At 49.4% G+C, this 106,250-nt stretch overlaps 3 protein-coding genes across 4 annotated transcripts; 2 read left to right on the top strand and 1 right to left on the bottom strand.

Annotated features, from left to right (window-relative positions):
• Positions 1-34,794: 34,794 nt before the first annotated feature.
• Positions 34,795-73,614, bottom strand: LOC140369441 (uncharacterized). Its single transcript, XM_072456789.1, has 32 exons — positions 73,504-73,614; positions 71,420-71,497; positions 70,870-70,968; positions 70,386-70,524; positions 70,033-70,217; positions 69,731-69,773; positions 69,512-69,654; positions 69,347-69,419; positions 66,818-66,929; positions 65,334-65,405; positions 65,099-65,245; positions 62,914-63,082; positions 62,400-62,571; positions 61,496-61,590; positions 61,212-61,315; positions 60,842-60,959; positions 60,618-60,702; positions 60,446-60,507; positions 60,183-60,330; positions 48,590-48,802; positions 46,874-46,998; positions 46,358-46,531; positions 44,478-44,593; positions 41,708-41,862; positions 41,340-41,414; positions 38,457-39,373; positions 38,322-38,402; positions 38,052-38,135; positions 37,704-37,763; positions 36,636-36,729; positions 34,996-35,105; positions 34,795-34,872 (listed from the first exon to the last, which is right to left on the bottom strand). The coding sequence occupies exons 1-32, from the start codon at positions 73,612-73,614 to the stop codon at positions 34,795-34,797; spliced, it is 4,437 nt and encodes a 1,478-aa protein (XP_072312890.1).
• Positions 73,615-75,559: 1,945 nt separating this feature from the next.
• Positions 75,560-84,809, top strand: bbs1 (Bardet-Biedl syndrome 1). 2 transcript variants are annotated; one of them, XM_072456472.1, is made up of 8 exons: positions 75,560-75,667; positions 75,908-76,085; positions 81,318-81,518; positions 82,299-82,481; positions 82,667-82,798; positions 83,398-83,504; positions 83,609-83,729; positions 83,905-84,809. In XM_072456472.1, the coding sequence occupies exons 2-8, from the start codon at positions 75,915-75,917 to the stop codon at positions 84,733-84,735; spliced, it is 1,746 nt and encodes a 581-aa protein (XP_072312573.1). In that variant the 5' UTR covers positions 75,560-75,667; positions 75,908-75,914; the 3' UTR covers positions 84,736-84,809. The 2 variants fall into 2 exon arrangements, with proteins under 2 accessions (XP_072312573.1, XP_072312574.1); XM_072456473.1 differs by having other exon boundaries at positions 75,572-75,661.
• A 1,271-nt stretch (positions 84,810-86,080) lies between these two features.
• Positions 86,081-98,640, top strand: LOC140369122 (multiple inositol polyphosphate phosphatase 1-like). Its single transcript, XM_072456371.1, has 7 exons — positions 86,081-86,552; positions 86,934-87,203; positions 87,267-87,461; positions 92,163-92,260; positions 92,918-93,048; positions 96,170-96,303; positions 98,235-98,640. Exons 1-7 carry the CDS (start codon positions 86,087-86,089, stop codon positions 98,480-98,482), a joined length of 1,542 nt encoding a protein of 513 aa, XP_072312472.1. The 5' UTR covers positions 86,081-86,086; the 3' UTR covers positions 98,483-98,640.
• The last annotated feature ends 7,610 nt before the right edge of the window (positions 98,641-106,250 follow it).

Below are 106,250 nucleotides of genomic sequence, written 5' to 3'. Positions count from 1 at the left end.
GTGTACATCCCATAGGGTCATGTGTACATCCCAAAGGGTCTGTGTACGTCCCATAGGTCATGTGTACGTCCCATAGGGTCATGTGTACGTCCCATAGGGTCATGTGTACGCCCCATCGGGTCTCTGTACATCCCATAGGGTCATGTGTACATCCCATAGGGTCTGTGTACATCCCATGGGGTCATGTGTACATCCCATAGGGTATGTACACATCCCATAGGGTCTGTGTAGATCCCATAGGGTATATGTACATCCCATTGGGTCATGTGTACATCCCATAGGGTCTCTGTACATCCTATAGGGTTATGTGTACGTCCCATAGGGTATGTGTACATCCCATAGGGTATGTGCACATCCCATAGGGTCTGTGTACATCCCATAGGGTATGTGTGCATCCCAAAGGGTCTGTGTACATCCCATAGGGTCTGTGTGCATCCCATAGGTCATGTTTATATCCCATAGGGTCAAGTGTACATCCCATAGGGTCATGCGTACGTCCCATAGGGTCATGTGTACATCCCAGAGGGTATGTGTACATACCAAAGGGTCATGTATACATCCCATAGGGTCTGTGTACATCCCATAAGGTCATGTGTACATCCCATAGGGTCTGTGTACATCCCATAGGGTCATGTGTACGTCCCATACGGTCATGTGTACGTCCCATTGGGTCATGTGTATGTCCCATACGGTCATGTCTACCTCCCATAGGGTCATGTCTACGTCCCATTGAGTCATGTGTACATCCCATAGGGTCATATGTACATCCCATAGGGTTATGTGTACATCCCATAGGGTCTCTGTACATCCCTTAGAGTATGTCCACATCCCAAAGGGTCTGTGTACATCCCATAGGGTATGTATACATCCCATAGGGTCATGTGTACATCCCATAGGGTCATGTGTACGTCCCATAGGGTATATGTACATTCCATAGGGTCTGTATACATCCCATAGGGTCTCTGTACATCCCAGAGGGTCATGTGTACATCCCATAGGGTAATGTGTACGTCCCATAGGGTCATGTTAACATCCCATAGGGTATGTGTACATCCCATAGGGTCATGTGTACATCCCATAGGGTCTGTGTACATCCCATAGGGTCATGTGTACATCCCATAGGGTCATGTGTACGTCCCATACGGTCATGTGTACGTCCCATTGGGTCATGTGTATGTCCCATAGGGTCATGTCTACCTCCCATAGGGTCATGTCTACGTCCCATTGAGTCATGTGTACATCCCATAGGGTCATGTGTACATCCCATAGGGTTATGTGTATATCCCATAGGGTCTCTGTACATCCCTTAGAGTATGTCCACATCCCAAAGGGTCTGTGTACATCCCATAGGGTATGTATACATCCCATAGGGTCATGTGTACATCCCATAGGGTCATGTGTACGTCCCATAGGGTATATGTACATTCCATAGGGTCTGTATACATCCCATAGTGTCTCTGTACATCCCAGAGGGTCATGTGTACATCCCATAGGGTAATGTTTACGTCCCATAGGGTCATGTTAACATCCCATAGGGTATGTGTACATCCCATAGGGTCATGTGTACATCCCATAGGGTCTGTGTACATCCCATAGGGTCATGTGTACATCCCATAGGGTCTGTGTACATCCCATAGGGTCATGGGTACATCCCATAGGGTCTGTGTACATCCCATACGGTCATGTGTACGTCCCATTGGGTCATGTGTTTGTCCCATAGAGTCATGTGTACATCCCATAGGGTCAAGTGTACATCCCATAGGGTCATGTTTACATCCCATAGGATCTGTGTACATCCCATAGGGTCATGTGTACGTCCCATAGGGTATGTGTACATCCCATAGGGTCATGTGTACATCCCATAGGGTCTGTGTACATCCCTTAGGCTCATATGTAAATCCCAAAGGGTGTGTGTACATCCCATAGGGTCATGTGTACATCCCCTAGGGTATGTACACATCCCCTAGGGTCATGTGTACATCCCATTGGTCATGTGTACATCCCATAGGGTCATGTGTACATCCCATAGGGTCTGTGTACATCCCTTAGGCTCATATGTAAATCCCAAAGGGTGTGTGCACATCCCATAGGGTCATGTGTATATCCCATAGGGTTTGTGTACATCCCATAGGGTCATAGGTACATCCCATAGGGTCATATATACATCCCATAGGGTGTGTGTACATCCCATAGGGCCATGTGTACATCCCATAGGGTCTGTGTACATCCCATAGGGTCATGTGTACATCCCATAGGGTCATGTGTACATCCCATAGGGTATGTGTACATCCCATAGGGTCTTGTGTACATCCAATAGGGTCTGTGTACGTCCCATAAGGTCATGTGTACGTTCCATAGGGTCATGTGTACGTCCCATACGGTCATGTGTACGTCCCATTGGCCAATGTGTACATCCCATGGGGTCTTGTGTACGTCCTAAAGGGTAATGTGTACATCCCATAGGGTCTGTGTACATCCCATAGGGTCATGTGTACGTCCCATAGGGTCTGTGTACATCCCATAGGGTCATGTGTACATCCCATAGGGTCTGTGTACATCTTTTAGGGTCATGTGTACATCCCATAGGGTATTTACACATCCCATAGGGTCTGTGTACATCTGATAGGGTATGTGTACATCCCATAGGGTAATGTGTACATCCCATAGGGTCATGTGTACGTCCCATAGGGTCTGTGTACATCCCATAGGGTCTGTGTACATCCCATAGGTCATGTGTACATCCGTGAGGGTCTGTGTACATCCCATAGGTTCATGTGTACATCCCATAGGGTGTGTACATCCCATAGGGTCATGTGTACATCCCATAGGGTATGTGTACATCCCATAGGGTCGTGTGTACGTCCCATAAGGTATGTGTACATCCCATAGGGTCTGTGTACATCCCTTAGGTCATGTTTACATCCCATAGGGTCATTTGTACATCCCATAGGGTCTGTGTAAATCCTATAGGGTCATGTGTATATCCCATAGGGTCTGTGTACATCCCATAGGGTTATGTGTATATCCCAGAGGGTCTGTGTACATCCCATAGGTCATGTGTATATCCCATAGGGTCATGTGTACATCCCATAGGGTCATGTATACATCCCATAGGGTCTGTGTACATCCCATAGGGTCATTTGTACATCCCATAGGGTCTGTGTACATCCCATAGGGTCTGTGTACATCCCATAGTTTCATTTGTACATCCCATACAGTGTGTGTACATCCCATAGGTTCATGTGTACATCCCATAGGGTATGTGTACATCCCATAGGGTCATGTGTATATCCCATAGGGTCTGTGTACATCCCATAGGGTCATGTGTACAACCCATAGGGTCATGTGTACATCCCATAGGGTCTGTGTACATCCCATAGGGTCATGTGTATATCCCATTGGTCATGTGTACATCCCATAGGGTCATGTGTACATCCCATAGGGTCATGTGTACATCCCATAGGGTCTGTGTACATCCCATAGGGTCATGTGTACATCCCAAAGGGTCTGTGTACGTCACATAGGGTCATGTGTATATCCCATTGGTCATGTGTACATCCCATACGGTCATGTGTACATCCCATAGGGTCTGTGTACATCCCATAGGGTCATGTGTACATCCCATAGGGAGTGTGTACATCCCATAGGGTCATGTGTACATCCCATAGGGTATGTGTACATCCCATAGGGTCATGTGTACATCCAATAGGGTCTGTGTACGTCCCATAGGGTCATGTGTACGTTCCATAGGGTCATGTGTACGTCCCATACGGTCATGTGTACGTCCCATTGGCCAATGTGTACATCCCATGGGGTCATGTGTACGTCCTATAGGGTCATGTGTATATCCCATAGGGTCTGTGTACATCCCATAGGGTCATGTGTACAACCCATAGGGTCATGTGTACATCCCATAGGGTCTGTGTACATCCCATAGGGTCATGTGTATATCCCATTGGTCATGTGTACATCCCATAGGGTCATGTGTACATCCCATAGGGTCATGTGTACATCCCATAGGGTCTGTGTACATCCCATAGGGTCATGTGTACATCCCAAAGGGTCTGTGTACGTCACATAGGGTCATGTGTATATCCCATTGGTCATGTGTACATCCCATACGGTCATGTGTACATCCCATAGGGTCTGTGTACATCCCATAGGGTCATGTGTACATCACATAGGGAGTGTGTACATCCCATAGGGTCATGTGTACATCCCATAGGGTATGTGTACATCCCATAGGGTCATGTGTACATCCAATAGGGTCAGTGTACGTCCCATAGGGTCATGTGTACGTTCCATAGGGTCATGTGTACGTCCCATACGGTCATGTGTACGTCCCATTGGCCAATGTGTACATCCCATGGGGTCATGTGTACGTCCTATAGGGTCATGTGTACATCCCATAGGGTCTGTGTACATCCAATAGGGTCATGTGTACATCCCATAGGGTCTGTGTACATCCCATAGGGTCATGTGTACATCCCAAAGGGTCTGTGTACGTCCCATAGGTCATGTGTACGTCCCATAGGGTCATGTGTACGTCCCATAGGGTCATGTGTACGCCCCATCGGGTCTCTGTACATCCCATAGGGTCATGTGTACATCCCATAGGGTCTGTGTACATCCCATGGGGTCATGTGTACATCCCATAGGGTATGTACACATCCCATAGGGTCTGTGTAGATCCCATAGGGTATATGTACATCCCATTGGGTCATGTGTACATCCCATAGGGTCTCTGTACATCCTATAGGGTTATGTGTACGTCCCATAGGGTATGTGTACATCCCATAGGGTATGTGCACATCCCATAGGGTCTGTGTACATCCCATAGGGTATGTGTGCATCCCAAAGGGTCTGTGTACATCCCATAGGGTCTGTGTGCATCCCATAGGTCATGTTTATATCCCATAGGGTCAAGTGTACATCCCATAGGGTCATGCGTACGTCCCATAGGGTCATGTGTACATCCCAGAGGGTATGTGTACATACCAAAGGGTCATGTATACATCCCATAGGGTCTGTGTACATCCCATAAGGTCATGTGTACATCCCATAGGGTCTGTGTACATCCCATAGGGTCATGTGTACGTCCCATACGGTCATGTGTACGTCCCATTGGGTCATGTGTATGTCCCATACGGTCATGTCTACCTCCCATAGGGTCATGTCTACGTCCCATTGAGTCATGTGTACATCCCATAGGGTCATATGTACATCCCATAGGGTTATGTGTACATCCCATAGGGTCTCTGTACATCCCTTAGAGTATGTCCACATCCCAAAGGGTCTGTGTACATCCCATAGGGTATGTATACATCCCATAGGGTCATGTGTACATCCCATAGGGTCATGTGTACGTCCCATAGGGTATATGTACATTCCATAGGGTCTGTATACATCCCATAGGGTCTCTGTACATCCCAGAGGGTCATGTGTACATCCCATAGGGTAATGTGTACGTCCCATAGGGTCATGTTAACATCCCATAGGGTATGTGTACATCCCATAGGGTCATGTGTACATCCCATAGGGTCTGTGTACATCCCATAGGGTCATGTGTACATCCCATAGGGTCATGTGTACGTCCCATACGGTCATGTGTACGTCCCATTGGGTCATGTGTATGTCCCATAGGGTCATGTCTACCTCCCATAGGGTCATGTCTACGTCCCATTGAGTCATGTGTACATCCCATAGGGTCATGTGTACATCCCATAGGGTTATGTGTATATCCCATAGGGTCTCTGTACATCCCTTAGAGTATGTCCACATCCCAAAGGGTCTGTGTACATCCCATAGGGTATGTATACATCCCATAGGGTCATGTGTACATCCCATAGGGTCATGTGTACGTCCCATAGGGTATATGTACATTCCATAGGGTCTGTATACATCCCATAGTGTCTCTGTACATCCCAGAGGGTCATGTGTACATCCCATAGGGTAATGTTTACGTCCCATAGGGTCATGTTAACATCCCATAGGGTATGTGTACATCCCATAGGGTCATGTGTACATCCCATAGGGTCTGTGTACATCCCATAGGGTCATGTGTACATCCCATAGGGTCTGTGTACATCCCATAGGGTCATGGGTACATCCCATAGGGTCTGTGTACATCCCATACGGTCATGTGTACGTCCCATTGGGTCATGTGTTTGTCCCATAGAGTCATGTGTACATCCCATAGGGTCAAGTGTACATCCCATAGGGTCATGTTTACATCCCATAGGATCTGTGTACATCCCATAGGGTCATGTGTACGTCCCATAGGGTATGTGTACATCCCATAGGGTTTGTGTACATCCCATAGGGTCTGTGTACATCCCAGATGGTCATGTGTACATCCCATAGGGTCATGTGTACGTCACATAGGATATGTGTACATCTCATAGGGTATGTGTACATCCCATAGGGTCATGTGTACATCCCATAGGGTCACTGTACATCCCATAGGGTCATGTGTACATCCCATAGGGTCTTAGTACATCCCATAGGGTCATGTGTACATCCCATAGGGTCTGTGTACATCCCATAGGGTCATGTGTACATCCCATAGGGAGTGTGTACATCCCATAGGGTCATGTGTACATCCCATAGGGTATGTGTACATCCCATAGGGTCATGTGTACATCCCATAGGGTCATGTGTACGTCACATAGGATATGTGTACATCTCATAGGGTATGTGTACATCCCATAGGGTCTGTGTACATCCCATAGGGTCAAGTGTACATCCCCTAGGGTATGTACACATCCCCTAGGGTCATGTGTACATCCCATTGGTCATGTGTACATCCCATAGGGTCATGTGTACATCCCATAGGGTCTGTGTACATCCCATAGGCTCATGTGTAAATCCCAAAGGGTGTGTGCACATCCCATAGGGTCATGTGTACATCCCATAGGGTTTGTGTACATCCCATAGGGTCATATATACATCCCATAGGGTGTGTGTACATCCCATAGGGTCATGTGTACATCCCATAGGGTCTGTGTACATCCCATAGGGTCATGTGTACATCCCATAGGGTCATGTGTACATCCCAAAGGGTATGTGTACATCCCATAGGGTCATGTGTACATCCAATAGGGTCTGTGTACATCCCATAGGGTCATGTGTACGTCCCATTGGCCAATGTGTACATCCCATGGGGTCATGTGGACGTCCTATAGGGTCATGTGTACATCCCATAGGGTCTGTGTACATCCCATAGGGTCATGTGTACGTCCCATAGGGTCTGTGTACATCCCATAGGGTCATGTGTACATCCCATAGGGTCTGTGTACATCTTTTAGGGTCATGTGTACATCCCATAGGGTCATGTGTACATCCCATAGGGTATGTACACATCCCATAGGGTCTGTGTACATCCCATAGGGTATGTGTACATCCCATAGGGTAATGTGTACATCCCATAGGGTCATGTGTACATCCCATAGGGTCATGTGTACATCCCATAGGGTCTGTGTACATCCCATAGGGTCATTTGTACATCCCATAGGGTGTGTGTACATCCCATAGGGTCATGTGTACATCCCAGAGGGTCACGTGTACATCCCATAGGGTATGTGTACATCCCATAGGGTCATGTGTACATCCCATAGGGTCTGTGTACGTCCCATAGGGTCAGGTGTATATCCCATAGGGTCATGTGTACAACCCATAGGGTCATGTTTACATCCCATAGGGTCTGTGTACATCCCATAGGGTCATGTGTACGTCCCATAGGGTCATGTGTACGTCCCATAGGGTCATGTGTACGTCCCATACGGTCATGTGTACGTCCCATTGGCTCATGTGTACATCCCTTAGGGTAATGTGTACGTCCCATAGGGTCTGTGTTCATCCCATAGGGTCATGTGTACGTCCCATAGGGTCTGTGTACATCCCATAGGGTCATTTGTATATCCCATAGGGTCTGTGTACATCCCATAGGGTTATGTGTACATCCCAGAGGGTCTTTGTACATCCCATAGGTCATGTGTATATCCCATAGGGTCATGTGTACATCCCATAGGGTCATGTGTACGTCCCATAGGGTCATGTGTACATCCCAGAGGGTCATGTATACATCCCATAGGGTCTGTGTACATCCCATAGGGTCATTTGTACATCCCATAGGGTCTGTGTACATCCCATAGGGTCATGTGTACATCCCATAGGGTCTGTGTACATTCCATAGGTTCATTTGTACATCCCATATGGTGTGTGTACATCCCATAGGGTCATGTGTACATCCCATAGGGTATGTGTACATCCCAAAGGGTCATGTGTACATCCCATAGGGTCTGTGTACATCCCTTAGGTCATGTTTACATCCCATAGGGTCATTTGTACATCCCATAGGGTCTGTGTAAATCCTATAGGGTCATGTGTATATCCCATAGGGTCTGTGTACATCCCATAGGGTTATGTGTATATCCCAGAGGGTCTGTGTACATCCCATAGGTCATGTGTATATCCCATAGGGTCATGTGTACATCCCATAGGGTCATGTATACATCCCATAGGGTCTGTGTACATCCCATAGGGTCATTTGTACATCCCATAGGGTCTGTGTACATCCCATAGGGTCTGTGTACATCCCATAGTTTCATTTGTACATCCCATACAGTGTGTGTACATCCCATAGGTTCATGTGTACATCCCATAGGGTATGTGTACATCCCATAGGGTCATGTGTATATCCCATAGGGTCTGTGTACATCCCATAGGGTCATGTGTACAACCCATAGGGTCATGTGTACATCCCATAGGGTCTGTGTACATCCCATAGGGTCATGTGTATATCCCATTGGTCATGTGTACATCCCATAGGGTCATGTGTACATCCCATAGGGTCATGTGTACATCCCATAGGGTCTGTGTACATCCCATAGGGTCATGTGTAAATCCCAAAGGGTCTGTGTACGTCACATAGGGTCATGTGTATATCCCATTGGTCATGTGTACATCCCATACGGTCATGTGTACATCCCATAGGGTCTGTGTACATCCCATAGGGTCATGTGTACATCCCATAGGGAGTGTGTACATCCCATAGGGTCATGTGTACATCCCATAGGGTATGTGTACATCCCATAGGGTCATGTGTACATCCAATAGGGTCTGTGTACGTCCCATAGGGTCATGTGTACGTTCCATAGGGTCATGTGTACGTCCCATACGGTCATGTGTACGTCCCATTGGCCAATGTGTACATCCCATGGGGTCATGTGTACGTCCTATAGGGTCATGTGTATATCCCATAGGGTCTGTGTACATCCCATAGGGTCATGTGTACAACCCATAGGGTCATGTGTACATCCCATAGGGTCTGTGTACATCCCATAGGGTCATGTGTATATCCCATTGGTCATGTGTACATCCCATAGGGTCATGTGTACATCCCATAGGGTCATGTGTACATCCCATAGGGTCTGTGTACATCCCATAGGGTCATGTGTACATCCCAAAGGGTCTGTGTACGTCACATAGGGTCATGTGTATATCCCATTGGTCATGTGTACATCCCATACGGTCATGTGTACATCCCATAGGGTCTGTGTACATCCCATAGGGTCATGTGTACATCACATAGGGAGTGTGTACATCCCATAGGGTCATGTGTACATCCCATAGGGTATGTGTACATCCCATAGGGTCATGTGTACATCCAATAGGGTCAGTGTACGTCCCATAGGGTCATGTGTACGTTCCATAGGGTCATGTGTACGTCCCATACGGTCATGTGTACGTCCCATTGGCCAATGTGTACATCCCATGGGGTCATGTGTACGTCCTATAGGGTCATGTGTACATCCCATAGGGTCTGTGTACATCCAATAGGGTCATGTGTACATCCCATAGGGTCTGTGTACATCCCATAGGGTCATGTGTACATCCCAAAGGGTCTGTGTACGTCCCATAGGTCATGTGTACGTCCCATAGGGTCATGTGTACGTCCCATAGGGTCATGTGTACGCCCCATCGGGTCTCTGTACATCCCATAGGGTCATGTGTACATCCCATAGGGTCTGTGTACATCCCATGGGGTCATGTGTACATCCCATAGGGTATGTACACATCCCATAGGGTCTGTGTAGATCCCATAGGGTATATGTACATCCCATTGGGTCATGTGTACATCCCATAGGGTCTCTGTACATCCTATAGGGTTATGTGTACGTCCCATAGGGTATGTGTACATCCCATAGGGTATGTGCACATCCCATAGGGTCTGTGTACATCCCATAGGGTATGTGTGCATCCCAAAGGGTCTGTGTACATCCCATAGGGTCTGTGTGCATCCCATAGGTCATGTTTATATCCCATAGGGTCAAGTGTACATCCCATAGGGTCATGCGTACGTCCCATAGGGTCATGTGTACATCCCAGAGGGTATGTGTACATACCAAAGGGTCATGTATACATCCCATAGGGTCTGTGTACATCCCATAAGGTCATGTGTACATCCCATAGGGTCTGTGTACATCCCATAGGGTCATGTGTACGTCCCATACGGTCATGTGTACGTCCCATTGGGTCATGTGTATGTCCCATACGGTCATGTCTACCTCCCATAGGGTCATGTCTACGTCCCATTGAGTCATGTGTACATCCCATAGGGTCATATGTACATCCCATAGGGTTATGTGTACATCCCATAGGGTCTCTGTACATCCCTTAGAGTATGTCCACATCCCAAAGGGTCTGTGTACATCCCATAGGGTATGTATACATCCCATAGGGTCATGTGTACATCCCATAGGGTCATGTGTACGTCCCATAGGGTATATGTACATTCCATAGGGTCTGTATACATCCCATAGGGTCTCTGTACATCCCAGAGGGTCATGTGTACATCCCATAGGGTAATGTGTACGTCCCATAGGGTCATGTTAACATCCCATAGGGTATGTGTACATCCCATAGGGTCATGTGTACATCCCATAGGGTCTGTGTACATCCCATAGGGTCATGTGTACATCCCATAGGGTCATGTGTACGTCCCATACGGTCATGTGTACGTCCCATTGGGTCATGTGTATGTCCCATAGGGTCATGTCTACCTCCCATAGGGTCATGTCTACGTCCCATTGAGTCATGTGTACATCCCATAGGGTCATGTGTACATCCCATAGGGTTATGTGTATATCCCATAGGGTCTCTGTACATCCCTTAGAGTATGTCCACATCCCAAAGGGTCTGTGTACATCCCATAGGGTATGTATACATCCCATAGGGTCATGTGTACATCCCATAGGGTCATGTGTACGTCCCATAGGGTATATGTACATTCCATAGGGTCTGTATACATCCCATAGTGTCTCTGTACATCCCAGAGGGTCATGTGTACATCCCATAGGGTAATGTTTACGTCCCATAGGGTCATGTTAACATCCCATAGGGTATGTGTACATCCCATAGGGTCATGTGTACATCCCATAGGGTCTGTGTACATCCCATAGGGTCATGTGTACATCCCATAGGGTCTGTGTACATCCCATAGGGTCATGGGTACATCCCATAGGGTCTGTGTACATCCCATACGGTCATGTGTACGTCCCATTGGGTCATGTGTTTGTCCCATAGAGTCATGTGTACATCCCATAGGGTCAAGTGTACATCCCATAGGGTCATGTTTACATCCCATAGGATCTGTGTACATCCCATAGGGTCATGTGTACGTCCCATAGGGTATGTGTACATCCCATAGGGTTTGTGTACATCCCATAGGGTCTGTGTACATCCCAGATGGTCATGTGTACATCCCATAGGGTCATGTGTACGTCACATAGGATATGTGTACATCTCATAGGGTATGTGTACATCCCATAGGGTCATGTGTACATCCCATAGGGTCACTGTACATCCCATAGGGTCATGTGTACATCCCATAGGGTCTTAGTACATCCCATAGGGTCATGTGTACATCCCATAGGGTCTGTGTACATCCCATAGGGTCATGTGTACATCCCATAGGGAGTGTGTACATCCCATAGGGTCATGTGTACATCCCATAGGGTATGTGTACATCCCATAGGGTCATGTGTACATCCCATAGGGTCATGTGTACGTCACATAGGATATGTGTACATCTCATAGGGTATGTGTACATCCCATAGGGTCTGTGTACATCCCATAGGGTCAAGTGTACATCCCCTAGGGTATGTACACATCCCCTAGGGTCATGTGTACATCCCATTGGTCATGTGTACATCCCATAGGGTCATGTGTACATCCCATAGGGTCTGTGTACATCCCATAGGCTCATGTGTAAATCCCAAAGGGTGTGTGCACATCCCATAGGGTCATGTGTACATCCCATAGGGTTTGTGTACATCCCATAGGGTCATATATACATCCCATAGGGTGTGTGTACATCCCATAGGGTCATGTGTACATCCCATAGGGTCTGTGTACATCCCATAGGGTCATGTGTACATCCCATAGGGTCATGTGTACATCCCAAAGGGTATGTGTACATCCCATAGGGTCATGTGTACATCCAATAGGGTCTGTGTACATCCCATAGGGTCATGTGTACGTCCCATTGGCCAATGTGTACATCCCATGGGGTCATGTGTACGTCCTATAGGGTCATGTGTACATCCCATAGGGTCTGTGTACATCCCATAGGGTCATGTGTACGTCCCATAGGGTCTGTGTACATCCCATAGGGTCATGTGTACATCCCATAGGGTCTGTGTACATCTTTTAGGGTCATGTGTACATCCCATAGGGTATTTACACATCCCATAGGGTCTGTGTACATCCGATAGGGTATGTGTACATCCCATAGGGTAATGTGTACATCCCATAGGGTCATGTGTACGTCCCATAGGGTCTGTGTACATCCCATAGGGTCTGTGTACATCCCATAGGTCATGTGTACATCCGTGAGGGTCTGTGTACATCCCATAGGTTCATGTGTACATCCCATAGGGTGTGTACATCCCATAGGGTCATGTGTACATCCCATAGGGTATGTGTACATCCCATAGGGTCATGTGTACGTCCCATAGGATATGTGTACATCTCATAGGGTATGTGTACATCCCATAGGGTCTCTGTACATCCCATAGGGTCTTAGTACATCCCATAGGGTCATGTGTACATCCCATAGGGTCTGTGTACATCCCATAGGGTCATGTGTACATCCCATAGGGAGTGTGTACATCCCATAGGGTATGTGTACATCCCACAGGGTCATGTGTACATCCCATAGGGTCTGTGTACATCCCATAGGGTCATGTGTACATCCCATAGGGTCAAGTGTACATGCCAAAGGGTCTGTTTACATCCCACAGGGTCAGGTGTACATCCCATAGGGTCAGTGTACGTCCCAATGGGTCATGTGTACGTCCAATAGGGTCATGGGTACGTCCCATACGGTCATGTTTACGTCCCATTGGCTCATGTGTACATCCCATAAGGTCATGTGTACGTCCCATAGGGTCATGTGTACATCCCATAGGGTCTGTGTACATCCCATAGGGTCATGTGTAAATCCCATAGGGTCTGTGTACATCCCATAGGGTCATGTGTACATCCCATAGGGTCTGTGTACATCCCATAGGGTCAAGTGTACATCCCTAGGGTATGTACACATTCCCTAGGGTCATGTGTACATCCCATTGGTCATGTGTACATCCCATAGGGTCAAGTGTACATCCCATAGGGTCTGTGTACATCCCATAGGCTCATGTGTAAATCCCAAAGGGTGTGTGCACATCCCATAGGGTCATGTGTACATCCCATAGGGTTTGTGTACATCCCATAGGGTCATAGGTACATCCCATAGGGTCATATATACATCCCATAGGGTGTGTGTACATCCCATAGGGCCATGTGTATATCCCATAGGGTCTGTGTACATCCCATAGGGTCATGTGTACATCCCATAGGGTCATGTGTACATCCCATAGGGTATGTGTACATCCCATAGGGTCATGTGTACGTCCTATAGGGTCATTTGTACATCCCATATGGTCTGTGTACATCCCATAGGGTCATGTGTACGTCCCATAGGGTATATGTACATTCCATAGGGTCTGTATACTTCCCATAGGGTCTCTGTACATCCCAGAGGGTCATGTGTACATCCCATAGGGTAATGTGTACGTCCCATAGGGTCATGTTAACATCCCATAGGGTATGTGTACATTCCATAGGGTCATGTGTACATCCCATAGGGTCTGTGTACATCCCATAGGGTCATGTGTACATCCCATAGGGTATGTGTACATCCCATAGGGTCATGTGTACATCCCATAGGGTCTGTGTACATCCCATACGGTCATGTGTACGTCCCATTGGGTCATGTGTTTGTCCCATAGGGTCATGTCTACGTCCCATAGAGTCATGTGTACATCCCATAGGGTCAAGTGTACATCCCATAGGGTCATGTTTACATCCCATAGGGTCTGTGTACATCCCATAGGGTCATGTGTACGTCCCATAGGGTATGTGTACATCCCATAGGGTTTGTGTACATCCCATAGGGTCTGTGTACGTCCCATAGGATATGTGTACATCTCATAGAGTATGTGTACATCCCATAGGGTCATGTGTACATCCCATAGGGTCTTAGTACATCCCATAGGGTCATGTGTACATCCCATAGGGTCTTAGTACATCCCATAGGGTCATGTATACATCCCATAGGGTCTGTGTACATCCCATAGGGTCATGTGTACATCCCATAGGGAGTGTGTACATCCCATAGGGTCATGTGTACATCCCATAGGGTATGTGTACATCCCATAGGGTCATGTGTACATCCCATAGGGTCTGTGTACATCCCATAGGGTCATGTGTACATCCCATAGGGTCTGTGTACATCCCATAGGGTCATGTGTACATCCCATAGGGTCTCTGTACATCCCATAGGGTCATGTGTACATCCCATAGGGTCTTAGTACATCCCATAGGGTCATGTGTACATCCCATAGGGTCATGTGTACATCCCATAGGGTCATGTGTACGTCCCATAGGGTCTGTGTACATCCCATAGGGTCATGTGTACATCCCATAGGGTCTGTGTACATCCCATAGGGTCAAGTGTACATCCCCTAGGGTATGTACACATCCCCTAGGGTCATGTGTACATCCCATTGGTCATGTGTACATCCCATAGGGTCATGTGTACATCCCATAGGGTCTGTGTACATCCCATAGGCTCATGTGTAAATCCCAAAGGGTGTGTGAACATCCCATAGGGTCATGTGTACATCCCATAGGGTTTGTGTACATCCCATAGGGTCATAGGTACATCCCATAGGGTCATATATACATCCCATAGGGTGTGTGTACATCCCATAGGGCCATGTGTACATCCCATAGGGTCTGTGTACATCCCATAGGGTCATGTGTACATCCCATGGGGTCATGTGTACATCCCATAGGGTCATGTGTACATCCCATAGGGTCTGTGTACATCCCATAGGGTCATGTGTACGTCCCATAGGGTCTGTGTACATCCCATAGGGTCATGTGTACATCCCATAGGGTCTGTGTACATCCCATAGGGTCAAGTGTACATCCCCTAGGGTATGTACACATCCCCTAGGGTCATGTGTACATCCCATTGGTCATGTGTACATCCCATAGGGTCATGTGTACATCCCATAGGGTCTGTGTACATCCCATAGGCTCATGTGTAAATCCCAAAGGGTGTGTGAACATCCCATAGGGTCATGTGTACATCCCATAGGGTTTGTGTACATCCCATAGGGTCATAGGTACATCCCATAGGGTCATATATACATCCCATAGGGTGTGTGTACATCCCATAGGGCCATGTGTACATCCCATAGGGTCTGTGTACATCCCATAGGGTCATGTGTACATCCCATGGGGTCATGTGTACGTCCTATATCAAATCAAATCAAATCAATTTATTTTTGTAAGGCCCAAAATCACAACAACAGTTGCCTCTGAGGGCCACAGGGAGAAATGAATCAACAATGTCTGTGGTGGCGAGGGACGATGTCCCAGGGTCCTCTGTCCTTAGACTCTCCTTCTCGGCCAGGAAAAACTACAAAAAAAACCTCTTTGGGAAAAAAGCGTAGAAACGATAGGGGGTCATGTGTACATCCCATAGGGTCTGTGTACATCCCATAGGGTCATGTGTACGTCCCATAGGGTCTGTGTACATCCCATAGGGTCATGTGTACATCCCATAGGGTCTGTGTACATCTTTTAGGGTCATGTGTACATCCCATAGGGTATTTACACATCCCATAGGGTCTGTGTACATCTGATAGGGTATGTGTACATCCCATAGGGTAATGTGTACATCCCATAGGGTCATGTATACGTCCCATAGGGTCTTTGTACATCCCATAGGGTCTGTGTACATCCCATAGGTCATGTGTACATCCCATAGGGTGTGTACATCCCATAGGGTCATTTGTACATCCCATAGGGTATGTGTACATCCCATAGGGTCATGTGTACATCCTATAGGGTCTGTGTACATCCCATAGGGTAATGTGTACGTCCCATAGGGTCATGTTAACATCCCATAGGGTATGTGTACATCCCATAGGGTCATGTGTACATCCCATAGGGTCTGTGTACATCCCATAGGGTCATGTGTACATCCCATAGGGTATGTGTACATCCCATAGGGTCATGTGTACATCCCAGAGGGTCATGTATACATCCCATAGGGTCTGTGTACATCCCATACGGTCATGTGTACGTCCCATTGGGTCATGTGTTTGTCCCATAGGGTCATGTCTACGTCCCATAGAGTCATGTGTACATCCCATAGGGTCAAGTGTACATCCCATAGGGTCATGTTTACATCCCATAGGGTCTGTGTACATCCCATAGGGTCATGTGTACGTCCCATAGGGTATGTGTACATCCCATAGGGTTTGTGTACATCCCATAGGGTCTGTGTACAACCCATAGGATATGTGTACATCTCATAGAATATGTGTACATCCCATAGGGTCATATGTACATCCAATAGGGTCTCTGTACATCCCATAGGGTCATGTGTACATCCCATAGGGTCTGTGTACATCCCATAGGGTCATGTGTACATCCCATAGGGAGTGTGTACATCCCATAGGGTCATGTGTACATCCCATAGGGTATGTGTACATCCCATAGGGTCATGTGTACATCCCATAGGGTCTGTGTACATCCCATAGGGTCATGTGTACATCCCATAGGGTCAAGTGTACATGCCATAGGGTCTGTTTACATCCCACAGGGTCAGTGTACATCCCATAGGGTCCGTGTACGTCCCAATGGGTCATGTGTACGTCCAATAGGCTCATGTGTAAATCCCAAAGGGTTTGTGCACATCCCATAGGGTCATGTGTACATCCCATAGGGTTTGTGTACATCCCATAAGGTCATAGGTACATCCCATAGGGTCATGTTTACGTCCCATTGGCTCATGTGTACATCCCATAAGGTCATGTGTACGTCCCATAGGGTCATGTGTACATCCCATAGGGTCTGTGTACATCCCATAGGGTCATGTGTACGTCCCATAGGGTCTGTGTACATCCCATAGGGTCATGTGTACATCCCATAGGGTCTCTGTACATCCCATAGGGTCAAGTGTACATCCCCTAGGGTATGTACACATCCCCTAGGGTCATGTGTACATCCCATTGGTCATGTGTACATCCCATAGGGTCATGTGTACATCCCATAGGGTCTGTGTACATCCCATAGGCTCATGTGTAAATCCCAAAGGGTTTGTGCACATCCCATAGGGTCATGTGTACATCCCATAGGGTTTGTGTACATCCCATAGGGTCATAGGTACATCCCATAGGGTCATATATACATCCCATAGGGTGTGTGTACATCCCATAGGGCCATGTGTACATCCCATAGGGTCATGTGTACATCCCATAGGGTCATGTGTACATCCCATAGGGTATGTGTACATCCCATAGGGTCATGTGTACATCCAATGGGGTCTGTGTACGTCCCATAGGGTCATGTGTACGTTCCATAGGGTCACGTGTACGTCCCATACGGTCATGTGTACGTCCCATTGGCCAATGTGTACATCCCATGGGGTCATGTGTACGTCCTATAGGGTCATGTGTACATCCCATAGGGTCTGTGTACATCCCATAGGGTCATGTGTACGTCCCATAGGGTCTTTGTACATCCCATAGGGTCATGTGTACATCCCATAGGGTCTGTGTACATCTTTTAGGGTCATGTGTACATCCCATAGGGTATTTACACATCCCATAGGGTCTGTGTACATCTGATAGGGTATGTGTACATCCCATAGGGTAATGTGTACATCCCATAGGGTCATGTGTACGTCCCATAGGGTCTGTGTACATCCCATAGGGTCTGTGTACATCCCATAGGTCAATTGTACATCCGTGAGGGTCTGTGTACATCCCATAGGTTCATGTGTACATTCCATAGGGTGTGTACATCCCATAGGGTCATGTGTACATCCCATAGGGTATGTGTACATCCCATAGGGTCATGTGTACGTCCTATAGGATATGTGTACATCTCATAGGGTATGTGTACATCCCATAGGGTCATGTGTACATCCCATAGGGTCTCTATACATCCCATAGGGTCATGTGTACATCCCATAGGGTCTTAGTACATCCCATAGGGTCATGTGTACATCCTATAGGGTCTGTGTACATCCCATAGGGTCATGTGTACATCCCATAGGGTCTCTGTACATCCCATAGGGTCATGTGTACATCCCATAGGGTCTTAGTACATCCCATAGGGTCAAGTGTAAATCCCATAGGGTCATGTGTACATCCCATAGGGTCTGTGTACATCCCATAGGGTCATGTGTACGTCCCATAGGGTCTGTGTACATCCCATAGGGTCATGTGTACATCCCATAGGGTCTGTGTACATCCCATAGGGTCAAGTGTACATCCCCTAGGGTATGTACACATCCCCTAGGGTCATGTGTACATCCCATTGGTCATGTGTACATCCCATAGGGTCATGTGTACATCCCATAGGGTCTGTGTACATCCCATAGGCTCATGTGTAAATCCCAAAGGGTGTGTGAACATCCCATAGGGTTATGTGTACATCCCATAGGGTTTGTGTACATCCCATAGGGTCATAGGTACATCCCATAGGGTCATATATACATCCCATAGGGTGTGTGTACATCCCATAGGGCCATGTGTACATCCCATAGGGTCTGTGTACATCCCATAGGGTCATGTGTACATCCCATAGGGTCATGTGTACATCCCATAGGGTATGTGTACATCCCATAGGGTCATGTGTACATCCAATAGGGTCTGTGTACGTCCCATAGGGTCATGTGTACGTTCCATACGGTCATGTGTACGTCCCATTGGCCAATATGTACATCCCATGGGGTCATGTGTACGTCCTATATCAAATCAAATCAAATCAATTTATTTTTGTAAGGCCCAAAATCACAACAACAGTTGCCTCTGAGGGCCACAGGGAGAAATGAATCAACAATGTCTGTGGTGGCGAGGGACGATGTCCCAGGGTCCTCTGTCCTTAGACTCTCCTTCTCGGCCAGGAAAAACTACAAAAAAAACCTCTTTGGGAAAAAAGCGTAGAAACGATAGGGGGTCATGTGTACATCCCATAGGGTCTGTGTACATCCCATAGGGTCATGTGTACGTCCCATAGGGTCTGTGTACATCCCATAGGGTCATGTGTACATCCCATAGGGTCTGTGTACATCTTTTAGGGTCATGTGTACATCCCATAGGGTATTTACACATCCCATAGGGTCTGTGTACATCTGATAGGGTATGTGTACATCCCATAGGGTAATGTGTACATCCCATAGGGTCATGTATACATCCCATAGGGTCTTTGTACATCCCATAGGGTCTGTGTACATCCCATAGGTCATGTGTACATCCGTGAGGGTCTGTGTACATCCCATAGGTTCATGTGTACATCCCATAGGGTGTGTACATCCCATAGGGTCATGTGTACATCCCATAGGGTATGTGTACATCCCATAGGGTCATGTGTACATCCTATAGGGTCTGTGTACATCCCATAGGGTCATGTGTACATCCCATAGGGTCATATGTACATCCCATAGGGTCTGTGTACATCCCATAGGTCATGTGTACATCCGTGAGGGTCTGTGTACATCCCATAGGTTCATGTGTACATCCCATAGGGTGTGTACATCCCATAGGGTCATGTGTACATCCCATAGGGTATGTGTACATCCCATAGGGTCATGTGTACATCCCATAGGGTCTGTGTACATCCCATAGGGTCATGTGTACATCCCATTGGTCATGTGTACATCCCATATGGTCATATGTACATCCCATAGGGTCTGTGTACATCCCATAGGGTCATGTGTACATCCCAAAGGGTCTGTGTACGTCCCATAGGGTCATGTGTATATCCCATTGGTCATGTGTACATCCCATAGGGTCATGTGTACATCCCATAGGGTCATGTGTACATCCCAAAGGGTCTGTGTACGTCCCATAGGGTCATGTGTACGTCCCATAGGGTATGTACACATCCCATAGGGTCTTCGTACATCCCATAGGGTATGTGTACATCCCATAGGGTAATGTGTACATCCCATAGGGTCATGTGTACGTCCCATAAGGTATGTGTACTTCCCATAGGGTCTGTGTACATCCCATAGGGTCTTTGTACATCCCATAGGGTCTTTGTACATCCCATAGGTCATGTGTACATCCCATAGGGTCATGTATACATCCCATAGGGTCTGTGTACATCCCATAGTGTCTGTGTACATCCCATAGGGTCCTGTGTACATCCCATAGGGTCATGTGTACTTCCCATAGGGTATGTGTACATCCCATAGGGTCTGTGTACTTCCAATACGGTCTGTGTACATCCCAGAGGGTCATGTGTACGTCCCATAGGGTCATGTGTACATCCCATAGGGTATGTGTACATCCCATAGGGTCATGTGTACATCCCATACGGTCAATTGTACATCCCATAGGGTCATGTGTACATCCCATAGGGTCTGTGTACATCCCATAGGGTCATGTGTACATCCCATAGGGTCTGAGTACATCCCACAGGGTCATGTGTACATCCCATAGGGTCATTTGTACATCCCATAGGGTTTGTGTACATCCCATAGGGTTTGTGTACATCCCATAGGGTCATGTGTACATCCCATAGGGTCTGTGTACATCCCATAGGGTCAAGTGTACTTCCCATAGGGTATGTACACATCCCCTAGGGTCATGTGTACATCCCATTGGTCATGTGTACATCCCATTGGGTCATGTGTACATCACATAGGGTCTGTGTACATCCCATTGGCTCATGTGTAAATCCCATAGGGTTTGTGTACATCCCAAAGGGTCATAGGTACATCCCATAGATCATATATACATCCCATAGGGTCTGTGTACATCCCATAGGTCATGTGTATATCCCATAGGGTCATGTGTACATCCCATAGGGTCATGTGTACGTCCCATAGGGTCATGTGTACATCCCAGAGGGTCATGTATACATCCCATAGGGTCTGTGTACATCCCATAGGGTCATTTGTACATCCCATAGGGTCTGTGTACATCCCATAGGGTCATGTGTACATCCCATAGGGTCTGTGTAAATCCCATAGGGTTTGTGTACATCCCAAAGGGTCATAGGTACATCCCATAGGGTCATATATACATCCCATAGGGTCTGTGTACATCCCATAGGTCATGTGTATATCCCATAGGGTCATGTGTACATCCCATAGCGTCATGTGTACGTCCCATAGGGTCATGTGTACATCCCAGAGGGTCATGTATACATCCCATAGGGTCTGTGTACATCCCATAGGGTCATTTGTACATCCCATAGGGTCTGTGTACATCCCATAGGGTCAAGTGTACATCCCATAGGGTCTGTGTTGACATCCCATAGGTTCATTTGTACATCCCATACGGTGTGTGTACATCCCATAGGGTCATGTGTACATCCCATAGGGTATGTGTACATCCCATAGGGTCATATGTACATCCCATAGGGTCTGTGTACATCCCATAGGGTCATGTGTACATCCCATAGGGTCATGTGTACATCCCATAGGGTCTGTGTACATCCCATAGGGTCATGTGTATATCCCATTGGTCATGTGTACATCCTATAGGGTCATGTGTACATCCCATAGGGTCTGTGTACATCCCATAGGGTCATGTGTACATCCCAAAGGGTCTGTGTACGTCACATAGGGTCATGTGTATATCCCATTGGTCATGTGTACATCCCATAGGGTCATGTGTACATCCCATAGGGTCTGTGTACATCCCATAGGGTCATGTGTACATCCCAAAGGGTCTGTGTACGTCCCATAGGTCATGTGTACGTCCCATAGGGTCATGTGTACGTCCCATAGGGTCATGTGTACGTCCCATAGGGTCATGTGTACGTCCCATAGGGTCTCTGTATATCCCATAGGGTCATGTGTACATCCCATAGGGTCTGTGTACATCCCATGGGTCATGTGTACATCCCATAGGGTATGTACACATCCCATAGGGTCTGTGTAGATCCCATAGGGTATATGTACATCCCATTGGGTCACGTGTACATCCCATAGGGTCTGTGTACATCCCATAGGGTTATGTGTACGTCCCATAGGGTATGTGTACATCCCATAGGGTATGTGCACATCCCATAGGGTCTGTGTACATCCCATAGGGTATGTGTGCATCCCAAAGGGTCTGTGTACATCCCATAGGGTCTGTGTACATCCCATAGGTCATGTGTATATCCCAATGGGTCATGTGTACATCCCATAGGGTCATGCGTACGTCCCATAGGGTCATGTGTATATCCCAGAGGGTATGTGTACATACCAAAGGGTCATGTATACATCCCATAGGGTCTGTGTACATCCCATAAGGTCATGTGTACATCCCATAGGGTCTGTGTACATCCCATAGGGTCATGTGTACGTCCCATACGGTCATGTGTACGTCCCATTGGGTCATGTGTATGTCCCATAGGGTCATGTCTACCTCCCATAGAGTCATGTGTACATCCCATAGGGTCATGTGTACATCCCATAGGGTTAAGTGTACATCCCATAGGGTCTCTGTACATCCCTTAGAGTATGTCCACATCCCAAAGGGTCTGTGTACATCCCATAGGGTATGTATACATCCCATAGGGTCATGTGTACATCCCATAGGGTCATGTGTACGTCCCATAGGGTATATGTACATTCCATAGGGTCTGTATACATCCCATAGGGTCTCTGTACATCCCAGAGGGTCATGTGTACATCCCATAGGGTAATTTGTACGTCCCATAGGGTCATGTTAACATCCCATAGGGTATGTGTACATCCCATAGGGTCATGTGTACATCCCATAGGGTCTGTGTACATCCCATAGGGTCATGTGTACATCCCATAGGGTCTGTGTACATCCCATAGAGTCATGTGTACATCCCATAGGGTCTGGGTACATCCCATACGGTCATGTGTAGGTCCCATTGGGTCATGTGTTTGTCCCATAGGGTCATGTCTACGTCCCATAGGGTCATGTCTACGTCCCATAGAGTCATGTGTGCATCCCATAGGGTCAAGTGTACATCCCATAGGGTCATGTTTACATCCCATAGGGTCTGTGTACATCCCATAGGGTATGTGCACATCCCATAGGGTCTGTGTACATCCCATAGGGTCATGTGTACGTCCCATAGGGTATTTGTACATCCCATAGGGTCTGTGTACATCCCATAGGGTCTGTGTAGATCCCAGATGGTCATGTGTACATCCCATAGGGTCATGTGTACGTCCCATAGGGTATCTGTACATCTCATAGGGTATGTGTACATCCCATAGGGTCATGTGTACGTCCCATAGGGTCTCTGTACATCCCATAGGGTCATGTGTACATCCCATAGGGTCTTAGTACATCCCATAGGGTCATGTGTACATCCCATAGGGTCTGTGTACATCACATAGGGTCATGTGTACATCCCATAGGGTGTGTGTACATCCCATAGGGTCATGTGTACATCCCATAGGGTATGTGTACATCCCATAGGGTCATGTGTACGTCCCATTGAGTCATGTGTACATCCCATAGGGTCATGTGTACATCCCATAGGGTCATGTGTACATCCCTTAGGGTATGTGTACGTCCCATAGGGTCAAGTGTACGTCCCATGGGGTCATGTGTACGTCCTATAGGGTCATGTGTACATCCCATAGGGTCTGTGTAAATCCCATAGGGTCATGTGTACGTCCCATAGGGTCTGTGTACATCCCATAGGGTCATGTGTACATCCCATAGGGTATGTACACATCCCATAGGGTCTGTGTACATCTGATAGGGTATGTGTACATCCCATAGGGTAATGTGTACATCCCATAGGGTCATGTGTACGTCCCATAGGGTCTGTGTACATCCCATAGGTCATGTGTACATCCGTGAGGGTCTGGGTACATCCCATAGGTTCATGTGTACATCACATAGGGTGTGTACATCCCATTGGGTCATGTGTACATCCCATAGGGTCATGCGTACGTCCCATAGGGTCATGTGTATATCCCAGAGGGTATGTGTACATACCAAAGGGTCATGTATACATCCCATAGGGTCTGTGTACATCCCATAAGGTCATGTGTACATCCCATAGGGTCTGTGTACATCCCATAGGGTCATGTGTACGTCCCATACGGTCATGTGTACGTCCCATTGGGTCATGTGTATGTCCCATAGGGTCATGTCTACCTCCCATAGAGTCATGTCTACGTCCCATTGAGTCATGTGTACATCCCATAGGGTCATGTGTACATCCCATAGGGTTAAGTGTACATCCCATAGGGTCTCTGTACATCCCTTAGAGTATGTCCACATCCCAAAGGGTCTGTGTACATCCCATAGGGTATGTATACATCCCATAGGGTCATGTGTACATCCCATAGGGTCATGTGTACGTCCCATAGGGTATATGTACATTCCATAGGGTCTGTATACATCCCATAGGGTCTCTGTACATCCCAGAGGGTCATGTGTACATCCCATAGGGTAATTTGTACGTCCCATAGGGTCATGTTAACATCCCATAGGGTATGTGTACATCCCATAGGGTCATGTGTACATCCCATAGGGTCTGTGTACATCCCATAGGGTCATGTGTACATCCCATAGGGTCTGTGTACATCCCATAGAGTCATGTGTACATCCCATAGGGTCTGTGTACATCCCATACGGTCATGTGTAGGTCCCATTGGGTCATGTGTTTGTCCCATAGGGTCATGTCTACGTCCCATAGGGTCATGTCTACGTCCCATAGAGTCATGTGTGCATCCCATAGGGTCAAGTGTACATCCCATAGGGTCATGTTTACATCCCATAGGGTCTGTGTACATCCCATAGGGTATGTGCACATCCCATAGGGTCTGTGTACATCCCATAGGGTCATGTGTACGTCCCATAGGGTATTTGTACATCCCATAGGGTCTGTGTACATCCCATAGGGTCTGTGTACATCCCAGATGGTCATGTGTACATCCCATAGGGTCATGTGTACGTCCCATAGGGTATCTGTACATCTCATAGGGTATGTGTACATCCCATAGGGTCATGTGTACGTCCCATAGGGTCTCTGTACATCCCATAGGGTCATGTGTACATCCCATAGGGTCTTAGTACATCCCATAGGGTCATGTGTACATCCCATAGGGTCTGTGTACATCCCATAGGGTCATGTGTACATCCCATAGGGTGTGTGTACATCCCATAGGGTCATGTGTACATCCCATAGGGTATGTGTACATCCCATAGGGTCATGTGTACGTCCCATTGAGTCATGTGTACATCCCATAGGGTCATGTGTACATCCCATAGGGTCATGTGAACATCCCTTAGGGTATGTGTACGTCCCATAGGGTCAAGTGTACGTCCCATGGGGTCATGTGTACGTCCTATAGGGTCATGTGTACATCCCATAGGGTCTGTGTGAATCCCATAGGGTCATGTGTACGTCCCATAGGGTCTGTGTACATCCCATAGGGTCACGTGTACATCCCATAGGGTCTGTGTACATCCCATAGAGTCATGTGTACATCCCATAGGGTCTGGGTACATCCCATACGGTCATGTGTAGGTCCCATTGGGTCATGTGTTTGTCCCATAGGGTCATGTCTACGTCCCATAGGGTCATGTCTACGTCCCATAGAGTCATGTGTGCATCCCATAGGGTCAAGTGTACATCCCATAGGGTCATGTTTACATCCCATAGGGTCTGTGTACATCCCATAGGGTATGTGCACATCCCATAGGGTCTGTGTACATCCCATAGGGTCATGTGTACGTCCCATAGGGTATTTGTACATCCCATAGGGTCTGTGTACATCCCATAGGGTCTGTGTAGATCCCAGATGGTCATGTGTACATCCCATAGGGTCATGTGTACGTCCCATAGGGTATCTGTACATCTCATAGGGTATGTGTACATCCCATAGGGTCATGTGTACGTCCCATAGGGTCTCTGTACATCCCATAGGGTCATGTGTACATCCCATAGGGTCTTAGTACATCCCATAGGGTCATGTGTACATCCCATAGGGTCTGTGTACATCACATAGGGTCATGTGTACATCCCATAGGGTGTGTGTACATCCCATAGGGTCATGTGTACATCCCATAGGGTATGTGTACATCCCATAGGGTCATGTGTACGTCCCATTGAGTCATGTGTACATCCCATAGGGTCATGTGTACATCCCATAGGGTCATGTGTACATCCCTTAGGGTATGTGTACGTCCCATAGGGTCAAGTGTACGTCCCATGGGGTCATGTGTACGTCCTATAGGGTCATGTGTACATCCCATAGGGTCTGTGTAAATCCCATAGGGTCATGTGTACGTCCCATAGGGTCTGTGTACATCCCATAGGGTCATGTGTACATCCCATAGGGTATGTACACATCCCATAGGGTCTGTGTACATCTGATAGGGTATGTGTACATCCCATAGGGTAATGTGTACATCCCATAGGGTCATGTGTACGTCCCATAGGGTCTGTGTACATCCCATAGGTCATGTGTACATCCGTGAGGGTCTGGGTACATCCCATAGGTTCATGTGTACATCACATAGGGTGTGTACATCCCATTGGGTCATGTGTACATCCCATAGGGTCATGCGTACGTCCCATAGGGTCATGTGTATATCCCAGAGGGTATGTGTACATACCAAAGGGTCATGTATACATCCCATAGGGTCTGTGTACATCCCATAAGGTCATGTGTACATCCCATAGGGTCTGTGTACATCCCATAGGGTCATGTGTACGTCCCATACGGTCATGTGTACGTCCCATTGGGTCATGTGTATGTCCCATAGGGTCATGTCTACCTCCCATAGAGTCATGTCTACGTCCCATTGAGTCATGTGTACATCCCATAGGGTCATGTGTACATCCCATAGGGTTAAGTGTACATCCCATAGGGTCTCTGTACATCCCTTAGAGTATGTCCACATCCCAAAGGGTCTGTGTACATCCCATAGGGTATGTATACATCCCATAGGGTCATGTGTACATCCCATAGGGTCATGTGTACGTCCCATAGGGTATATGTACATTCCATAGGGTCTGTATACATCCCATAGGGTCTCTGTACATCCCAGAGGGTCATGTGTACATCCCATAGGGTAATTTGTACGTCCCATAGGGTCATGTTAACATCCCATAGGGTATGTGTACATCCCATAGGGTCATGTGTACATCCCATAGGGTCTGTGTACATCCCATAGGGTCATGTGTACATCCCATAGGGTCTGTGTACATCCCATAGAGTCATGTGTACATCCCATAGGGTCTGTGTACATCCCATACGGTCATGTGTAGGTCCCATTGGGTCATGTGTTTGTCCCATAGGGTCATGTCTACGTCCCATAGGGTCATGTCTACGTCCCATAGAGTCATGTGTGCATCCCATAGGGTCAAGTGTACATCCCATAGGGTCATGTTTACATCCCATAGGGTCTGTGTACATCCCATAGGGTATGTGCACATCCCATAGGGTCTGTGTACATCCCATAGGGTCATGTGTACGTCCCATAGGGTATTTGTACATCCCATAGGGTCTGTGTACATCCCATAGGGTCTGTGTACATCCCAGATGGTCATGTGTACATCCCATAGGGTCATGTGTACGTCCCATAGGGTATCTGTACATCTCATAGGGTATGTGTACATCCCATAGGGTCATGTGTACGTCCCATAGGGTCTCTGTACATCCCATAGGGTCATGTGTACATCCCATAGGGTCTTAGTACATCCCATAGGGTCATGTGTACATCCCATAGGGTCTGTGTACATCCCATAGGGTCATGTGTACATCCCATAGGGTGTGTGTACATCCCATAGGGTCATGTGTACATCCCATAGGGTATGTGTACATCCCATAGGGTCATGTGTACGTCCCATTGAGTCATGTGTACATCCCATAGGGTCATGTGTACATCCCATAGGGTCATGTGAACATCCCTTAGGGTATGTGTACGTCCCATAGGGTCAAGTGTACGTCCCATGGGGTCATGTGTACGTCCTATAGGGTCATGTGTACATCCCATAGGGTCTGTGTGAATCCCATAGGGTCATGTGTACGTCCCATAGGGTCTGTGTACATCCCATAGGGTCACGTGTACATCCCATAGGGTCTGTGTACATCTTATAGTGTCATTTGTACATCCCATAGGGTATGTACACATCCCATAGGGTCTGTGTACATCTGATAGGGTATGTGTACATCCCATAGGGTAATGTGTACATCCCATAGGGTCATGTGTACGTCCCATAGGGTCTGTGTACATCCCATAGGTCATGTGTACATCCGTGAGGGTCTGGGTACATCCCATAGGTTCATGTGTACATCACATAGGGTGTGTACATCCCATTGGGTCATGTGTATATCCCATTGGGTCATGTGTACATCCCATAGGGTATGTGTACATCCCATAGGGTCATATGTGCATCCCATAGGGTCTGTGTACATCCCATAGGGTCATGTGTACATCCCATAGGGTCATGTGTACATCCCATAGTGTCATGTGTACATCCCATAGGGTCATGTGTACATCCCAAAGGGTCTGTTTACGTCCCATAGGGTCATGTGTATATCCCATTGGTCATGTGTACATCCCATAGGGTCATGTGTACATCCCATAGGGTCATGTGTACATCCCATAGTGTCTGTGTACATCCCATAGGGTCCTGTGTACATCCCATAGGGTCTGTGTACTTCCCATAGGGTCTGTGTACTTCCCATACGGTCTGTGTACATCCCATAGGTCATGTGTACATCCCATAGGGTCATGTATACATCCCATAGTGTCTCTGTACATCCCATAGGGTCCTGTGTACATCCCATAGGGTCATGTGTACTTCCCATAGGGTATGTGTACATCCCATAGGGTCTGTGTACTTCCCATACGGTCTTGTGTACATCTTGTAGGGTCATGTGTACGTCCCGTAGGGTCATGTGTACGTCCCGTAGGGTCTTGTGTACGTCCCGTAGGGTCTTGTGTACGTCCCATAGGGTCTTGTGTACGTCCCGTAGGGTCATGTGTACGTCCCGTAGGGTCATGTGTACGTCCCGTAGGGTCTTGTGTACGTCCCATAGGGTCTTGTGTACATCCCATAGGGTCTTGTGTACATCCCATAGGGTCTTGTGTACATCCCATAGGGTCTGTGTACATCCCATAGGGTCTGTGTACATCCCATAGGGTCATATATACATCCCATAGGGTGTGTGTACATCCCATAGGGCCATGTGTATATCCCATAGGGTCTGTGTACATCCCATAGGGTCATGTGTACATCCCATAGGGTCATGTCTACGTCCCATAGGGTCATGTCTACGTCCCATAGAGTCATGTGTGCATCCCATAGGGTCAAGTGTACATCCCATAGGGTCATGTTTACATCCCATAGGGTCTGTGTACATCCCATAGGGTATGTGCACATCCCATAGGGTCTGTGTACATCCCATAGGGTCATGTGTACGTCCCATAGGGTATTTGTACATCCCATAGGGTCTGTGTACATCCCATAGGGTCTGTGTAGATCCCAGATGGTCATGTGTACATCCCATAGGGTCATGTGTACGTCCCATAGGGTATCTGTACATCTCATAGGGTATGTGTACATCCCATAGGGTCATGTGTACGTCCCATAGGGTCTCTGTACATCCCATAGGGTCATGTGTACATCCCATAGGGTCTTAGTACATCCCATAGGGTCATGTGTACATCCCATAGGGTCTGTGTACATCACATAGGGTCATGTGTACATCCCATAGGGTGTGTGTACATCCCATAGGGTCATGTGTACATCCCATAGGGTATGTGTACATCCCATAGGGTCATGTGTACGTCCCATTGAGTCATGTGTACATCCCATAGGGTCATGTGTACATCCCATAGGGTCATGTGTACATCCCTTAGGGTATGTGTACGTCCCATAGGGTCAAGTGTACGTCCCATGGGGTCATGTGTACGTCCTATAGGGTCATGTGTACATCCCATAGGGTCTGTGTAAATCCCATAGGGTCATGTGTACGTCCCATAGGGTCTGTGTACATCCCATAGGGTCATGTGTACATCCCATAGGGTATGTACACATCCCATAGGGTCTGTGTACATCTGATAGGGTATGTGTACATCCCATAGGGTAATGTGTACATCCCATAGGGTCATGTGTACGTCCCATAGGGTCTGTGTACATCCCATAGGTCATGTGTACATCCGTGAGGGTCTGGGTACATCCCATAGGTTCATGTGTACATCACATAGGGTGTGTACATCCCATTGGGTCATGTGTACATCCCATAGGGTCATGCGTACGTCCCATAGGGTCATGTGTATATCCCAGAGGGTATGTGTACATACCAAAGGGTCATGTATACATCCCATAGGGTCTGTGTACATCCCATAAGGTCATGTGTACATCCCATAGGGTCTGTGTACATCCCATAGGGTCATGTGTACGTCCCATACGGTCATGTGTACGTCCCATTGGGTCATGTGTACGTCCCATAGGGTCATGTGTATGTCCCATAGGGTCATGTCTACCTCCCATAGAGTCATGTCTACGTCCCATTGAGTCATGTGTACATCCCATAGGGTCATGTGTACATCCCATAGGGTTAAGTGTACATCCCATAGGGTCTCTGTACATCCCTTAGAGTATGTCCACATCCCAAAGGGTCTGTGTACATCCCATAGGGTATGTATACATCCCATAGGGTCATGTGTACGTCCCATAGGGTATATGTACATTCCATAGGGTCTGTATACATCCCATAGGGTCTCTGTACATCCCAGAGGGTCATGTGTACATCCCATAGGGTAATTTGTACGTCCCATAGGGTCATGTTAACATCCCATAGGGTATGTGTACATCCCATAGGGTCATGTGTACATCCCATAGGGTCTGTGTACATCCCATAGGGTCATGTGTACATCCCATAGGGTCTGTGTACATCCCATAGAGTCATGTGTACATCCCATAGGGTCTGTGTACATCCCATACGGTCATGTGTAGGTCCCATTGGGTCATGTGTTTGTCCCATAGGGTCATGTCTACGTCCCATAGGGTCATGTCTACGTCCCATAGAGTCATGTGTGCATCCCATAGGGTCAAGTGTACATCCCATAGGGTCATGTTTACATCCCATAGGGTCTGTGTACATCCCATAGGGTATGTGCACATCCCATAGGGTCTGTGTACATCCCATAGGGTCATGTGTACGTCCCATAGGGTATTTGTACATCCCATAGGGTCTGTGTACATCCCATAGGGTCTGTGTACATCCCAGATGGTCATGTGTACATCCCATAGGGTCATGTGTACGTCCCATAGGGTATCTGTACATCTCATAGGGTATGTGTACATCCCATAGGGTCATGTGTACGTCCCATAGGGTCTCTGTACATCCCATAGGGTCATGTGTACATCCCATAGGGTCTTAGTACATCCCATAGGGTCATGTGTACATCCCATAGGGTCTGTGTACATCCCATAGGGTCATGTGTACATCCCATAGGGTGTGTGTACATCCCATAGGGTCATGTGTACATCCCATAGGGTATGTGTACATCCCATAGGGTCATGTGTACGTCCCATTGAGTCATGTGTACATCCCATAGGGTCATGTGTACATCCCATAGGGTCATGTGAACATCCCTTAGGGTATGTGTACGTCCCATAGGGTCAAGTGTACGTCCCATGGGGTCATGTGTACGTCCTATAGGGTCATGTGTACATCCCATAGGGTCTGTGTGAATCCCATAGGGTCATGTGTACGTCCCATAGGGTCTGTGTACATCCCATAGGGTCACGTGTACATCCCATAGGGTCTGTGTACATCTTATAGTGTCATTTGTACATCCCATAGGGTATGTACACATCCCATAGGGTCTGTGTACATCTGATAGGGTATGTGTACATCCCATAGGGTAATGTGTACATCCCATAGGGTCATGTGTACGTCCCATAGGGTCTGTGTACATCCCATAGGTCATGTGTACATCCGTGAGGGTCTGGGTACATCCCATAGGTTCATGTGTACATCACATAGGGTGTGTACATCCCATTGGGTCATGTGTATATCCCATTGGGTCATGTGTACATCCCATAGGGTATGTGTACATCCCATAGGGTCATATGTGCATCCCATAGGGTCTGTGTACATCCCATAGGGTCATGTGTACATCCCATAGGGTCATGTGTACATCCCATAGTGTCATGTGTACATCCCATAGGGTCATGTGTACATCCCAAAGGGTCTGTTTACGTCCCATAGGGTCATGTGTATATCCCATTGGTCATGTGTACATCCCATAGGGTCATGTGTACATCCCATAGGGTCATGTGTACATCCCATAGTGTCTGTGTACATCCCATAGGGTCCTGTGTACATCCCATAGGGTCTGTGTACTTCCCATAGGGTCTGTGTACTTCCCATACGGTCTGTGTACATCCCATAGGTCATGTGTACATCCCATAGGGTCATGTATACATCCCATAGTGTCTCTGTACATCCCATAGGGTCCTGTGTACATCCCATAGGGTCATGTGTACTTCCCATAGGGTATGTGTACATCCCATAGGGTCTGTGTACTTCCCATACGGTCTTGTGTACATCTTGTAGGGTCATGTGTACGTCCCGTAGGGTCATGTGTACGTCCCGTAGGGTCTTGTGTACGTCCCGTAGGGTCTTGTGTACGTCCCATAGGGTCTTGTGTACGTCCCGTAGGGTCATGTGTACGTCCCGTAGGGTCATGTGTACGTCCCGTAGGGTCTTGTGTACGTCCCATAGGGTCTTGTGTACATCCCATAGGGTCTTGTGTACATCCCATAGGGTCTTGTGTACATCCCATAGGGTCTGTGTACATCCCATAGGGTCTGTGTACATCCCATAGGGTCATGTGTACATCCCATAGTGTCTGTGTACATCCCATAGGGTCATAGGTACATCCCATAGGGTCATATATACATCCCATAGGGTGTGTGTACATCCCATAGGGCCATGTGTATATCCCATAGGGTCTGTGTACATCCCATAGGGTCATGTGTACATCCCATAGGGTCATGTGTACATCCCATAGGGTATGTGTACATCCCATAGGGTCATGTGTACGTCCTATAGGGTCATTTGTACATCCCATAGGGTCTGTGTACATCCCATAGGGTCATGTGTACGTCCCATAGGGTATATGTACATTCCATAGGGTCTGTATACTTCCCATAGGGTCTCTGTACATCCCAGAGGGTCATGTGTACATCCCATAGGGTATGTGTACATCCCATAGGGTCATGTGTACATCCCATAGGGTCTGTGTACATCCCATAGGGTCATGTGTACATCCCATAGGGTCTGTGTACATCCCATAGAGTCATGTGTACATCCCATAGGGTCTGTGTACATCCCATACGGTCATGTGTAGGTCCCATTGGGTCATGTGTTTGTCCCATAGGGTCATGTCTACGTCCCATAGAGTCATGTGTGCATCCCATAGGGTCAAGTGTACATCCCATAGGGTCATGTTTACATCCCATAGTGTCTCTGTACATCCCATAGGGTCCTGTGTACATCCCATAGGGTCATGTGTACTTCCCATAGGGTATGTGTACATCCCATAGGGTCTGTGTACTTCCCATACGGTCTTGTGTACATCTTGTAGGGTCATGTGTACGTCCCGTAGGGTCTTGTGTACGTCCCGTAGGGTCTTGTGTACGTCCCGTAGGGTCTTGTGTACGTCCCGTAGGGTCTTGTGTACGTCCCGTAGGGTCATGTGTACGTCCCGTAGGGTCATGTGTACGTCCCGTAGGGTCATGTGTACGTCCCGTAGGGTCTTGTGTACGTCCCGTAGGGTCTTGTGTACATCCCATAGGGTCTTGTGTACATCCCATAGGGTCTTGTGTACATCCCATAGGGTCTGTGTACATCCCATAGGGTCTGTGTACATCCCATAGGGTCATGTGAGACTCTGAGACTTAAAGAAGTCTGAACAAGTTATTTACATGTGTTTTTGGTGACTGTCGATGTTGTTCAAGCAGCAGATGTATCTGAGTACATAGTTAAGTGTTTATATATACTTGTAATAGATGTATCCGAGTACATAGCTTACACTTGAGTGACAGGAGGTGATAAACAGGTTCGGGGCAGTAGAAGAGACAAAACAAGTCTTTAGTCACATGTTTATTGAAGCATCATCGACGTATAAAAAGATCAAATTATTCACAGGTTTAAAATCAGGTGATTTTTACAGCTGGCCACGCCCCTCAATGATTTCACTTCCTCCTTGAGCGAAGCTGTCGCTTAATAGTGAAATGATCGTTCTCTTTTTGCTCCAGCGAAGCTCCACAAGCCTAAAAAACACCAGCGGTTTAGACCCGGTTTAGACCCGGTTTAAACCCGGTTTAGACCCGGTTTAGACCCGGTTTAGACCCGGTTTAGACCCGGTTTAGACCCGGTTTAGTCTTGGTTCTCACCGCGTCTGGAGAGTCGATCATTGGAGAGTCTGAATGAGTCTTGTAGAGTTTTCTTCGTCCTCGTTTGAGTTTTGAGCTTTTCCCGTCGATCAACAACATCAGACCTTTAGCTGAAACACAAAACAAACCCTTCAGACCTTCATAAAACGGGGTAAATGGTGCAAAAGGTTTGAAACAGATTCTGAAAACGTCCTTCAGAAAAACAATATTCTACAAGAGTCAAACAGCCTGAGCCACAAGAAACACAAGGTCCATCTGAAACACAAGGTCCACCTGAAACACAAGGTCCATCTGAAACACAAGGTCCATCTGAAACACAAGGTCCATCTGAAACACAAGGTCCACCTGAAACACAAGGTTCATCTGAAACACAAGGTCCACCTGAAACACAAGGTTCATCTGAAACACAAGGTCCATCTGAAACACAAGGTCCACCTGAAACACAAGGTCCACCTGAAACACAAGGTCCACCTGAAACACAAGGTCCACCTGAAACACAAGGTCCACCTGAAACACAAGGTCCATCTGAAACACAAGGTCCATCTGAAACACAAGGTCCATCTGAAACACAAGGTCCATCTGAAACACAAGGTCCACCTGAAACACAAGGTCCACTGAAACACAAGGTCCACCTGAAACACAAGGTTCATCTGAAACACTGAAACACAAGGTCCACCTGAAACACAAGGTCCACCTGAAACACAAGGTCCACCTGAAACACAAGGTCCACCTGAAACACAAGGTCCATCTGAAACACAAGGTCCACCTGAAACACAAGGTCCACCTGAAACACTGAAACACAAGGTCCATCTGAAACACAAGGTCCACCTGAAACACAAGGTCCACCTGAAACACAAGGTCCACCTGAAACACAAGGTCCACCTGAAACACAAGGTTCATCTGAAACACTGAAACACAAGGTCCACCTGAAACACAAGGTCCACCTGAAACACAAGGTCCACCTGAAACACAAGGTCCACCTGAAACACAAGGTCCATCTGAAACACAAGGTCCACCTGAAACACAAGGTCCACCTGAAACACTGAAACACAAGGTCCATCTGAAACACAAGGTCCATCTGAAACACAAGGTCCACCTGAAACACAAGGTCCACCTGAAACACAAGGTCCACCTGAAACACAAGGTTCATCTGAAACACAAGGTCCACCTGAAACACAAGGTCCATCTGAAACACAAGGTCCATCTGAAACACAAGGTCCACCTGAAACACAAGGTCCATCTGAAACACAAGGTCCACCTGAAACACAAGGTCCACCTGAAACACAGGGTCCACCTGAAACACAGGGTCCACCTGAAACACAAGGTCCACCTGAAACACAAGGTTCATCTGAAACACAAGGTCCACCTGAAACACAAGGTTCACCTGAAACACAAGGTCCACCTGAAACACAAGGTTCATCTGAAACACAAGGTCCACCTGAAACACAAGGTTCACCTGAAACACAAGGTCCACCTGAAACACAAGGTCCACCTGAAACACAAGGTTCACATGAAACACAAGGTCCACCTGAAACACAAGGTCCATCTGAAACACAAGGTCCACCTGAAACACTGAAACACAAGGTTCAGAGGTCAAACCAGAAGAAAAGAGTGAGAAAAGTACTTGTAGTTGACGTTACCTTTGGAGCTGATGATCGCAGGAGACTTGTGGATGAGGTCCTCCAGTTTGTTCAGAGGTCCATCCTTCAGAGGTCCATCCTTCAGAGACAAGGCCTGAACACAAACATCACTCGTCAGTCTTTAGTCCAACTCTAGAACATCACCACATTCTAGAACATGACTCCACAGATGTATGAGGCCCTCACCCGTATGTTTGAGGCCCTCACCCGTATGTATGAGGCCCTCACCCGTATGTATGAGGCCCTCACCCGTATGTATGAGGCCCTCACCCGTATGTATGAGGCCCTCACCCGTATGTATGAGGCCCTCACCCGTATGTATGAGGCCCTCACCCGTATGTTTGAGGCCCTCACCCGTATGTATGAGGCCCTCACCCGTATGTATGAGGCCCTCACCCGTATGTATGAGGCCCTCACCCGTATGTTTGAGGCCCTCACCCGTATGTATGGGGCCCTCACCCGTATGTTTGGGGCCCTCACCCGTATGTATGAGGCCCTCACCCGTATGTATGAGGCCCTCACCCGTATGTATGAGGCCCTCACCCGTATGTTTGAGGCCCTCACCCGTATGTTTGAGGCCCTCACCCGTATGTTTGAGGCCCTCACCCGTATGTATGAGGCCCTCACCCGTATGTATGAGGCCCTCACCCGTATGTATGAGGCCCTCACCCGTATGTATGAGGCCCTGAGGCCCTCACCCGTATGTATGAGGCCCTCACCCGTATGTATGAGGCCCTCACCCGTATGTATGAGGCCCTCACCCGTATGTATGAGGCCCTCACCCGTATGTTTGAGGCCCTCACCCGTATGTATGAGGCCCTCACCCGTATGTTTGAGGCCCTCACCCGTATGTATGAGGCCCTCACCCGTATGTATGAGGCCCTGAGGCCCTCACCCGTATGTATGAGGCCCTCACCCGTATGTATGAGGCCCTCACCCGTATGTATGAGGCCCTCACCCGTATGTATGAGGTCCTCACCTGTATGTATGAGGTCCTTACCTGTTTAAGGTCCTCACCTGTATGAGGTCCTCACCTGTATGAGGTCCTCACCTGTATGAGGTCCTCACCTGTATGTTTGAGGTCCTGGAGGGGCCTCGGTTCCTCTTGTTGGTGCTGTGGATCAGGTCCTGGAGCAGAGACAGAATCAGGACAAAGCAGCAGAAACATGTTCTACAGCTGAGGTCCCTCAGACTCTTCTCCTAAAGGGTTAGGGTTAGCTGGACCTCACAGAGCTGGACCTCACAGAGCTGGACCTCACAGAGCTGGACCTCACAGAGCTGGACCTCACAGAGCTGGGCCTCACCTGGATCTCACAGAGCTGGACCTCAACTGGACCTGGGCCTCACCTGGACCTGGGCCTCACCTGGACCTCACATAGCTGGACCTCAATTGGTCCTCACAGAGCTGGACCTCACCTGGACCTCGCAGCTCTTCCTCTTCCTCCCTGTGGTCCTGGGCGTCCTCCTGAGCTCCCACATCTTCTCTGGAGATGACTTCTGCTTTAACACCACAAAGTTCTTCAATGAAACTGAAGTGAGATTTATTCAAGAACCACAAAGTGTCAAGAACCACAAAGTGTCAAGAACCACAAAGTGTCAAGAACCACAAAGTGTCAAGAACCACAAAGTGTCAAGAACCACAAAGTGTCAAGAACTTGACCAAGAAGAAACTAAAAAGTGTCACACCTGGACGTGATTCTGCAGCTCTCTGAACCTCTGGACTTCCCTCTTCACAGCTTCCATCCTCCTCTGCTCCTGGACCTTCTCTTCTGGCAGGTTCTCCTCTTCAGGCTGGTTCTCCTCCTCAGGCTGGTTCTCCTCCTCAGGCTGGTTCTCCTCCTCAGGCTGGTTCTCCTCCTCTGTGTTCTCCTGGATGTTCACACGTTTTCTGGCCCTGTTGTTCCGTCTTTCTTGTAGTTTCTGGAGCTCTTCTCTCAGCTCCTCCACTACAGTGACTTTCCTCTCCTCCACCAGGTTCTCATGGTGGTTCTCCTGCCTCTCCTGGTGGTTCTCCTGCCTCTCCTGGTGGTGGTTCTCCTGCCTCTCCTGGTGGTGGTTCTCCTGCCTCTCCTGGTGGTGGTTCTCCTGCCTCTCCTGGTGGTGGTTCTCCTGCCTCTCCTGGTGGTGGTTCTCCTGCCTCTCCTGGTGGTGGTTCTCCTGCCTCCCCTGGTGGTGGTTCTCCTGCCTCCCCTGGTGGTGGTTCTCCTGCCTCTCCTGGTGGTGGTTCTCCTGCCTCTCCTGGTGGAGGTTCTCCTGCCTCTCCTGGTGGAGGTTCTCCTGCCTCTCCTGGTGGAGGTTCTCCTGCCTCTCCTGGTGGAGGTTCTCCTGCCTCTCCTGGTGGAGGATCTCCTGCCTCTCCTGGTGGAGGATCTCCTGCCTCTCCTGGTGGAGGTTCTCCTGCCTCTCCTGGTGGTGGTTCTCCTGCCTCTCCTGGTGGAGGTTCTCCTGCCTCTCCTGGTGGAGGTTCTCCTGCCTCTCCTGGTGGAGGTTCTCCTGCCTCTCCTGGTGGAGGTTCTCCTGCCTCTCCTGGTGGAGGATCTCCTGCCTCTCCTGGTGGAGGATCTCCTGCCTCTCCTGGTGGAGGTTCTCCTGGTGGAGGTTCTCCTGGTGCTGGTTCTCCTGGTGCTGGTTCTCCTGGTGCTGGTTCTCCTGGTGCTGGTTCTCCTGGTGCTGGTTCTCCTGGTGCTGGTTCTCCTTCTCCTCTTCCTGCTGAAGCTGCTCTCGCAAACGTTCCAACTCTAAAAAGAGATTATACATATCAAAAAAAGAACTAAACTTGGGACTACAGCAGGACTACAACGGGACTACAGCGGGACTAAAGCGGGCCTAAAGCGGAACTACAGCGGGACTAAAGCGGGACTACAGCGGGACTACAGCGGGACTAAAGCGGGACTACAGCAGGTCTACAGCGGGACTAAAGCGGGCCTAAAGCAGAACTACAGCAGGACTAAAGCGGGTCCAAAGCGGGACTACAGCGGGACTACAGCGGGACTACAGCGGGACTAAAGCGGGCCTAAAGCGGAACTACAGCGGGACTAAAGCGGGACTACAGCGGGACTACAGCGGGTCTACAGCGGGACTAAAGCGGGACTACAGCGGGCCTAAAGCAGAACTACAGCAGGACTAAAGCGGGTCTAAAGCGGGACTAAAGCGGGACTACAGCGGGTCTAAAGCGGGACTACAGCGGGTCTACAGCGGGTCTACAGCGGGACTAAAGCGGGACTACAGCGGGCCTAAAGCAGAACTACAGCAGGACTAAAGCGGGACTACAGCGGGCCTAAAGCGGGACTACAGCGGGCCTAAAGCAGAACTACAGCGTGACTAAAGCGTGACTAAAGCGGGACTACAGCGGGACTACAGCGGGACTACAGCGGGACTACAGCGGGACTACAGCGGGACTACAGCGGGACTAAAGCGGGACTACAGCGGGACTAAAGCGGGACTACAGCGGGACTACAGCGGGTCAACAGCGGGACTAAAGCGGGACTACAGCAGGTCTAAAGCGGGACTAAAGCGGGACTACAGCGGGTCTAAAGCGGGACTACAGCGGGACTACAGCGGGCCTAAAGCAGAACTACAGCGGGACTAAAGCGGGACTACAGCGGGACTAAAGCGGGCCTAAAGCAGAACTACAGTGGGACTACAGCAGGTCTAAAGCGGGACTACAGCGGGACTAAAGCTGGCCTAAAGCAGAACTACAGTGGGACTACAGCAGGACTACAGCAGAACTAAAGCGGGCCTAAAGCAGAACTACAGCAGAACTACAGCAGGTCTAAAGCGGGACTACAGCGGGACTACAGCGGGACTACAGCGGGACTACAGCGGGACTACAGCGGGTCTACAGCGGGACTAAAGCGGGCCTAAAGCAGGTCTACAGCAGGACTAAAGCGGGCCTAAAGCGGGACTACAGCGGGTCTACAGCGGGACTAAAGCGGGACTACAGCGGGTCTACAGCGGGACTAAAGCGGGACTAAAGCGGGACTACAGCGGGTCTACAGCGGGACTAAAGCGGGACTACAGCGGGACTACAGTGGGACTACAGCGGGACTACAGCGGGACTACAGCGGGACTACAGCGGGACTAAAGCTGGACTACAGCGGGACTAAAGCGGGACTACAGCGGGACTACAGCGGGACTACAGCGGGACTAAAGCGAGACTACAGCGGGACTACAGCGGGTCTAAAGCGGAACTACAGCGGGACTAAAGCTGGACTACAGCGGGACTACAGCGGGACTAAAGCGAGACTACAGCGGGACTACAGCGGGACTAAAGCGGGACTACAGCGGGACTAAAGCTGGACTACAGCGGGACTAAAGCGGGACTACAGCGGGACTACAGCGGGACTACAGCGGGACTACAGCGGGACTACAGCGGGACTAAAGCGAGACTAAAGCGGGACTAAAGCGGGACTACAGCGGGTCTACAGCGGGACTAAAGCGGGACTAAAGCGGGACTACAGCGGGACTAAAGCGGGACTACAGCGGGACTACAGCGGGACTACAGCGGGACTAAAGCGGGACTACAGCGGGACTAAAGCGGGACTACAGCGGGTCTACAGCGGGACTAAAGCGGGACTAAAGCGGGACTACAGCGGGACTACAGCGGGACTAAAGCAGGTCTAAAGTACGACTAAAGTAGGACTAAAGTGAGTCTAAAGTAGGACTACAGCAGGACTTGTTGGTACATTAATGAAATAGTCAGACCTTTCCTCAGAGTTTCCATCTGAGAGTGAGCTTCAGCCACAGTCTGCTCCCGGAGAGACACGGCCTCCAACAGATCTGAAACCAGAACCAGTCAGAACAAGAACCGAGTCAGAACCAAAACCAGAACCGAGTAAGAATCAGAACCCAGTCAGAACCAGAAACAGTCAGAACAAGAACCGATTCAGAACCAGAACCGGTCAGAACAAGAACCAAGACAGAACAAGAACCGAGTCAGAACCAGAACGAGTCAGAACAAGAACCGAGTCAGAACCAGAACCGAGTCAGAACCAGAATCAAACTGGGTGGAAAGTTGAGGAAAACGTGTGTTAAAAAGTGTGTAGAAGCAGCACAAAGCTGCACAAACAGACCTCTGTTCTGTTGTTTCGTACGTTCTCGTTCTTTGTCCATCATTTCTCGTCTTTGTTTAAATGAAGCGCGCTGCTCCGTTAACTCCGCCTCCAAACGCTCACACACACCACTCTGATTGGTCAAATCCTCCCTCAGCGCCGCACACACGCGCTCACTGCAAACACAGGGTTTATCCTACTATTTATACTCTTTAGTTCCATTTTAAATACATTTTAACCAAATAAAAGGTTAAGATAAAGCCCACCGGGCGACAAAGTACACGTGATGTAGTAAAAGTACCTGTGATGTAGTAAAAGTGCCCGTGTTGTAGTAAACGTGCCTGTGATGTAGTAAAAGTGCCCGTGATGTAGTAAAAGTGCCCGTGATGTAGTAAAAGTACCTGTGATGTAGTAAAAGTACCTGTGATGTAGTAAAAGTACCTGTGATGTAGTAAAAGGACCCGTGATGTAGTAAAAGTACCAGTGATGTAGTACCAGTGATGTAGTAAAAGTACCCGTGATGTAGTAAAAGTACCTGTGATGTAGTGAAAGTACACGTGATGTAGTAAAAGTACACGTGTTGTAGTAAAAGTACCTGTGATGTAATAAAAGTACCAGTGATGTAGTATAAGTACCTGTGATGTAGCAAAAGTACCTGTGATGTAGTAAAAGTACAGGTGTTGTAGTAAAAGTACCTGTGATGTAGTAAAAGGACCCGTGATGTAGTTAAAGTACCAGTGATGTAGTAAAAGTACCAGTGATGTAGTACCTGTGATGTAGTAAAAGTACCCGTGATGTAGTAAAAGTACCTGTGATGTAGTAAAAGTACCTATGATGTAGTAAAAGTACCTGTGATGTAGTAAAAGTACTAGTGTTGTGGTAAAAGTACCTGTGATGTAGTAAAAGTACCCGTGATGTAGTAAAAGTACCTGTGATGTAGTAAAAGTACCTGTGATGTAGTAAAAGTACCCGTGATGTAGTAAAAGTACCCGTGATGGAGTAAAAGTACCTGTGATGGAGTAAAAGTACCTGTGATGTAGTTAAAGTACACATGTTGTAGTAAAAGTACATGTGATGTAGTAAAAGTACCTGTGATGTAGTAAAAGTACACGTGTTGTAGTTAAAGTACCAGTGATGTAATAAAAGTACCTGCGATGTAGTAAAAGTACCTGCGATGTAGTAAAAGTACCTGCGATGTAGTAAAAGTACCTGTGATGTAGTAAAAGTACCCGTGATGTAGTAAAAGTACCTGTGATGCAGTAAAAGTACCTGTGATGTAGTAAAAGTACCTGTGATGTAGTGAAAGTACACGTGATGTAGTAAAAGTACACGTGTTGTAGTAAAAGTACCTGTGATGTAATAAAAGTACCAGTGATGTAGTATAAGTACCAGTGATGTAGTATAAGTACCTGTGATGTAGTAAAAGTACCTGTGATGTAGTAAAAGTACAGGTGTTGTAGTAAAAGTACCTGTGATGTAGTAAAAGTACCTGCGATGTAGTAAAAGTACCTGCGATGTAGTAAAAGTACCCGTGATGTAGTAAAAGTACCTGCGATGTAGTAAAAGTACCTGCGATGTAGTAAAAGTACCCGTGATGTAGTAAAAGTACCAGTGATGTAGTACCTGTGATGTAGTAAAAGTACCCGTGATGTAGTAAAAGTACCTGTGATGTAGTAAAAGTACCTGTGATGTAGTAAAAGTACCCGTGATGTAGTAAAAGTACCTGTGATGTAGTAAAAGTACCCGTGATGTAGTAAAAGTACCTGTGATGCAGTAAAAGTACCCCTGATGTAGTAAAAGTACCTGTGATGCAGTAAAAGTACCTGTGATGTAGTAAAAGTACCTGTGATGTAGTGAAAGTACACGTGATGTAGTAAAAGTACACGTGTTGTAGTAAAAGTACCTGTGATGTAATAAAAGTACCAGTGATGTAGTATAAGTACCTGTGATGTAGTAAAAGTACCTGTGATGTAGTAAAAGTACAGGTGTTGTAGTAAAAGTACCTGTGATGTAGTAAAAGGACCCGTGATGTAGTTAAAGTACCAGTGATGTAGTAAAAGTACCTGTGATGTAGTAAAAGTACCTGTGATGTAGTAAAAGTACCTGTGATGTAGTAAAAGTACTAGTGTTGTGGTAAAAGTACCTGTGATGTAGTAAAAGTACCCGTGATGTAGTAAAAGTACCTGTGATGTAGTAAAAGTACCTGTGATGTAGTAAAAGTACCCGTGATGTAGTAAAAGTACCTGTGATGTAGTAAAAGTACCTGTGATGTAGTAAAAGTACCTGTGATGTAGTAAAAGTACACGTGTTGTAGTAAAAGTACATGTGATGTAGTAAAAGTACCCGCGATGTAGTAAAAGTACCCGTGATGTAGTAAAAGTACCTGTGATGTAGTAAAAGTACCTGTGATGTAGTAAAAGTACACGTGTTGTAGTTAAAGTACCAGTGATGTAGTACCTGTGATTTAATAAAAGTACCTGCGATGTAGTAAAAGTACCTGCGATGTAGTAAAAGTACCCGTGATGTAGTAAAAGTACCAGTGATGTAGTACCTGTGATGTAGTAAAAGTACCCGTGATGTAGTAAAAGTACCTGTGATGTAGTAAAAGTACCTGTGATGTAGTAAAAGTACCCGTGATGTAGTAAAAGTACCTGTGATGTAGTAAAAGTACCCGTGATGTAGTAAAAGTACCTGTGATGCAGTAAAAGTACCCGTGATGTAGTAAAAGTACCTGTGATGCAGTAAAAGTACCTGTGATGTAGTAAAAGTACCTGTGATGTAGTAAAAGTACCTGTGATGTAGTTTTTTATGCAGTTCTTCGATTTGTTGAGTTTTTTTTGCAGATTTCCTCAAAACAGATTCACTTTCTTCTTTCAGTTGATCCATTGTTTCATGAAACACATCGTCCTGAAAAAGTCCAGAGTTAGACTAAAACAGGACTAAATCAGGACTAAACTAGGTCTAAACTAGGACTAAAGCGGGTCTAAAGCGGGACTAAAGCAGGTCTAAAGCAGGACTAAATCAGGACTAAAGCAGGACTAAATCAGGTCTAAAGCAGGACTAAAGCAGGACTAAAGCAGGTCTAAAGCAGGTCTAAAGCAGGACTAAAGCAGGTCTAAAGCAGGACTAAATCAGGACTAAAGCAGGACTAAAGCAGGTCTAAAGCAGGACTAAATCAGGACTAAAGCAGGACTAAATCAGGACTAAAGCAGGTCTAAAGCAGGTCTAAAGCAGGACTAAAGCAGGTCTAAAGCAGGACTAAAGCAGGTCTAAAGCAGGACTAAAGCAGGACTAAAGCAGGACTAAAGCAGGACTAAAGCAGGTCTAAAGCAGGTCTAAAGCAGGTCTAAAGCAGGTCTAAAGCAGGTCTAAAGCAGGTCTAAAGCAGGGCTAAATCAGGACTAAAGCAGGACTAAATCAGGTCTAAAGCAGGACTAAAGCAGGACTAAAGCGGGTCTAAAGCGGGTCTAAAGCGGGACTAAAGCGGGACTAAAGCGGGACTAAAGCAGGTCTAAAGCAGGACTAAAGCAGGACTAAATCAGGACTAAATCAGGACTAAATCAGGACTAAACCGGGTCTAAAGCGGGACTAAATCAGGACTAAAGCGGGCCTAAAGCGGGACTAAAGCGGGACTAAAGCGGGACTAAAGCGGGACTAAAGCGGGACTAAAGCAGGACTAAAGCGGGTCTAAAGCGGGACTAAAGCGGGACTAAAGCGGGACTAAAGCGGGACTAAAGCGGGACTAAAGCGGGACTAAAGCGGGACTAAAGCAGGACTAAAGCGGGTCTAAAGCGGGACTAAAGCGGGACTAAAGCGGGACTAAAGCGGGACTAAAGCGGGACTAAAGCGGGACTAAAGCGGGTCTAAAGCGGGACTAAAGCGGGACTAAAGCGGGACTAAAGCGGGACTAAAGCGGGACTAAAGCGGGTCTAAAGCAGGACTAAAGCGGGACTAAAGCGGGTCTAAAGCGGGACTAAAGCGGGACTAAAGCGGGTCTAAAGCGGGACTAAAGCGGGACTAAAGCGGGACTAAAGCGGGTCTAAAGCAGGACTAAAGCGGGACTAAAGCGGGTCTAAAGCGGGACTAAAGCGGGACTAAAGCGGGACTAAAGCAGGTCTAAAGCAGGACTAAAGCAGGACTAAAGCAGGACTAAAGCAGGACTAAAGCAGGACTAAAGCAGGACTAAAGCAGGTCTAAAGCAGGACTAAAGCAGGACTAAAGCAGGTCTAAAGCAGGTCTAAAGCAGGACTAAAGCAGGACTAAAGCAGGACTAAAGCAGGTCTAAAGCAGGACTAAAGCAGGACTAAAGCAGGACTAAAGCAGGTCTAAAGCAGGTCTAAAGCAGGTCTAAAGCAGGACTAAAGCAGGACTAAAGCAGGACTAAAGCAGGACTAAAGCAGGTCTAAAGTAGGTCTAAAGCAGGTCTAAAGCAGGTCTAAAGCAGGTCTAAAGCAGGACTAAAGCAGGTCTAAAGCAGGACTAAAGCAGGACTAAAGCGGGACTAAAGCAGGTCTAAAGCAGGACTAAAGCAGGACTAAAGCAGGTCTAAAGCAGGACTAAAGCAGGACTAAAGCGGGACTAAAGCAGGTCTAAAGCAGGACTAAAGCAGGACTAAAGCAGGACTAAAGCAGGACTAAAGCAGGACTAAAGCAGGACTACAGCCCATCTCACCTTGGACTCTTGTCTGAGCTTCTGCAATTCTCCTCTGAGCTCGTTGATGGTCTGCTCTCTGCTGTCTGATTGGCTCTGGAGGCCTTGGAGGCGGGTCTTTGTGCAGGTGAGCTCCTCTGATAGGCTATCGGACCTGCCACTCTGAGAACACAGCTGTTTCTTCAGATCAGTCACCTGAGAAAAGACGTTTTAGTTAAACGCAAAAGACTCAGAAACAGAAGAGTAGGTTTTACTCATTTAGACAACAAAGATATTTGAATCGATGTTTTATTTGTCTGGACGAGGGTAATCCATCCCTGATACTAATACTGAAACTGGTATCGATACTAGATACTAATTTGAACGTATTTATCCTTTGGTATTTATTCTAAAAGGCCTCTAGGGCCTCAGGGCTCAGGCCATGGGACAACCAGGAACTGTACTTTTCATCACGAAGCCTGAGCCCCGAGCCCTGAGAGGGTGTGTCTGAACCCTATACTTCCTAGTGAGAGGGCGTGCTGCTGAGCAGACTAGTACCTCGTTCTTCAGCTGGAACATGCCATTGACCAGAGCTTTGTTCTCTTTGTTCAGTAGAGTGGTTTCTCTCTGCTCCAACTTCAAGGACAGGAACACGGAGTCACAGTGAGAACAGCTCACGTCCTCTGAAGAACACAACACATATGAGAGAACGCAGACTCAGAAGAACACAGAGTCACAGTGAGAACAACTCATGTCCTCTGAAGAACACAACACATATGAGAAACACAAATACTCAAGCGCTGACTTGATCCAGGGCACTGTCCTCGCGCCCTTTCTCTTCACCCTTTACACTGCAGACCTCAGACACGACACAGACAGCTGTGTCCTGCAGAAGTTCTCTGACCACTCTGCCATCATCGGACTCATCACAGACGACGATGATGTGGAGGACAGAGGACTGGAGCAGGACTTTGTGGACTGGTGTCAGCGGAACCACCTCCTCATCAACGCGGGGAAGACCAAGGAGATGGTGGTGGACGTCCGTAGACGCCACCCCACTGCCCCCTCACCAGTGAACATCCAGGGACGGGACATTGAGAGAGTGACTCATACAAGTACCTGGTGTTCATCTGAACCACAAACTGGACTGGACTCATAACACAGACGCACTGTACAGGAAGAGCCAGAGTCGGCTCTCCCTCCTGAGGAGACTCAGGTCTTTTGGAGTGACAGGGCCACTCCTGAAGACCTTCTATGACTCTGTGGTGCATCAGCTCCTGTAGGTGTGGCCTGCTGGAGCAGCAGCATCACAGAGAGGGAGAGGAAGAAGCTGGACAGAGTCATCAAGAAGTCCAGCTCCGTCCTGGGCTGTGCTCTGGACTCGGTGCAGGAGGTGGGGGACAGAAGGGTCCCGGCTAGATTCACATCTATGCTGGACCATGAGTGTCGCCCCCTGCAGGACACTCTGTCCCCTGCAGGACACTCTGTCCCCTGCAGGACACTCTGTCCCCTGCAGGGCACTCTGTCCCCTGCAGGGCACTCTGTCCGCTCTGGAGAGCAGCTTCAGTGAAAGACTGATCCACCCTCGATGTGTGAAGGAAAGGTTCTGCAGGTCTTTCCTTCTGCTGCTGTCAGACTTTATAACAAACACTGTTAGTACTGAACACTCGCAATACTGACCTAACCTAATACTGATGTGCAATTCTGTCATATGTGCAATTACTGTTGTGATTCATGTGCAATCTATGTGCTGTCGTGACACATATTCATGTGCAATTACTGTCGTGATCACATGCAATGGTATTTATGTATTTATTTATTTGTCTATGGGAGTTTTTATTTATTTATAGGAGATCTTCTACTGAAAGTGTTTTTCAGACTTCCTATAAGTGATCTGTTCTTCTGGATCTACCTCTGGATCTTCCTGCGTTGCACCAATGAAATTTCCCCATGTGGGACAATAAAGGAATATCTTATCTTATCTTTTGATAAAGCGCTTTATTTCCACTCATGCTAATTCATATTTGAGCCCACATGCTTAGCTTAGCTTAGCGCGTCGATAAACGGCCATTTCCTGTTTTCTGACACACTACACTTGCTTTGTCGAGACCCAAAATGCATAATGCATATGACATGATCCAAAACCAAAGCAGTACATCATCAGTCACACTTCAGTCTTTACTCACGTCTCACACACAAACTTTGAGATTTAGATTTATGAAGACAACATGAGTTATGTTTGCGTGATGTGATCAGACGTGTTCAGACTTTTACCTGAAAGCTGTTGCACCCGAGTCTCCAGCTCAGTCTTATGCTGTTTCACATGCTGCAGCTCCTCCTCCCTCTGCTGCAGCTCCTCCTGTAGTCTGGTTATAGTCTGGTTCAGCCTGGACTCTTCCTCTTCTCTCTTCTGCCTGATGTCACAGATGAGAAGTTCTTTTTGGTCGTTCTCTTCATGAAGTCTCCAGATCTCCTCCTCCAACACGGCTGGAAAAAGAGACAGATCCTGATCTTTCAAGTGTTCAAGAGCCAGAGTCAGGACTAAACATGGAGCGGCCTCCTGCTGGTGCCAGAGTCAGGACTAAACATGGACCGGCCTCCTGCTGGTGCCAGAGTCAGGACTAAACATGGAGCGGCCTCCTGCTGGTGCCAGAGTCAGGACTAAACATGGACCGGCCTCCTGCTGGTGCCAGAGTCAGGACTAAACATGGAGCGGCCTCCTGCTGGTGCCAGAGTCAGGACTAAACATGGAGCGGCCTCCTGCTGGTGCCAGAGTCAGGACTAAACATGGAGCGGCCTCCTGCTGGTGCCAGAGTCAGGACTAAACATGGACCGGCCTCCTGCTGGTGCCAGAGTCAGGACTAAACATGGACCGGCCTCCTGCTGGTGCCAGAGTCAGGACTAAACATGGAGCGGCCTCCTGCTGGTGCCAGAGTCAGGACTAAACATGGACCGGCCTCCTGCTGGTGCCAGAGTCAGGACTAAACATGGAGCGGCCTCCTGCTGGTGCCAGAGTCAGGACTAAACATGGACCGGCCTCCTGCTGGTGCCAGAGTCAGGACTAAACATGGACCGGCCTCCTGCTGGTGCCAGAGTCAGGACTAAACATGGAGCGGCCTCCTGCTGGTGCCAGAGTCAGGACTAAACATGGACCGGCCTCCTGCTGGTGCCAGAGTCAGGACTAAAGATGGAGCGGCCTCCTGCTGGTGCCAGAGTCAGGACTAAAGATGGAGCGGCCTCCTGCTGGTGCCAGAGTCAGGACTAAAGATGGAGCGGCCTCCTGCTGGTGCCAGAGTCAGGACTAAACATGGACCGGCTTCCTGCTGGTGCCAGAGTCAGGACGAAACATGGAGCGGCCTCCTGCTGGTGCCAGAGTCAGGACTAAACATGGAGCGGCCTCCTGCTGGTGCCAGAGTCAGGACTAAACATGGAGCGGCCTCCTGCTGGTGCCAGAGTCAGGACTAAAGATGGAGCGGCCTCCCGCTGGTGCCGGAGTCAGGACTAAACATGGACCGGCCTCCTGCTGGTGCCAGAGTTAGGACTAAACATGGAGCGGCCTCCTGCTGGTGCCAGAGTCAGGACTAAACATGGAGCGGCCTCCTGCTGGTGCAAGAGTCAGGACTAAACATGGACCGGCCTCCTGCTGGTGCCAGAGTTAGGACTAAACATGGAGCGGCCTCCTGCTGGTGCCAGAGTCAGGACTAAACATGGAGCGGCCTCCTGCTGGTGCCAGAGTCAGGACTAAACATGGAGCGGCCTCCTGCTGGTGCCAGAGTCAGGACTAAACATGGAGCGGCCTCCTGCTGGTGCCAGAGTCAGGACTAAAGATGGAGCGGCCTCCCGCTGGTGCCGGAGTCAGGACTAAACATGGACCGGCCTCCTGCTGGTGCCAGAGTCAGGACTAAAGATGGAGCGGCCTCCTGCTGGTGCCAGAGTCAGGACTAAAGATGGAGCGGCCTCCCGCTGGTGCCGGAGTCAGGACTAAACATGGACCGGCCTCCTGCTGGTGCCAGAGTTAGGACTAAACATGGAGCGGCCTCCCGCTGGTGCCAGAGTCAGGACTAAACATGGACCGGCCTCCCGCTGGTGCCAGAGTCAGGACTAAAGATGGAGCGGCCTCCCGCTGGTGCCGGAGTCAGGACTAAACATGGACCGGCCTCCTGCTGGTGCCAGAGTTAGGACTAAACATGGAGTGGCCTCCTGCTGGTGCCAGAGTCAGGACTAAAGATGGAGCGGCCTCCTGCTGGTGCCAGAGTCAGGACTAAAGATGAAGCGGCCTCCTGCTGGTGCCAGAGTCAGGACTAAACATGGAGCGGCCTCCTGCTGGTGCCGGAGTCAGGACTAAACATGGACCGGCCTCCTGCTGGTGCCAGAGTCAGGACTAAAGATGGAGCGGCCTCCTGCTGGTGCCAGAGTCAGGACTAAAGATGGAGCGGCCTCCTGCTGGTGCCAGAGTCAGGACTAAACATGGATCGGCCTCCTGCTGGTGCCAGAGTCAGGACTAAACATGGACCGGCCTCCTGCTGGGGCCAGAGTCAGGACTAAACATGGAGCGGCCTCCTGCTGGTGCCAGAGTCAGGACTAAAGATGGAGCGGCCTCCTGCTGGTGCCAGAGTCAGGACTAAACATGGAGCGGCCTCCTGCTGGTGCCAGAGTCAGGACTAAACATGGAGCGGCCTCCTGCTGGTGCCAGAGTCAGGACTAAAGATGGAGCGGCCTCCCGCTGGTGCCGGAGTCAGGACTAAACATGGACCGGCCTCCTGCTGGGGCCAGAGTCAGGACTAAACATGGACCGGCCTCCTGCTGGTGCCAGAGTCAGGACTAAAGATGGAGCGGCCTCCCGCTGGTGCCGGAGTCAGGACTAAACATGGACCGGCCTCCTGCTGGTGCCAGAGTTAGGACTAAACATGGAGTGGCCTCCTGCTGGTGCCAGAGTCAGGACTAAAGATGGAGCGGCCTCCTGCTGGTGCCAGAGTCAGGACTAAAGATGGAGCGGCCTCCTGCTAGTGCCAGAGTCAGGACTAAACATGGAGCGGCCTCCTGCTGGTGCCGGAGTCAGGACTAAACATGGACCGGCCTCCTGCTGGTGCCAGAGTTAGGACTAAAGATGGAGCTGCCTCCTGCTGGTGCCAGAGTCAGGACTAAAGATGGAGCGGCCTCCTGCTGGTGCCAGAGTCAGGACTAAAGATGGAGCGGCCTCCTGCTGGTGCCAGAGTCAGGACTAAACATGGATCGGCCTCCTGCTGGTGCCAGAGTCAGGACTAAACATGGACCGGCCTCCTGCTGGGGCCAGAGTCAGGACTAAACATGGAGCGGCCTCCTGCTGGTGCCAGAGTCAGGACTAAAGATGGAGCGGCCTCCTGCTGGTGCCAGAGTCAGGACTAAAGATGGAGCGGCCTCCTGCTGGTGCCAGAGTCAGGACTAAACATGGACCGGCCTCCTGCTGGTGCCAGAGTCAGGACTAAAGATGGAGCGGCCTCCTGCTGGTGCCAGAGTCAGGACTAAAGATGGAGCGGCCTCCTGCTGGTGCCAGAGTCAGGACTAAAGATGGAGCGGCCTCCTGCTGGTGCCAGAGTTAGGACTAAACATGGAGCGGCCTCCTGCTGGTGCCAGAGTCAGGACTAAACATGGAGCGGCCTCCTGCTGGTACCAGAGTCAGGACTAAACATGGAGCGGCCTCCTGCTGGTGCCAGAGTCAGGACTAAACATGGACCGGCCTCCTGCTGGTGCCAGAGTCAGGACTAAAGATGGAGCGGCCTCCCGCTGGTGCCGGAGTCAGGACTAAACATGGACCGGCCTCCTGCTGGTGCCAGAGTTAGGACTAAACATGGAGCGGCCTCCTGCTGGTGCCAGAGTCAGGACTAAAGATGGAGCGGCCTCCTGCTGGTGCCAGAGTCAGGACTAAACATGGACCGGCCTCCTGCTGGTGCCAGAGTCAGGACTAAACATGGACCGGCCTCCTGCTGGGGCCAGAGTCAGGACTAAACATGGAGCTGCCTCCTGCTGGTGCCAGAGTCAGGACTAAAGATGGAGCGGCCTCCTGCTGGTGCCAGAGTCAGGACTAAACATGGAGCGGCCTCCTGCTGGTGCCAGAGTCAGGACTAAACATGGAGCGGCCTCCTGCTGGTGCCAGAGTCAGGACTAAACATGGAGCGGCCTCCTGCTGGTGCCAGAGTCAGGACTAAAGATGGAGCGGCCTCCCGCTGGTGCCGGAGTCAGGACTAAACATGGACCGGCCTCCTGCTGGTGCCAGAGTCAGGACTAAACATGGACCGGCCTCCTGCTGGGGCCAGAGTCAGGACTAAACATGGACCGGCCTCCTGCTGGTGCCAGAGTCAGGACTAAACATGGAGCGGCCTCCTGCTGGTGCCAGAGTCAGGACTAAAGATGAAGCGGCCTCCTGCTGGTGCCAGAGTCAGGACTAAACATGGAGCGGCCTCCTGCTGGTGCCGGAGTCAGGACTAAACATGGACCGGCCTCCTGCTGGTGCCAGAGTCAGGACTAAAGATGGAGCGGCCTCCTGCTGGTGCCAGAGTCAGGACTAAAGATGGAGCGGCCTCCTGCTGGTGCCAGAGTCAGGACTAAACATGGATCGGCCTCCTGCTGGTGCCAGAGTCAGGACTAAACATGGACCGGCCTCCTGCTGGGGCCAGAGTCAGGACTAAACATGGAGCGGCCTCCTGCTGGTGCCAGAGTCAGGACTAAAGATGGAGCGGCCTCCTGCTGGTGCCAGAGTCAGGACTAAACATGGAGCGGCCTCCTGCTGGTGCCAGAGTCAGGACTAAACATGGAGCGGCCTCCTGCTGGTGCCAGAGTCAGGACTAAAGATGGAGCGGCCTCCCGCTGGTGCCGGAGTCAGGACTAAACATGGACCGGCCTCCTGCTGGGGCCAGAGTCAGGACTAAACATGGACCGGCCTCCTGCTGGTGCCAGAGTCAGGACTAAAGATGGAGCGGCCTCCCGCTGGTGCCGGAGTCAGGACTAAACATGGACCGGCCTCCTGCTGGTGCCAGAGTTAGGACTAAACATGGAGTGGCCTCCTGCTGGTGCCAGAGTCAGGACTAAAGATGGAGCGGCCTCCTGCTGGTGCCAGAGTCAGGACTAAAGATGGAGCGGCCTCCTGCTGGTGCCAGAGTCAGGACTAAAGATGGAGCGGCCTCCTGCTGGTGCCAGAGTCAGGACTAAACATGGAGCGGCCTCCTGCTGGTGCCAGAGTCAGGACTAAACATGGACCGGCCTCCTGCTGGTGCCAGAGTCAGGACTAAACATGGACCGGCCTCCTGCTGGTGCCAGAGTCAGGACTAAACATGGAGCGGCCTCCTGCTGGTGCCAGAGTCAGGACTAAACATGGACCGGCCTCCTGCTGGTGCCAGAGTCAGGACTAAACATGGAGCGGCCTCCTGCTGGTGCCAGAGTCAGGACTAAACATGGACCGGCCTCCTGCTGGTGCCAGAGTCAGGACTAAACATGGACCGGCCTCCTGCTGGTGCCAGAGTCAGGACTAAACATGGAGCGGCCTCCTGCTGGTGCCAGAGTCAGGACTAAACATGGACCGGCCTCCTGCTGGTGCCAGAGTCAGGACTAAAGATGGAGCGGCCTCCTGCTGGTGCCAGAGTCAGGACTAAAGATGGAGCGGCCTCCTGCTGGTGCCAGAGTCAGGACTAAAGATGGAGCGGCCTCCTGCTGGTGCCAGAGTCAGGACTAAACATGGACCGGCTTCCTGCTGGTGCCAGAGTCAGGACGAAACATGGAGCGGCCTCCTGCTGGTGCCAGAGTCAGGACTAAACATGGAGCGGCCTCCTGCTGGTGCCAGAGTCAGGACTAAACATGGAGCGGCCTCCTGCTGGTGCCAGAGTCAGGACTAAAGATGGAGCGGCCTCCCGCTGGTGCCGGAGTCAGGACTAAACATGGACCGGCCTCCTGCTGGTGCCAGAGTTAGGACTAAACATGGAGCGGCCTCCTGCTGGTGCCAGAGTCAGGACTAAACATGGAGCGGCCTCCTGCTGGTGCAAGAGTCAGGACTAAACATGGACCGGCCTCCTGCTGGTGCCAGAGTTAGGACTAAACATGGAGCGGCCTCCTGCTGGTGCCAGAGTCAGGACTAAACATGGAGCGGCCTCCTGCTGGTGCCAGAGTCAGGACTAAACATGGAGCGGCCTCCTGCTGGTGCCAGAGTCAGGACTAAACATGGAGCGGCCTCCTGCTGGTGCCAGAGTCAGGACTAAAGATGGAGCGGCCTCCCGCTGGTGCCGGAGTCAGGACTAAACATGGACCGGCCTCCTGCTGGTGCCAGAGTCAGGACTAAAGATGGAGCGGCCTCCTGCTGGTGCCAGAGTCAGGACTAAAGATGGAGCGGCCTCCCGCTGGTGCCGGAGTCAGGACTAAACATGGACCGGCCTCCTGCTGGTGCCAGAGTTAGGACTAAACATGGAGCGGCCTCCCGCTGGTGCCAGAGTCAGGACTAAACATGGACCGGCCTCCCGCTGGTGCCAGAGTCAGGACTAAAGATGGAGCGGCCTCCCGCTGGTGCCGGAGTCAGGACTAAACATGGACCGGCCTCCTGCTGGTGCCAGAGTTAGGACTAAACATGGAGTGGCCTCCTGCTGGTGCCAGAGTCAGGACTAAAGATGGAGCGGCCTCCTGCTGGTGCCAGAGTCAGGACTAAAGATGAAGCGGCCTCCTGCTGGTGCCAGAGTCAGGACTAAACATGGAGCGGCCTCCTGCTGGTGCCGGAGTCAGGACTAAACATGGACCGGCCTCCTGCTGGTGCCAGAGTCAGGACTAAAGATGGAGCGGCCTCCTGCTGGTGCCAGAGTCAGGACTAAAGATGGAGCGGCCTCCTGCTGGTGCCAGAGTCAGGACTAAACATGGATCGGCCTCCTGCTGGTGCCAGAGTCAGGACTAAACATGGACCGGCCTCCTGCTGGGGCCAGAGTCAGGACTAAACATGGAGCGGCCTCCTGCTGGTGCCAGAGTCAGGACTAAAGATGGAGCGGCCTCCTGCTGGTGCCAGAGTCAGGACTAAACATGGAGCGGCCTCCTGCTGGTGCCAGAGTCAGGACTAAACATGGAGCGGCCTCCTGCTGGTGCCAGAGTCAGGACTAAAGATGGAGCGGCCTCCCGCTGGTGCCGGAGTCAGGACTAAACATGGACCGGCCTCCTGCTGGGGCCAGAGTCAGGACTAAACATGGACCGGCCTCCTGCTGGTGCCAGAGTCAGGACTAAAGATGGAGCGGCCTCCCGCTGGTGCCGGAGTCAGGACTAAACATGGACCGGCCTCCTGCTGGTGCCAGAGTTAGGACTAAACATGGAGTGGCCTCCTGCTGGTGCCAGAGTCAGGACTAAAGATGGAGCGGCCTCCTGCTGGTGCCAGAGTCAGGACTAAAGATGGAGCGGCCTCCTGCTAGTGCCAGAGTCAGGACTAAACATGGAGCGGCCTCCTGCTGGTGCCGGAGTCAGGACTAAACATGGACCGGCCTCCTGCTGGTGCCAGAGTTAGGACTAAAGATGGAGCTGCCTCCTGCTGGTGCCAGAGTCAGGACTAAAGATGGAGCGGCCTCCTGCTGGTGCCAGAGTCAGGACTAAAGATGGAGCGGCCTCCTGCTGGTGCCAGAGTCAGGACTAAACATGGATCGGCCTCCTGCTGGTGCCAGAGTCAGGACTAAACATGGACCGGCCTCCTGCTGGGGCCAGAGTCAGGACTAAACATGGAGCGGCCTCCTGCTGGTGCCAGAGTCAGGACTAAAGATGGAGCGGCCTCCTGCTGGTGCCAGAGTCAGGACTAAAGATGGAGCGGCCTCCTGCTGGTGCCAGAGTCAGGACTAAACATGGACCGGCCTCCTGCTGGTGCCAGAGTCAGGACTAAAGATGGAGCGGCCTCCTGCTGGTGCCAGAGTCAGGACTAAAGATGGAGCGGCCTCCTGCTGGTGCCAGAGTCAGGACTAAAGATGGAGCGGCCTCCTGCTGGTGCCAGAGTTAGGACTAAACATGGAGCGGCCTCCTGCTGGTGCCAGAGTCAGGACTAAACATGGAGCGGCCTCCTGCTGGTACCAGAGTCAGGACTAAACATGGAGCGGCCTCCTGCTGGTGCCAGAGTCAGGACTAAACATGGACCGGCCTCCTGCTGGTGCCAGAGTCAGGACTAAAGATGGAGCGGCCTCCCGCTGGTGCCGGAGTCAGGACTAAACATGGACCGGCCTCCTGCTGGTGCCAGAGTTAGGACTAAACATGGAGCGGCCTCCTGCTGGTGCCAGAGTCAGGACTAAAGATGGAGCGGCCTCCTGCTGGTGCCAGAGTCAGGACTAAACATGGACCGGCCTCCTGCTGGTGCCAGAGTCAGGACTAAACATGGACCGGCCTCCTGCTGGGGCCAGAGTCAGGACTAAACATGGAGCTGCCTCCTGCTGGTGCCAGAGTCAGGACTAAAGATGGAGCGGCCTCCTGCTGGTGCCAGAGTCAGGACTAAACATGGAGCGGCCTCCTGCTGGTGCCAGAGTCAGGACTAAACATGGAGCGGCCTCCTGCTGGTGCCAGAGTCAGGACTAAACATGGAGCGGCCTCCTGCTGGTGCCAGAGTCAGGACTAAAGATGGAGCGGCCTCCCGCTGGTGCCGGAGTCAGGACTAAACATGGACCGGCCTCCTGCTGGTGCCAGAGTCAGGACTAAACATGGACCGGCCTCCTGCTGGGGCCAGAGTCAGGACTAAACATGGACCGGCCTCCTGCTGGTGCCAGAGTCAGGACTAAACATGGAGCGGCCTCCTGCTGGTGCCAGAGTCAGGACTAAAGATGAAGCGGCCTCCTGCTGGTGCCAGAGTCAGGACTAAACATGGAGCGGCCTCCTGCTGGTGCCGGAGTCAGGACTAAACATGGACCGGCCTCCTGCTGGTGCCAGAGTCAGGACTAAAGATGGAGCGGCCTCCTGCTGGTGCCAGAGTCAGGACTAAAGATGGAGCGGCCTCCTGCTGGTGCCAGAGTCAGGACTAAACATGGATCGGCCTCCTGCTGGTGCCAGAGTCAGGACTAAACATGGACCGGCCTCCTGCTGGGGCCAGAGTCAGGACTAAACATGGAGCGGCCTCCTGCTGGTGCCAGAGTCAGGACTAAAGATGGAGCGGCCTCCTGCTGGTGCCAGAGTCAGGACTAAACATGGAGCGGCCTCCTGCTGGTGCCAGAGTCAGGACTAAACATGGAGCGGCCTCCTGCTGGTGCCAGAGTCAGGACTAAAGATGGAGCGGCCTCCCGCTGGTGCCGGAGTCAGGACTAAACATGGACCGGCCTCCTGCTGGGGCCAGAGTCAGGACTAAACATGGACCGGCCTCCTGCTGGTGCCAGAGTCAGGACTAAAGATGGAGCGGCCTCCCGCTGGTGCCGGAGTCAGGACTAAACATGGACCGGCCTCCTGCTGGTGCCAGAGTTAGGACTAAACATGGAGTGGCCTCCTGCTGGTGCCAGAGTCAGGACTAAAGATGGAGCGGCCTCCTGCTGGTGCCAGAGTCAGGACTAAAGATGGAGCGGCCTCCTGCTGGTGCCAGAGTCAGGACTAAAGATGGAGCGGCCTCCTGCTGGTGCCAGAGTCAGGACTAAACATGGAGCGGCCTCCTGCTGGTGCCAGAGTTAGGACTAAAGATGGAGCTGCCTCCTGCTGGTGCCAGAGTCAGGACTAAAGATGGAGCGGCCTCCTGCTGGTGCCAGAGTCAGGACTAAAGATGGAGCGGCCTCCTGCTGGTGCCAGAGTCAGGACTAAACATGGATCGGCCTCCTGCTGGTGCCAGAGTCAGGACTAAACATGGACCGGCCTCCTGCTGGGGCCAGAGTCAGGACTAAACATGGAGCGGCCTCCTGCTGGTGCCAGAGTCAGGACTAAAGATGGAGCGGCCTCCTGCTGGTGCCAGAGTCAGGACTAAAGATGGAGCGGCCTCCTGCTGGTGCCAGAGTCAGGACTAAACATGGACCGGCCTCCTGCTGGTGCCAGAGTCAGGACTAAAGATGGAGCGGCCTCCTGCTGGTGCCAGAGTCAGGACTAAAGATGGAGCGGCCTCCTGCTGGTGCCAGAGTCAGGACTAAAGATGGAGCGGCCTCCTGCTGGTGCCAGAGTTAGGACTAAACATGGAGCGGCCTCCTGCTGGTGCCAGAGTCAGGACTAAACATGGAGCGGCCTCCTGCTGGTACCAGAGTCAGGACTAAACATGGAGCGGCCTCCTGCTGGTGCCAGAGTCAGGACTAAACATGGACCGGCCTCCTGCTGGTGCCAGAGTCAGGACTAAACATGGACCGGCCTCCTGCTGGTGCCAGAGTTAGGACTAAACATGGAGCGGCCTCCTGCTGGTGCCAGAGTCAGGACTAAAGATGGAGCGGCCTCCTGCTGGTGCCAGAGTCAGGACTAAACATGGACCGGCCTCCTGCTGGGGCCAGAGTCAGGACTAAACATGGAGCTGCCTCCTGCTGGTGCCAGAGTCAGGACTAAAGATGGAGCGGCCTCCTGCTGGTGCCAGAGTCAGGACTAAACATGGAGCGGCCTCCTGCTGGTGCCAGAGTCAGGACTAAACATGGAGCGGCCTCCTGCTGGTGCCAGAGTTAGGACTAAACATGGAGCGGCCTCCTGCTGGTGCCAGAGTCAGGACTAAAGATGGAGCGGCCTCCTGCTGGTGCCAGAGTCAGGACTAAACATGGACCGGCCTCCTGCTGGGGCCAGAGTCAGGACTAAACATGGACCGGCCTCCTGCTGGGGCCAGAGTCAGGACTAAACATGGAGCTGCCTCCTGCTGGTGCCAGAGTCAGGACTAAAGATGGAGCGGCCTCCTGCTGGTGCCAGAGTCAGGACTAAACATGGAGCGGCCTCCTGCTGGTGCCAGAGTCAGGACTAAACATGGAGCGGCCTCCTGCTGGTGCCAGAGTCAGGACTAAACATGGAGCGGCCTCCTGCTGGTGCCAGAGTCAGGACTAAAGATGGAGCGGCCTCCCGCTGGTGCCGGAGTCAGGACTAAACATGGACCGGCCTCCTGCTGGGGCCAGAGTCAGGACTAAACATGGACCGGCCTCCTGCTGGTGCCAGAGTCAGGACTAAACATGGAGCGGCCTCCTGCTGGTGCCAGAGTCAGGACTAAACATGGAGCGGCCTCCTGCTGGTGCCAGAGTCAGGACTAAACATGGACCGGCCTCCTGCTGGTGCCAGAGTCAGGACTAAACATGGAGCGGCCTCCTGCTGGTGCCAGAGTCAGGACTAAACATGGAGCGGCCTCCTGCTGGTGCCAGAGTCAGGACTAAAGATGGAGCGGCCTCCTGCTGGTGCCAGAGTCAGGACTAAACATGGAGCGGCCTCCTGCTGGTGCCAGAGTCAGGACTAAACATGGAGCGGCCTCCTGCTGGTGCCAGAGTCAGGACTAAAGATGGAGCGGCCTCCCGCTGGTGCCGGAGTCAGGACTAAACATGGACCGGCCTCCTGCTGGTGCCAGAGTTAGGACTAAACATGGAGCGGCCTCCTGCTGGTGCCAGAGTCAGGACTAAAGATGGAGCGGCCTCCTGCTGGTGCCAGAGTCAGGACTAAAGATGGAGCGGCCTCCTGCTGGTGCCAGAGTCAGGACTAAACATGGAGCGGCCTCCTGCTGGTGCCAGAGTCAGGACTAAACATGGAGCGGCCTCCTGCTGGTGCCAGAGTCAGGACTAAAGATGGAGCGGCCTCCCGCTGGTGCCGGAGTCAGGACTAAACATGGACCGGCCTCCTGCTGGTGCCAGAGTTAGGACTAAACATGGAGCGGCCTCCTGCTGGTGCCAGAGTCAGGACTAAAGATGGAGCGGCCTCCTGCTGGTGCCAGAGTCAGGACTAAAGATGGAGCGGCCTCCTGCTGGTGTATTCTGGGAGTTCTCACCTCTCTTTTTGGCTGGTGCTGTATCGCCGTCACAGGAGCTTCTCGGTCGTTTCTTCTCTCTGGTTTCTGCTCCTTCCTCACTTCCTCGTCTCAGACATGAACACTTCGGTTGGAGCGGCATCAGTTCAGCCTGAACAGACACAGAGCGCTGCAACGGCAGGAAAACAAACATGAATCATCTCTTTATTCTTCTTCTTCAGTTTACAATTGACACATGATCTATAAAGCTCTGTATGAGGAGCAACTTCAGGTGTGAGTCTCACCTGTCGAGCCTCCTCCAGCTGCTCCAGTGTCTCCTGCTTCTGCACACGCAGCCTCTGCAGCTCTGAGACCAAGAAATGTGAGTGTGAGAAGCTCTGCAGACCTCTGGAGTTCAAACTGTAGATATAACTCTAACATGAGCACATAAATGTGAGTGTGAGAAGCTCTGCAGACCTCTGGAGTTCTCCTGCTGCTCTGGGATCCTCTCCAGGTCCTGAGCACTGATGATGCTCTCCAACACGGCTCCCTGCTCTGGGTCCTGCACAAACAGTCTTTTTTTAGGACAAATACTCAGCAAAATGTTGAGCACAGAACACTTTTTATCTGGAGATATACATTATATTGATTAAGATCAAATATACATCTGAGAAGCTTCAGCCTCTTTGTTGCCAACAGACCTGATCATGTGACTCCAGGACAGACAGATCTACAGTTCTATGGACCAGGTTCTTCAGGATCTCCACTCGTTTTTCTGCTCGTTCCTCCAGGATCTCTCGCTCTTTCTCCAGACGCTCACTGAAGACACCATCAAGCAGAGCGACACCATCAAGCAGAGCGACACCATCAAGCAGAGCGACACCATCAAGCGACTGGAGAACAGCTGTACTTTTGTTTGTCAGACGAAACGGACTCGAAAACACAAAGACATTATGAAATACAAACCTGCTTCACCTGTAGTATTTGTCCATGTGGTTGTAGTAACAGAAGTATTTAGCTGTAGTATTTGTAGTAACAGAAGTATTTAGCTGTAGTAACAGAAGTATTTACCTGTAGTCCTTCTCCATCTTGTTGAAGAGCTCCATAAACTCGGTGCTGACTTCTTCTCTGATCTGAGCCTCCAGTACAAGCCTCAGCGCCGCCTCTCGTTCCCCCTGAGGACAACAAACACTCTCAAGTACACAAAGTACTGCAGATGGATTCAAAACAGGGTTGTTTTGAAATACAAGACATTTTGACTTTCATCTTCAAGTCATTTTCAATCTGCTGACCTGGCCTGACATTTGACATGGTGACATACTTCTGACGGGTTTAGAAGTGTCAAAGTGTCAAACCTGTTTCTCCTCCACAGTCGTGTCTCCTGCAGATGCCTCCAGAACTGTGCCGTCCATCTCAGTCTCCTCCAGATCCTCCTCGTCCTCGCTCAGCTCTGGAAACAGGAGAATACACTTTCATGTACAAAGAAACTGGATGAACGTTGTGTTCCTCGCAGCACAAGTACTGAAACCTCCAAAAGCAAAATGCACAAGATGCGATTCATGTTCAAATTCTGAACACGGTGAACCTCAACCTTCTACAGACCCAGATAACTTTAGGACCTGAACATTGTGTGCACTGGGTTGAATCACATACCAGTTATACACTAATATTTGTCCAAACACATGAGGTTGACTGCCCCTAGTGAATATATGTACAAAGAAGATGACATTGTAGTCACCTGGACTGGACATCGACTCATCCAAGAGTCATTCTCAAACACCGGGCGGGACCTCCTTATAAAGTTAGGGTTTCACTTGAAACTACCCTCTTCGTTTACCATCATCCCTGTAATGGCCATCTACATCCTATTGTAAAGTGAAAACCCACTCCAGGGTTTCAAGACACCATGAACCATGACACCTGCTCAGAATCTTCTCCTCACTGTCTTTGATCGAGTGCTTTGTGTCTTTAAGATGAAGCTGCACGACGCTCTGTGGTCCTGAACTCCAGTGTCTGACGTGCTGATAGAGCCTCTGGTGCAGTGACTCTTTAGTCTCTGTACAGCTCTTTATAATTTTCAAAACCCTTACGAAATGTTCCTGAAACCCTGGAGTGGGAGGCGCCCAGGGTTCTGATAATCAGGTCCTGTTAGAATGTGGCCAAATTCAATTCAATTTATTTTTGAAAGGCTCAAGATCACAACAGCAGTTGCCTCTTCAGTCGATCCACCCACAGCCCACAGCGTCCCTGGTGCCCTACCATGGTCCTCAGTCTCCAGCACGTCCTCCAGGCTTCGCTCCCAGGCCACCAGAGAACTCTTTCTGCCTCTGAACCTGCGGGTTTCTGCCTCATCGATGAACAGAGACAAATCCATCGCCGCTCTGTTAGGAGCAACGTCCAGTGGAGGAGGACGAGTGTTCAGGACCACCACCTGAAGAAGAGAGAAGCATCAGAGCAACGTCCAGAGGAGGACGAGTGGTCAGGACCAGCACCTGAAGAAGAGAGAAGGATCAGAGCAACGTCCAGAGGAGGACGAGTGTTCAGGACCACCACCTGAAGAAGAGAGAAGCATCAGAGCAACGTCCAGAGGAGGACGAGTGGTCAGGACCACCACCTGAAGAAGAGAGTCCAGTGTGTCACAGTTGAGCTGGAATGTCTTTAGGTTGAAAGGAGCAGTGGACCAGGTCTGAGCTTGGATCCTGGTCAGAGAACCAGTGGGGAACACAGAGAGAACATGCAGTAGAAAGAGTAGAAGTGTCAGTATCATCAGTACCTTCTGTGCCAGAGCAGAGAACTTGAGCACGTTCAGCGTCTCGTCGAAACACGAGGAGCTCTGGTTGATGTTGACGACCATGGCTACTTTTCCTGCCACAGATCCACAGAAGAAGAACTGCAGGAAGTGAGTGAGTTTGGACTCTCGGAATGGAACATGCTGCTGTAACCTGAAGAGAACCATGAGAAGAACCAAATGAGAACCAGATGAGACAAGAACGGAAGGAATAGAACCTACGAGGAGCGAGAAGCAACCAACCATCAAGTGTTCAATGTCCAAACCGTTCTTTCTACTGAACATCAAGACTTTTGAAACACATTTGAACCTGAAGCTTATGATGAATATTATGAATAAAGTGTTTGATTGAAAAATTATTCTTTTTTGGGAGTTTGATTTAATAATGTCTCCGTCTTTGTTACAAAAGTGTTTTAGAGTCGTTTAGTCCAGACAAACTCAAAATCAACTTTAGAGGTAAAATATCAACTTACAAAAAAATTCTACGACTCGTTATCGATACAAACTAAACAAGTTCCTCATTTCTGCAGTAGCATCTGCAGTAGAGTGTAGTATCTGCAGTAGCATCTGCAGTAGAGTGTAGTATCTGCAGTAGCATCTGCAGTAGTATGTAGTATCTGCAGTAGCATCTGCAGTAGTATGTAGTATCGGCAGTAGCATCTGCAGTAGAGTGTAGTATCTGCAGTAGTATGTAGTATCTGCTGTAGCATCTGCAGTAGTATGTAGTATCGGCAGTAGCATCTGCAGTAGAGTGTAGTATCTGCAGTAGTATGTAGTATCTGTTGTAGTAGTATGTAGTATCTGCTGTAGTATCTGCTGTAGTATCTGCTGTAGTATCTGCTGTAGTATCTGCAGTAGTATCTGCAGTAGTATGTAGTATCTGCAGTAGTATCTGCAGTAGTATGTAGTATCTGCTGTAGCATCTGCAGTAGTATGTAGTATCGGCAGTAGCATCTGCAGTAGAGTGTAGTATCTGCAGTAGTATGTAGTATCTGCTGTAGTAGTATGTAGTATCTGCTGTAGTATCTGCTGTAGTATCTGCTGTAGTATCTGCTGTAGTATCTGCTGTAGTATCTGCAGTAGTATCTGCAGTAGTATGTAGTATCTGCAGTAGTATCTGCAGTAGTATGTAGTATCTGCAGTAGTATGTAGTATTTGCAGTAGTATTGCAGTAGTCGTACTTACCAACCAACACGCCGTTGGTTGGTCCTAATGGCTAGTATCTGCAGTAGTATCTGCAGTAGTATGTAGTATTTGCAGTAGTATTGCAGTAGTCTTACTTGGCGTGTTGGTTGGTCCTCATGGCTAGTATCTGCAGTAGTATCTGCAGTAGTATGTAGTATTTGCAGTAGTATTGCAGTAGTCGTACTTGGCGTGTTGGTTGGTCCTCATGGCTAGTATCTGCAGTAGTATCTGCAGTAGTATGTAGTATTTGCAGTAGTATTGCAGTAGTCTTACTTGGCGTGTTGGTTGGTCCTCATGGCTAGTATCTGCAGTAGTATCTGCAGTAGTATGTAGTATTTGCAGTAGTATTGCAGTAGTCGTACTTGGCGTGTTGGTTGGTCCTCATGGCTAGTATCTGCAGTAGTATCTGCAGTAGTATGTAGTATTTGCAGTAGTATTGCAGTAGTCGTACTTGGCGTGTTGGTTGGTACTCATGGCTAGTATCTGCAGTAGTATCTGCAGTAGTATGTAGTATTTGCAGTAGTATTGCAGTAGTCGTACTTGGCGTGTTGGTTGGTCCTCATGGCTAGTATCTGCAGTAGTATCTGCAGTAGTATGTAGTATTTGCAGTAGTATTGCAGTAGTCGTACTTGGCGTGTTGGTTGGTCCTCATGGCTAGTATCTGCAGTAGTATCTGCAGTAGTATGTAGTATTTGCAGTAGTATTGCAGTAGTCGTACTTGGCGTGTTGGTTGGTCCTCATGGCTAGTATCTGCAGTAGTATCTGCAGTAGTATGTAGTATTTGCAGTAGTATTGCAGTAGTCGTACTTGGCGTGTTGGTTGGTACTCATGGCTAGTATCTGCAGTAGTATCTGCAGTAGTATGTAGTATTTGCAGTAGTATTGCAGTAGTCGTACTTGGCGTGTTGGTTGGTCCTCATGGCTAGTATCTGCAGTAGTATCTGCAGTAGTATGTAGTATTTGCAGTAGTATTGCAGTAGTCGTACTTGGCGTGTTGGTTGGTCCTCATGGCGCTGATGCATTTTCCCAGAGTGAATAAAGAGTTGTTGATGTTTCCAGCCTCTTTGAGTCGATTTCCAGTGTTTTGTGTGCGAGAACAACGCTCGGATCCAGCCAGGTCACAGAGGGCCAACCTGGGACAAAGCAGGACAAAGCAGGACAAAGAGGGTTAGAATACTGTTACAGTTTTGAGCTGAACAAGACAGACGGAGGAAAACTCACTCGCTGATGCTCAGGACTCGAGGAACTCCAGCATCATCGATCTTCATCAGTCTAATGCTGAATATACTGTGACTGAACACGTTAAGAGTTACACGGGGTGAGAACAGTTACACGGGGTGAGAACAGTTACACGGGGTGAGAACAGTTACACGGGGTGAGAACAGTTACACGGGTAAGAACAGTTACACGGGGTGAGAACAGTTACACGGGGTGAGAACAGTTACACGGGGTGAGAACAGTTACGGGGTGAGAACAGTTACACGGGGTGAGAACAGTTACACGGGGTGAGAACAGTTACACGGGGTAAGAACAGTTACACGGGGTAAGAACAGTTACACGGGGTGAGAACAGTTACACGGGGTAAGAACAGTTACGGGGTGAGAACAGTTACGGGGTGAGAACAGTTACGGGGTAAGAACAGTTACACGGGGTGAGAACAGTTACACGGGGTGAGAACAGTTACACAGGGTGAGAACAGTTACACAGGGTAAGAACAGTTACGGAGTAAGAACAGTTACGGGGTAAGAACAGTTACGGGGTAAGAACAGTTACACGGGGTAAGAACAGTTACACAGGGTAAGAACAGTTACGGGGTAAGAACAGTTACGGGGTAAGAACAGTTACACGGTGTAAGAACAGTTACGGGGTGAGAACAGTTACGGGGTAAGAACAGTTACACGGGGTAAGAACAGTTACACGGGGTAAGAACAGTTACACGGGGTAAGAACAGTTACACGGGGTAAGAACAGTTACACGGGGTAAGAACAGTTACACGGGGTGAGAACAGTTACACGGGGTGAGAACAGTTACGGGGTGAGAACAGTTACACGGGGTGAGAACAGTTACGGGGTGAGAACAGTTACACGGGGTGAGAACAGTTACACGGGGTGAGAACAGTTACACGGGGTGAGAACAGTTACGGGGTGAGAACAGTTACGGGGTGAGAACAGTTACACGGGGTGAGAACAGTTACACGGGGTGAGAACAGTTACACGGGGTGAGAACAGTTACACGGGGTGAGAACAGTTACACGGGGTGAGAACAGTTACGGGGTGAGAACAGTTACACGGGGTGAGAACAGTTACACGGGGTGAGAACAGTTACACGGGGTGAGAACAGTTACACGGGGTGAGAACAGTTACACGGGGTGAGAACAGTTACACGGGGTGAGAACAGTTACGGGGTGAGAACAGTTACACGGGGTGAGAACAGTTACACGGGGTGAGAACAGTTACACGGGGTGAGAACAGTTACACGGGGTGAGAACAGTTACGGGGTGAGAACAGTTACGGGGTGAGAACAGTTACACGGGGTGAGAACAGTTACACGGGGTGAGAACAGTTACACGGGGTGAGAACAGTTACACGGGGTGAGAACAGTTACACGGGGTGAGAACAGTTACACGGGGTGAGAACAGTTACGGGGTGAGAACAGTTACACGGGGTGAGAACATTTACGGGGTGAGAACAGTGTGTGTTCTGAACCTTCTGCTGCTGAGCTGGTTCAGTCGTGTGGAGGACATGCTCTGGTTCTTCTTCCCGATCTTCATGACTCTGTACGCCTCATCAGAGCTGCTCACCTGGACCCAGCGCAGATCTGCAACCATCAACCACACGTGTGTTCAGACCATCAACCACACGTGTGTTCAGACCATCAACCACACGTGTGTTCAAACCATCAACCACACGTGTGTTCAAACCATCAACCACACGCGTGTTCAGACCATCAACCACACGCGTGTTCAGACCATCAACCACACGCGTGTTCAGACCATCAACCACACGCGTGTTCAGACCATCAACCACACGCGTGTTCAAACCATCAACCACACGCGTGTTCAAACCATCAACCACACGCGTGTTCAGACCATCAACCACACGCGTGTTCAGACCATCAACCACACGCGTGTTCAGACCATCAACCACACGCGTGTTCAGACCATCAACCACACGCGTGTTCAGACCATCAACCACACGCGTGTTCAGACCATCAACCACACGCGTGTTCAGACCATCAACCACACGCGTGTTCAGACCATCAACCACACGCGTGTTCAGACCATCAACCACACGCGTGTTCAAACCATCAACCACACGCGTGTTCAGACCATCAACCACACGCGTGTTCAGACCATCAACCACACGCGTGTTCAGACCATCAACCACACGCGTGTTCAGACCATCAACCACACGCGTGTTCAAACCATCAACCACACGCGTGTTCAGACCATCAACCACACGCGTGTTCAGACCATCAACCACACGCGTGTTCAAACCATCAACCACACGCGTGTTCAGACCATCAACCACACGCGTGTTCAGACCATCAACCACACGCGTGTTCAGACCATCAACCACACGCGTGTTCAAACCATCAACCACACGCGTGTTCAAACCATCAACCACACGCGTGTTCAGACCATCAACCACACGCGTGTTCAGACCATCAACCACACGTGTGTTCAGACCATCAACCACACGTGTGTTCAGACCATCAACCACACGTGTGTTCAGACCATCAACCACACGTGTGTTCAGACCATCAACCACACGTGTGTTCAGACCATCAACCACACGTGTGTTCAGACCATCAACCACACGTGTGTTCAGACCATCAACCACACGTGTGTTCAGACCATCAACCACACGTGTGTTCAAACCATCAACCACACGCGTGTTCAAACCATCAACCACACGCGTGTTCAAACCATCAACCACACGCGTGTTCAGACCATCAACCACACGTGTGTTCAGACCATCAACCACACGCGTGTTCAAACCATCAACCACACGCGTGTTCAAACCATCAACCACACGCGTGTTCAAACCATCAACCACACGTGTGTTCAAACCATCAACCACACGTGTGTTCAAACCATCAACCACACGTGTGTTCAAACCATCAACCACACGTGTGTTCAAACCATCAACCACACGTGTGTTCAGACCATCAACCACACGTGTGTTCAGACCATCAACCACACGCGTGTTCAGACCATCAACCACACGCGTGTTCAGACCATCAACCACACGCGTGTTCAAACCATCAACCACACGCGTGTTCAAACCATCAACCACACGCGTGTTCAGACCATCAACCACACGCGTGTTCAGACCATCAACCACACGCGTGTTCAGACCATCAACCACACGCGTGTTCAAACCATCAACCACACGCGTGTTCAAACCATCAACCACACGTGTGTTCAAACCATCAACCACACGTGTGTTCAAACCATCAACCACACGTGTGTTCAGACCATCAACCACACGTGTGTTCAGACCATCAACCACACGTGTGTTCAGACCATCAACCACACGTGTGTTCAGACCATCAACCACACGTGTGTTCAGACCATCAACCACACGTGTGTTCAGACCATCAACCACACGTGTGTTCAGACCATCAACCACACGTGTGTTCAGACCATCAACCACACGTGTGTTCAGACCATCAACCACACGTGTGTTCAGACCATCAACCACACGTGTGTTCAGACCATCAACCACACGTGTGTTCAGACCATCAACCACACGTGTGTTCAGACCATCAACCACACGTGTGTTCAGACCATCAACCACACGTGTGTTCAGACCATCAACCACACGTGTGTTCAGACCATCAACCACACGCGTGTTCAGACCATCAACCACACGCGTGTTCAAACCATCAACCACACGCGTGTTCAAACCATCAACCACACGCGTGTTCAAACCATCAACCACACGTGTGTTCAAACCATCAACCACACGTGTGTTCAAACCATCAACCACACGTGTGTTCAAACCATCAACCACACGTGTGTTCAGACCATCAACCACACGTGTGTTCAAACCATCAACCACACGCGTGTTCAAACCATCAACCACACGTGTGTTCAAACCATCAACCACACGTGTGTTCAAACCATCAACCACACGTGTGTTCAAACCATCAACCACACGTGTGTTCAGACCATCAACCACACGTGTGTTCAAACCATCAACCACACGTGTGTTTAAATGAATTCGCACCTTTGATGAAGGAGTTTCCCTTCACGTCCTGAGACAAACGCAGAACTGTCCTTTTCTGATGTCCATTTGGAACCTGAACACAGCACGGGTTAGTTAAAGAGCACAGGTTAGTTAGCTCGGGTTAGTTAGCTCGGGTTAGTTAGCTTGGGTTAGGGTGTGACTCACGTGCTCCAGCAGGTCGTGGATGTTGTCGTTGTAGATCTCACAGAATGAAACCCAAACACAGAACTTGACGGTGTCGTCCACGTCCAGAACAAAGGAGCTGTTTTCAGAGGAGCTGCTGAGGCCGGAGTCCGACACGTTTGAACCTTAAACACATCCAAACATTTAAACTTACACAGTCATGAACTAATGACCCAAATGTAGAGAAACAGAAGAACAAACCATCGAGAAACATGGACTTCCCTGAGGTCAGACTTTTGTCCGTCTGTGGAGAGAACACAGAGTCTGTGAAGGACGGAGCCAAGACAACACGGTCAAAACGCCACATTTTGTTTCAGAAAAACAGACAAAAAAAGTGTTATTTTTTCCCCTCCTTGAACAGACACCTGAACGTGCTGGAGGGGTTTGAGCGCCCGAATGATCCCAGGAGCCATGTTGTCGGGGGCTTTAAGCCCCTAGTCGGGTCTCTTCTTTAGATAACGATCAAACCCTTTTGGTGTTTCCAGAGTGTGAGGGTGTGGTACCTCTTTGAGCATCTTCAGGAGCGTCCTCTTGGTGGCGCTCTCCAGGTTCTGCTGTTCTGGAGTCAGTCTGGTGTAGTCTCTGCAGCGATGAGGCTTCAGGTCACAGCCAGAGTACAGTCTCCCTTCAATACTGTTAAATATGACGGCCAAAGAGCGAGGAAGGAGACCAGAGTCATGGTCTGGACCTGCAGAGACCAGAGATCAGAGATCAGGGATCAGGGATCAGAGACCAGAGACCAGAGACCAGAGACCAGAGACCAGAGACCAGAGACCAGAGACCAGAGACCAGAGACCAGAGACCAGAGACCAGAGTCATGATCTGGACCAGGACCAGAATCTGGACATGGACTGACCGAGGAAAGTGAAGGTCTTGCCAGCGTTGGTGACTCCGTAAGTGAAGACTAGACAGTTTCCACCATCGAGAACGTCACGAACGAGAGAACGAACTGAACCATTGAAGACATTCCTCTGAGACGCGTCCGGACCAAACACCTGAAGAGGGAGACACAGGTGAGAGACAGGTGCGAGAGACAGGTGCGAGAGACAGGTGCGAGACACAGGCGAGAGACACAGGCGCAAGACACAGGCGCGAGACACAGGCGAGAGACACAAGCGAGAGACACAAGCGAGAGACACAAGCGAGAGACACAGGTGCGAGACACAGGTGCGAGACACAGGCCAGAGACACAGGCTCGAGACAGGCGAGAGGCAGCGAGACACAGGCAAAAGACAGGCGAGACACAGGCGAGAGACACAGGCGAGACACAGGCGAGAGACACAGGCGAGAGACAGCAGGAGGAAATGTCTGGGGAGAAGCCTTACCCTGTGAAGCCTTACCTGGGTGAAGGTGAACCTTTGTGCTGTTTGTGGCAGAGACTTGATGCTTCGTGGAGCTTTGAGGGTCACAGAGTTTGGAGCTTCTAAAGTCACACAGTCCTGAACACACAGAAGCAAACATACAGACAGCAGCACGAGTATCTGTAGTAGCAACGCTAGTATCTGTAGTAGCAACGCTAGTATCTGTAGTAGCAACGCTAGTATCTGTAGTAGCAGCGCTAGTATCTGTAGTAGCAGCGCTAGTATCTGTAGTAGCAGCGCTAGTATCTGTAGTAGCAGCACGAGTATCTGTAGTAGCAGCGCTAGTCTCTGTAGTAGCAGTACTAGTATCTGTAGTAGCAGCGCTAGTATCTGTAGTAGCAGCGCTAGTATCTGTAGTAGCAGCGCTAGTATCTGTAGTAGCAGCGCTAGTATCTGTAGTAGCAGCACGAGTATCTATAGTAGCAGCACGAGTATCTGTAGTAGCAGCGCTAGTATCTGTAGTAGCAGCGCTAGTATCTGTAGTAGCAGTACTAGTATCTAGTATCTAGTAAAAGTACAAGTGCTGTACCTGAGGATCTCCACTGTCACTCTCAGCAGAAGTAAATGGTCGAATCCTCAGATAAACCTGCAGAGACTGATGAGAGTCCTGAGGAGCACAAACAGGACTTTAGTTACTTTAGAGTTAATACTGTAGTACTTTAGTACCCGAGTGGGCAGTATGTAAGTGTAGTACTTTAGTACCTGCGTGGGCAGTAAGTGTAGTACTGTAGTACCTGCGTGGGCAGTATGTGTAGTACTGTAGTACCTGCGTGGGCAGTATGTGTAGTACTGTAGTACTTGCGTGGGCAGTAAGTGTAGTACTGTAGTACCTGCGTGGGCAGTAAGTGTAGTACTGTAGTACCTGCGTGGGCAGTATGTGTAGTACTGTAGTACTTGCGTGGGCAGTAAGTGTAGTACTGTAGTACCTGCGTGGGCAGTAAGTGTAGTACTGTAGTACCTGCGTGGGCAGTATGTGTAGTACTGTAGTACCTGCGTGGGCAGTATGTGTAGTACTGTAGTACTTGCGTGGGCAGTATGTGTAGTACTGTAGTACCTGCGTGGGCAGTAAGTGTAGTACTGTAGTACCTGCGTGGGCAGTAAGTGTAGTACTGTAGTACCTGCGTGGGCAGTATGTGTAGTACTGTAGTACCTGCGTGGGCAGTAAGTGTAGTACTGTAGTACCTGCGTGGGCAGTATGTGTAGTACTGTAAAGGCAGTATGTGTAGTACTGTAGTACCTGCGTGGGCAGTATGTGTAGTACTGTAGTACCTGCGTGGGCAGTATGTGTAGTACTGTAGTACCTGCGTGGGCAGTATGTGTAGTACTGTAGTACCTGCGTGGGCAGTATGTGTAGTACTGTAGTACTTGCGTGGGCAGTATGTGTAGTACTGTAGTACCTGCGTGGGCAGTATGTGTAGTACTGTAGTACCTGCGTGGGCAGTATGTGTAGTACTGTAGTACCTGCGTGGGCAGTATGTGTAGTACTGTAGTACCTGCGTGGGCAGTATGTGTAGTACTGTAGTACCTGCGTGGGCAGTAAGTGTAGTACTGTAGTACCTGCGTGGGCAGTATGTGTAGTACTGTAGTACCTGCGTGGGCAGTATGTGTAGTACTGTAGTACCTGCGTGGGCAGTAAGTGTAGTACTGTAGTACCTGCGTGGGCAGTATGTGTAGTACTGTAGTACCTGCGTGGGCAGTATGTGTAGTACTGTAGTACTTGCGTGGGCAGTAAGTGTAGTACTGTAGTACCTGCGTGGGCAGTAAGTGTAGTACTGTAGTACCTGCGTGGGCAGTATGTGTAGTACTGTAGTACCTGCGTGGGCAGTATGTGTAGTACTGTAGTACTTGCGTGGGCAGTAAGTGTAGTACTGTAGTACCTGCGTGGGCAGTATGTGTAGTACTGTAGTACCTGCGTGGGCAGTATGTGTAGTACTGTAGTACCTGCGTGGGCAGTATGTGTAGTACTGTAGTACCTGCGTGGGCAGTATGTGTAGTACTGTAGTACCTGCGTGGGCAGTATGTGTAGTACTGTAGTACCTGCGTGGGCAGTATGTGTAGTACTGTAGTACCTGCGTGGGCAGTAAGTGTAGTACTGTAGTACTTGCGTGGGCAGTAAGTGTAGTACTGTAGTACCTGCGTGGGCAGTAAGTGTAGTACTGTAGTACCTGCGTGGGCAGTATGTGTAGTACTGTAGTACCTGCGTGGGCAGTATGTGTAGTACTGTAGTACCTGCGTGGGCAGTATGTGTAGTACTGTAGTACCTGCGTGGGCAGTATGTGTAGTACTGTAGTACCTGCGTGGGCAGTATGTGTAGTACTGTAGTACCTGCGTGGGCAGTATGTGTAGTACTTTAGTACCTGCGTGGGCAGTATGTGTAGTACTGTAGTACCTGCGTGGGCAGTATGTGTAGTACTGTAGTACCTGCGTGGGCAGTATGTGTAGTACTGTAGTACTTGCGTGGGCAGTAAGTGTAGTACTGTAGTACCTGCGTGGGCAGTATGTGTAGTACTGTAGTACCTGCGTGGGCAGTATGTGTAGTACTGTAGTACCTGCGTGGGCAGTATGTGTAGTACTGTAGTACCTGCGTGGGCAGTATGTGTAGTACTGTAGTACCTGCGTGGGTAGTATGTCCAGAGCACAGAAGTCCCTCAGCAGGTCCTTCTTCAGGTCCTCCACCTGCACTGGTCCCACTCGCTCTGGTTTGCTCCATGACGACTGCATCATCTTCAAACTGGAACATTCAAATGTCATTATTTTTGTCATGATCCATGTTCAACTATTATTTCTATTTAAAATGTAGACTTCTAAACAAATGAAGGTTTAAACCTGTGACTGAAGATTCTAGAGAGAATATTTATGAATAAAGAGTTTGATTGATGAAAATAAGAAAGTTTATTATTTTTTGACATTTGTATTTAATCATGTCTTTGTTATAAAAGCTCTTTTTGTCTGTGTTTGAGTCGGTTTAGTCCAAACATCACATTAGACACTTCTACTTCATTAGTGGATTATATGTGAGGAGTTATTCTGGACAACTGTATTACGAGTAACAGCAATACTGCAGAATACTCCAGAATACTTTTAAAGAAGATTTAAAAACACTGCAGAGGCAGGAGTCTATGATACAAGAGATTTAAATCAGAGTTGAAAGATTTTACTGGAAAGACAGGAATTAACAATCTCAGCTGTAACAGCGTTGAAATAGGAGGTGCAGGACACTCTGTCCCCTGCAGGACACTCTGTCCCCTGCAGGACACTCTGTCCGCTCTGGAGAGCAGCTTCAGTGAGAGACTGATCCACCCTCGATGTGTGAAGGAAAGGTTCCGTAGGTCTTTCCTTCTGCTGCTGTCAGACTTTATAACAAACACTGTTAGTACTGAACACTCGCAATACTGACCTAACCTAATACTGATGTGCAATTCTGTCATATATGCAATTACTGTTGTGATTCATGTGCAATTCATGTGCTGTCGTGACACATATTCATGTGCAATTACTGTCGTGATCACATGCAATGGTATTTATTTATTACTTATTTGTCTATGGGAGTTTTTATTTATAGGAGATCTTCCACTGAAAGTGTTTTTCAGACTTACTATAAGTGATCTGTTCTTCTGGATCTGCCTCTGTATCTTCCTGCGTTGCACCAATGAAATTTCCCCATGTGGGACAATAAAGGAATATCTTATCTTATCTTATCTTTTTTAAAACTGATTTACAAAATTGAACATGAACTTTTGAGAAAATTCATAAATCAAAACAATAGATTAGAAGTTTAGTCATGTTTTTATTTAGATGAATTGTAACTTAATTCAACAAAATTGCTATTACACAGTAAATACAAATTACATAATCATTCTACTCCATTTCTAGAGAAAACAGTGCGATAGTTCACATAAAATATATCTTATTTAACTTTAAAAGTTGTTGTTAGCATTAGCCACAGTTAGCTCTCGTTTAAATGTTTGTCCGCTTACGGAGTCTAAAGTGATTCGTGGCGGTGAATGCTTTAGTGGAGACGTGTCCACGGACGTGAATAACGTGTCGTGACGATGTGACTCACCGTAGAGCGCGTTATTCCACAAAATAAACTGATTAAAAACATTAAAAACAGAGAAACAAGGGCCGTTCGTGCGCCGTCGCGGTCTTCTTTTTAAACTGCGAGACACGCGCGGGCCAATCACACAGCGACCTGAAGGTCACGTCATAATCTCGCGAGACAACAAGATCGCCTGCAAAAAGATGAACGCAAAATAAACAACAACAACAACGACAACGCGACAACGCGACAACAAAGCCACGTTAGCATCATTTGAATGATGATTATAATTAGTTTTAAATAAATGTGGAAACGTAGGTAATAATAGTGTTGGGAAACATTCCTCGAATGCCAGTGTACTTTAATTATTAAATAATTTAGTGTAATATTACTCTTTATCTTGTCACAAAGGCAGCTAGCACATTAAGAAGAGTAGTTTAGCGTAAAAAGTAGTAAAACAACAGATAAAAGATGAAACTACACGGTCGCAGTTTGAGCACGTCATCACCCAGCGCCTGTCAGCAGCATCAGGTCGGCTTTAGTGGATGTTGTGGATTATGTTCGTCTCCAGGGTTACGGTTAGCGTCATTAGCCTTCACAGCTCCGCTTTATGGAAACATGGATCTGTTTATTCAAATGATCTAACCGTGTTTGACTGAAATAGGACGTTTATTCTGTCGTAAAAGACGAAGTCTTCCGCGGTAGAGCTGGTCGAGCGGACGCGTTGCCTTGGTAACGGTGAGAACAAAACCTAAACGAGGATTAATTAGCTTCATTTTTTTTAAATTCAGATTGTCATTAATTTCCACACTAGAGATGTATGAAAAGTGAAATTTGTGGATAAAACATGACAGTATGTCCAAAATGTAATTTATCCCATCGTGACAAACTGTTCAGACCCGGTTTAGATCCGGTTCAGACCCGGTTTAGATCCGGTTTAGATCTGGTTTAGATCTGACCTCTGACCTTCTGTCTCAGGTTCAGGATGTCAGACTCAGGGTCCAGTCCGTGGTTAGAGGCGCACTCTGACCCCGTTGCTGGTCTGAACACGCTCTCGTCTTGCATGGACCTGGCTGACCTCAGTGGAGATGGAGAGAACTGTCTGGTAGTGGCAGATCTGGGCTCGTCCTCCAGTGGCTCTGGGATGAAGCTCAAGGTAACACTTCCTCCTGACCCCAACACAAACCGGACACTTCCTCCCTGACCCCAACACAAACCGGACACTTCCTCCTGAACCCAACACAAACGGGACACTTCCTCCTGACCCCAACACAAACAGGACACTTCCTCCCTGACCCCAACACAAACAGGACACTTCCTCCCTGACCCCAACACAAACAGGACACTTCCTCCTGAACCCAACACAAACAGGACACTTCCTCCCTGACCCCAACACAAACAGGACACTTCCTCCCTGACCCCAACACAAACAGGACACTTCCTCCTGAACCCAACACAAACAGGACACTTCCTCCCTGACCCCAACACAAACAGGACACTTCCTCCCTGACCCCAACACAAACAGGACACTTCCTCCTGAACCCAACACAAACAGGACACTTCCTCCCTGACCCCAACACAAACAGGACACTTCCTCCCTGACCCCAACACAAACAGGACACTTCCTCCTGAACCCAACACAAACAGGACACTTCCTCCCTGACCCCAACACAAACAGGACACTTCCTCCCTGACCCCAACACAAACAGGACACTTCCTCCCTGACCCCAACACAAACAGGACACTTCCTCCCTGACCCCAACACAAACAGGATGTGGTGATTCTCATTGGACATGTTCACCACAGAGACTGGATTTACTCCAAAATGTTCAAGTTATAAGACAAACAGTTCCATTCCTGAGTCCGCTCTCCTGGACCTTCTCTCCTCATTTTAGATGTTTCCTCAGGATGTTTCCTCAGGATGTTTCCTCAGGATGTTTCCTCAGGATGTTTCCTCAGGATGTGGTGATGTTTCCTCAGGATGTGGTGCTGTTTCCTCAGGATGTGGTGCTGTTTCCTCAGGATGTGGTGATGTTTCCTCAGGATGTGGTGCTGTTTCCTCAGGATGTGGTGATGTTTCCTCAGGATGTGGTGATGTTTCCTCAGGATGTTTCCTCAGGATGTGGTGATGTTTCCTCAGGATGTGGTGATGTTTCCTCAGGATGTGGTGCTGTTTCCTCAGGATGTGGTGCTCTTTCCTCAGGATGTGGTGCTCTTTCCTCAGGATGTGGTGCTGTTTCCTCAGGATGTTTCCTCAGGATGTGGTGCTCTTTCCTCAGGATGTGGTGCTGTTTCCTCAGGATGTGGTGCTCTTCCTCAGGATGTGGTGCTGTTTCCTCAGGATGTGGTGATGTTTCCTCAGGATGTGGTGATGTTTCCTCAGGATGTGGTGATGTTTCCTCAGGATGTGGTGATGTTTCCTCAGGATGTGGTGATGTTTCCTCAGGATGTGGTGATGTTTCCTCAGGATGTGGTGCTCTTTCCTCAGGATGTGGTGCTCTTTCCTCAGGATGTGGTGCTGTTTCCTCAGGATGTTTCCTCAGGATGTGGTGCTCTTCCTCAGGATGTGGTGCTGTTTCCTCAGGATGTTTCCTCAGGATGTTTCCTCGGGATGTGGTGATGTTTCCTCAGGATGTGGTGATGTTTCCTCAGGATGTGGTGCTCTTTCCTCAGGATGTGGTGCTCTTTCCTCAGGATGTGGTGCTGTTTCCTCAGGATGTTTCCTCAGGATGTGGTGCTCTTCCTCAGGATGTGGTGCTGTTTCCTCAGGATGTTTCCTCAGGATGTTTCCTCGGGATGTGGTGATGTTTCCTCAGGATGTTTTCTCAGGATGTGGTGCTGTTTCCTCAGAATGTTTCCTCAGGATGTGGTGATGTTTCCTCAGGATGTGGTGATGTTTCCTCAGGATGTTTCCTCAGGATGTTTCCTCAGGATGTTTCCTCAGGATGTGGTGCTCTTTCCTCAGGATGTGGTGCTCTTTCCTCAGGATGTGGTGCTCTTTCCTCAGGATGTGGTGCTGTTTCCTCAGGATGTTTCCTCAGGATGTGGTGCTCTTCCTCAGGATGTGGTGCTGTTTCCTCAGGATGTTTCCTCAGGATGTTTCCTCGGGATGTGGTGATGTTTCCTCAGGATGTTTTCTCAGGATGTGGTGCTGTTTCCTCAGAATGTTTCCTCAGGATGTGGTGATGTTTCCTCAGGATGTGGTGATGTTTCCTCAGGATGTTTCCTCAGGATGTTTCCTCAGGATGTTTCCTCAGGATGTGGTGCTCTTTCCTCAGGATGTGGTGCTCTTTCCTCAGGATGTGGTGCTCTTTCCTCAGGATGTTTCCTCAGGATGTGGTGATGTTTCCTCAGGATGTGGTGCTGTTTCCTCAGGATGTTTCCTCAGGATGTGGTGCTCTTTCCTCAGGATGTGGTGCTCTTTCCTCAGGATGTGGTGCTGTTTCCTCAGGATGTTTCCTCAGGATGTGGTGATGTTTCCTCAGGATGTGGTGATGTTTCCTCAGGATGTTTCCTCAGGATGTTTCCTCAGGATGTTTCCTCAGGATGTTTCCTCAGGATGTGGTGCTCTTTCCTCAGGATGTGGTGCTCTTTCCTCAGGATGTGGTGCTCTTTCCTCAGGATGTGGTGCTGTTTCCTCAGGATGTGGTGCTCTTTCCTCAGGATGTGGTGCTGTTTCCTCAGGATGTTTCCTCAGGATGTGGTGTTGTTTCCTCAGGATGTTTCCTCAGGATGTGGTGCTGTTTCCTCAGGATGTGGTGCTGTTTCCTCAGGATGTGGTGCTGTTTCCTCAGGATGTTTCCTCAGGATGTGATGCTCTTTCCTCTGGATGTGGTGATGTTTCCTCAGGATGTTTCCTCAGGATGTGGTGATGTTTCCTCAGGATGTTTCCTCAGGATGTGGTGCTGTTTCCTCAGGATGTGGTGCTGTTTCCTCAGGATGTGGTGCTGTTTCCTCAGGATGTGGTGCTGTTTCCTCAGGATGTGATGCTCTTTCCTCTGGATGTGGTGATGTTTCCTCAGGATGTTTCCTCAGGATGTGGTGATGTTTCCTCAGGATGTTTCCTCAGGATGTGGTGCTGTTTCCTCAGGATGTTTCCTCAGGATGTGGTGCTCTTTCCTCAGGATGTGGTGCTGTTTCCTCAGGATGTGGTGCTCTTCCTCAGGATGTGGTGATGTTTCCTCAGGATGTGGTGATGTTTCCTCAGGATGTGGTGATGTTTCCTCAGGATGTGGTGATGTTTCCTCAGGATGTGGTGATGTTTCCTCAGGATGTGGTGATGTTTCCTCAGGATGTGGTGCTCTTTCCTCAGGATGTGGTGCTCTTTCCTCAGGATGTGGTGCTGTTTCCTCAGGATGTTTCCTCAGGATGTGGTGCTCTTCCTCAGGATGTGGTGCTGTTTCCTCAGGATGTTTCCTCAGGATGTTTCCTCGGGATGTGGTGATGTTTCCTCAGGATGTGGTGATGTTTCCTCAGGATGTGGTGCTCTTTCCTCAGGATGTGGTGCTCTTTCCTCAGGATGTGGTGCTGTTTCCTCAGGATGTTTCCTCAGGATGTGGTGCTCTTCCTCAGGATGTGGTGCTGTTTCCTCAGGATGTTTCCTCAGGATGTTTCCTCGGGATGTGGTGATGTTTCCTCAGGATGTTTTCTCAGGATGTGGTGCTGTTTCCTCAGAATGTTTCCTCAGGATGTGGTGATGTTTCCTCAGGATGTGGTGATGTTTCCTCAGGATGTTTCCTCAGGATGTTTCCTCAGGATGTTTCCTCAGGATGTGGTGCTCTTTCCTCAGGATGTGGTGCTCTTTCCTCAGGATGTGGTGCTCTTTCCTCAGGATGTGGTGCTGTTTCCTCAGGATGTTTCCTCAGGATGTGGTGCTCTTCCTCAGGATGTGGTGCTGTTTCCTCAGGATGTTTCCTCAGGATGTTTCCTCGGGATGTGGTGATGTTTCCTCAGGATGTTTTCTCAGGATGTGGTGCTGTTTCCTCAGAATGTTTCCTCAGGATGTGGTGATGTTTCCTCAGGATGTGGTGATGTTTCCTCAGGATGTTTCCTCAGGATGTTTCCTCAGGATGTTTCCTCAGGATGTGGTGCTCTTTCCTCAGGATGTGGTGCTCTTTCCTCAGGATGTGGTGCTCTTTCCTCAGGATGTTTCCTCAGGATGTGGTGATGTTTCCTCAGGATGTGGTGCTGTTTCCTCAGGATGTTTCCTCAGGATGTGGTGCTCTTTCCTCAGGATGTGGTGCTCTTTCCTCAGGATGTGGTGCTGTTTCCTCAGGATGTTTCCTCAGGATGTGGTGATGTTTCCTCAGGATGTGGTGATGTTTCCTCAGGATGTTTCCTCAGGATGTTTCCTCAGGATGTTTCCTCAGGATGTTTCCTCAGGATGTGGTGCTCTTTCCTCAGGATGTGGTGCTCTTTCCTCAGGATGTGGTGCTCTTTCCTCAGGATGTGGTGCTGTTTCCTCAGGATGTGGTGCTCTTTCCTCAGGATGTGGTGCTGTTTCCTCAGGATGTTTCCTCAGGATGTGGTGTTGTTTCCTCAGGATGTTTCCTCAGGATGTGGTGCTGTTTCCTCAGGATGTGGTGCTGTTTCCTCAGGATGTGGTGCTGTTTCCTCAGGATGTTTCCTCAGGATGTGATGCTCTTTCCTCTGGATGTGGTGATGTTTCCTCAGGATGTTTCCTCAGGATGTGGTGATGTTTCCTCAGGATGTTTCCTCAGGATGTGGTGCTGTTTCCTCAGGATGTGGTGCTGTTTCCTCAGGATGTGGTGCTGTTTCCTCAGGATGTGGTGCTGTTTCCTCAGGATGTGATGCTCTTTCCTCTGGATGTGGTGATGTTTCCTCAGGATGTTTCCTCAGGATGTGGTGATGTTTCCTCAGGATGTTTCCTCAGGATGTGGTGATGTTTCCTCAGGATGTTTCCTCAGGATGTGGTGCTGTTTCCTCAGGATGTGGTGCTGTTTCCTCAGGATGTTTCCTCAGGATGTGGTGCTGTTTCCTCAGGATGTGGTGCTGTTTCCTCAGGATGTTTCCTCAGGATGTGATGCTCTTTCCTCTGGATGTGGTGATGTTTCCTCAGGATGTTTCCTCAGGATGTGGTGATGTTTCCTCAGGATGTTTCCTCAGGATGTGGTGCTGTTTCCTCAGGATGTTTCCTCAGGATGTGGTGATGTTTCCTCAGGATGTTTCCTCAGGATGTGGTGCTGTTTCCTCAGGATGTGGTGATGTTTCCTCAGGATGTGGTGCTGTTTCCTCAGGATGTGGTGCTCTTTCCTCAGGATGTGGTGCTCTTTCCTCAGGATGTGGTGCTGTTTCCTCAGGATGTTTCCTCAGGATGTGGTGCTGTTTCCTCAGGATGTTTCCTCAGGATGTGGTGATGTTTCCTCAGGTGTTCCGTGGCACGTCTCTGGTCAGCGAGTCTTCTCTGTTAGATCTTCCCTCGGCTCTTGTGGCCTTCTTCATGGACCTAAACGAGCCCAGAGTTCCAGCGCTGGCCGTCGCCTCTGGACCTTGTGTTTACGTCTACAAGAACCTCAGACCTTACTTCAAGTTCACTCTGCCAGGACTGGAAGTGGACCCTCTGGAGCAGGTCAGGAGAGGAGGAGAGGAGGAGAGGAGGAGAGAAGAAGAGAGGAGGAGGAGAGAGGAGAAGAAGAGAGGAGGAGGAGAGAGGAGAGAGGAGAGAAGAGAGGAGGAGAGAGGAGAGGAGAGAAGAGAGGAGGAGAGAGGAGAAGAGAGGAGGAGAGAGGAGGTGGAGAGGAGGAGAGAGGAGAAGAGAGGAGAAGAGAGGAGGAGAGAGGAGGAGAGGAGGTGGAGAGGAGGAGAGAGGAGAAGAGAGGAGGAGGAGGAGGAGAGAGGAGAGAGGAGGAGAGAGGAGAAGAGAGGAGGAGAAGAAGAGAGGAGGAGGAGAGAGGAGGAGAAGAAGAGAGGAGAGAGGAGAGAGGAGCAGGGAGGAGGAGAGGAGAGAAGAGAGGAGAGGAGAGAAGGAGAGGAGGAGAGAGGAGGAGAGAGGAGGTGGAGAGGAGGAGAGAGGAGAGGAGGGGAGAGGAGAAGAGAGGAGGTGGAGAGAGGAGAAGAAGAGAGGAGGAGGAGAGAGGAAGAGGGAGGAGGAGAGAGGAGGAGAGGAGAGGAGGAGGGAGGAGGAGGGAGGAGGAGAGAAGAGAGGAGAAGAGAGAAGAGAGGAGGGAGGAGCCACCTTCACCTCCTTCAGTCGCCTTCACCTCCTTCTGCCACCTTTACCTCCTTCACCTCCTTCACCGCTTTCAGCCGACTTCAATTCTATTGTTAGTTGCAGGTCAGTTCTCCTCTCTTTGTTTGTTTGATTGGCTCTCCTCCTCCTCCTCCTCCTCCTCCTCTGATTGGTTGACAGGAGGTGTGGCAGCAGGTGCGTTCGGGGCAGATCGACCCTCAGACGCTGAAGGAGCTGCTGGAGGGCATCAGGAGTAAATCAGAGCTGCCTCTGTCCCAACGCTCACTCAGGTTCCTCTCCCTGGAACCAGACGCCATGGAGGAGTTTGTGACGCTGCACCAGGGACAGCCAATCAGGAGACAGGTAACTCCCACTGCAGCCAATCAGGAGACAGGTAACTCCCACTGCAGCCAATCAGGAGACAGGTAACTCCCACTGCAGCCAATCAGGAGACAGGTAACTCCCACTGCAGCCAATCAGGAGACAGGTAACTCCCACTGCAGCCAATCAGGAGACAGGTTCTAACAGTGTAGTAACCGTGGTTTCAGACGGTGATCACCTGCATGTCGACTCTGAAGAAGAGCACGGCCGACGAGGACGGAGTCAGCTGTTTAGTGATCGGAACAGAGTCCTGCGAGCTCTACGTCCTGGACCCCGAGGCTTTTATCATTCTGACCAAGGTAAAAGAGCTCTAAAGTGACCCAGACCCAGACCCAGAGCTCTAAAGTGAACCTGACCCAGACCCAGAGCTCTAAAGTGAACCTGACCCAGACCCAGAGCTCTAAAGTGAACCTGACCCAGACCCAGAGCTCTAAAGTGAACCTGACCCAGACCCAGAGCTCTAAAGTGAACCTGACCCAGACCCAGAGCTCTAAAGTGAACCTGACCCAGAGCTCTAAAGTGACCCTGACCCAGACCCAGAGCTCTGAAGTGACCCTGACCCAGAGCTCTAAAGTGACCCAGACCCAGACCCAGAGCTCTAAAGTGACCCTGACCCAGACCCAGAGCTCTAAAGTGACCCAGACCCAGACCCAGAGCTCTAAAGTGACCCAGACCCAGACCCAGAGCTCTAAAGTGAACCTGACCCAGAGCTCTAAAGTGAACCTGACCCAGAGCTCTAAAGTGAACCTGACCCAGAGCTCTAAAGTGAACCTGACCCAGAGCTCTAAAGTGACCCTGACCCAGAGCTCTGAAGTGACCCTGACCCAGAGCTCTAAAGTGACCCAGACCCAGACCCAGAGCTCTAAAGTGAAGGTGTCAAACCTCCCGTGTGTCTCAGATGTGTCTGCCGGCGCCCCCTGTGGTCATGGACGTGAGTGGTCAGTTCGATGTGGAGTACAGGGTCACTGTCGCCTGTCGAGACGGGAAAGTCTACATCATGCGCAGGTCAGATCATATTTATTACTCATAACTCTGAGGTTCTGTATGTTCTCTCTCTGTGAGGAGCTCTCTTCTCACTGTGGGTGTTGCATGTTCTCTCTCTTCCTCAGAGACTGTGACAGGCCTAAACACTGTGTGGAGCTCTCTTCTCATGTGGTGGGTTTGGTTCGCGTGGGGAAGACGGTGATCGTCGGCTGCAGTGATCAGACGCTGCAGGGATTCACTCAGAAGGTCAGAATACTGTTACTACAAGTACAAGTACAAGTACAGTTTACCTTCAGTGGGTCCACACCTGGACACACACAAGTATCTCTCTATTTACAGGGGCCCTAACACTGTGGTGAGGCCCCCATCACAGCTCCAGGGGCCCCTCTCTCTTTAATAACAATGTCTCTCTGTGTTTCAGGGAAAGCGCCTGTGGTCCGTCCCCCTCCCGGCCCCTGTCACGGCCATGGCCCCCATGCGTCTGTCCTCCAGGGGCCTCTCTGGGCTCCTGGTGGCCCTCGGCTCCTGTGAGCTTCGCTTGTATCAGGATCAGTTCGTCTTAAACTCAGAGAAAACTCCGGAGCCCGTGGTGGCGCTCGCCTTCGGTCGCTACGGCCGTGAGGACGGCACGGTCGTCATGGCGACGCAAGGCGGGGCCCTGCTGGTACGGATCCTGCGGCGCACAGCGTCTCTGCAGAGAGAGGAGCGGGCTGGGCCCCCGGGGGCCCAGAGCGTGCGTCTGAACGTACCGAAGAAGAGTCAGCTGTTTGTGGACCAGACCCTGAGAGAGAGAGAGCAGGGGCCCCTGATGCACGGGGCCTTTCACAGGGACCTGCTGCGCACCAGGCTGAGGGCCGCTCAGGCCTACAGAGGGGCCCTGGAGGCCTCTGCGGGGGCCACTCACCAGGGGCCCCTGAAGCTGCACGCAGCTGTACAGGGCCTGGGGCCCCGCTTCACTCTCACTCTGTTCGTGCTGAACGCAGGGGCCCTTCGACCAATCACAGGCTTGTGTGTGTGCGTGCTCTATGACCCCGCCCACTACACTGTAGCCCCACCCCTGATGAGGCTCCCCCTGCTGGCCCCTGGAGTCACCTACGCCCTGAGCACACGAGTGTCCTGCAGCGGCCCCGGGGCCCTGTGTGACACTATCAAAGTCTGTGTGCTGCAGGAGGGGCCCGGGGCCTCGGGGACCCCCATGCTGACGGCACACATCAACATGCCTCTGTCTGAGGCTCCGGGGCCCCTGTGCTGATGAGGGGCCCCTGTGCTGATGAGGGGCCCCAATGATGAGGCCCTTAAATCCTCTTTTTTTTTTCTCTGTCATTTTAGGAGCACATGGGGACAGCATTAGCATTAGCGTTAGCATTAGCATTAGCATTAGCGCCTGGAGCAGCTCCTCGGAGGCTGTAAAATATCAAGACCAAATGTTCAAATAAAGTAGGTGGAAATTAAAACTAATGAATGTGTAAAGTGATTAAGAATTATAAATGTTAATTTCACTTTTTATAAAATTATTACAACATAGAAAATATTTCAACTTCAAAGTGTATTATAATAATAATGTTAATATCATGAAGTCAGATAACATGATGATAACAGAAAGAATGTGTCTGAACTCAGTGTGAGGGGCCCCTGAACTCACAGTGTGAGCGGCCCCTGAACTCAGTGTGAGCGGCCCCTGAACTCTCAGTGGGAGGGGCCCCTGAACGCACAGTGTGAGTGTGAGCGGCCCCTGAACTCGCAGTGGGAGGGGCCCCTGAACTCACAGTGTGAGGGGCCCCTGAACGCACAGTGTGAGTGTGAGCGGCCCCTGAACTCAGTGTGAGGGGCCCCTGAACGCACAGTGTGAGTGTGAGCGGCCCCTGAACTCACAGTGTGAGCGGCCCCTGAACTCGCAGTGTGAGCGGCCCCTGAACTCAGTGTGAGCGGCCCCTGAACTCTCAGTGGGAGGGGCCCCTGAACGCACAGTGTGAGTGTGAGCGGCCCCTGAACTCGCAGTGGGAGGGGCCCCTGAACTCACAGTGTGAGGGGCCCCTGAACGCACAGTGTGAGTGTGAGCGGCCCCTGAACTCAGTGTGAGGGGCCCCTGAACGCACAGTGTGAGTGTGAGCGGCCCCTGAACTCAGTGTGAGCGGCCCCTGAACTCACAGTGTGAGGGGCCCCTGAACGCACAGTGTGAGGGGCCCCTGGTCCTTGTCTTTGACTCTAAAAATCTGAGTTTTGTGGAAAATTAGAAATATGTAGTGAATAAAGAAATATTGTAAATCAGATGTGACACTTAAATAAAGAATATTTTACAATTTATGTGTTTTAACTGTTCCACCAGGTACTACTACTACTACTACTACTACTACTACTAGTACTAGTAGTACTACTAGTACTACTACTTTACACGATTAAATGATTGTAAATCAGTAGTATCAGTAGTAGTACTAGTACTACTACTGATACTACTGATTTACAATCATTTAATCGTGTTATTACTCGTGTGGCTTTATCTGTGGAACTGTCCGCGTCATCACTTTGTGACCGCGCGGGGGCAGCACAGAGCCACAGTCAAGAGCAGAAGAAGAAGAAGAACCCGGAAAAACAAACACATCGTGATGGCGGCGGAGACCGAGACCGGGCTGTTCCGTGCGCCTCTGCTCCGGGCCATTCTCCCCGGACACAGGCTCCTCCGGGCGGGCACGGGCTGCGGAGCAGCTCCCGGTGTGTCCTCTCTGTCTCTCCCCGGACACAGGCTCCTCTTCGCCGCGGCGCTGCTGCTTCTCACCGGTCACTGCGGCGGCTCGGTCCCGGACATCGCGATGCATTTCGGGACAAAGACGCGGTACGAGGACGTGGTGAGGCTGGGGCGGAACCTGTCCGTGCCCGGGGCTGAGGGCTGCTCCCCGGTGCACCTGACCGCAGTCATACGTCACGGCACGCGCTTCCCCACCGTAAAGAACGTGCGGCGCATCGCGCGCCTCAGCGCGCTGCTGCGCGACGCGGCGCGAGGACACGCGGCTTCTGCGCGACTCCGAGACATTCAGGACCAATGGGAACAGTGGTACACCGAGGACATGGACGGTATGTGCCGGATGCCCTCCCACCTCAGAGGAAAGACTGTCTGGACCTGCTCTGGACATGGACCAGGTCCAGGTCCATGTTCAGAGGAGTAGAACCTGAGACCTCGCCGTGAGGCTGCGTTTTCAGAACAGATCAAAGTTGAATGAAGTGAATGCAAAATGCAGCACCTTTTCATGTCCAGCAGAGGGCGAGCTCAGTGGTGTAGTGAGTTAAGCGGTCGTCTGAACTGGAGGGTTGCCTTCTTTACATCAGCTCCAGGGTTAGGCGCTGACCCCTGACCCTGGAGCTGAATGTCTAAGACTTTATTCTTTAGACTTACTTTTCTACTTTAAACTCAACTCTTTAAGAACCACAACCTGAAGCTGTGATTGGCTGTTGCAGGTCAGCTGGTGGATAAGGGGCGGACCGACCTGAGTAACCTGGCGATGCGATTGGCCGGCTCGTTTCCCGCTCTTTTGACAGAGGCGGAGCTCCGCGGCGGCAGAATCGACATCAAAACGAGCTCCAAACATCGATGTGTGAGCAGCGCCGAGGCCTTCCAGGACGGACTGCACCAGGTCTGGGCCCGGGCCAGAGAGACCGGGGCCCCAGGGGCCCGAGAGACCGGGACCGAGTCTGGGACCGAGGCGGCGGAACGAGACCAGGACCAGGGTACGAATCCAGACAAACGTTTCACATATCAGACCCCGTCTCAGACCCCGTCTCTCATCTCAGATCTGGAGTACGTTCATGAAGTCGATGATGCTTTGCTGCGGTCCTTCGAGCGTTGCCGTGGTTACGTGGAGGGGGTGGAGACAAATGCCACTGCGACTGAGGAGGTGGAGCGCTTTAAACAGGGGGCGGAGCTTCGAGGAGTCCGAACCCGAGTCTCAGAAAAACTGGGACTGGCCCCGGATCTGCTGAGTCCAGGTTTGAACCACAAACTCACACTTATATTTAAAATATGTATTTTAAGTTCAGTCTGAGGTCTTCCCCGGGGCCTCTTCCCGGTGGGACATGCCTGAAACACCTCTGAGGGAGGCGCCCAGGAGGCTCCGGAACAGATGCCCGAGCCACCTCAGAGGAGCAGCGGCTCTACTCCGAGCTCCCCCCGTTTGGCCGAGCTCCTCACCTTATCTCTAAGGGAGCGCCCAGCCACACGCCGGAGGAAAACTCATTTCGACCACTTATATCCGCGATCTTGTTCTTTCGGTCACTACCCAAAGCTCATGACCATAGGTGAGGTCAGAACGTAGACCGACCGGTAAATAGAGAGCTTTGTCTTTGGACTCAGCTCCCTCTTTACCACTGCAGCCGCTGCACCGATCCAACTGTCGATCTCACGCTCCATCCTTCACTCACTCGTGAACAAGACCCCGAGATACTTGAACTCCTCCACTTGGGGCAAGGACCCCCCACCCACCTGAAGAGGGCAAGCCACCTTTTTCCGGTCGAGAACCATGACCTCGGATTTGGAGCTGATTCTCATCCCAGCCGCTTCACACTCGGCTGCAAACCGTCCCAGTGCATGTTGCAGGTCCGGGTTTGATGGAGCCATCAGGACAACATCGTCTGCAAACAGCAGAGATGAGATCCTGTGGTCCCCAAACCGGACACCCTCTGACCCCTGACCACACCCTCTGACCCCTGACCACACCCTCCGACCCCTGACCACACCCTCCGACCCCTGACTGCGCCTAGAAATTCTGTCCATAAAAATTATGAACAGAACCGGTGACAAAGGGCAGCCCTGGCGGAGTCCAACATGCACTGGGAACAGGTCTGACTTACTGCCGGCAATGAACACAGCTCCTGCTCCGGTCATACAGGGACCGGACAGCCCTGAGCAAAGGGCCCCGGACCCCGTACTCCCGGAGCACCCCCCAAAGGACACGGTCGAAAGCCTTCTCCAGATCCACAAAGCACATGTGGACTGGTTGGGCAAACTCCCATGAACCCTCGAGCACCCGATGGAGGGTATAGAGCTGGTCCAGTGTTCCACGACCGGGACGAAAACCACTCTGCTCCTCCTGAATCCGAGGTTCGACTATCGGTCGGATTCTCCTCTCCAGTACCTTGGAATAGACCTTACCCGGGAGGCTGAGGAGTGTGATCCCTCTGTAGTTGGAACACACCCTCCGGTCCCCCTTCTTGAACAGAGGAACCACCACCCCGGTCTGCCAGTCCAGAGGCACGGTCCCCGACCGCCACGCGATGTTGCAGAGACGTGTCAACCAAGACAGTCCTACAACATCCAGATACTTTAGGTACTCAGGGCGGATCTCATCCACCCCCGGAGCCACCGAGGAGTTTGCGAACAACCTCAGTGACTTCAGCTTGGGTGATGGATGAGCCAGCCTCCGAGTCCCCGGTCTCTACTTCCTCTTCGGAAGATGTGACTGAGGGATTAAGGAGATCCTCAAAGTATTCCTTCCACCGTCCGACGACATCCCCAGTCGAGGTCAGCAGGCCTCCACCCGCACCGTAAACGGTGTTGGTGAGGCACTGCTTCCCCCTCCTGAGGCGCCGGACGGTTTGCCAGAATTTCTTTGGTGCCGACCGATAGTCCTCCTCCATGGCCTCCCCGAACTCCTCCCAGGCCCGGGTTTTTGCCTTTGCGACAGCACGAGCCGCGGCTCGCTTGGCCTGCCGATACCTGTCGATGACCTCCTGAGACCTACAAGCCAGAGTGGCCTGATAGGCCTCCTTCTTCAGTCTGACGGCATCCCTTACTTCCGGTGTCCACCACCGGGTTCGGGTGTTGCCGCCACGACAGGCACCGGAGACCTTGCGACCACAACTCCGAGCAGCCGCATCAACAATGGAGGCGGAGAACATGGTCCACTCGGACTCAATGTCCCCAACCTCCCCCGGGACATGGGAGAAGCTCTCCCGGAGGTGCAAGTTGAATACCCTACTGACAGAGGGCTCCACAAGACGTTCCCAACAGACCCTCACAATGCGCTTGGGTCTGCCAAGTCTGTCCGGCTTCCTCCTCCGCCAGCGGCTCCAACTCACCACCAGGTGGTGATCGGTTGACAACTCTGCCCCTCTCTTCACCCGAGTGTCCAAGACACGCGGCCGGAGGTCAGATGACACGACAACAAAGTCGATCATTGACCTCCGACCTAGGGTGTCCTGGTGCCATGTGCACTGATGGACACCCTCGTGCTTGAACATGGTGTTCGTTATGGACAAACCGTGGCTAGCACAGAAGACCAATAACTGAACACCACTCAGGTTCAGATCGGGGAAGCCGTTCTTCCCGATCACCCCTCACCAGCCCGCCGCCTCTCCCCGCGGGCAACACCAGAGAAGTGGAGCGTCCAGCCCCTCTCGAGGAGATGGGTTCCAGAGCCCAAACTGTGCTGGAGGTGAGGCCGACTATATCTAGTCGGTATCGCTCAACCTCCCGCACAAGCTCAGGCTCCTCCCCCCAGCGAGGGGACATTCCATGTCCCCAGAGTTAGTCTCTGTGTCTGGAGATCTGGTCGCCGAGGCCCCTGCCGTCGACTGCCGCCCAGATCTCTCTGCACCGGCCCCTTATGGATCCTCCTGCGGGTGGTGGGCCCACGGGAGGGCGGCCCCACGTCGCTCCTTCGGGCTGTGCCCGGCCGGGCCCCGTGGGCTAAGGCCCGGCCGGGCCCCGTGGGGTAAGACCCGGCCACCAGGCGCTCGCCATCGAGCACCCATCACAGGCCTGGCTCCAGGATGGGGCCCCGGTGACGCCGATCCGGGCGACGTAAATGGCCTTGTTCTTTTACTCATCATAGGGGGCTTCTGAACCGATCTTTGTCTGACCCGTCACTTAGGACCTGTTTGCCTCTAGAGACTCGACCAGGGGCTTGAAGCCCCCGACAACATGGCTCCTGGGATCATTCGGGCGCTCAAACCCCTCCACCACGTTAAGGTGTCGGTTCAAGGAGGAGATATATGATATGATGTGACGTCACGTCACGTCACGTCACTGCATCCAACAGATCAGTGTGTGGAGCAAAACAACTTTCTCCAGCTGAACTCAGACAAGACTGAAATCATCGTCTTTGTCACAGAAACAAAGAGAAAGTGTTAGCGTCACCTCCAGAGTCTCGCTCTAAAACCTACAAACCAAGTTATAAATCTGGGGCAATAATGGACTCAGACTTGAAATTTAACACATCAAATCAATAACATCAACAGCTTTTTACATCTAAAAAACATTGACAAAATCAAAAGTATAGTGTCAAAACCAGATTTAGAGAGACTTATCCACGCGTTTGTCTCCAGTAGATTAGACTACTGTAACGGCCGCTCACTGGCCTCTCCAAACGAGCTGTAAAACAGCTGCAGTACATCCAGAACGCTGCTGCTCGGGTCCTGACTTGAACCAGGAAGTATGATCACATTAGTCCTGTTCTCAGGTCTCTGCACTGCCCCCTGTGGCTCAGAGAAGAGACTTTAAAGCAGCTCTGCTTGTGTCTCTCCATGGCCTAGCACCAAAGTACATCTCAGACATGTTAGTGCCATATGAACCATCTCGGACTCTGAGGACCTCAGGGAGCGGCCTCCTGCTGGTGCCAGAGTCAGGACTAAACATGGACCGGCCTCCTGCTGGTGCCAGAGTCAGGACTAAACATGGAGCGGCCTCCTGCTGGTGCCAGAGTCAGGACTAAACATGGAGCGGCCTCCTGCTGGTGCCAGAGTCAGGACTAAACATGGACCGGCCTCCTGCTGGTGCCAGAGTCAGGACTAAACATGGAGCGGCCTCCTGCTGGTGCCAGAGTCAGGACTAAACATGGAGCGGCCTCCTGCTGGTGCCAGAGTCAGGACAAAACATGGGGAATCTGTGTTTCAGTTTTATGCAGCTAAAATCTGGAACATTCTTCCTGAAGATGTGAGACAGGTTCTACTCTGACAATGTTCAAATCTAAGCTAAAAAACAGTTTTGTTTCGCTGTGTTTGACTGAAAGGATTTTTTCTTTGCACTCTTCTCTTTTGTTTGTGATTTTATTCGTTTAGAAAATCAGTTGGATTGATAATTTTTAATTTAGTTAATTTTATTGTATTTCTGTTTCTGTCATTTCTTTGTGATTTGAATGCATTTTTCCTGCTGTGAAGCACTTTGAATTGCCTTGTGTATGAAATGTGCCACACAAATAAACTTGCCTTGCCTATATTATATTATATTATATATATATATATATATATATATATATTACCAGTGTCTAAAAAAAAAGACTCCAACAATTCCAGAATCATCCAGTGGTAAGTCCACATTTTTATAAGAAAAACAGCAACTTTCAGCCTAAACCAGTGACTCTGTCGTGCACAAAACGGTCTAAAATCCAGAAAGACCTGGAACAAACTCGATGCAAAGTCTAAACGACACAAAGATAATGTCAAGTTAAAGTCCCTAAAATACAGCTTAAAAACAGAGTTTTACCAGAGGCTGAAGTAAAGAATCTGTGTCAAACGTCAAGGTCACGACAGGTCTGTCCTGATTAGAGACGTCACGTCACGTGACGATCAACACATTCTTTTCCCAGCGCCGCGGCCTCTGGATGACATCAGGAGTAAAACAGCTCGTGGACTTTAAAAGAACTTTTCTGAAGTTTAAATTTGAGCCTTTTTTGTCCTCTGGTGTTGCCGTAGACCTGGTGGAGGCGGCGTTCTTCATCTGCTCCTATGAACTGGCCGTAAAGTCCCTGGACTCGCCCTTTTGTCGACTCTTCACGAAGGAGGACGCCATGGTAACGCCCGCTTTAGATTAAGACCTGGTTTAGTCCTGGTTTAGACCTGGTTTAGTCCTGGTTTAGACCTGGTTTAGTCCTGGTTTAGTCCTGGTTTAGACCTGGGTTAGTCCTGGTTTAGTCCTGGATTAGTCCTGGTTTAGACCTGGTTTAGTCCTGGTTTAGACCTGGTTTAGACCTGGTTTAGTCCTGGTTTAGACCTGGTTTAGTCCTGGTTTAGTCCTGGTTTAGTCCTGGTTTAGTCCTGGTTTAGACCTGGTTTAGACCTGGTTTAGTCCTGGTTTAGTCCTGGTTTAGACCTGGTTTAGTCCTGGTTTAGTCCTGGTTTAGTCTTGGTTTAGACCTGGTTTAGACCTGGTTTAGTCCTGGTTTAGTCCTGGTTTAGACCTGGTTTAGTCCTGGTTTAGACCTGGTTTAGTCCTGGTTTAGTCCTGGTTTAGACCTGGTTTAGTCCTGGTTTAGACCTGGTTTAGACCTGGTTTAGTCCTGGTTTAGACCTGGTTTAGACCTGGTTTAGTCCTGGTTTAGTCCTGGTTTAGTCCTGGATTAGTCCTGGTTTAGGGTACTTTTACTCAAGTTCTGGAGTACAAAGGCAACCTGAAGGCTCTGCAGTAGTAGTAGTAGTATTTGACAGTAGTATGTGTGTACTTCCGGCAGGTTCTGGAGTACAAAGGCGACCTGAAGCAGTACTGGAAACGCGCTCATGGTCACACCATCAATGGACTGTCCAGTTGTCCTCTATTTCACCACATCTTCAGGACCCTGGACAAGGCTGGACGCCCCAGAAGGTAAGTGTAGGTGTAGTAGTTGTAGTAGGTGTAGTTGTATGTAGGTGTAGTAGTTGTAGGGTTAGTTGGTGTAGTAGTTGTAGGTGTAGTAGGTGTAGTTGTAGTAGGTGTAGTTTGTGTAGTAGTTGTAGCAGTTGTAGTAGGTGTAGTTGTAGATGTTGTAGGTGTAGTTGTAGGTGTTGTAGGTGTAGTTGTAGATGTTGTAGGTGTAGTAGTTGTAGGTGGTGTAGTTGTAGGTGTAGTAGTTGTAGGTGTAGTTGTATTCGGTGTAATTGTAGTAGGTGTAGTTGTAGGTGTAGTAGTATGTAGGTGTAGTAGTTGTAGGTGTAGTAGGTGTAGGTGTAGTAGTTGTAGGTGTATTAGTTGTAGTAGGTGTAGGTGTAGTAGTTGTAGGTGTATTAGTTGTAGGTGTAGTTGGTGTACGTGTAGTAGTTGTAGGTGTAGTAGGTGTAGTTGTATGTAGGTGTAGTAGGTGTAGTTGGTGTAGTAGTTGTAGGTGTAGTTGTATGTAGGTGTAGTAGGTGTAGTTGTAGTTGTATGTAGTAGTTGTAGGTGTAGTGGGTGTAGTAGTTGTAGTTGTATGTAGTAGTTGTAGGTGTAGTGGGTGTAGTAGGTGTAGTTGTAGTAGGTATAGTTGTTTGTGTAGTAGTTGTAGCAGTTGTAGTAGGTGTAGTTGTAGGTGTTGTAGGTGTAGTTGTAGGTGTTGTAGGTGTAGTTGTAGATGTTGTAGGTGTAGTAGTTGTAGGTGGTGTAGTTGTAGGTGTAGTAGGTGTAGTTGTAGTAGGTGTAGTAGTTGTAGGTGTAGTTATAGTAGGTGTAGTTATAGTAGGTGTAGTAGGTGTAGTAGTTTTAGGTGTAGTTATAGTAGGTGTAGTAGGTGTAGTTGTTGTAGGTGTTGTAGTTGTAGGTGTAGTAGGTGTAGTAGTTGTAGGTGTAGTAGTTGTAGCTGTAGTAGTTGTAGATGTAGTAGTTGTAGATGTAGTAGTTGTAGGTGTTGTAGTTGTTGTAGGTGTAGGTGTTGTAGGTGTAGTAGTTGTAGGTGTAGGTGTTGTAGGTGTTGTAGGTGTAGTAGTAGTAGGTGTTGTAGTTGTAGGTGTTGTAGTTGTAGGTGTTGTAGGTGTAGTAGTTGTAGGTGTTATAGTTGTAGGTGTAGTAGTTGTAGGTGTTGTAGTTGTAGTAGTTGTAGGTGTTGTAGTTGTAGGTGTTGTAGTTGTAGTAGTAGGTGTTGTAGTTGTAGGTGTTGTAGTTGTAGGTGTTGAAGGTGTAGTAGTTGTAGGTGTTGTAGTTGTAGGTGTTGTAGTTGTAAGTGTTGTAGGTGTAGTAGTTGTAGGTGCTGTAGTTGTAGGTGTTGTAGGTGTTGTAGTTGTAGGTGTTGTAGTTGTAGGTGTTGTAGGTGTTGTAGTTGTAGGTGTAGTAGTTGTAGGTGTTGTAGGTGTTGTAGTTGTAGGTGTTGTAGTTGTAGGTGTTGTAGTTGTAGGTGTAGTAGTTGTAGGTGTTGTAGTTGTAGGTGTTGTAGTTGTAGGTGTTGTAGTTGTAGGTGTTGTAGTCGTTGTAGGTGTTGTAGGTGTAGTAGTAGTAGGTGTTGTAGTTGTAGGTGTAATAGTTGTAGGTGTTGTAGTTGTAGGTGTTGTAGTTGTAGGTGTTGTAGTTGTAGGTGTTGTAGGTGTTGTAGTTGTAGGTGTAGTAGTTGTAGGTGTAGTAGTTGTAGGTGTTGTAGTTGTAGGTGTTGTAGTTGCAGGTGTTGTAGTTGTAGGTGTTGTAGTTGTAGGTGTTGTAGTTGTAGGTGTTGTAGTTGTAGGTGTTGTAGTTGTAGGTGTTGTAGGTGTTGTAGTTGTAGGTGTTGGTGTTGTAGGTGTTGTAGTTGTAGGTGTTGTAGTTGTAGGTGTTGTAGGTGTTGTAGTTGTAGGTGTTGTAGTTGTAGGTGTTGTAGTTGTAGGTGTTGTAGGTGTTGTAGGTGTTGTAGTTGTAGGTGTAGTAGTTGTAGGTGTTGTAGTTGTAGGTGTTGTAGGTGTTGTAGTTGTAGGTGTTGTAGTTGTAGGTGTTGTAGTTGTAGGTGTTGTAGGTGTTGTAGTTGTAGGTGTTGTAGTTGTAGGTGTTGTAGGTGTTGTAGTTGTAGGTGTTGTAGTTGTTGTAGTTGTAGGTGTTGTAGTTGTAGGTGTTGTAGGTGTTGTAGTTGTAGGTGTTGTAGGTGTTGTAGTTGTAGGTGTTGTAGTTGTTGTAGTTGTAGGTGTTGTAGTTGTTGTAGTTGTAGGTGTTGTAGTTGTAGGTGTTGTAGTTGTAGGTGTTGTAGGTGTTGTAGTTGTAGGTGTTGTAGTTGTAGGTGTTGTAGTTGTTGTAGTTGTAGGTGGTGTAGTTGTAGGTGTTGTAGGTGTTGTAGTTGTAGGTGTTGTAGTTGTTGTAGTTGTAGGTGTTGTAGTTGTTGTAGTTGTTGTAGTTGTAGGTGTTGTAGTTGTAGGTGTTGTAGTTGTAGGTGTTGTAGTTGTAGGTGTTGTAGTTGTTGTAGTTGTAGGTGTTGTAGTTGTAGGTGTTGTAGGTGTTGTAGTTGTAGGTGTTGTAGTTGTAGGTGTTGTAGTTGTAGGTGTTGTAGTTGTAGGTGTTGTAGTTGTTGTAGTTGTAGGTGTTGTAGTTGTAGGTGTTGTAGTTGTAGGTGTTGTAGTTGTTGTTGTTGTAGTTGTTGTAGTTGTAGGTGTTGTAGGTGTTGTAGGTGTTGTAGGTGTTGTAGTTGTAGGTGTTGTAGTTTTAGGTGTTGTAGTTGTAGGTGTTGTAGTTGTTGTAGTTGTAGGTGTTGTAGGTGTTGTAGTTGTTGTAGTTGTAGGTGTTGTAGGTGTTGTAGTTGTTGTTGTTGTAGGTGTTGTAGTTGTTGTAGGTGTTGTAGTTGTAGTTGTAGGTGTTGTAGTTGTTATAGTTGTAGGTGTTGTAGTTGTTGTAGTTGTAGTTGTTGTAGGTGTTGTAGTTGTTGTAGTTGTAGGTGTTGTAGGTGTTGTAGTTGTTGTAGGAGTTGTAGTTGTTGTAGTTGTAGGTGTTGTAGTTGTAGGTGTTGTAGTTGTAGGTGTAAAAACGGCTTCCTTCTAGTTTGGACCTATTTTCTAAATAAACCTGCAAGTCTCTCTCTCTCTCTCAGAGCCACAGACACGCCTCCTGAACCTGCTTCTGTTCTGATTGGTCACGCTGAGACGCTCCTTCCACTCATCGCTCTGTTAGGCCTATATAAGGACAAGACCACGCCCACCGCCACCAACTACCAATCACAGCGAGGTAAGGAACCTGACGACCAATCACAGCAGGGTAATGGTCACTACATGTTCCCATGGCGACCACAGCTCTAGACTTTATTAAAAGATGGAGCTCCACCTTCAGGAGCTCCACCTTCAGGAGCTCCGCCTTCAGACGCAGAGGAGCTCCACCTTCAGGAGCTCCGCCTTCAGACGCAGAGGAGCTCCACCTTCAGGAGCTCCGCCTTCAGACGCAGAGGAGCTCCACCTTCAGGAGCTCCACCTTCAGACGCAGAGGAGCTCCACCTTCAGGAGCTCCACCTTCAGGAGCTCCGCCTTCAGACGCAGAGGAGCTCCACCTTCAGGAGCTCCACCTTCAGGAGCTCCGCCTTCAGACGCAGAGGAGCTCCGCCTTCAAGAGCTCCGCCTTCAGACGCAGAGGAGCTCCACCTTCAGGAGCTCCGCCTTCAGACGCAGAGGAGCTCCACCTTCAGGAGCTCCGCCTTCAGACGCAGAGGAGCTCCACCTTCAGGAGCTCCGCCTTCAGGAGCTCCGCCTTCAGGAGCTCCACCTTCAGACGCAGAGGAGCTCCGCCTTCAAGAGCTCCGCCTTCAGACGCAGACGAGCTCCACCTTCAGGAGCTCCGCCTTCAGGAGCTCCGCCTTCAGACGCAGAGGAGCTCCACCTTCAGGAGCTCCACCTTCAGACGCAGAGGAGCTCCACCTTCAGGAGCTCCGCCTTCAGACGCAGAGGAGCTCCACCTTCAGGAGCTCCACCTTCAGGAGCTCCACCTTCAGACGCAGAGGAGCTCCACCTTCAAGAGCTCCGCCTTCAGACGCAGAGGAGCTCCACCTTCAGGAGCTCCGCCTTCAGGAGCTCCACCTTCAGACGCAGAGGAGCTCCACCTTCAGGAGCTCCGCCTTCAAGAGCTCCGCCTTCAGACGCAGAGGAGCTCCACCTTCAGGAGCTCCGCCTTCAGGAGCTCCGCCTTCAGACGCAGAGGAGCTCCACCTTCAGGAGCTCCACCTTCAGGAGCTCCACCTTCAGACGCAGAGGAGCTCCACCTTCAGGAGCTCCGCCTTCAGACGCAGAGGAGCTCCACCTTCAGGAGCTCCACCTTCAGGAGCTCCACCTTCAGACGCAGAGGAGCTCCACCTTCAGGAGCTCCGCCTTCAGGAGCTCCGCCTTCAGACGCAGAGGAGCTCCACCTTCAGGAGCTCCACCTTCAGGAGCTCCACCTTCAGACGCAGAGGAGCTCCACCTTCAGGAGCTCCACCTTCAGACGCAGAGGAGCTCCACCTTCAGGAGCTCCACCTTCAGGAGCTCCACCTTCAGACGCAGAGGAGCTCCGCCTTCAAGAGCTCCGCCTTCAGACGCAGAGGAGCTCCACCTTCAGGAGCTCCGCCTTCAGACGCAGAGGAGCTCCACCTTCAGGAGCTCCACCTTCAGGAGCTCCACCTTCAGACGCAGAGGAGCTCCACCTTCAGGAGCTCCGCCTTCAGACGCAGAGGAGCTCCACCTTCAGGAGCTCCACCTTCAGTTTTAAGGACGAGGAAGAAGCTGAAGAAGAAGAAATGACGAACGTTTGAAGAGTCTGAGCGAGAGATTCATGAAGTCAATGAAGAAAAAGTGTTTCCATCTTGATTGGGTCAGGGGTCAGGGTTCCTCAGAGTGGGTCAGGGTTCCTCAGAGTGGGTCAGGGTTCCTCAGAGTGGTTGGTGACGTCGCCCCCTGGTGGTGGAGCACGTGCACATCTGCAGCTCAGAGCGTTTATGACACAAACGTCTTTAAGTTTAAACCTTTCACACGTTTAACTCTTTAAAGTGTCACGATTGATCACTGTTATCGTTGTTTTGTTGCGTTTTGTTACTTTTATTCCTTGTGTTTTTGCCAGTTTTTGTCACGTTTTGTGGGTTTTAGTTGTGTTTTTGTGTCATATTTGCTGACTCCGCCCACCTTCTTCTTCTTCTGCAGATCGTGTGTTTCGCTCGTCGCACATGGTCCCGTACGCCGCTAACCTGCTCTTCGTCCTGTACGACTGCCCTCGCGGGCCGCGCCTCAGCCTCCTGGTGAACGAGTCGCCGGTTCCATTCCCGGGTCTGAGCCACGACCTGCCTCTGTACAGAGACGTGAGAGCGGCCTACCGCCACCTGCTGGACGGATGTGACTTCTACAGCGAGTGTGAGGGCCGACGCAGCAGGGCCCCCAACACCGAACTGTGACCTAAACCTGGACTAAACCTGGACTAAACCTGGACTAAACCTGGACTAAACCGGGTCTAAACCAGGACTAAACCTGGACTAAACCTGGACTAAACCGGGTCTAAACCAGGACTAAACCTGGACTAAACCTGGACTAAACCGGGTCTAAACCGGGTCTAAACCAGGACTAAACCAGGACTAAACCGGGTCTGAACCGGGTCTAAACCTGGACTAAACCTGGACTAAACCTGGACTAAACCAGGACTAAACCAGGTCTAAATCAGGTCTAAACCGGGTCTAAACCAGGACTAAACCGGGTCTGAACCGGGTCTAAACCAGGACTAAACCTGGACTAAACCTGGACTAAACCGGGTCTAAACCTGGACTAAACCTGGACTAAACCAGGACTAAACCGGGTCTAAACCAGGACTAAACCTGGACTAAACCTGGACTAAACCGGGTCTAAACCGGGTCTAAACCAGGTCTAAACCAGGACTAAACCGGGTCTGAACCGGGTCTAAACCTGGACTAAACCTGGACTAAACCTGGACTAAACCAGGTCTAAATCAGGTCTAAACCGGGTCTAAACCAGGACTAAACCGGGTCTGAACCGGGTCTAAACCAGGACTAAACCTGGACTAAACCTGGACTAAACCGGGTCTAAACCTGGACTAAACCTGGACTAAACCGGGTCTAAACCAGGACTAAACCTGGACTAAACCTGGACTAAACCGGGTCTAAACCGGGTCTAAACCGGGTCTAAACCGGGTCTAAACCTGGACTAAACCTGGACTAAACCTGGACTAAACCTGGACTAAACCTGGACTAAACCGGGTCTAAACCAGGACTAAACCAGGTCTAAACCGGGTCTAAACCAGGACTAAACCGGGTCTGAACCGGGTCTAAACCTGGACTAAACCTGGACTAAACCTGGACTAAACCGGGTCTAAAGCAGGACTAAACCGGGTCTAAACCAGGTCTAAACCGGGCCTAAACCGGGCCTAAACCAGGTCTAAACCGGGTCTAAAGCAGGACTAAACCGGGTCTAAACCAGGTCTAAACCGGGCCTAAACCGGGCCTAAAGCGGGCCTAAACCAGGACTAAGGGTTGGTGTGTAATTTGTGCAGAATGTAAATGTGTAAAAACTGGAATAACTTGAAAAATGAATGATCTTAGTTATGAAACTGGTGAAAAAGGTTAAAGAAAAGCACAATTACCTCTGCATTAATTATGATTATTTAAAGTTTCTAAAATCGTGGAAAAATGTGGAACTTGAAAAAAGACTCTAAATGTCTGTTTTATCACTAAAAGTCTTCCACTGGAGTAAAAACACTTTTTCTACAAATATTTATTCATGACATATTTTCTGAAGTAATAATAAGAATGAAGATTGTGTTTGTTTCACTTTATGTTTTTGTGGCTTCAAATCTGTATTTTTATATCAGACGCTGGGATCGTGTCGCATTGACTTTGGACTTTTCTCTTCTTTTTTCTACTTTATTTTGTGTTTGTGCCAAATGTAACTGAGCTTTAATAAATTCCACTGAAAGAAAAGTATTTTACAGGATTAAAATCTGCCACGCCCACATCAGACACGCCCACATCAGACACGCCCACATCAGACACGCCCACATCAGACAGGCCCACACGCCCACATCTGACAGGCCCACATCAGACACGCCCACATCAGACACGCCCACATCAGACACGCCCACATCAGACACGCCCACATCAGACAGGCCCACACGCCCACATCTGACACGCCCACATCAGACACGCCCACATCTGACACGCCCACATGCCCACATCAGACACACCCACATCTGCCACGCCCACATCAGACACAATGATGTAAGTTTATCTGATTAGATTCTTGTGTCACAAAAACATCGCAGATCAACAACAGTTTAGAGTTTATCTCTAGATCCTTTTGTTTCTTCTCAGTCAGACCTGAACCTCACTGAACAGGTCAGTGCTGTTGCTGTGGCGACCGCACACACCTTTAACACGTGAAGACGATGGAATGAGCTGATAAAGTGTTAGTCTGATCTGATCCATTGACCAGACTGTGCCTCATAGAGACTATTTCTCTTCTGAATGTGACGTTTATTCACCTCAATTATGTCCAAAAGAACGGAAACAAATCCTCCCAAACTGAATCCACAAAGACACAAGACGACATAAGACCATCTTTACACACAATGAGACACACAGAAGACGACATAAGACCATCTTTACACACAATGAGACACACACAAGACGACATAAGACCATCTTTACACACAATGAGACACACACAAGACGACATAAGACCATCTTTACACACAATGAGACACACACAAGACGACATAAGACCATCTTTACACACAATGAGACACACACAAGACGACATAAGACCATCTTTACACACAATGAGACACACACAAGACGACATAAGACCATCTTTACACACAATGAGACACACACAAGACGACATAAGACCATCTTTACACACAATGTGACACACACAAGACGACATAAGACCATCTTTACACACATGAGACACACACAAGACGACATAAGACCATCTTTACACACAATGAGACACACACAAGACGACATAAGACCATCTTTACACACAATGTGACACACACAAGACGACATAAGACCATCTTTACACACAATGAGACACACACAAGAGGACATAAGACCATCTTTACACACAATGAGACAAACACAAGACGACATAAGACCATCTTTACACACAATGAGACACACACAAGAGGACATAAGACCATCTTTACACACAATGAGACAAACACAAGAGGACATAAGACCATCTTTACACACAATGAGACACACACAAGACGACATAAGACCATCGTTACACACAATGAGACACACACAAGACGACATATGACCATCTTTACAGACAATGAGACACACACAAGACGACATAAGACCATCTTTACACACAATGAGACACACACAAGACGACATAAGACCATCTTTACACACAATGAGACACACACAAGACGACATAAGACCATCTTTACACACAATGAGACACACACAAGACGACATAAGGCCATCTTTACACACAATGAGACACACACGAGACGACATAAGACCATCTTTACACACAATGAGACACACACAAGAGGACATAAGACCATCTTTACACACAATGAGACACACACAAGAGGACATAAGACCATCTTTACACACAATGAGACAAACACAAGAGGACATAAGACCATCTTTACACACAATGAGACAAACACAAGAGGACATAAGACCATCTTTACACACAATGAGACACACAGAAGAGGACATAAGACCATCTTTACACACAATGAGACAAACACAAGAGGACATAAGACCATCTTTACACACAATGAGACACACACAAGAGGACATAAGACCATCTTTACACACAATGAGACACACACAAGACGACATAAGACCATCTTTACACACAATGAGACACACACAAGAGGACATAAGACCATCTTTACACACAATGAGACACACACAAGAGGACATAAGACCATCTTTACACACAATGAGACACACACAAGACGACATAAGACCATCTTTACACACAATGAGACGCACACAAGACGACATAAGACCATCTTTACACACAATGAGACGCACACAAGACGACATAAGACCATCTTTACACACAATGAGACACACACGAGACGACATAAGACCATCTTTACACACAATGAGACAAACACAAGACGACATAAGACCATCTTTACACACAATGAGACACACACAAGAGGACATAAGACCATCTTTACACACAATGAGACACACACAAGAGGACATAAGAGCATCTTTACACACAATGAGACACACACAAGAGGACATAAGACCATCTTTACACACAATGAGACACACACAAGAGGACATAAGGCCATCTTTACACACAATGAGACACACACAAGACGACATAAGACCATCTTTACACACAATGAGACACACAAGACGACATAAGACCATCTTTACACACAATGAGACACACACAAGACGACATAAGACCATCTTTACACACAATGAGACACACACAAGACGACATAAGACCATCTTTACACACAATGAGACACACACAAGACGACATAAGACCATCTTTACACACAATGAGACACACACAAGACGACATAAGACCATCTTTACACACAATGAGACACACACAAGATGACATAAGACCATCTTTACACACAATGAGACACACACAAGACGACATAAGACCATCTTTACACACAATGAGACACACACAAGATGACATAAGACCATCTTTACACACAATGAGACACACACAAGACGACATAAGACTATCTTTACACACAATGAGACACACACAAGACGACATAAGACCATCTTTACACACAATGAGACACACACAAGAGGACATAAGACCATCGTTACACACAATGAGACACACACAAGATGACATAAGACCATCTTTACACACAATGAGACACACACAAGAGACATAAGACCATCTTTACACACAATGAGACACACACAAGAGGACATAAGACCATCTTTACACACAATGAGACACACACAAGATGACATAAGACCATCGTTACACACAATGAGACACACACAAGAGGACATAAGACCATCGTTACACACAATGAGACACACACAAGATGACATAAGACCATCTTTACACACAATGAGACACACACAAGATGACATAAGACCATCTTTACACACAATGAGACACACACAAGAGACATAAGACCATCTTTACACACAATGAGACACACACAAGACGACATAAGACCATCTTTACACACAATGAGACACACACAAGACGACATAAGACCATCTTTACACACAATGAGACACACACAAGATGACATAAGACCATCTTTACACACAATGAGACACACACAAGAGGACATAAGACCATCTTTACACACAATGAGACAAACACAAGAGGACATAAGACCATCTTTACACACAATGAGACACACACAAGAGGACATAAGACCATCTTTACACACAATGAGACACACACAAGAGGACATAAGACCATCTTTACACACAATGAGACACACACAAGACGACATAAGACCATCTTTACACACAATGAGACACACACAAGAGGACATAAGACCATCTTTACACACAATGAGACACACACAAGACGACATAAGACCATCTTTACACACAATGAGACGCACACAAGACGACATAAGACCATCTTTACACACAATGAGACACACACAAGACGACATAAGACCATCTTTACACACAATGAGACACACACAAGACGACATAAGACCATCTTCACACACAATGAGACACACACAAGAGGACATAAGACCATCTTTACACACAATGAGACACACACAAGACGACATAAGACCATCTTTACACACAATGAGACACACACAAGACGACATAAGACCATCTTTACACACAATGAGACACACACAAGACGACATAAGACCATCTTTACACACAATGAGACACACACAAGACGACATAAGACCATCTTTACACACAATGAGACGCACACAAGACGACATAAGACCATCTTTACACACAATGAGACACACACGAGACGACATAAGACCATCGTTACACACAATGAGACAAACACAAGATGACATAAGACCATCTTTACACACAATGAGACACACACAAGAGGACATAAGACCATCTTTACACACAATGAGACACACACAAGAGGACATAAGAGCATCTTTACACACAATGAGACACACACAAGAGGACATAAGACCATCTTTACACACAATGAGACACACACAAGACGACATAAGACCATCTTTACACACAATGAGACACACACAAGAGGACATAAGGCCATCTTTACACACAATGAGACACACAAGACGACATAAGACCATCTTTACACACAATGAGACACACACAAGACGACATAAGACCATCTTTACACACAATGAGACACACAAGACGACATAAGACCATCTTTACACACAATGAGACACACACAAGACGACATAAGACCATCTTTACACACAATGAGACACACACAAGAGACATAAGACCATCTTTACACACAATGAGACACACACAAGAGGACATAAGACCATCTTTACACACAATGAGACACACACAAGACGACATAAGACCATCTTTACACACAATGAGACACACACAAGATGACATAAGACCATCTTTACACACAATGAGACACACACAAGACGACATAAGACCATCTTTACACACAATGAGACACACACAAGAGACATAAGACCATCTTTACACACAATGAGACACACACAAGAGGACATAAGACCATCGTTACACACAATGAGACACACACAAGATGACATAAGACCATCTTTACACACAATGAGACACACACAAGACGACATAAGACCATCTTTACACACAATGAGACACACACAAGATGACATAAGACCATCTTTACACACAATGAGACACACACAAGACGACATAAGACCATCTTTACACACAATGAGACACACACAAGACGACATAAGACCATCTTTACACACAATGAGACACACACAACTAAACAAAGATGGAATAAGTCTGGACGCTGAGAAGGATTAGATTCTGTCCAACATCAAGATTCAAAATGAACGGTCACTTGACAGACTCACTGACTTTGGAAAGAGCGGCGAGACAGGGTTGTGCTTGGTCCCCCCTTTTGTTCGATTTTTTACTTGGAAGCATTTAAATGGCAAAAAGAATCACTTAGTTCTTAATTCTCTAAGTTAAAGGATTTAAACTATAAAAAAATGAATGTTTTGTCCAGATTTCTCTTTCCGTTCCAGACTCTGTTTGATGATGAATAAAACTATCTTTAGATTTATGTGGAAAGAAACCTCGAATTATCAAAAGTAAAAGGGGCGGGGTTTACCTCGTGTGAAAATGACTTTATTTCAGGTGAAATGAGAACGGTGCTGGTGTGATCCAGAATGTTGTGCTCTATGGTCTTATACTGAGAGTCATGTGGTGCCTGAGGTTCCTGTACAGGTCTTATACTGAGAGTCATGTGGTGCCTGAGGTTCCTGTACAGGTCTTATACTGAGAGTCATGTGGTGCCGGAGGTTCCTGTACAGGTCTTATACTGAGAGTCATGTGGTGCCTGAGGTTCCTGTACAGGTCTTATACTGAGAGTCATGTGGTGCCGGGGGTTCCTGTACAGGTCTTATACTGAGAGTCATGTGGTGCCTGAGGTTCCTGTACAGGTCTTATACTGAGAGTCATGTGGTGCCTGAGGTTCCTGTACAGTTCTTACTGCAGATGACAGACGCTTGAGTCATGAGGAGGAAGTGAAGAATCCCTGGCTCAAATCTGTTCTTACAACATGGGGGCCCCTGGGGGCCAAATGGAATAACTCTGAACTCATACAGACCAAAGGGCGTTTTGAAGGCTGTCAATTCTCTTGCCTCGTGCTAAGGCAACAGCCAATAGCCCCGAGAGAGGTCCAGTCATGTGATGTACGCCGCACTCCCACGTTCCAGAAGTCAATGTGAGGCATCGGATAAAGGTCAAAGTTTGAAATGGCATTCAAATATCTGAGATCGATACAAAAACGTAGACAACGATCCTTTTCGGGCACAAGCACAACAGCTTCATCATTCACTGAACGTCACTGTCACAAATGTCAATCATTCTCAGTTCCAGCAGAGTTCAACTTCTTTTTTCTGGCACCGCCGCTCTGGGATCCTGTCGCTCTCTGTCTCTTTGGAGCGTCCTTCTTCAGGTGAATCTGATGTTGGACCAGCGAGGTCAATCCAGGGCTTTCCTGAAACAAATCTGG

Source organism: Eucyclogobius newberryi, unplaced genomic scaffold, assembly GCF_026437365.1.
Source record: "Eucyclogobius newberryi isolate DKJ021-1_F unplaced genomic scaffold, fEucNew1.0.hap1 SCAF_20, whole genome shotgun sequence".
Taxonomy (NCBI): domain Eukaryota; kingdom Metazoa; phylum Chordata; class Actinopteri; order Gobiiformes; family Gobiidae; genus Eucyclogobius; species Eucyclogobius newberryi.
Note: the sequence above shows the minus strand (reverse complement) of the source record. Positions and strands in the feature narration are given on the sequence as shown.

Bases quoted from the DNA above. Each gene is read 5' to 3' on its own strand.
- LOC140369122 (XM_072456371.1), top strand. From the start codon at position 86,087: ATGGCGGCGGAGACCGAGACCGGGCTGTTCCGTGCGCCTCTGCTCCGG. The intron at 86,553-86,933 runs GTATGTGCCGGA...TGGCTGTTGCAG, and splicing joins GTACACCGAGGACATGGACG to GTCAGCTGGTGGATAAGGGG. The intron at 87,462-92,162 runs GTTTGAACCACA...GTGTTGCCGTAG, and splicing joins CCCGGATCTGCTGAGTCCAG to ACCTGGTGGAGGCGGCGTTC.
- LOC140369441 (XM_072456789.1), bottom strand. From the start codon at position 73,614: ATGATGCAGTCGTCATGGAGCAAACCAGAGCGAGTGGGACCAGTGCAG. The intron at 70,218-70,385 runs GTCAGTCCATGT...TGGTCTCTGCAG, and splicing joins CAAGACCTTCACTTTCCTCG to GTCCAGACCATGACTCTGGT. The intron at 60,703-60,841 runs GTCTGTTGGCAA...CTGTTTGTGCAG, and splicing joins TCCTGGAGTCACATGATCAG to GACCCAGAGCAGGGAGCCGT.
- bbs1 (XM_072456472.1), top strand. From the start codon at position 75,915: ATGTCAGACTCAGGGTCCAGTCCGTGGTTAGAGGCGCACTCTGACCCC. The intron at 76,086-81,317 runs GTAACACTTCCT...ATGTTTCCTCAG, and splicing joins GCTCTGGGATGAAGCTCAAG to GTGTTCCGTGGCACGTCTCT. The intron at 82,482-82,666 runs GTAACTCCCACT...CCGTGGTTTCAG, and splicing joins GACAGCCAATCAGGAGACAG to ACGGTGATCACCTGCATGTC.